The following is a 118,287-nucleotide window of genomic DNA, read 5'->3' as shown; positions in this document are numbered from 1 at the left end:
GTCATTTAAGAAATCATGTATATAGAAAACACATTTCAACTCTGAAACTCTTAAAACACACAAAAATAGGCTTGACAAATGAAAAGACAGCTTTTTGAATAGGAAAGAGCAGTATATCCGTCAATGTGTTCCAGAGAATATATGAAATATACATATGTATACACACACACACACACACACACACACACACACACACATTTATTTTAAGGAATTGGTTCATGGGGCTGTGGGGGCAGGCCAGCAAGCTGGAACTCAGGCAGTATTTCTGTTACAGTCTTGAGGTAGAATTCCTTCTTATAAGAACAGTCATATTGGATTAAGGGCCCACCCTATTCCAGTATGACCTCACCCTAACTACATAATTACATCTACAACAGCCCTATTCCCAAATAAGCTCACATTCTGTGGTACCATGGGTTAGAGCTTCAACATAGCTTTTTGGTGGACAAAATTCAACCCATATCATAAGAATGTCAGTTCTCCCTAGGTTAATTAACAAATTTAATGTGATCCCAGTGAAAACAAAAATGTTTTTATGGAGCTAGACAAGTTGATCCTAAAGTTTGTATGTGCAAAACTGAAAACTAAGAAAACACTGAAAAAGGGAAGTTACAGAGGTGAACTAGCCTGCCAGATATTAAAAAGCCTCTCTGATACCAAACAGTATGATCTGGTAGATTAAAAGACAGACATGCCAATGGAATAGAGGAGAAAGTCCAGAGATATGACGTGGGAGCAACAGGACACCCATTTGGGAAAAGATAAAACTGGATCCACATCTTTCAGCACACACAAGAATAAACTCCAAATGGATGAGATCTAAATTTTTACAAATTTTTATTTATTGATTTGAGAGAGAGAGAGAGAAGGAGGGAAGGAGGGAGAGAGAGAGAGAGACATTGATTTGTTGTTCCATTTATTTATGTATTCTTTAGTTGCTTTTTTTTTAAAATTATATTTTATTGATTTTTTACAGAGAGGAAGGGAGAGGGATAGAGAGTTAGAAACATCGATGAGAGAGAAACATCGATCAGCTGACTCCTGCACACCCCCCACTGGGGATATGCCCGCAACCAAGGTACATGCCCTTGACCGGAATCGAACCCGGGACCCTTCCGTCCGCAGGCCGATGCTCTATCCACTGAGCCAAACCAGTTTCAGCTGGTTGCTTCTTATATGTGCCCTGACTAGGGACTGAACCCACAACCTTGGTGTATTGGGAGGATGCTCTAACCCAGTAGTCGGCAAACTGCGGCTCGCCACTCTATTGACTAATGAGTTTGCCAACCACTGGGATAGGGGCTTAATTCCAAGGAACAACAACAGCCTGTAATTATTGGAATCAAGCGTCTAGGTCAGTGGTCGGCAAACTCATTAGTCAACAGAGCCGCAGTTTGCCGACCACTGCTCTAACCAACTGAGCTACCTGGCCAGGGCGAGATCTAAATTTTAAAGAGAGACAGAAACCATACAAGTACTAGTATTTTGGGTGAGAAGCTATAAACTGAATCTATGAGGAAACACCAGGCAAGCTCCAATTGAGGAACACTGTATACAATAACTGGCCTATACTCTTAAAAAAATGTCAAAATCATGAAAAACAAAGGAAAGCTGAGAAACTGTTCCAGATGAAAGGGGACACTGAAATCATACTGGACTGGAACCTGTACTGTAGGGAAAAATGACATTATTGAGACAATTGACAAAACTAAAACATGGACTATCTACATATATAATCTATATATATAAAAGGGTAATATGCAGTGTCCCCCTGGGAGTTCGATCAGGAGACCGGGAGTTCAATCGCTCACTATGACGTGCGCTGACCACCACGCGTGGCATGGAACGAAGGAAGGCCCCGGCCAGCAGCCGGAAGACCCGATCGGCCCTGATTGCCGGCCAGGCCTAAGGACCCTACCTGTGCACAATTTCGTGCACCGGGCCTGTAGTAATTACAGAAAGTATTATATACAATGGTACATCTCTGATGACTACTATGGTTACATCAGAGATCTCTGTTTTAGGAAAATATGCACTGAAGTATTAAGGAGTAAAGTAGAAAAATGTCTGCAACCTACTCTCAGATGGTTCAGATAAAATAAACAGTAACGTGCCCGGCCGGCGTGGCTCAGTGGTTGAGTGTCACCCCATGCACCAGGTGGTCACGGTTCGATTCCCGGTCAGGGCACATGCCCGGGGTGTGGACTCCATCCCCAGTGGGGGGCGTGTAGGAGGCAGCCAATTGATGTTTCTCTCTCTTTCTCCCTTCCTCTCTCTGAAATCAATAAAAACTTTTTAAAAAATAAAAATAAATAGTAATATGCGCCTGTGTGTGTATATACCTTGGAAATATTGTTAGCTCCAGAGCACTGCAATAAAATAAGTATTGCAATAAAGCGAGTCAGAAACAAAAGATGGGGAGGGAGCAACAGGTCACTGGGGAATGGACCCAACCGATCCCTTCCTGCCACCTGATTGCTAGAGAAAATGAGGTACAACACATTTCACTGACATTCTGGTAGCTACTGGAAGAAACTGGATAACTATCCAGCCTTCGGCCATTCTATTCACATGAGGGGGGAAAACAGTGTAAGAAGGCAGAAGATTAGAATCAGAGCCACAGATGGCTCTAAAATTACTTTCAGCAGTAACTGAAAATAGCAGAGTCAATATATCCGCCTATTGTTTTATTCATCCAGCTTCTCTTGAGACACTATGCTATTTATTCCCTTTGGTAGAATTTAAGAGCAAATATTCCAAGGAAATCAGCATAGGATGTGGCAAAAAAATTCATAAAATACCTAAATCCTAAATGTTCGGTTTTCACAGCCATAATTCAGGACGTCTTATGCTTTGTAAATGTTGGCCAGCATACCAGGGCAACTTTAATAAAATACATGTCTGACTTTCACACCACAAGACAGAAAATAATTTAAAAAGTAAAATGTTGGCTAGGGAATATAGTCAATAATATTGTAATAACTACGTACACTACCAGGGGGGTTACTGAAATATTGGAGGGAACACTTTGTAAAGTATATGATTGTCTGACTATTATGCTGTATACCTGAAATTAATACAAAATAATATTGAATGTAACATAATTGAAAAATAAATTAAAAAGTAATGCCCTGGCTGCTGTTTCTCAGTGGTTAAGGTGTCAGCCCAGACACTGAAGGATCGAGGGTTCCATTCCCAGTCAAGGGCATGTACCTGAGTTGCACTTTTGATCCCTGGCCCCTGTCAAGGCTCATGCAGGAAGCAGCCAGTCAGTCTGTCTCTCACATCAACTTTTCTCTCTTCTCCTCCCTCCCTTCCATTCTCTCTAAAAACCAATAAAAAAAAATATCCTCGGGTGAGGATGAAAAAATATTAATAATAGAGTAAAAACCAAATAAATAAATTGTTATCATTAGATTAAGACAAGGTACAGGCAAGAATCATGAATGGATGCTAAATGCAGAAGGTTAAATATTAGATGAGGAAATGAGCATTTACAGAGTCTCAAATTATCTCCCCACAAATTATTTTAATTTTATTTATTACTAGAGGCCTGGTGCACGAATTCATGCACGGGTGGGGTCCCTTGCAGTGGCCTGCGGGGATCAGGTCCCAGCTCATGACTCCAGTCCTGCAGCCCCAACTGGTACCCCACCATGGCCTGGCAGCGCCCCCTCAACTGCTCCACCATCCTGCCTATGGGGTGATCAACTGGGGCTGGGCCCCCCTGACACCCCTGCCGGTCACTGTCTGTGCGGTGATCAATTGGGGCTGGGGCCCCTGCCCAGCTTCCTCAGTACCTGGGAGCCAAGTGGTGGCTCCGACCCCCACTGTCGCCGCTTATTGCCATCTGCGGGGCGATTGGCGGGGCAATCGGGCCCCTGCTTGCACCCACCTTGGCCTGGCACCGCCCATTCACCTGCTGCACCATCCCACTGCGGTTCCGCTCTTGTCGGGGCCCATTGGGGCCAGCAGCTCCTCCACTGCCGCCCACTGCCAGTGCTGCTCACCGACACCCACCATTTCCGCGCTGCCCCCTGGTGGTCAACGCATGTCATAGCAAGCGGTCGTACTCCTGGTCAAACAATTTGCCTATTAGGCTTTTACATATATAGAATTTTAAAAATATATTTTTATTGATTTCAGAGAGGAAGGGAGAGGGAGAGAAACATCAATGATGAGATGCATACCTCCTACATTCCCCCCCACTGGGGATCAAGCCTGCAACCCAGGCATGTGTCCTGACTGGAAATCGAACTGTGACCTCCAGCCCTCACCCTAACCCTAACCCTAACCCTGGTTCATAGATCAATGCTCAACCATTGAACCACGCTGGCTGGACAAGAGAGAGAGAAACATCAATGATGAGAGAGAATCATGGATTGGCTGCCTCCTGCACGCCCCGCACTGGGAATGGAGCCTGCAACCTGGGCCTGTGCCCTGACCTGGATGGAACCATTACCTCCTGGTTCATAGGCTGACGCTCAACCACTGAGCCATTCTGGCTGGAGCCATGCCGGCTAGGCATACATAGCTTGTTTTTTCTTAAGTATTTTCATTGATTTCAGAGAGGAAGGGAGAGGGAGAGCGAGAGATAGAAACATCAATGATGAGAATAACGGATCGGCTGCCTCCTGTACGCCCCCCACTGGGGATGGAGCCCGCAATCTGGGCCTGTGCCCTGACTGGGAATTGAACCCTGACCTTCTGGTTCACAGGTTGATGCTCAGCCACTGAGCCACGCCAGCCGGGTACTTCTTTGTGATTCCCGTTTGTCTTGTTCTTGGAGCTTGTGGAAAGAACTGAGACCTGCCCCCCAATAGTCCCAGCTGAGCTCCTAGGAACAACCAGTATCAACAGGGCAGCCATGCAGTGAGCCATCCCGAAAATGACTCTTCCAGCCTCCAGCTGAGCTGCCACAGGTGGCAGTCCCTGGAGCAGATGAGCGTGGACCTGGGAACCCGGAGTCCAGCCCAAACTGCACATTTGTGAGTTAAAAAAAGGGCTGTTGTTCTAAGCCACTAAGTTTTGGAGTGACTTGTTATGCAGCAATAGGTAACTGAAAGCAATAACCCAAGTGAGCTGATCGTTTAGGACATTGGAGCATGTGGCAGTGTAGGCCTAAAATGTCATTCAATTCATGCTGCTGATTTATGAATTCAAACTAATAATAACCTGATTTATACCAGTCATCCATGTTTGGAAGCTTAGCCTTTTAGAAGGGTTATCTAAAAATTATGCTGCTTTCCTTTCGAGCAATGGTTATCCTATCTAATAAAAGAGCAATATGCAAATTGACCATCACTCCAACACACAAGATGGCTGCCCCCATGTGGACACAAGATGGCCACCACAAGATGGCCAGCAGGGGAGGGCAGTTGGGAGGGACGAGGCCTGCAAGGGAGGGCAGTTGGGGGTGATCAAGCCTGCAGGGGAGGGCAGTTAGGGGCGACCAGGCCGGCAGAGGAGGGAAGTTGGGGGCGACCCAGGCCTGCATGGAAGGGCTGTTGCGGGGGGACCAGGCCTGCAGGGGAGAGCAGTTAGGGGTGACCAGGCTGGCAGGGGAGCAGTTAGGGGTGACCAGGCCTGCATGGAAGGACAGTTAGGGGTGACCAGGCCTGCAGGGGAGAGCAGTTAGGGGTGACCAGGCCTGCAGGGGAGGGCAGTTAGGGGTGACCAGGCCTGCAGGGGAGAGCAGTTGCGGGGGGACCAGGCCTGCAGGGGAGAGCAGTTGCGGGGGGACCAGGCCTGCAGGGGAGGGCAGTTAGGGGTGACCAGGCTGGCAGGGGAGCAGTTAGGGGCAATGAGGCTGGCAGGGGAGTGGTTAGGGGGTGATCAGGCTGGCAGGCAGAAGCGGTTAGGGGCAATCAGGAAGGCAGGCAGGCAAGCAGTTGGGAGCCAGCAGTCCTGGATTGTGAGAGGGATGTCCGACTGCCCGTTTAGGCCCGATCCTGGTGGGGGTCCCAGATTGGAGAGGGTGCAGGCTGGGCTGAGGGACACACCCCCCCCCCTGTGCACAAATTTCGTGCACCAGGCCTCTAGTCTATATATTTATGTGAAATGTTTGGGATATAAATGAACAGACTGAATGTAATAACTTTTAAAGGTACAATGGGCTTATTTATAAATCACTACTTAAAGTATTAGTATTTCAATGTATACTTAATTATTTTTCAACAAGTATTTGTATTGGAAACGGTAGAAAACACTGGGAAAATAATCAGTTTTGTCATTAAGAATTTTCATCACTGGCCGGATAGCTCAAGTTAGAGTATCATCCTGATATGCCAAGGTTGTGGGTTTGATCCCCAGTCAGGGCACACACAAGAATCAACCAATGAACACATAAATGAGTGGAACAACAAATTGATGCTTGTCTGTCTGTCTGTCTCTCTCAAATCAACAAAATAAAATGCCAATGTCACTAAAGACAAAGAACACTGTAGAACTATTCTAGATTAAGGAGATTAATGTAAGAGATTAATCTAATAACTAAATGTGAATCCTGACTGACACGGTTCGATTCTAGTCAAGGGCACGTGCCTGGTTGTGGGCCCCATCCCCAGTGGGGAGCGTACAGGAGACAGCCCATCCATGATTCTCTCTGTCTCTCCCTCTCTGAAATCAATAAAAACATTAAAAATAAATAAAATTTAAACACAGCCATAAAACTGAAAGGTAAATGTGCGCTGCACAGTAGAGAAAGTACTATTCTAAATGTTAAGTATCTGACGGGATTATTGTATGGTGATTAAGTTAGGAGAATGTCCTTGTTAGGAGCCAGATCTGGAATATTTCGGGGTGACCTGTAACTATGTCTGCAAGTAACACTGGGGCAAATTGTGTAAGGACTACAGTGTTTACCTGGGTGAAGAATTTCGTATCCGCTTCCATCAACGCCGTCCACAAACGGAACAAGCCAAGTTTCCGTCTGTGGCGCTGAGGAGACGCGGGCAGCCAAACTGTCACCTTGCCGGGGCTAAGGGGAGCCTTGAGAGTTTTAAGGCGGCCACAGCACGGTGGGTGCCTTTGCTAGAAGGGCACACACAGACGTGCAACGCACACGCGCATTCGGCCCTGCTCGGGCTCCCACAGGCACACACAGCAGCAGCACGTGCTGCCCGACGTGCTTTACGGCAGCCGCATTAAGGCTCCTGCCCCGCACTAACGCCTGTACAGCGGCACGTGCTGTCTGCCTCGCTTTACGGCAGTCGCAAAAGCGAGGCCATGATCCCGCCCCCAAAGGCGCACACACGACAACGGCTTGTGCTGTGTGTTGCACTTGACGGCAGCCCGGCTGAGGCGCGAGGCCTTGGCAGCGGTCTCCATGCCCACGTCATTGTGAGCTGGCTGGGCGTCCGTTGGCGCTCCCGCTGCTCGGTGACCCCCGCGGCGATGGCGGCGCTGTGGCGGAAGGCGTTGGACCACGTGAAGACCAAGGAGTTCCGCGATTATGTGACCAGCACACACTTTTGGGGTCCCCTGGCCAACTGGGGCCTGCCGCTGGCCGCCTTTCGGGACATGAAGGCGTCCCCAGAGATCATCAGCGGCCGCATGACCACGGCGCTCATCTTCTACTCACTGGCCTTCATGCGCTTCGCCCACCGCGTGCAGCCTCGCAACCGGCTGCTCATGGCGTGTCATGGCGCCAACGTGATGGCGCAGAGCGTGCAGGGCAGCCGCCTGCTCATCCACCGCTACGGCGGCGGCGTTAAGGAAGCTGCTGACACCGGCACCCGCACCGAGGGCACCAACACCTGCACCGAGGGCACCAACACCCGCACCGAGGGCACCAACACCCGCACCGAGGGCACCAACACCCGCACCGAGGCCGCCACCACTGCCATTGAGTGCTGCATTTATGTCAGCTTCGACTAGGTGGCCGCCAGCCCCAACCTGCAGGCCCCGGAATGAGATTGGTTGAATCTTTGCAGCTTGCAAGCGCTGAACAATTATTCTTCCTAAAGACGAAGGAAAAGTTCGGTTTTGACTCTAAAACAGTGCAAATCTCATTGAAACCTGCAGTTTGGTTAATAAAAAATCGCACAGAACTGACACCAAGTGTCACCTCTTTCTTGATCTGGACATAAAGGGTTTTGTAGAAAGTGAGGGGGTAGATTGGTTGTTTTCATGGGACCTGCAACTCGAGGGTTAGTTTTGTATGGGGAAGAAAGACTGAATGAAAGGTACTTCAAATTATGTATCTAACTCATTGCTTCTTTTTTAAAAACATTTTTATTGCCCTGACCGGTGTGGCTCAGTGGATAGAGCGTCAGCCTGCGGACTGAAGGGTCCCAGGTTCGATTCCGGTCAAGGGCATGTACCTTGGTGGCGGGCACATCCCCAGTGGGAGGTGTGCAGGAGGCAGCTGATCGATGTTTCTCTCTCATCGATGTTTCTAACTCTCTATCCCTCTCCCTTCCTCTCTGTAAAAAATCAATAAAATATATTTTAAAAAAACAAAAAAAATTTTATTGATTTCAGAGAGGGAGAGATAAAAAATATCAATGATGAGAGAGAGACATGGAAATCAATGATGAGAATCATGGATCAGCTGCCTCCTGCATGCCCCCCACTGGGGATCAAGCCCGAAACCCAGGCATGTGCCCTTGACCAGAATTGAACCCTCAGTCCACAGGCCGTGGCTCTATCCACTGAGCCAAACCAGCCAGGGCTAACTCATTGCTTCTTCTATTTTCTTAAAGCTCTCTTGGGAATATGTTTTTGTTACCTGTTTTGGGTGTCAAATAAGGATGCTTAGCACACGTGGCTTTTTAAAACCTTGGGAGAGCCACACATCTCTTCACACCAAAAAAGTCTGGGACTATTTCTACTGATGGAAATACTTGGAAGTGAGTTTAAACGAACTCGGTGAAATCCAGTTTAGACTTTTAAGGAGTACTTACTAAGAGAATCTAGAATCTCTTGGCAACAGAGCAATTCTAGAATCTTCCATGGAAACAGGCTAAACAACTCTGAGGTCAATTGTTATCAACCCTGGAGTCTAGATACCTAAACTAGAAAATGAAAGTGACAAAATCACAATCCTTTCCTCTTCTCCTCATGCCTAAAAATGGGAGGAATGCAGTTTGTAAAGCTGGTTAACCTATCACCCTGTGGTGAACACTAGCTATGCTGGCGTTGAGGGTCCGTGGTTAACAGTATTAGCCCAGATTATACCCCTAGGGGTCTCATGGGTGTTACAGTTTTCTTAAACCAGGGAGCGGGGGAGAAGGGGAAGAGAGAGTGTGGGGCTGTGGGGGTGAGGCCACAGCAGAGGCTGCCCTTCAGGATTTGATCCCGAGTCTCTCCCTATCTCTGCAGGATGCAGGACGTTCCAGAGTGGTCCACTGGGGAACCCCAATGTATGTGTTTAAGATTGCTGAAACCCTGCTTCTATTCAATGGCTGTGTAGCTCAGTTGGTTAGACCAGTGGTCGGCAAATCGCGGCTCACGAGCCACATGCGGCTCTTTGGCCCCTTGAGTGTGGCTCTTCCACAAAATACCACGGCCTGGGCGAGTCTATGTTGAAGAAGTGGCGTTAGAAGAAGTTGAAGTTTAAAAAATGTGGCTCTCCAAAGAAATTTCAATCGTTGTCCTGTTGATATTTGGCTCTGTGGACGAATGAGTTTGCCGACCACTGGGCTAGAGTGTTGACTCGCACCAAGGTTTCCGGTTCCATCCCAAGTCAGGGCACATACAAGAATCAACCAATGGCCCAGCGCCGTGGCTCAGGGGTTGAGCATCGGCCTATGAACCAGGAGGTCACAGTTCATTTCCCGGTCAGGGCACAGGCCCGGGTTGCGGACTCCATCCTCAGTAGGGGGAGTGCAGGCGGCAGCCAATAAATGATTCTCTCTCATCATTGATGTTCTCTCTCTCTCTCTCTCTCCCTGCCTCTCTGAAATCAATAAAAAATTTTTATAAAAGAATCAACCAATGAATGCATAAATAAGTGGAACAACAAGTTGATGTTCCTTTCTCTCTAAAATCAATACAAATCCATTAAAAAGCACATCTTTAAAGTTTCTGAAATTGTCAGGTTTGGGACAAGACAGGCACATTAGTGGAACTCTGGAAGACACTCCTCTGTCTCCCAACGCATCTAAGCAGAATCCTCTTTGTAGGCACTTTCTGCATTTCACATTCTTTTTTTTTTTTTTTTAAATATATTTTATTGATTTTTACAGAGAGGAAGGGAGAGGGATAGAGAGCCAGAAACATCGATGAGAGAGAAACATCGATCAGCTGCCTCCTGCACACTCCCCACTGGGCATGTGCCCGCAACCAAGGTACATGCCCTTGACCGGAATCGAACCCGGGACCCTTCAGTCCGCAGGCTGACGCTCTATCCACTGAGCCAAACCGGTCAGGGCTGCATTTCACATTCTACATGGTGGGCGGGCCAAACTCTGGAAAACGATAGTGTATTATCTATTGCTGTGTAACAAACCATCCCCAAACTTAGCTTTAAACAAACATTTAAAATTAAAAGCCCGGCCGGCGTGGCTCAGTGGTTGAGGGTTGACCCATGAACCAGGAGGTCACAGTTCAATTCCCGGTCAGGGCACATGCCTGGGTTGTGGGCTTGATCCCTGGTGTGAGGCGTGCAGGAGGCAGCCGATCCATGGTTCTCTGCCATCATTGATGTTTCTCTCTCTCTCTCTCCCTTCTTCTCTGAAATCAATAAAAATGTTTTTTTTAATAAAAAATTAAATATTTATTCTCTCCCAATTTCTGAGGGTCAGGAATGGGAGTGGCTTAGCTGGGTGCTTGCACTGGCTCAGGGTCTCTTAGCTGTCCGCTGGGATTGCAGCCTCTGGAGACTTGCCTGGGGCTAGAGAACCCCACTTCCAAACTCACAATTTGCAGGAGGCTTCAGTTCCGTGCCCGGTGGGCCACAGGGCTCCCCACGTGCTTCCCCCACAGCAGGTGTTCTGAGAGAGAGGAAGCCCAAGAAGGAAGCTCTGGTTTCCCACAGCTTAATCTGAGAGGTGATGTACACCATGGTACACCATGAGAGGACCATGCAAGCGTGGGAATACCAGGAGGTGCCCCTCATTGGGGGCCACCCTAGGCTGGCTCCTCCCCCCCCCCCCATCCCACGGCTCTGAAATAAAAATTCCCATGCAGTAATAAAAAGCTGTTCTTACAGTTCTGAAATGAATCATAACCTGTATCAAGATTTTTATTAAAACTTTGAAGGATTTTCCCCTTCGCTATGATGGGAGTAGAAATTAATATTTTTAGATTTGTCTTACAGAATGTATTTTGTAAGTTGAGTATTAGATTTCAATAAAAGGCCACTGTCTATTGAACACATTTCAGAGCAGGTAGGTTTCTAATTAACCTGGTAAGAGAAAAGGGGGTTCTGCCTGCTGAGAATTTCCTCACTCTACATTTATAATCCAGTGGGCAAAGCCATTAGAAAATCACCCGAAAGATGACACCTCTACTCCAATGCAGTCTTCCCTCACAGGATCCAATTTGTAGTATGCGCACCCAACTAAGAGATCTAACCCTTTGTCGCCTGGGGTATTCATGCTGAAAGTCATACAAATGATTAATACTTTAATAAAAATGAACCTTTCAAATCATTGGGGTAAAATAATTTCATAATGTCCCCAAACTCTCAAACATAATCCTTCCTGGCCTTTGCAATTTAACTGAAACTGTCTACAGATCCCTACCAGGACTTTATGAGGCCAATAACATTTTCCGAATTGGCAGTTATTTTTCCTGAAGTTTCTGTTACTGACACATGCTTGTTATTTCCCAGATTTTGTGTTTTACACTGAGTTTAAGAAGTTCCGAGTTCTTGCTGAGGTCCTCTGAGCTTCCTGGCAAAGCGCAGGCTAAAATCCAAAGAACTGCCATCTCTCTCCAACTACACTGAGTGGCCAGATGATGATGATCTCTGAACGCATAATAGTCTGGCCATTCAGTTTGTGTGTGTGTGTGTGTGTGTGTGTGTGTGTGTGTGTGTGTGTGTGTATTAGAAGCCCGGTGCATGAATTTGTGCATGGGTGGGATCCGGCCAGCCTGGCCAGGGGGAGGGGACATGGGCAGTTGGCTGGCCTGCCTGCTGGTCGAACTCCTGGTCGAGGGGACAATTTGCATATTAGCCTTTTATTATATAGGATGTACACTGAGTGGCCAGATTATTATGCGTTCAGAGATCATAATCATCTGGCCACTCAGTGTATAATGCTAAAACCATTTTTCTCCTCTAATTCTTTTATATATACATATATATATATTATTGATTTCAGAGGGAGAAAGAGATAGAAACATCAATGATGAGAGAGAATCATGGATCGGCTGCCTCCTGCACGTCCCACACTGGGGATGGAGCCCCCAACCCTGGCATGTGCCCTGACCGGGAATCAAACTGTGACCTCCTGGTTCATAGGTCGACGCTCAACCTCTGAACCACACCAGCCAGGCTCCTCTAATTCTTTCAAAACCATGAACCACCGTATCGTGTCCCAGGGAGAGGCTGAGAGCATGGTATTGCTGGATGAAAACAAGGCATTGCGAGATCAAACAAAGCCTTGGGGGAGGGGAGGGAGCAGCCACTTCCGGGGCTGCTTCTGACCTTGACAGCTAAGGAATACCCTGAGGTGGAGCTGACCCCTACAAAAATGGAGGCTGCGACAGATTAGAGGAAATGTGACCCATGACTGTTTGGATTCATATTGTTCATGTCTCTTTATTCTGAAATATAAAATTTTAAACAAAAAAAATTACAAAGGACATGAGTGTATGTTGTAAAAATGTCACACGGGAGTATACAAAGTAGAAAAGCCCAGTTTCTTCGAACCACCCCCTCAACCCCAATTCCTTTCGCAGAGGTAACAGCCAAAAAGCTTGGGAAAAACACCCAACTTTCCAGACCTGTTATTTTAAAACTAGAGGTCCGTTGCAGGAAGATTCCTGCAATAGGGCTTCCTGCGGCGGTCTGCTTCCCTCCCTTCTCCCCCGCCCTGCCTGCTTCCCTCCCTTCTCTGCAGCCCCGCTTGCTTGCTTCTCTGCAACTTTGCTCCCTTCTGCAATGCTTGGCTTCCTTCTTCTAGCTGTCTTCAGTCTTCTCTCTGTTCCTGGATATGCAAACTAACCGCCATCTTGGGTGAGTTAATTTGCATATTCCCTCCTGATTGGCTGGTGGGTGTAGCGGAGTGATGGTTAATTTGCATATTACTCTTTTATTAGATAGTATACGAAGTTCCATAGCATGCTACCATGGCTAACATTCTGCTTTTCTATTAACATGTCTCAGAGTATTCCATAGGACTGCATGGCAGCACTTGCTCATTCTCTCCTTTTTACCAACTGCGTAATACTCTGCAGCATGGCTGTGCTGTCACTTACTTAACCAGTTCTCCTCTCCCCCCCATGGCTGGCTGCCAATTCTGGGACTACCCTACGGTGCGTACTGTTCCCACACGCACAGGTTTGTAGGAGGACCACAGGTCATGTCCCTGTATCCATCACATTTGCTTTAAGCCTTCTCTGGGAATGTCTTCCTTCGTTTCAATTTCAGTGGAATCAAATGCTGCCAGTATAGTTTTCTGAACAGTGTCGTAATTTACCAGAGCGGCCATTAAATCCAATAAGATGAAAGCTCAGAGGCCATCGTCTGTACCTTTAAAATCCTCACATCTGCATTTATTCCACGCCTGGCACGTGGTTGACATTGATGAATGTTTGTTGAATAGATAAGGAAAAGCTAACTAGATGTGACAGGTATGAAAATAAAGTGTTCATAACCCCAAAGTCCCTAAAGTTGGAAACGAGGTCTAAAATTGGTTAGTGAATCAAGATTTAATTTGGTGCCAAGTTTGGTATCTTATATCTAGAAGCTAGAAAATACTGCAGGGTTTCTTAGTTTGGGGGGAGTTGTAAGATGAATGAAAATTTTTGTTTCTTTACTACTGAAGTCATCTCAAGGAATGCCAGAAAATGAAGGGAGAGAAAATGTAAGATTAAAGACCAAAGAGCATGGTTCGTTCCCAGGTTTCGGCACAAAAAAAAACAACCCCCTCCCCCCCCCCCCAAAAAAAAGAGTAACAAGAAAGATTCAAGCAGGAAGTTACAGGCACATGTGCATATATCTAGGTTTTATAAAATTACATTAAGTGCCTTTTAATGTAAAAATATTTACATTGAACACCCGCCCCCATCCTTGCCCCTTCTCTACAGATCATATCCATTTTTAAATTTTTTCCTTTTTTAAAAAAAATTGGTTTTGCTTGTTAATCCTCACCCAAGGTTATTTTTCCATTGATTTTTTTTTTTTTCAGGGAGAGACAGAGAGCAACTTTGAGGTGAGAGAAACACATGGATTGTTTGCCTCCTGCTCGAGTCCTGACCAGGGCCCAGGCCGGGGAGGAGCCTGCAATCAAGGTACGTGCCCTTGACCAGAATCGAATCCGGGACCCGTTGGTCTGCAGGCCGACGCTCTATCCACTGAGCCACACCGGCCAGGGCCAGATCACATCCTTGATGGGCAGCCGAGGAAGCAAGAGCTCAGCTTCACTTGGGCCACTCCTCCAGGCGGCTAGGACCTGGGCAGCGGGGACCGTGGCAATTCTGTCCCTGAAGGTTCAGAGGCAACATGGCCAGCTAAGCACCACAGCGGGAATGGGACAGCTGTGTCACAGCTCCAGAAATGCACGGGAACAGTCAGAAGTGGAAGACATCTCAGGTAAAAGGGATAGAGGAAGTATGAATGAATTTGTGAATCTGTTGAAAAGAAAACGAATTTCCATCAGAATGTTGAAATTTAATTCTTAAATCTCCTAAAGAGGGACGAGGCTTAGGTGACAGTGTAACTGACATGTACATCTACATATGAACACTCCTAAGCCATCTGGTGGACCCTTCAAAGAATATTCGTGGATCGCAGGAGGGCCAGGCCGGCGCTCAGCACGTAGGATCTAAGTGAGCAGAAGAGCTGTGACTGTTAAGGCAGTTTAGTTTTCCTAAGTGCCAGCAACTGGGGACCTTTTCCCAACATTCGTTTGTGACGCTGACCTGCGACCTCCCCGCTCCCCGCCGCCCCCCCACTTCGGTCAGTCAAGTTACTGTTCTCCAGCCCGGCCCTGACCAGCATGGACCCACCTTCTTGTCCTACTGCCTCAGGCTACCAGTTCCGGAACTAATGGGAAATGGCTAGAAAATGGCCTTTCGGGACATTTCTTTCTTGCCTTCTTCCAGAAAGGAAGGATTTCTATCTCAACTCTGACACACAGCTCGCGCCTTGGGCCTCCTCATGAATGAGACTTTCAGGAAGGAGGGGTGTGGGGGGGCAGGACGGGTCTGCAAGGGGGCAGAGGGCTCTGCATGAGCCTTCACACAGGCTGGCCACACGCAGCCTTGCCTGCGCTCAGCAGCCAGAGTTCAGGACCAGAGAACACCACCACCTTTTGAATAGTAACAAGACCAAACAAAAGCAAAAACTCCGAAAAGCCCCGGATGACAGTTTTGGCATGAGTATCGAACACCTTCCGGGCAGTAGAGCTCGCACTGACTTTCAAAGAACAGGTCTGGTTTGGCCCAAGGGCAAGCTAAAATCAGAGAAGATATTTAATTTTATTGGCGGGGGAAGAAACTAAAATACCGAAGTTATTTCTTTTGATGGGGTTTTCTTATGGAAATTAACAAGTTGCTGTGAACACCACAGCTGGGAGCGGGGCACCGGAGGCACCATTAGGGCTGCCATGCTTTCTGATCATGGCATGAGGCTGACTCACTTAAGACCAGACCAGCACCTTCAGGCACATGTGGCTACAGAGCGGGCGCGGGAACCCCCACCTGGAGAGAGCACCGAGTCCGGGGCCCTCTCTCTCCAATAGGACAGGGAAGCCTTGGGGGGACTGTGTGTCCACTGTGACCCGACACAGAGACGCGACATCAGAGGGGTGAGGCTGTTCTGTGCTTATTTAACGTCAGATCCTAAGCTCACCTCAGGCCTCCCCTGCGGCTGCCTGTGCCCCAGACCCCTTTGCGTCCAGTGTTTGATGCTGCAGACACAGGCTGTCCAGCTTCTGCAGATCCTCTGAAAGACCGCTCCGAAGATCCTCATTGTTTCTTAGAAATTCTCTCACCGCTTCCAGTCGAGTTAGGATCTGCAGAAAGAAACCACAGAATGTACAGTCAGAGGACCTGATGGGCTCGGGATTCAAGAGAGACAGACAGAAACCGTGGCTACAGCCGCCTGTCCACAGCCAAACCAAACCAACCCTTAAAACAAAGCATCCTCGCCCTGGCTGGTGTTGCTCAGTGGATAGAGTGTCAGCCTGCGGACTGAAAGGTCCCGGGTTCGATTCCGGTCAAGGGCATGTACCTTGGTTGCAGGCACCTCCCCAGTAGGGGGCGTGCAGGAGGCAGCTGATGGATGTTTCTCTCTCATCGATGTTTCTAACTCTCTCTCCCTCTCCCTTCCTCTCTGTAAAAAAGCAATAAAATATATTTAAAAATAAAAAATAAATAAAAATAAAGCATCCTCTACTCAAACAAAAAAAAGCTCAGGCTAGCTGGTTCTGGGCCACACAACGGAGTGTTTGCTTGCCTCCTCAAGCTTTTTTTAGAAAAATGTATTTTTATTGATTTCAGAGAGGAAGAGAGAGGGAAAGAGAGACAGAGACATCAATGATGAGAGAGAATCATTGATCGCTCCCCACACTGGGGGTCAAGCCTGCAACCCGGGGCATGTGCCCTGACCAAGAATCCAACCGTGACCTCCTGGTTCACAGGTCGATGCTCAACCACTGCGCCACGCTGGCCGGGCCTCCTCAAACTTTTTAAAAACTTCTTGCATCTGTACGCAAGGGCCATACACACAACACACAAAGATAATCCTCAACTTACGATGGGGTCACATCCTGCTAAGCCCATTGTAAATGGAAAATGGAAGTCCAAAATGCATTTAATCCACCTAACCTACCGAGAATCGCAGCTTAGCCTAGCCCCGTGGTCGGCAAACTGCGGCTCGCGAGCCACATGTGGCTCTTTGGCCCCTTGAGTGTGGCTCTTCCACAAAATACCATGTGCGGGCGCGCATGTACAGTGCGATTGAAACTTCGTGGCCCATGCGCCGAAGTCGGTTTTTGGCTCTCAAAAGAAATTTCAATCGTTGTACTGTTGACATTTGGCTCTGTTGACTCATGAGTTTGCCGACCACTGGCCTAGCCCACCTTGAATGTGCTCAGAGCACCTACATCAGCCTGCAGCTGGGCAAGATCATCTGACTGCAGCTGGCCCAGGAAAAGATGAAAATTCATAGTGTGGTTTCTATCGAAACACATTACCTGTGCTGCGCCATTGTGAAGTCGAAAAATCGTAAGTAAAGCCATTGTAAGTTGGGGACATTTATACATACACACATTTATACATAGACGTGATATACATGTATATATAAAAATAAAATGAAGCCCTTTCATTTTGAATTTCATACCTATACATGTATTACTATTAAATATATACATCCATACATATAAAGACATACATGGTGTCCCAAAAATGTATACACACTTGAACAGCTCACTTCTGAAAGTGAAATGTATTTTAATAAACACTGCCTTTATAATTATTCAGTGCGTGTATACATTTTTTGAGACACCCTATATATGTGCAAGTATCTGTGCATGTATCTATAATAATAAAAGTGTAATACGCTAATTAGACTGAACAGCTGAACAACCTTCCAGACATCATTCTGGACGTCCTTCCTGATGAAGCCATGGCAGCAGAGGCCAAGGCAGAGGCAGTTAGGGGTGATCAGGCAGGCAGGCGAGTGGTTAGGGGCTATCAGGAAAGCAGGCAAAGTGGTTAGGGGTGATCAGGCCAGCAGGTGAGCAGTTAGGGCATCAGGCAAGTGAGTTGTTAGGGGCGATCAGGCAGGCAGGAGAGCAGTTAGGGGCAATCAGGCAGGCAGGCAGAGGGGTTAGGGGCAATCAGGCAGGCAGGCAGGCGAGCAGTTAGGAGCCAGTGGTCCTGGATTGCGAGAGGGTGCAGGCTGGGCTGAGGGACCCCCTGCCATGCACGAATTTTGTGCACCGGGCCTCTAGTATTTAATAGGAATACATGTGCAGGTACAAATTTCAAGATGAGCATAAGGGTACAAGGTAAACGACAGGTCCTCTCCCAAACCTCTGTGCTCAGTCACCTCGCTCCTCCCCAGAGCGACCACAGTGATGCTTTTCCACATGGGCACATGTCTACATTTCACACCCTTAAAAAAAATATAAATGGTAGCGTACTAGACACTGTTCTTCCGCGGATCTTTCTGACCTCAGATTAGAAAGAGTGCCCTCGTTCTATTTTTTTAATGGCTGAGTAATATTTCAGTTTTGGAAGTTTCACATTTTAACGTTTTATTTCGAACCTTCTGTTAAAACCAATAATGCTGTATATGTGCCATTCTGCATAAGCGACGAGTCTATTGCAGGATGTTTTTAAAAGTGAAAGGCAGTTTTAATTCTGATGGGGTTTTCTGTTCCATTCATAGATTGTGCCGAAACTTCCATCTACCGAGGTTGTACCAATTTAAACTCCCACCAGCAACATACTTCCAGACACTTAAATACAAGCACTCACAGAACAGCAGCCTGAAAGTGTACCAAGGGCTGGTCGCTGTGCTTATGAGAAAGGTGAGAGTGACTTGTATCTTGGGGTATGATGAAGTTTTGTTGTTGTTGTTAATCCTCACTGGAGGATATTTTCCATTGATTCTTAGGGAGCGTGGAAGAGAGAGGGAGAGAAAGAGAGAAACATCGATGTGAGAGAGACACACCGATTGGTTGCCTCCTGCAGGAGCCCTGGGCTGGGGAGGAGCCTACAACCGAGGTACATGCTCTTGATCAGAATCGAACCCGGGACCCTTTGGTCAGCAGGCCGACGCTCCATCCACTGAGCCAAACCGGCTAGGGCTGATGAAGTTCTTTAAATGGGGAACTCCAAGCCCATTTAAAAGCTAAGTCAGGGAGATCTAAATCTAATGAAGAAAAGTGGTGGAGTGCCCTACCCCTAGCAGGAAGGGGGCCCTTAAAGTTTAGGGTGCACATGATTGATTCCAATGCAGGTCTGGGGGGGGCACTCAGCAAGCACTCAGGTGACTGCGATGTGAGCGAAGGAAAGAGCCAGAGGCGTGGGACGATGTCTGCCGGGCACGGAAGGGACGGGAAGACGGGCTGTGGCATGTCGTACGATGAACAGGGAGCAGGGAGGGCCGGGGAGGAGGCTAGGAAGCACACGGGGACGCCCTTCAGCTGGAGCTGTTTATGACACGGCTGGAAACAAGCCCACAGCTCCTGAAGGACACCTGGGCTTTAAAGAATAAATCTGGAAACCATAAACACGTAAAATGAAGATTACCCCAGTCACGCTTCCCCAGCACACAGCACGCCGTGGGCACCGCACTGTGAGCGCTCGCTGCTGTGCCTGGTGCTCTGGAAGCACCCCCCAGGGCCCTTCCCGCAGAGCCTGGGACACGCTGGCTGGGTCTGGGCGCCACACACGCTGCACGGAGGGGGGCCCTCACCGGGGCTTTTGAGATCAGTAATGCATTTCCAGAACGCACAAGTTCTTCCCTGTTTTTTTAGCCACTGACTGCGCTCAATGTTCTTCCGCTGAATGTTAAACTGCCAGGCCCAAACAGAGCACGGGGGGCCAGCAGGGCTGTGCGAAGGGCGCTTGGGTGGCAGCCGAGCTCTGCGGCAGACGGCCCTTGGCGGCCACACGCCACACATGTCCCCGGGGAGCTGGTCGGTGGCTGCTCCCCACGGCTCTGAAGCAGAGCGCAATTTACGAGCACAGTTACACACGCACAGTGTGTTCCGGGGAGCCCCTTTGATAACGTTATACACGGAGTGGCCAGATGATGGTGACTTCTGAACGCATAATAATCTGGCCACTCACTGTGCATCCTATATAATAAAAGGCTAATATGCAAATGGTCCCCTCAACCAGGAGTTTGACCAGCAGGCAGACCGGCCAACTGCCCATGTCCCCTCCGCCTGGCCAGGCTGGCCGGACCCCACCCATGCACAAAATCATGCACCGGGCCTCTAATAGCCTATCTAATAAAGAGGGAATATGCTAAGTGACCATCACTCCATCACAAAGATGGCTGCACCCACAGCTGAGGCCAAGTTCCCTTAAGGAGCCTTAACAAGCAATCAGCAGGGACCTGAGGCTACGCCCTCCCCCGCCCCCATGGGGCTTGACAGGGGACCTCAGGCCATGCCCTCCACCCGGCAGGGCTTGACAGGGGACCTCAAGGTGCGCTTCCTGTCCTGGTGCTGGGCTAGGGGACCTCAGGCCATGCCTCCCGCCTTGGCACCAGGCCAGGGAACCTCAGGCTGCGAACCCTGCCCCGGCGCCAGGCCAGGGGACCTGAGGCCATGCCCCCCACCCAGCGGGGCTTGGTGGGGGACCTCAAGGTGCGCTTCCCATCCTGGTGCTGGGCTAGGGGACCTCAGGCCGCACCCCCCACCCCAGCACCAGGCCGGGGGACCTCAGGCCGCACCCCCCGCCCCAGCACCGGGCCAGGGGACCTGAGGCTGCGCCCCCCTGCTTGGTGGGCCTTCATAGGGGACCTCAGGCCATGCTCCCCACCCAGTGGGGCTTGATGGGCGACCTCAAGGTGTACCCCCAGTGCTGGGTCAGGGGAACTCAGGCTGTGCCCCCCTCACCCCGCCCAGCGGGGCTTGACGGGGGACCCGAGGCTGCGCGCCCCCTGCCTGGCGGGGCTTGACGGAGGACCTCAGGCCATGCCCCTGACCCAGTGGGGCTTGACAGGGGATCTCAGGCCGTGTCCCCCACAAGGCATGCACCCCGCCTGGTCTGGGCTGGGGGATCTCAGGCCACCCCCCCGTCCTGGCGCTGGGCTAGAGGACCTGAGGCTACCTCCCCTGCCCGGCGGGGCTTTATAAGTGTGAGACTGGCCGGGTCTGGATCTAGCCCAATGGGGGCGGGGGGGGAGTGCGGCCAGGTCTGGGTATCCCGCAATTTTGTGGTGCATGTGGGTGGGCGGGGACTTGACTCTGGGTCCCGTGGTGCGCCCCATACTCTGACAGGAGGAAGGTTTTCATATACATTTGACTAATTTTCTTTCATCTCTGACACTTCTATTATAGAGCAAGGGCAAATAGCAATATTAAATTAGTTCCTCTAATTAATCCCCTTTTAATGTGCACAAATTTCGTGCACCGGGCCACACACACACACACACACACACACACACACACACACACACACACTGAGTAGCCAGATTATTATGCGTTCAGAGGTCATCATCATCGGGCCACTCGGTGTATATCATTACGGCTCATCATCGAACAGAGTAGAATTGACATGATGAGCTCTCTCTGCCATGAGCTCCGTGAGGCATTCTGGGAACCGTCACACTAAATTACCACCGTGAGCCATTCCTCCTCAACGTGGCTTTCCACCCCGACTCCCAGTGTTTTACCGAATACCAGAAACAGGTCTTATTAAATACTCACAGGAAAGTCCTGTGCTCATAGCACCATCACCACACTTCACTCCTGGATGGATGTGTTGTTGTTTCTTCCTGGTTTAACATCTCAAATGAGAATGCATCTTACCTCTGAGTGTCTTACAATAAATTGGCAGCATTTTTTCTCTGTCTTAGAAGTAACAGAATCAATGTTGTGTCTTACAATTGATGGCATCTTAGAGCCACTGAAAGGTGGTCTATCGAATCATCTGCCTTTGGAGACTGATCCTGGAGAACATGGATAACCGTATCTGGGACTGAACTTCCACAACGAGGTCAAGTTCCACACATCATGGAAAGCCAACCTTCAGCTTCTTAGAGATAACATGCCAATCCATCTGAATTTACATTTTGATCAATGGAAACAGCAAGAGAAATGCCATGGTCTACTGAACAAAAGCATGCGAAATGAGAACTTATCAACCCTATCTAGAGACTTGGGACCCGGAGAACAAGCCCATTAACCCCAATTTGTTCCTGGGAAACAGAGATAATGAGGGTTTGAAGTGTACGGTCGCCAGCTCTTCGGTGACACAAGATGCAGTGAGGCATGAGAGGCCCAGGGCCAGAGCGTGGGCACCCTTGGCCAGCCCTCAGACCCGGCCGGCAGCCTCACACCCGCCAGAGCCTGCTCCTGGGGCTGCTGCCTCGCGCGTAACGCACGGGCTGTGATCAAGTGATGGCCAGGTTCCCCTGCAGCTCGCGGCTCGCACAGACTCCCGGCTTGAGCGTGCTGCCGCTGGTGTGTTCTGCTCTTTGTTACACAAACAGGAAAGAACGGCGGCTCGCTCAAGAGGGAAGAGGGGACCCCGGACGCCGCCGGGGCCGTGATCCCGAGCCCCTGGTTGCCTCCTCTTGCTCAACCCTGCTTCAGCAGGGAGAGAAGTGGGGCTGGCTCCACGCATTTTCAAACAAAGCGAGATGAAGCCCGGGGACTTAGAAAACAGAAGATGTGACAGTCTTATTCATCATTTAAAATAACTATGGTGTGCCAGGAGGGCACCACTCTCTCCCCCCCTAAAATCAATAAGCGTATCCTCAGGTGAGGATTGAAAAAACCAGAAACCTGTCGGCTCCCTACCACTTTCTGGGAATAAGGCCCAACCCCTGGGTGAAGCACAGAAAATCTTTCAAAGTATGGCTTCAACCTACCCGACCGCCTCACATCTCATCATGCCTCCTCCAATGCTCACCTTGTCACTGTCCAGGCCCAAGCTAGTCTTTCTTTTTGAAAAATATTGATTTCAGAAAGAGGGAGGGGGAGTGGGGGGGAGAGGGAGAGAAAGAGAGAAAGAGAGAAAGAGAGAAAGAGAGAAAGAGAGAGAGAGAGAGAGAGAGAGAGAGAGAGAGAGAGAGGGAGGAACATCAATGATGAGAATGATGGATCGGCTGCCACCTGCATGCCCCCTACTGGGGATCAAGCCCACCACGTGGGCACATGCCCTGACTGGCAATTGAACTGTGACCTCCTGGTTCATAGATCGACACTCAACCCCTGAGCCACACCGGCTGGGCCCAAGCTGCTTTCTTGCCTTGACAGGTGCTGTTCCTTCTGCCCAAAACGCCCTGCTTCTCTTGCCAATTTGTCAAACTCTGAGCTGCTTCCGTTATTCCCAGCTCAACAGCACCTTCTCAGCTAAGCCTTTTTTTCCCACCCCCACCCCCACTCACAGACTCTCCTGCACCGCTCTTCAGAGCTCTGTGGCAGCCTCACCGTGTGGTTCCACTCCTTGCCACACATCAGGCACTGAACTGTGTGCTGACCAACTGAAAAGAACTGTTTACAGGTAATATTCATCTGCGCCAAAAGGGTATTCATTTCTGCAAGTTACTTGTCTTATAAACCAGAAACATGGCTGGTAATATGCTAAAATTAGCTGCTCTTCCTCCCTGGTGTCTCTGTCTGTTCACTCACACAGAGGACACAGCGCTTTTTATTTTTTTTACCTCTTCCGGCAACGCCTCTTGCTCTTTTGCTTGAAGATAAATCTCTCGAAGCTTTTCCTTTAGAAATTCCATTTCGATTTCCCTGACTTGGCTCTCACTCAGGTAAATGCCTGTTTGGTAGTCACACCCATCGCGATGATCTTCCTGGGGGATGAGCACGGCCCAGTCCGATGTCAACAGCTGTTGGAATGCCGAACAAATAGATGGACTGATTGAGTGAAAAAGATATTCCACTGGATGACTCGAAGAATTCATTCATAATGAATTATCACTGACTGGACCCATTTTAATAACATCCTGGGACCACAGAAAAGCGTCTTGGCCCAGTACAATTCTAGATTTCATATCAACATGTTTTCCCCTGTTTACATGCTAAACTTTCATTTAAATCTAATAAACTTCAAATTCTAAATGAGTGACTGTGGCTACTTTTTCCCCTTAGTTTTTTAAAAAAAATATATATATTTTATTGATTTCAGAGAGGAAGGGAGAGAAAGAGAGAGATGGAAACATCAACGATGAGAGAGAATCATGGATCGGCTGCTTCCTGTACACCCTCTCCTGGGGATGGAGCCCACAACCCGGGCATGTGCCCTGACTGGGAATCAAACCCAGGACCCTTCAGTGCACAGGCCGACGCTCCATCCACTGAGCCACACCGGCTAGGGCTCCCCTTAGTTCTTTCTGCCAGAAGTGTTCAACCTAATTTTTACCTCTTCTATTCTGGAGTATGCCTCCACAATCTCTGGGATATTCTGGAATTCATCCAGAAAATTTTGGATCTTTGTCTGGAAATCTCGAAGCCACATAGAAGATACCTTCATCTCTGAAGAGTGCATGATATCGTTACGACACTTAATCACCTACAGAAAGACAGAAGAAGGTAAAAGCCTTCCAAGTCAAACAGTGCGGTAAACTGACATTTTTGTAGTTTCAAAGGAAGTTGCAGCCCAGCCGGCGTGCTCAGTGGTTGAGCATCGACCTGTGAACCAGGAGTTCAGGGTTCCATCCAGGTCAGGGCACAGGCCCGGGTTGTGGGCTCCATCCCCAGTGCGTGGCGTGCAGGAGGCAGCCGGTCCACGGTTCTCTCTCTCCCTCTCCCTTCCTCTCTCTGAAATCAATAAAAAGAACAAAACCTATTTTTCTTTTAAAAAAGAAAAGTTGCAGAAAGGCTTTTTGTTATGTTCGACCCCCTGCCACTTGAATAATAAATTCATCAGGGAAAGAAATACAAGCCTACAACTATCCTTAGTCCCTGAAAGCTTGTGACTGGCTGGGCTGTCTCTTACAAACCCCCACATCCCTCAACTGGAAACCACCTGCCGAGGAGCAAGAGTATTGGCTGGCGGCTCTGCGCACACCCAAGGCTGAAGCAGAAAATGCAAAAATCCTTTATCGCTGGAACCCCAGGAAGCTGGACCAAGGGAGCTTTCTGTTGTGGAAACCATGATGGAAGAGTAACTTTAGCGTGTGTTTTAAGACAGATGGTGCTGTCTAATGTGTTCATTAATGCATGGAAAGCCTTCCACTGATGTAAAAATATTTCTCTCTTTTCCACGTCCAGCGCGGCTAGAGAGCGAGCGGGTCCAGTTCCTGAGTAGAGGAGCTGGGGATTGAGAAATAAAAGAAAGAGACAAGACACAAAACGGAAGGGAAAAGCTGGGAACCGGGTGGACCGCTGCCCTCTTCTGCTGGAGAGACAGTGACCCAGAGCCGATGCATCTTGTTTATTTTATACCCCCACATACCAGGAAGTTTCACCAAAAGTCAAGACAAGGAGATTATTTACATTCTTGAGTAGGCCCGAGCATTCCTGGTGCTTGACTGGATTTACATATCAAAACCCACTTCCCAACACCTGGGCTGAAATGAAGGTCAAGCTGATAACACCCTTGCCTTTTTGGCAAAGTGTGTTCCCAGGGCGTGGCTTTGCCTGTTGCCTTGGGTTCAGCTGACAATTTAAAGAAATGCCCATGTGCCTTCCCAGGCTCTCTACATTCCACATCTTTGTTAAGAGAGAGCACAGGGGTCAATTCCGCACTGTGATCGTTTTTGTCTCTGCTGATGTCATAGGGGCTTCTCAGTTCTTTTAGCGCTGGCAACCTAGCAGAATATCCATGCATTTTCTCTACATGTTATAAATACTCCACTCACATGCACTCTCTCAGTGCCCCTCAGAGTAATAACTGCGTACAGCTGTTCTCTGATGAAAGAGAGAAATCTGTCTAAATCTCCAAGGAAATCTGACATAGTGATCTATTCTGGCCTTTATTCACTAGTGTTCCTGTTTTCTCCCGTTCTATGTAACTTGGTCTTGTCAATTAAATTTTTAAAAGTTTTAAAAAAATACTTTTACTGATTTCAAAGAGGAAGGGAGAGGGAGGGAGATAGAAACATCCATGATGAGACAGAATCATGGATCGGCTGCCTCCTGCACAGCCCACATACGGGATGGAGCCCGCAACAGGGGCATGTGTCCTGACTGGGAATCAAACCATGACCTCCTGGTTCATAGGTCAACGCTCAACCACTGAGCCATGCTGGCCGGGCATGACAATGAAATTTAGAAGGGCAGGACTCAAATGCTGCCATACAATGAACAGAATGATGCATTGCTCTGCATGCATAGTTTTTTTTTTAAATATATTTTATTGATTCTTTACAGAGAGGAAGGAAGAGGGATAGAGAGAAACATCGATGAGAGAGAAACATTGATCAGCTGCCTCCTGCACACCTCCTACTGGGGATGTGCCCGCAACCAAGTTACATGCCTTTGACCGGAATTGAACCCGGGACCCTTCAGTCCGCAGGCTGACGCTCTATCCACTGAGCCAAACTGGTTTTGGCATGCATAGTTTTTAACAGTGAAAATAACTTGGCTTCTGTTTATGGTAGAACACAGAAGAGAAATGCGAGGCTCACCTAGTTTAGGGCAAAAGGCACAACAGCGAGTTGTCAGGAAGCATTCGTTAGGAAGAACAGAAGGCCAGTCTCCTGACCGCGCCTGCGCAGGAGATCTTGGACATCCCAGCAGGTGACGGCATGTGAGCCGCACTAACCCGCTGAGCAGCGCCAGCTCTGAAGTCAAGTCTAGGTTTCTTTGCCCATCGGTGTTTTGGGGAGGGGGCTGTGTGCTGCGCCTGCGCGCTGCTTCAGCATCCCCGGGTGTTTCTCAGCTGGCTCCATAGGACACACGTGACTGACTCGCACTGTATGGACTGAAATCGGACAGCTCTTACCTCCGTGACTTTCTTTCGATCAACCATGAAGTGATCGCAGGAGTTGATGAGGTTTAAAAGAGCCACTGCATCACATTCCTCGGGTCCTGCTTTGTCTGCCAGTCCGCGGGGCATGAAGGCCTGTGGGAGGGAGAGGCGAGGGGCACCCGAGTTTCCTCCAAGCCCGTGAGCTACTGGGGCCCATGTCACGTGTCTGTTTCCCGAGAAACAGGAAACAGGGTGACGGCTGAGCCGGGGCCAAGGGCAGTAACGAAAGGGCTGTTCTATCTGTGTCTCTGCTCTGAGAGATACTTAAACATTTCACACAGCTGGTTTTCTGTACTTTCTTAACAGCCTATCGGCAGGAAGCATGGGTAGAAAGCACCGTGTTTCTTTGCCTTACTGAAGTGTCAGTGGCTGAGTTGTTAAAGGAGGAGATTTAAAATTTTTAAATAATAGTCAGACACTAAAAGGACTTGAGAAAATTCAGTACAGTGGTATAAAGTTAAGGCTGTGGGCTTTGGAGTGTGGGGGACAGGGCTGGGTTCAGATCCCAGCTCTGCCACTCGGCAGCTGTGTGACCTTGGCCAAGTTCCTCACCCTCAGAGCCCTCCTCAGTGAACGGGGACAACTGTTCTCATGTACCTCGAAGTGTGTTGCGACAATTAAGGAAGTTAATGCGAGTAAAGCTCTAGATGGAGCTCTGGGGTTGGAGGCCCTAGCCCAGAGGTCGGCAAACTCATTCGTCAACAGAGCCAAACATCAACAGGACAACGACTGAAATTTCTTTGGAGAGCCACATTTTTTAAACTTAAACTTCTTCTAACGCCACTTCTTCAAAACAGACTCGCCCAGGCCGTGGTAGTTTGTGGAAGAGTCACACTCAAGGGGCCAAAGAGCCGCATGTGGCTCGCGAGCCGCGGTTTGCCGACCACGGCCCTAGATGACAGCAGAAGGGCCTGTTCTAGCATGATCTTGCCTTTTACAGCATTTTCTGGCACAAACGCCCCAAATGGTGCTATCGCAAGGCTGGGGCACATTTCTTTCCTGAAATATTGCCAAATTTACATCTGAAGGCAACAACTTCACCAAGCTAAGCAGCTCAGGAGTACATGCCTGCCAAGGGACTGGAAAAGATGACATATGAGAAACTACGTGCAATGAGAACTCTCAATAAAATAACGAGTTCCCCTGAAAACAAACACATTTCAGGAGGCAAGCGACAGCACTGCCTCCGACAGGGCTGCTCCAGGCGCCAACGCACCCGGGGGAGAGAGTCGGGGCCGTGTTCCTGATGGTGGGGGACCCCACACCTGAGCCTCATGTAATTAAGAAATGGCCCCTATTGCCCTGACTGGAAATTTCTTTGGAGAGCCACATTTTTTAAACTTAAACGTCTTCTAACGCCACTTCTTCAAAATAGACTCGCCCAGGCCGTGGTAGTTTGTGGAAGAGCCACACCCAAGGGGCCAAAGAGCCGCCTGTGGCTCGCGAGCCGCAGTTTGCCGACCACTGCGCTAGAGCATCGCAAACGAATTCCAAGGAAGGAGAAGCTCTGCTTATTACTCCAGCTGTTGCAGAGAGGAAAACAGTTAGAGGAGACTTAGTTGCCTCAAGACCAGGTAGGTTTTTTTTGTTTTTTTTTTAAAAAAATATATTTTATTGATTTTTTACAGAGAGGAAGGGAGAGGGATAGAGAGTTAGAAACATCGATGAGAGAGAAACATCGATCAGCTGCCTCCTGCACACCTCCTACTGGGGATGTGCCCGCAACCAAGGTACATGCCCTTGACCGGAATCGAACCCGGGACCCTTCAGTCCGCAGGCCGACGCTCTATCCACTGAACCAAACTGGTTTCAGCAAGACCAGGTATAGTTTTCTTTCCCGCTACAACGCACGTTCCGTCTGGCATTTTCTCGCCACTGTGAACCTGCCTCTTGCACAACGGCGTTTTATTCTAGTGATCATTCCCTTTCTCTAGAAATAGGAGCCGACAGGGAGGGTGTGCTGCCTCGGAAAGCTGCTGCTTAAAACTATGGCGCATACCGGGTGCCCCACGTGTTAAACTCTGTGAAACACACCTCCTGCCTCTCGCTGCCGCCTGCTGTGTTTGCGCCCAGGAGGAGGAGGAGGTGAGGGTGGAGGAATAAACAAGGGCCAGATCACGCCGGGCCCTCCTGGCTCTGGAAAGGGGTCTGGGATTTGTTCTAAGGCAGGGGTGGGCAAACTTTTTGACTCAAGGGCCACAATGGGTTCTTAAACTGGACCGGAGGGCCGGAACAAAAGCATGGATGGAGTGTTTGTGTGAACTAATATAAATTCAAAGTAAAGGAACGGAGGGGAGAGCAAGAGAACCGGATAGAACAGCCGGATCCGGCCCGCGGGCCATAGTTTGCCCACAGCTGTTCTAAGGGCATCAGAAAGCCACCCAAGGGGTTTAGCGAGGGGATAAAAAGGAGGGGGCGAGAGTGTGACACAGAGATGGAGAGAAGGAGGATTTCCTAATGACTGTGCAGGTGCAAAGAGGGCAGTGAGAGTTCGGAAAGAGATAAAGCCAGCAGGCTTGGAGCCCTGGCCGGTGTGGCTCAGTTGGGTGGCGCATCATCCCATATAACGAAAGGTTGTGGGTTCAACCCATGGTCAGGGCACGTGCAGAAGGCAACCAACTGATGTTCCTCTGTGATATCGATGTTCCTCTCTCTCTCCCTTTCCTCCTCTCTGAAACTGGTGACCTCTTGGTTCGTGTGTTGATGCTCAACCACTGAGCCACCCTGGCCCGGCAAGATTTCATTTTTCTAACTGTTGAATAAGATTCCATTGTGTACACACACACACACACACACACCATCTTCTTTATCCATTCATCTACTGATAGACACCTCAGTGCTTCTCTATCTTGGCTATTACTAGTCATGCTGGAATGAGCCTAGGAGTGTATATATCTTTTTTTTTTTAAATATATTTTATTGATTTTTTACAGAGAGGAAGGAAGAGGGATAGAGAGTTAGAAACATCGATGAGAGAGAAACATCGATCAGCTGCCTCCTGCACACCTCCCACTGGGGATGTGCCCGCAACCAAGGTACATGCCCTTGACCGGAATCGAACCCGGGACCCTCCAGTCCGCAGGCCGACGCTCTATCCACTGAGCCAAACCGGTTTCGGCTGTATATATCTTTTTGAATTAGTGCTTCTGTTTTCTTCTTGCCATTTGTGACACCATGGATGGACCTGGAGGGTATTATGCTCAGTGAAATAAGTCAGAGAAAGACCAATACCATATGATCTCACTTATATGTGGCATCTAGAAAAACAAATGAATAAACAAAAGAGAAACAGACCCATAGAGATAGAGAACAAGCTGATGGTTGCCAAAAGGGGGGGGGCGGGGAGCGGGGGAAAAGAAATAAATCAATAAATGGTGCTCATTAAAAAAAGAAGAGAAAAACGGAAAGTGAAACCGGTCAGCTTCCCTGTGAGATTCTTCCTCTCGGCAGAAGCAGCCGATGGCGCCATCAGGGCTGGAGTTGGGCCAGGCAAGTTCAGAGAAGGGAGAAAAAAGGAGGAGGGGGTTAGACAGAATATGAACTAGAAGGTCTGTAGGTGACAGCAACGCCAAGTGGCATAAACAGGAGGCCTGTGCTTCCAGAGAATTCCAAGGGTATAATAGCAGCAACAGAGACCCAACGGGTGAGAGACAGTCACAGTAAAAGATGGAGTTTTAAGGTGTTTTCTTGTCTAGGTGAAAGGAGGAGTTGGCTTAGAAAAGATGGGGCCGGGGGTGCAGGTGTGTGGGTTTCCGGGACCATGACAGCCAAGTCTGGGGGTGCTGATACAGTTCAACTTCATTTTTGAGGGGAGGGAACAGAGGCTGGCCCCACGTCACTTCACAGCAGTTGAGCTGGGACTGATTTCTGCTTCCCAGGCACCGAGCCTGTGCCCGCTGCTCGCTGGCAAGGATGCTGCCTGCGCCTCCCCACCCCCTCCACGGCTTCTGGCAAACATCAAAAAGGCAACAACAACAACACAAATTCCCCACTTGGCCCAGTTAGTAAGTCAAACTGCCAAAACCTGAAAACAAGTCTCATGGAACCCTTCCATCTGGCTGCCGACCCCATCTCCGGAGTTCCATTCCCTAGACGGGCACTGAAAGGCCTTCGTGCTGGTGCCTCTTCCTGCCTTGGCTCACTTCGCCGTCCTCATGGGACGCGAGAACCAAGCTGAGTCGGTGCCTGTGCCCGGGACCCTCGCTCTCCATCCCGTCCCAGCGTCTCCCCTGCAGATCCTCCCTCCGGCTCTGCAAGCAGGAGCAGCCAACTCCCGGGCCTCCAGGACGCAGACAGGCAGCAGCAAGAGCGGGCTGGGTCCAACAGAACGGCCTGGAGCCGCCCCACACCAGCCCTGAGGTTCCACACCCCGTTTCTCTGCGTCTGTGGATGAGGTCGCGGGCTCCGGGTGACTCCTAGCCGCGGTGCCACCCCCGCCCACCCTAGAGGCCGCAGGTGCTTACCTTGGCCACCTCCCAGGCGTCCGCGGGCCAGCGGCCCGGCCGGCAGTTGCCCCAGTGGACGTCTCCATTTCTGTTGGTGTGATGTTTCAGGATCTCCCGTTTCCACTCCGCGCACACCTGACACTGAGGCTGGAACTGCAGGGGGCGCGGGGAGGGAGAGGCGTTTGGGCATCTGAGCCCCGCACCAGGGAGGGCAAGGGACACTGAGCTCGGAACGAGGGGGTGGGGGGCGGGCAAGGGGATGGGGCGGCGGGAGGGGGGGGGCGGGGAAGCTCAGCGGTCAAGGCCCCGGGCCGGATGCTCACCTGGCGGGCGCGCGGGCTGCACCTGGAGCCGCCGCGGCAGGTGGCGCCCGGGCCCAGGCCGGGGGCGCAGGCGAGCAGGCCGCGGTGGAAGGCCAGCATCTCCCGGCCCACGAAGCCCTGCAGGCAGCGGCGCAGCAGCAGCAGGCAGTGGCCCGCCTTCACCCAGTTCTTGTACTCGGCGCAGTTGAGGCGAACCGCCAGCTCAGACAGCACCATCTCCCGCTCCTGCCCCTGAGGCCACGGGGGCGGGGCGGACGGCAGTGCGCAGGCGCGGAATCCTAGACAGAGCCGGAAGCGACGCGGCGGGGTGGGCGTGGCCCCGCCCGTAGGCCGCCCCCACGTGCAGGCGCGTCAGCACGGCGCGCAGCCCTGTGGGCGGGGCGTCCCGGCTCCCAGGACAAGTCGGCCGCGCCCTAGTCTTAAATGACCCCACTTTATCCAGCGTCTCTACCTGAAACTGTTCCCCCAAACTGAAACCCCGCCAGCCCCGGATTCTCCTTCCTCTCCGATGTCCGTGCTCCTTCCTGTCTTCTTGTCGGGGTGCAGAAGGCGCTGAAGGCACACTTCTTGATTTAGATGTTCCTAGCATTATACAACTCGACTAAGCTTACTTACCTGGTTCCTAAGCCCAAATCCGGGAACTAGTGAAATGTGACTGCCGTAGCCTGCACCACGCACCTATTACCGGTTTGCCTTGTGCCAAGGTGACACCTTTGGGCCACCAAGGAGAGGCAAAGTGGACAACACATCACCTGGATTTTGGAGGGTGGATTCTGGAAGGCCGCACACTCCGAGCCAGATAAGGGTTTCTTCTTCGGCGCTGAAGCTTTGAGCTTAGATGATTACTTTGTACTCCTGATCTTATAACTGGTGCTCCTCCCGTAAGGGAGTCTAAGTTCCAAATAAGTGTGCCACGAGGGTCAGAAGGCAAATGAATTGTCAGCTCTGAATGACAAGAGTGATCTCAGTTGTAGTTAGGTTTTGTGCACTTCTTGAGCTTGAAAAGCATGTTAAAATTGTGTACCGTCAAAAGGCTCTGAGGGGAGAGTCTAAACATTGGAGCCTGCCCCCGACTTCCTATTTCACAGAAATAGATCTGGACTCCAATTGCCTCTACTTAGCGATTTGATCTTAAGCAGTCGTAAATCTGATCTCATCAAGTTACATTTCTCTAGGCCTCAGTTTACTCATCTGTAAAAGGAAAATATTAATACCTACCCCATTTGGGTTGTTGTGAGGATTAAATACACATTGACATACTTAGAATGGTGCCTGGCAATAGTAAGCTCTCAGTAAATATTAGCTATTATTTTATATTAACCCAAATGTGCCCTTTCATCAATCAATCATATTCCTGGGCAAGGTATTAACAAATCGCAGCCACTTGGAAGTGGAGGCCATTTACAGAAAATTGGGAGATCATGGTTTCCTGGAGTTGTGTAGCACAATGCTGGTTGGCCTCTGCTCATTTTTTATTAACCTCAAAGCTATCCTAAGTAAATTTCAAATCATTCCCCTAAGACACACTGTCCATTCCCATCAAACCAAATGAAAAAGAAAATTCCCCAAGAAACAATGAAATACACATTATTTTCTCTTTTTGTCCCTATAAGTTTTCTTAAGATTTTCAGTAATTTCATATCAAGAACACTTGGGTAGCCCAGTTGGTGTGGCTCAGTGGCTGAGCGTGGTCCCATGCACCAAGAGGTCACCGGTTCCATTCCTGGACAGGACACCAGACCGGGATCGGGGCTCGATCTCCAAACCCGGGCAAGCAGGAGGTAGCCAATTGATGTTTCCCTCTCATCAATATTTCTATCTCTTTCTCCTTTTCCCTTCCTCTCTCTTAAACAACAACAACAACAACAACAACAAACCACTTGGGTAATAAATATTAAAGCAAAATGTAATAGATATTTCTTTGGGGGAAAATCATGAAAGAAACAACTTTTTATGATGAAATTGGATCTGAATTTAGAGTAGTAAAATTATGCTTCTTGAAGTTATAAAATTAATCACAGTCCAAAGAATGACTAACAAACTATTAGTATCCTGTGGACAGGTTACTGTGTAAACTTCAACAAAGTAAAGCTATTAGTGGTACTCAAATTCACAATCATATATATTTCAGTTTACACCTATACTTAACTCACTCAGAGAGTTAATTTCAAATATAAGGTTCAGCCCATTAATAACTTATGTTCTGTTGAAGTTTTCACTTTTTTCCTAATTCTGAAAGTACTTCTACACATTCTAAAATGGCATTTCAGCAGATATAAAAAAGGTGGCAGATCAGAACCAATTTCTTCTCTCAAGATTAAACTAATACTAAAACATGCTACTATCCAAACAGCTTCATGAAAAGTAACTACTGAGAGTTGGTAGTTCTCTGAAACTTGTGTAAATTTTATTTATTACTAAAACCACACTGAAAACATCTTCAAGTTAAGACCCAAACCCTCTAGTTGAAAAAATCTCTATGGGCATCCAATCCCTTTGGTTGAAACTAGGTAACAAAAGAGGCAAAAGACATGGTTTGTGATGAAGCCTAAAATTCAAATACTAGTGTTTTCAAGCTTTAATAAAGTATATTCCAATTCCAAGTACCAAGTATGATATCAAAATTCAAATTCACCAATGTACTCTTAAATAAGCATCAAAATACAAGTTTTGTTCACTGAGTCCTATTTTCCTTTTGATTTGCACAATGCATTCAGAGAGGAGTTATAATTAGGAAAAAAGTGTCCACTGAATGCATCATGTTTAAAATGCAATTAACAGTTCAAAACCAATCATACTTAAAAGGGCACACACCTAAAAAGTTAACTTGATTCATGAAATGATTTGAGGCAGTATTATCCTGTAGATAAAAATACATTTGTCGTCGATACATGTAGGCTGCTACATGAAAGAGAGGATTCCGCTCCAAACAGAACATGACTGGCCCCTGATAAAGATATGTTAGACTGACAAACAGATGTGATCACCACCGCAAGGAGAACTGGAAATGGAAGGATAAAGGTAGGTTAAAGGAAGGGTAAAAGTTCAGTCACCTGCTCCTGAGCAGTGGCAGAGTTGGGCAGGAAGCAGGAGATGAAGGCAGAATAAGACAGAAGAAAGGCAAAGAAGGCCTCAACGCTGACCAGAAAGAAATACAGAATCAAGCGAAGTGGAGAACAGATATGCTACAGCTGCGGTGAGATGCTTGCAATTAGAATTTGGTAGTAGACAGTTACAGAAGCACAATTAAATAATCTAAAATGAAATTAGACAAAGCATCTGCAATTTAATGGAGAACCAACATTACAGTGACAAGATAACTCAGCATGATGTCATTCGGAAAACTTCCCCAAATAGCATCGAGTCACCAGAAGACCTTTGCTCCCGAGGACATTCTTTCAAGCTTATCAAAGTCCCTGACTGATTGGGAGACACAACGCAGTGCCCCCAAAGGAAATGCTGCTCAGATGTGATCTTAGGTTCTTCAAAGTGAGGGGACTGGACCAGGTTTCTTCCAAGCAAAACATTTTACCGTTTTGTAGACAATGAATCAAACAGGGATTGTTTGGAATAACCCCAACTTTGGTGGGGAAATTAAGCAAGATAAGGATCCCCCGCAGAAATTTCATGCAAAGGCAGAGCATTCAAATTGCGTTTCCTAATTAATGCTGGACGCGGAAGTCTCCTGTAAACTAAATTTGCCTCACAGGAAAGTTACCACATCCTCAACAGACCAGGACGCTGCAGTATTTGAGAGCCTTGATTAATATGAAGTACTCACTGTCTCTTCTCAAAGACTGGGTTCTTGTTTGTGCCAAAATCCTAAACTGAAAGACAACCAAGGTGCTAAGTGTTCACCACCAGTCAACGTAGGAATGTTTGAAGAAAAGAAACTTGAAACAAAGAAGTAGATGTTTTTGGTCACATTTTAGACACATGTTATTAGAAATTAGTTACTGGCCCCACCAGGTTAAAGATGAAGGGAGGCCCTGAGAAGTCTACAGAACTGATATATACACACAAGTGAGTGTCACTGTTTTTTGTTTTTTTAAACCTCTAGTTTTATTAAATATTGCTTCTTTGGGATGTTTTTTTTTTTTTTATAACAACTCCCAGAACATATTCATGTAAGGATTCAAAGTGGTCATATTAAAATACAGCTTCATATAAAGTTTATCACAGTTTTACAGTATTCAAAACAACAGACCTGCCTTAAAAAAACAAAACAAAAACCAAAAAAGGACTATTACACCCAAAACATAGGAAAACAATTAAATAAACAAGTTTGGCATTTCCGTAACTTTATAGTATAAAACAGAATATTAAATCTAAGATTGGCAAGCGAGACACTGATGTATTTACCTAGTTTGAAACGTGTCCCATTTAAACACACTTTACAAGTTCACTATACAAAAGATTGATGGTTTGATGAATGAAGTGCACCCTGAAAATTTTTGCAAGTTTAGAATATTTAGCTCAAAGTAAAAAAAAAAAAAGTCCTTTTCCTTTTTTAAACTGAAGGCTGAATTCAGACTTTTTTTTGTTGTTTTGTCTCATTTGTCAGCCTTCCTGGTTTAAAAACAATAGTGTCTATGGACGCCCACCAGGGGGCAGTGTAAGATTAGCCATTAAATCACGAACAGCTGCAAATATTGTGCATTCACCTGCAACAGAGAAAAATGGTCATTAGCTATTCGCAATACAGGAAAGATGATGTCAACACACCGGTGGGGTAGGGGCAGTTAAATCTAAAATTAGCAAGAACTTTAAGGATCAAAATAAAAGAGTAAATTTTAACTGCACAGGTTACAGGGGATTAAGCTTTGGTGTTGAGTATCAGATAATGATTTCATTTGGCTTTCGTTTTTTCTTATGAGGAAATTTTGGGCAAGCCCCATTTAGGTTTGAATTTAAGAAGATGCCTAGAGTTTATAGAAACACTGGAGAAGGAGCACTGGATAAACCTTTGAAGTTGGGCTTCAAGGCTACTGACAACTGGCTTGTGCATTTTGAATGTAATGAAAAGATCTACAGCCTGGCCTGAATGGCTCAGTGGTTGAGCATCGACTTATGAACCAGGAGGTCACGGTTCAATTCACGGTCAGGGCACATGCCCAGGTTGCGGGCTCGATCCCCAGTGAGGGGCGTGCAGGAGGCAGCTGATCCATGATTCTCTTTCATCACTGATGTTTCTATCTCTCTCTCTCCCTGTCCCTTCCTCTCTCAAATCAATAAAAATGTATTTTTTAAAAAAGGTCAGGTAAAATATCTATGACAGCACCGTCCAATAGAACTTTCTGTGAAGATGAAAATATTCTATACGTGCACTGTGGTCACCAAGCAGCACCTGTAATGTAGTTAGGGTGACTGAGGAACGGAATTTTAAATTAACTTAAATTTAATTTAAATTAAAATTAAATAGCCACATGCAGTCAGTGACAGTTATATTGGACAGTACAGTTCTATGACATCTATTAGAGTTTCCTCCCAAATTTGAAGGAAATGATCAACTTCTTGAGTTCAAGCATTAAAATCAATTAATACAAAAATAAAGTGGTTTATCTTAAAAGCACTTCCCCCACCAAGGGGAGGAAGTGATGGGCTGGCAGGCAGGAGGAAGGCTGAACGTGGCACAGCAACACTCCCAAAGCAAGGTACGTTTGGGGGAGGCTAACGATTCACCTCTCAATGCCCCCTTTGCTGGAAGAAACCAAGCACCCTGCCTCTTCCTTCTTGTAAATATTACAAATATTTCAATATAATAAACCAAGACCAGCTGTTAATATTACAAACCAGCACAGCCTAACACTACAGTGGCGGAAATGAGAACTGAAGACCTCAGTTGAGTAATGGCCTTCCAGCAGAGGGCAGAGCGCAGTGACCTGTGCCAGTCTCTGCATCCTTCTCATCTCCACTGGAAAATGAAGGCACAGAAAGAAAATGAAATGCAAAGGCATGACCTGTCCAAGGTAGACATAAAAGGAAAACAATTTCAAAATATCCCAACCATTTATTAATTCAAAGAAGTTACATCTTTCTTTTCTTTTTCTAAAAACACATTTTCATTATTGACAGGTAGAAAAACTTGCTTGATGGCAATAGGAACAAAACGTTCTTTCCTTTCAACTTTAAATTCCACAGGACATAATGGTAGTCCTCTGCTTATGAGAGAATGGTGTTTATTATCAGTGTTCTCCTGGACTACTACTTTGAAAATTGTTAGCTTTAAACTTGGATTCTTAAGGACCTATTCTTTAGCTGAAAGAGGAAAGAAGTCAAAGGATGAAAGCAGAAAATTATAAGAAGTGGAAGAAGTATTTCAACAAAAGAAGCATACCCTTCTCTACTGCCCAGTGCGTTTTTTATCAACTATACTTGAGTGAGAACTTGCCCTTGTATACAATATGGGGAAACAGACAGCTAAAAATAAATCATTTCTCCCATGACTCCTATTACTAGTAAAATTTTCACACTGCGGTACATAAAAATGTTTCAGAGAACAACTTTCCCTCATTGAAAAACATAATCCCTTTATCATGCTATTCTCAACAGAAAGATGGCGGACTTCCTTAACATTAGAAATAAGCAAAAGGGAAGAAAATTCTCTTCGCTGAGCTTTGTTTTGTAACCCAGGATTTAGCACTGCCAGGAGTTGTGTGTTAAGCATAGGCTACAACAGTATTGACCAGACCTTGGTTATCTTGCCAGAACATTCTGGTTTCCTTGACAGTGCTCACCTTGAGAGCTTCATTGTGCACTTGGTGACAAGGTTCACTTGCACCCCTGAACTTATATAAGGAGCCCAAAAAGCAGTGATGCCATTTGTATCAGCTTTTATTCTTCACAAAACATTGAGAAGATACAGAACTTTGAATGATATTATTCTCATGACTGAACCATTAAATATGAGAAAGCAACATGCATTTCAACTTGGTGATGTACAGAGTGGCGGGTATCGATGGCAGGGCAGGAATTCACATCCACGGAAAATTCTATCGTCCTAACCTAGGGCATTGTGGCAACGTGTGCCATAAATACAAGCTTCTGGCATTAGCAACTGGGTCAGTCCCAATAATAAATCACTAGCGAAAGTGAAGTCCAGGCAGCAGAGACATGGACGAAAACAAAGAACCAGTGAGAACAGAAGAAAGCGACAGGCAGACACTGAGAGGCCACAGCAACCGGAGCTCTAGGACTGGGCGGAGGTGGGGAAGGAGGAAGCAGCGGGGAGAAGGGGAATCTCTCAAAAGAACTCTTACAACACATACGCAATAAAAGATCATCTACTGGTCATGTACCTTGTCGCGGTGGGTTCATCTCTGCAAACCTCTTCAGAATGTTGCTGACCATCATGGGAGCAGCAACAGAAGAGTTCTGCTGCCTGGGAATGTCTGCCTGCTGGGTGGTACCTGAAGCCATGTCATAAATGATGGGAACTATTATACTAACAGGTTCTTGGGGAGGGACCGACGTCTTCTGAGTTAGTTGAAGCTGCAGACACAAAACACACACAAAGAGGAGGAAAACACGGTAAGTAAGGAAAACATTTGACTAAAATTTATCAAAGGTACTATCATTTACTGTCAGATTAAGATACGCGAAGCAAAGAAAATTAAATATGACAAGGACAAACAGTTATGATTAACATGCAACTGTCCCACAATGATTGAGTTCAATAACCTTCTGTTATCACTAAAGGAACCAGGGTCACATGAAGTCTAAGCTGATGAGGAATCTGGACCTATATTTGGCAGCGACGGATCACTTCTGCACTTATCCACAAGCTGCTGCACTACCCTCACACGGCTTTCTCCAGAAGCTGCGCACACACATGCCGGGTGGTACTTACAAAAAAGAGCATTTTGGATTTCAGCACCACAGCAGGAGTCCCAGGAGGTGCGATCGGCGGGGCGCTGGGAGGGATCGTCAGGCAAAACTGAACGTTCCACTTTAGCTGTGTTGCCTGGTCAGGAAACTGTTTGGGAAAAAATCAAAAATCAAGATAAAGTCCTATGAACATTAGGAGTCTGGAAAGTTAAGGCAGAATTTTATTTTCTACTCAACAAAACAAAGTTGATAACCTGCATGTTTTAAAAAAAATCCTATCTAATAAAGAGGGAATATGCTAATTGACCCTCATGCTGTCGCAAAGATGGTGGCGCCCACAGCCAATAAGGAGGGAATATGCTAATTGACTGCCACGCCTTCAAAGATAGCAGCACCCAGTCCCCTCAGCCCCACCGGGGCAGCAGGCATGCGGCAAGGCCAGGCCCGCCCCGCGTGCCTGTCTCCGGAGTCCCCCAGTCCCCTCAGCTCCCCAGCCCCCCAGGGCCAGCCCGAGGTATAGGCAAACCTCGGCTGTCAGCTGCCCAGCCACCCAGGGCCGGCCCAAGGCACAGGCAAGCCTTGGATGGCAGCTGCCCAGCCGCCCAGGACCGCCTGAGGCTCAAGTAACCAGGGCCGGCCAAGGCTTGCGCTGCCGGCAGTGGCAACAGCAGAGGTGTGATGGGGCGTTGCCTTCCCCTGGTTGCCAAATCACCTCCCACCCCTGAGGGCTCCCAGACTGTGAGAGGGGGCAGGCTGGGCTGAGGGACCCCCCCCATCCAGTGCATGAATTTTCATGCACCAGGCCTCTAGTAGATATATAAAAAGTTACTAATTGAAAAGGCCACTATGGATTTATGTGGTATGTTCCTCTCCTCCCCACTCACTTCATTAATTCTCATGGATTCTGCTTCCTCAGGGTCTCTGGCACCTGTTCCCTTCTCTCTAGTCTCAGTGATGCCAGCCCAGGGCTTTGTTACTTCTCCCATGGTCCCCTAATGGTCCCTTCCAGGGGCCGCCTCTCCCCGTCCATCTTTGTAGCACTGCCAAGTGTTCTGGAGGGTGGTTCTATTCTAGCTCACAAATGTTCAGTGACAGGCAGTGACACATGTTGTCCCCCAGCCCCTCCAAGGATCAACAGCTGGCATTCAAGGCCCTTCTTAACTGGTGCCAACCTAGACTTCCCAGTCTCAGTTCCAATTCCTTCCCTAAAACAAACTAGACAAACTGTGTTAATAACTTTCAATTACATCCACAGATTCTTTTGTAACCACAGCAATATTTACTCCTTTAAAAACTCAGATGGATATCTTGTTGGCATAAATAATATCACCTACAGCCTATCAGAGCAGAAGCCATGCTGTCCCAATATTAAAATATCAACTGAAAAAAGAAGTGAGGTATTTGGAATTACCCAAAGCAATTCTAGAAACGTTAAAATGAAAGGACTACTGTAAGGTTGGAAAATATCATCAGCTGCCACCTGGATGCCACTGATATAATTGTATAGTTTCATAAAAAGGAAGAGGAATTAAAAATCTCCCAGAAAAGACAGACTTTTTGATAAGTGGTATTAAGGCAATTAGGGGCATGTGAAGAACTTAGATCCATACCTCACACATGACACAAAGACATATTTAAAATGGATCCAAAATTTAAATAAGTAATTTAAAAAATAAGTCCATACAGTATTAGAAGAAACCATGGGAGGGTTATTTCATTATCCAGGAGTAGGAACAGTGTATTAAATATATTTGCTTTTATAAGGGACTAGTGGCCTGGTGCACGAAATTCGTGCACATTAAAAGGGAGACCCAGAGTCAATTCCCCGCCCACCCACATGCGCCTCAAAATCACGTTGAGACCCAGACCCAGCCCACCCCCCGTCCATTGGGCTAGATCCAGACCCGGCCAGTCCCACCCTTGTCAAGCTCTGCCGAGCAGGGGGCATAGCCTCAGGTCCCCTGGCTCGGTGCTGGGGCAGGGGGTGCGGCCTGAGGTCCCCCGGCCTGGCACTGGTGTGGGGGGAGCAGCCTGAGGTCCCCTAGTCCAGCACCAGGATGGGAAGCGCACCTTGAGGTCCCCCGTCAAGTCCCGCTGGGTGGGGGGTGTGGCCTGAGGTCCCCTGGCCTGGTGCCAAGGCAGGAGGCGCGGCCTGAGGTCCCTCAGCCTGACACCAGGGCAGGGGGGTACAGCCCAAGGTCCCCTGTCAAGCCCCAAGGGGGCAGGAAAGGGCGTAGTCTCAGGTCCCTGCTGATTGCTCGTTAAGGCTCCTTAAGGGAACTTGGCCTCAGCTGTGGGTGCAGCCATCTTTGTGACGGAGTGATGGTCAATTAGCATATTCCCTCTTTATTAGATAGGATAAGCCACTGGTAACTCGGGTTGCCTGTGGGAAGGAAGTCTAGATGGCTGGACAGGGATGCATGGGAAACTGCCTACTGAATCACCTTGTTCTAAATTCAAAAGATGCAAGAGAAGGACTGTGTTGCCTATTCAAAACATATAAAATTTAAGTGAGAAATTAAGAAGAATATAAGAGAAAAATAAAAGTGCCTAAACGGGTAAAAACCAATAAACCCTGCTCCCACCAAATGCAACCTCCTCAAACAGAGCTGGCTATAAAAGTTGGCGTTTCTCTATAACTTACCAGCTCCAGTTTCATAATATGCACACAGTCTCTGAGGATGTGTGTAGGAGCTCCTAATAGCTTGGTGAAGGCTATTAACGTATTGGCTTTAAATGGCGGCCCGGCGACCTGTAGGGATAAATAAAGCAGGTTACTCTTCATTTGACCTTGACTCTTCTGTTTTGTTGATTACACTAAAACGATGCATTAATAAACACGTACTCTTGTTTCAAAGAATTTCTCTAACACTTGAAGTTCGTCAGGCTTCCACTGTCCTGCATTCTCAGGTGTCACTTTCAGCTGGAGTGTCTGGTTGGTTTTGGGACTAAGGGCTACTCTGCACTTCAGCGCATCCGTCTTAAACATGATCACCCCAGGTTCATTGGAATTTATCAGCTGTAGCTGCAAAACAAGGATGCATCAAATTAGCATGCAAGACAGTATGTAAAAAAAAAAAAAGACAGTATGTAAGACAAAGAGAAAATGAAATGTTGCCCAGGGCACTGTTTACTGTTTCAAGAGGAAAACAACTCCGTTGATACCTATTCCAAAACAGGTATCTGGGCACTGAGCATCTAAACTGCGACCACCACCCCGGAGAGGCAGGCAATCAGACATCACGTGTCTCGATGGAAGAGCGTAACACCCCCTATGAAATATTCTTGCAAAACAAGAACCAGCTTGAGGCTGAATTCAGCAGTTAGATCCACCGGATTGATTCATATTATAGATCTACACGGGTCAAAAGAGCATGCTAAATGATTCTAAAATGATGCAATCAGCAAAATCCAGACTGAGAAACTCTACAGGACAATGATATGGTTTCTTCAACAAATAAATTATGTAAGAAGAAATGGAAGGGGAACCTACAGTTTGAAAGGGACTTAAAAAGTAGTTTGGGGGCCGAAACCGGTTTGGCTCAGTGGATAGAGAGCGTCGGCCTGTGGACTCAAGGGTCCCGGGTTCGATTCCGGTCAAGGGCATGTACCTTGGTTGCGGGCACATCCCCAGTGGGAGGTGTGCAGGAGGCAGCTGATCGATGTTTCTCTCTCATCGATGTTTCTAACTCTCTATCCCTCTCCCTTCCTCTCTGTAAAAAATCAGTAAAATATATTAAAAAAAAAAAAAAAAGTAGTTTGGGGCCCAGCTGGTGTGGCTCAATTGGTTGAGCATTATCCCACGCACCAAGAAGTTGCCCGTTTGATTCCCAGTCAGGGCACATGCCCACGTTGTGGGCTCAACCCCCAGTAGGGGGTGTGCAGGAGGCAGCTGATCTCTCATTAATGTTTCTATCTCTCCCTCTCCCTTCTTCTCTCTCTGAAAAAAATAAAAAACATATTCAAACAAACAAACAAAACTAAGTTTGGGTTCTGATTCAAACTGCAAAAAGAGTGATAACTTGGGAAAGAAATGTGGACACCAACCATATTTGATAATAAAGGAATTGTATTTGGATGAAATGATGTCTGGAATTTGCTATCAAACAATCTGGGGGGAACCGTAAGTGAAACAATATTGGTATGAGTTCACTGTTGAAGGTGGGTGACGAGAAAAGACAGGTTCATTATCCAACTCTCTCTACTTTTTACAAGCTTAAAATTTCCCACAATAACAATAAAACTGGCACATTAGGGGGAAAAAACAGATCCGGATTGGGACCTTCTGCTAGCCCAGGGGTTAGTAAATATTTTAGGCTATATGGTCTCTGTTACAACCACTCAATGATGCCACCGTAGCTGGAAGCAGGCTCAGACGGTATGTACTGAGTGGGCGTGGCTGTGTTCCCACGAGCCTTTATTTGCAAAAACAGGTGGTGGGCAGGACTTGCTCCAGGCCCACAGTTTACTGACCTCTGCTCTAGACTAACATGTTGATGACACAAAGGAGCACGAGTTTTAAAGAGCTGAACACTTACATGGCCTTTAAGCGGCAGAGGTGAGCCTAGATCACAGGTCTGATGATTACCATTTTAAATGCTAATTTATTCAACTTATGTTAAAACCTTTATTTTTTTCAAATCTGAATATAAAGGCTGCAAAATAGTGTGGTGCCACCCCTTGAGTGGTTATTTTCAACGTTCACCATTCTGACGACCACCTCATTAATGTATGTACATCAACAATAATAATTACAAGTAACTAATATGTACTGAATACCAAGACATTATGCTCCGAGCTTTTTATGAAATATCTCCAATTCCCACAACTGTTCTGAGTTAGGCAGATACCATTACCTACTACCACCAGAAAGGTGAAGAACTAGCCAAGCTCTTGCTAGCAGGTGGCTTGGCCTGGCCACACACCCAGGCAGCTGGACTCGGGAACAGGTGCTCTCAACTCTGAGCCACCTCCTGAGGGCGTCACCACAGGACAGGCTGAAGGCCTTTTCGGTCAGGGTTTTAAATCCGTTCAATGGCTCGTGTATTTGAGAAATAAATAGCTTTCGTCCCTGCGATCTTAAGTCATTTTATTTCAATGGAGACTCCGGTTCAAAGCGAGCCTGCCTGCAAAGCATTCGAGGACAAGAGCCACTCATAGGCTGTTCTCTGCAAAGCCAGCTCGGGGCACACATGTCCTATGGCAGTGGTCGGCAAACTGCGGCTCGCGAGCCACATGTGGCTTGCAAGCCGTGGTTTGCTGCTCTGTTGACTAATGAGTTTGCCGACCACTGTCCTATGGTATTGAGCAGACCTGCCTCGAGGTCCACGTGAGCCACAGCAGAGCAAATTGTAAAATGAAGGAATATGTTAGAAGGGAAAAGAAAATAGTGCAAAACGTAACTCTAACAAGCTGGTTAAAGGAGGGGAGGGAATGTCACTTCAGTTCCGGTCCTATTCTGAGAGGGACCGGGCATCGGCCTTTGACAATCCCCACTTATGATTTAGTTCACGAGGGGGCCATACCGTTTCCTGTTGGATAATTCTTTGAAGGTGTCTTCTCATGATGACCGATCCAAGGAATCTTTCAAGCGGAGAACAAAGGTAACTACCAGCCAGGCCAGGCACGAGGCCTGGCGTCGGAGAGGGCAGCAGTAAAATGTTCAAGGCACTGTGAGTGAGGATGGTGGGTATGGAGGCTGCCCAGGAGCGCTGAGGTAGTTTGCGAGGTGGGGGCATGTTTGTTGGCATCGTTTGAGAACCTTTTGGGAAGGAAAAAGGCATTTCACTTATACAGACATATTATCTCATTGCTCCCTGCTTTGTTTTTGGTACAGATCTTTGCTATTCTAGAGCAATCCGTGCTGTTTAATTACTCCTGTGGTGTACCTATCATATATGAGCTTCCTGTTAGCAAAAAGGGCCACAGTTCTTCCCGTGGCCAGGTCCCTCGCAATGAGACTTGGCAGCAACCCCATCAAGAAGTGGAGTCTTGCCGAAACCGGTTTGGCTCAGTGGATAGAGCATCAGCCTGTGGACTCAAGGGTCCCGGGTTCGATTCCGGTCAAGGGCATGTACCTTGGTTGCGGGCACATCCCCAGTGGGAGGTGTGCAGGAGGCAGCTGATGGATGTTTCTCTCTCATCCATGTTTCTAGTTCTCTATCCCTCTCCCTTCCTCTCTGTAAAATGTCAATAAAATATTTTAAAAAAAAAGAAAAAAAAAAAAAAGAAGTGGAGTCTGTTGCTCTACCTGGATTCGGGTTGGCTCTGTGACTGCTGTGGCCAACAGAACGCAGTGGAGGTGAGGCAGTGCTGGTCGCAAGCCTAGGCTTTTTCTCCCTCTCTTGGAGCTCCCTGTCCGGCCACCAGGTAAACAAGCCATGATCAAGTATGAGACCACATGGAGCAGGGAGAAGCCATGTCGCTGGGGTCACCTTCAATCAGCTGAGCCCAGCCAACCCAGGAGCTGACTGCAGACGCAGGAGTGAGCCCGGCAGAGCCTGGGAGAACCGCCCAGCTGGCCTCAGCCCAAGCCGCCACACGGCAGGACGGTGAGCAAAGAGCACTGCCGTTTTAAGCCACTCAAAGTCGCGGAGCAAAAGCTAGCAAGCATTTTTACACAACTTTTCTCTTCTGTGTTAAATTGCATAATCTTGTCAGACGCCTTTAGGGATCTTTTGAAGGTCTAGTATTGTAGCTAGGGTGGCAGTCCTAACAGAGGCACCGGGGTCTCAACTCAAAAAACTTCTGGAAGAGACATTTCCCTTTCTTACGTTATGTCCGACTTTGGCAATGAACTATTACCACCACCGATTTGCTAAATGGACAAAGGTTGAAGGTATTAAGTAACCCCATTCAACAAGTAGGTCGTGATCTTCAAATGTGAGGATGGAATAAAATAGGTCATTCGTTGGTTATACTGAAAGCAGACATAAACGTGTTGATTACACTCACTTGTTCCAGCTCGAGGGGAATGAGAAGCGTCTGGAACTGGAGAATGTAGTGATGGGTTGGCTGGTGACATCCCAGGTAACCGTGTTGCTGGGGAGGGGCCAGACACTTGAGGAGACCCTGGCCAGTTCCCTGCTCGTCCACTTGGTGACACCATAGTGTACGGAGAACTGGGGTCCAGGGCTCCTGGAAACAAGGAAAGAAATGGTTTTCAAAGTCTGCAGTTTAATAACTGAAAAGCATCTGACAACATTTAAATGCTTACACTTTACATGGTGATCATTTTATTTTCTCTTTCAGGATGGTGCTTCACTGAAGCATGATGCTTCTTAACACGGCACATCTGAATATTTTATGTAGTTCATGTACTTTTTAATGATATAAAAATTAGATAAAAAGACGGAGAAAGAATAAAATTTACCTTCACGCGAACTTCAAGATGTAGAATACATAACAATTTATATCACAGAACAATCTTCTATAGGTTTGAAAATATTAAGCAAAAAAATCTCAAAGCTCCGTTAAGGAAAGAAATTTTACGTTTTTAAATTAACCCTGACAGATTATGTTTTCATTCTATTCAGAGGAGGCTGAGGAGAGGGAAATTTTCCATTTTCTTTACTTAGTAAAGGTGGCATGGACTAAGAAATGAACCAAAGAATAATGTTTTGAAAGCAGCGACTTCCTGGACAATTTGGTATTTCAATTCACCCTGCAGGGTTACACCACTTTGTGACCAAATGACAAACTGAACAAAATACTTCTACCAAATACCAGAGAATAAATGGTCCTTACTTAGAAGTCTTACAAAGTGACAAAAACAAACATAAGAACACAGGAAAAGGATGTAAACTGGCACACATAAAATAAGAAGCACACATTAAGCAATAAGGCACCATTTTTTACCTATCTAAATAACCAAGATTTTAAGAAATCATAATACCCTGTGTTGGCAATGACGCAGGAAAACAGACATTCTAGAATGATACTAGAGGAAACTGGTACAGGCTTTTGGGTGAGCCATCTGTAATATGTTTTAAAAGCTTCAGAATTTCTCAAACCCTTTGAGGCAGCAATTCCACTTCTAGGAACTTACCTAAGGAAATAATCATGCGAGCAGACACGACACCACTTAAAACATTCTAAACATATCATAATAGGAGAGCAGTTAAACACGGTATGCCCAGGTAAGGGAATACTATGAAGCCATTTAGTATGACAATGTAGAGTTCTTATTGCCAGAAATGTTGCCGCAAATATTAATAGTAAAGAGTAAAAAATCTCCAGTGCTACCCAGCTGTCAAACCTGAGGAATGGTAGTCATGATATATGTAAGTGAAAAAAGGAAGGAACCGAACACCACGTGCAATATGCTGTCTGCCATGTGCGTAAAACCCGCAGTTGCTTATTTATGCATAAAGCATCTCTGCGAGAACAAGAAGAGATGAATGACACTAGCTAAATGCCCGTGGGAGGAGGAGCTAGGTGGCTCGTGGAACAGAAGGAAACACTCCACTGGCTACTTCTTCCATTCTTTATTGATTGGAACCAATCTGAAATAGGACTTTGGAATTAATTAGTGAAAAAAGTTGTCTCAGCATAACATAAAGGGTAGGGTCCCAATTTTGGGGTGTGTGTGTGGGGGGGGGAGGCTATGTTTGAGGCGGGAGACAAGAAGATGGATGGGTAGAGAGCAAGCAAGAGACTCGAGCAGGTAGGCAAGCAGGGGTGTGTGACCGGAAGAGGGAGGGAGAGGGAAAGGGAGAGAGTCCAAAGCAGACAAAACTGGTAGGTCTCTGCATGGTGTGGCTAGGAAAAATTTAATTTCTTTTGCTATTTCCCCAGTAAACAAGTGCTCATTTTGCAAAAAGAAAATAATTTATGTCACAAAAACTACTTCCACGGCAAACGCTTGTGCTACAGCAGTTTCCAGGTACGGACTCACCATGTGGACTAGCAAAGCTGGCCCCTGGTCCTATAGAGAGTCCATGCGAGGATGGGGGAGGAGTTGGAACAAATGACGCTGGTGACGGGGCTCTCAAAGCCCCGCTGGGGGAGCTGGCAGCATGCAGATTTCCTAATAAACGAAAATAATTACAGATGATCTTGCAGGACACATATCATGTCCTGTCCAAGGACCCCAAGTTAAGACTCTACAGACTAAAGAAATAAGTACTAAAGCTCCCATAAGTAGCGCACAGGAAAACTAGAACTTTCATTATTGAAAAAAAAAGAGATCAATTCCATGAGGCCCAAGTTCCAGCTCTTATATTGGCTATTTTTAAAAAAAGAATCCAGTGTACTCTTTATTCACGCATCCACTCATTCAACAACTAGGCCTGAACGTCAATTTCATGCCTAGCACTGTGCGTGGTATGCACCGGGGATTAGCAGTTAACAAGATATAAAAATTCCTGTTGTCGTGAAACTTATATGCTAGTAGAATGTGAAAGACTGCAAATGTATGTCAGGGGGTGAGCGATAAGAGCTCTGGAGAAAAACAGGGCGAGGTGAGGGGCGATATTGAGCAGTGGTGGAGGTGGGCGCTGATCTTTAGCACCCACGTGAGCCGAGAAACAAAGGAAGTGAAGGAAAAGGCATGAGGTTACACAGGGCTTAAGATATTCCAGGCAAACATCTAGTGCAAAGGATCTAAAGGTAGCCACAGTTATAAATAACAGGGAAGAGGCCGGTGTGCTGGAGCAGCGTTGAGGGGACCGGGGGGGGGGGGGGGTTTGAGGGATATGAAGTCAGAGAGGCGGGGGTGGTCCTAAATCACACTGGGACTTGTAGGCCAAAGGACTTAGGGTTTACCCTGAATGAACTGGGAAGCCACTGCAGTTCGCAGCTGAGGAGTCATGAACTAACTTCTGTTCCGGAAGGATCCCTCTAGCTGCTGTGTGAAAAACAGACTACAGGGCAGGGCCAAGGCCAGCGCAACCAGTAAGTGCAGTCATCCAGGTGAGAGGCGGCTAATGACCTGGGCGAGGGCATAGGCTGATGTGGTGGAAAGTGGTTAGATTCTGGATAAATTCTAAAGATAGAGCTGGCTGCATTCGGTAACTGGCTGGATGTGGGCGTGAGAGAAAGAGAAAGCCAACATGTTGGTCCAAGTAGCAGGAAGGAAGGGGCTGCCATTTACTGAGAGGGGAGCTTGTGGGAGGAGCAATTTGGGGTGGGGAGGAGGGTGGGTTGGTGAGTTTCAGATGTTGACTAGACAGCTAAATGGAAATGTTGACTAGACAGCTGGAAATACAGGACTTGAATCCCAGGGTGAGGCCTAGATAGGAGATACGGAAAAACGGGAGACATGAGCTTAAAGATGGTATTTAGCCACAGGACTAGTTTGAACTTAGAATTACCAAAGGGGGACTATGGCTACCAAAACCATGAATAATGCAACACTAAAATACCTGCTACTTTACCATAACTATCCTCAATATCATCAAGTTTCAAATCCTCTACGTCGATGTAAGAGAATTTCACATTTCCATGTCCTGTAACAGCTAGTGCAATGCCTTACATACAATAGACATCTTGATCAACTTGCTTAACCTTTGTTATTGTACTTATTTAGCTGTGTGACCTGGACAAGTGATTACAGGGTAAAGTGCTTAGAATGGGGCTTGGCACAGACTAAGTACTATATATTCCTGTCTGCTGTTATCGTTATTTCAAAATAATCATTTCTCCTACCTTCTATGCAAAACCAGTCTCAACTCCATCCTAGAAAAACACTCTCCTGCCCTAGCTGATTTGGCTCAGTGGATAGAGCATTGGCCTGCGGACTGAAGGGTCCCGGGTTCGATTCTGGTCAAGGGCATATGCCCGGGGTTGCGGGCTCGATCCCCATTAGGGGGCGTACAGGAGACAGCCCATCAATGATTCTCATCACTGATGTTTCTCTCTCTCCCGTCCTCTCTGAAATCAATAAAAATATATATATTTTTAAAACACTCTCCTTGGGTTCTATGCCCCGTGTCTCCCGTTTTCCTTCTTGTTCTCTTGGCCGCTCCTTCTCGGGCTAAGCTCACCCACCCACTTGGGCTTCAGTGACCGTCAGCGACATGACAACAACTTCCAAGTCTTCAGCTGCGGTCCAGGCATCTCTGATGAGCAGGCAGCCGATCACGCACCCCAGAAACCTGACACCTGGCTTCCTTGCTGGGTGATAAGCTCCCGGGCAGGGCTGGTCCCTGGCTCCCGGGTCAGTCCTCAGCACCATGCAGCATCGGGCCCAGAGCTTCAGCGATACCGAGGAACTGTTAGGTCAACAGTCAAACTTGGGCCTTCTCAAGCCATGTTACCGCATCCTTCGTGGGGCTGCCAGCAGAGCCATTTCGCTTGGGCAAGCAGGCTGTGCCCTGCCGAGCTCTGAGGGGCGGGCACCATTCACATGTACCAGGGCTTGGCAAACCTTCCGAGGGCCGGTCGCCGTGGTGGGGAAGCGGCGTCGGACACTACATGAACGGTGTGGCTGCATTCCAACGGAACTATCCACAAACAGGTGGAGGGCAGGACCTGGCCCACAGGCTTCAGTCTGCCGGCTTCTGACATAGATCGTGTGATTAGATTAGCACTTCCTGGAGCTGTGCCAGGAGTCTGGCTCTGGGTGATAACACCAACATTTAATTCAAGCATTTTAAAGTGCTTTCAGTCATGAACACGGATTTCACAACCCTGCCATCATGAATGAATGGCAGATACGCAGCCACAGACTAGCAAGGGAGTTCTCTCTGAAGTCCGAGGCTACATGCGCAGTGCTTCTGTGTGTGCGCGCACTTTTGATTTAAAGGTGACACGACGAGAAAGTAAGTACTGCCTTACCTGGAGACTGTGTGTGCATCATAGAGGGAGACGGACTAACTGTGCTATGGTAGGATGTAGGAGGTGAAGTAAGAGGATAAGCGCCTGATGATCCTGGCTGCTTGGGAAATGGCTGAAAAGAAGAAATTGAAACGTCTGTCAAATGGCCGACCACAGCACGAGCGTGCGGCTTTCCCCAACAGACAGCTCCAGTCACACCATTTCACACTTCGTGAAAATGTACAAAATACACATCAGTAACACAGGTTTTCAAAAACCGCCCGACTTTTAAAAAAGCAGCATCCGCGTTCCTGATCTTGCGATGCCATTGCTTATATTCCGCAAGATGGCTTTCGCTTTTATCTGTCCTAGTTTAACTGGCAGTACAGAAAAAATAATGCTTCTTTCCTCTGGTGGAGTTTTGGAGTCAATGAAATATGGTAGTTCAACCTGACCTCTACTTACCTTTACCTTCATCTCCGGTAATGAAAACAATGTAATCCTTTCTGCTCTATTTTTGTAAAAATCGAGGCACAAATCACATACAGTGAAGTGCACAAATCTTAAATGTACAGTTGGATGGATTTTTACAAGCGTACTACCACACAGATCAAGATACTGAAGAGACTGCCAGAGCCCCAGAGGCCTCCCTTATACACCTTGTCTCTATCACCTCCCCAGAGGTAAGCACTGTTCTGACTTCCATTACTCAAGTCTGGTTTAGCATTTCATATAGATACTGAATGTACTCATTTTATACATGGCATCTGGCTTCTTTTGTTCAGCTCTATGTCAGTGAAACTCATCGTGGTGCTGTATGAAGCAATAATTTGCTGTCTCATTTCTGTAAAGTATTCCATTGTATAAATATACCCCAATTTATCTACTCATGCTACTGTTGCTAGATATGTGAGTTGTTTACAATTTTTTGGATAAATAATGTTGCTATCAAAGTTCTTGTGTTTTTTTGATGCATTAAAAAAAAATATTTTGATTTTTTACAGCGAGGAAGGGAGAGGGAGAGAGAGTCAGAAACGTCAATGAGAGAGAAACATCGATCAGCTGCCTCCTGCACACCCCCTACTGGGGATGTGCCCGCAACCAAGGTACATGCCCTTGCCCGGAATCGAACCTGGGACGCTAGAGTCCGCAGGCTGACGCTCTATCCACTGAGCCAAACCAGTTAGGGCTTTTTGATGCATTTCTGTTGCATATATACCTAAGAGTAGAATCGTTAAGCCATATGTTGCATAATGTTCAGCTTTAGCCCTTTTTAATGCTGCTAAACCCCACTGCAAGCTGGCTGTACCATTTCTCACGGCCTCCAGTAATAAGGGAGTTCCAGTTGCTCCTAATACCAAATGCTGGCAAGGATTATCACTTTTCTTCTTCAAGCCACTATTGTGGCTATGGGGTATTATCTCACTGCACTTTTGGTTTGTATTTCTGTGATGCCAAATGACGCTGAACACCTTTCCTGCGCTTACTGGCCATTTGGACATCCCCTGTGGTGATTACACGGGTCACCACCTGACATCACTAAGTGCACAAGTCTGAGGTTGATGCTGCTTCTGGTACTATTCCTTCCCATCCCTGGAAGCCGCCTCCTTGTCACCTCTATCACTGTTTTTTCATATGCACTTCCTGGGCACCTGGGACCCGATCTCCTTGTCTTTCAAGAAAGAAGCCCAGCCCTGGCCAGTGTGGTTCAGTTAGTTGGGCTTCGTCCGGTGCACTTTCATATGCCAGTTCGATTCCCAGTCAGGGCACATACCCAGGTTGCGGGCTCAATCCCCAGTGGGGGAAGTGCAGGAGGCGGCCGATCAACTTTTCCCTCTTACACAGATGTTCGCTCTCTCTCTCTCCCCCTCTGCCTTCCTCTCTCTAAAAATAAATGAAAAATCTTAAAAGAAAGAAAGAAGCCCAGCACCCGTGGAACCTGTTAAATTAAACAAATGTGATGCGTGTGGAATTGCAGCTACACATTACCTGTTGCTGAGGTGGCGGCTGGAGTTGGGAGATTAGAGAATCCATCATATCTCCTCCTATGGGAGAAGGGGGGTTATCGTCCTCATTTACAGACCTTCTCCGAGCATCCTGATTGCTGTCAACAAACATATTCAGGAAGGTCTATGGGTAGAAACAGGTAAAATTTACATTATTTCACCTAACTTTAGTATGGTATTTTAGATTATTTCTAATATTTTAACCGAAATAAACATACCATGTCTGTCTCTGAAATAGAAATTTAACACATGATCACTATCACTAGGACAACCTGAAGGACATATTGATAATCTTGAAGGAGGGATAGTGAGGAAAACTGTTAACCACCGCAACAAAATCAACATCAAGGTTTAGGAAGTACAGTGCAAGCGAAGAGTTGAACAAAGAATTACACCCTGGCACTTCTTAACAAGAGGCCAAAATATTTTCCTATTCATTTCTGAAGCAACAATGGGGGAGGGAGAGGATCAAAAGTTGTATGCTGGAAAATTTCCTACTTAGTGAGAGTTTTCCCTTTTTAAGCTAGAAAATATGAGAGGAAAACTGAATAAAGAAACTAAGCCGCCCTAACCGGTTTGGCTCAGTGGATAGAGCGTCGGCCTGCGGACTCAAGGGCCCCAGGTTCGATTCCGGTCAAGGGCATGTACCTTGGTTGCGGGCACATCCCCAGTAGGGGCGTGCAGGAGGCAGCTGATCGATGTTTCTCTCTCATCGATGTTTCTAACTATCCCTCTCCCTTCCTCTCTGTAAAAAAATCAATAAAATAAAAAAAAAAAAAAAGAAAGAAACTAAGCCATCTTTTCTCTTTTTTATCTAATGACTTAATCTTGAATCAAGAATAGGACAGCCTTGTTTATAAGGAATGTCATCAAAGGCTACCAGAATTTGTGTCAAGCATAGCTTTTCTTTCTTATAATACTCTTCATCTTCCCAGTCTTTAAAAATATAGGTCATAAGATTATCAGAATCACTCAAAAGCATTCAAAAGTACATAGTCTAATTTCTAATTAAAGATGACGATTCACAACACATTTCATCTTCTCCCAATAATGCATATGAAAAGCTTATAAACATTTTTTAAAGCAATAACTCACAACAAAAAAGGAATGGGAAGAGAAAAAAATAGCAATGAACTCTGGAGGCTGCAGAGCAGATGGCTGAGTGGTAACCAACAGCGTGAGGGAGCTATATGCTAAGTAAGCAGTGGGGAGAGCCAAGAGGCGAAGCTATTTCCATCTAGATCCGCAACACATGCAGGAACTGGCAGCGCCAGATACCTCTGCAAATAAGGATGAAGGTGAAAAATTACCCAATGCAAACTGCTATCTAGCCATATTGTAAGAATAGGAGGAAAGGAAGAAGGTGTTGGTGAGCAGCAGCCTGGAACGAGGAAGGAGCACATAGAAAGCATTAAAAAAGAATTAAATCCTCATCTTTCATTGTGACAATCAGATAATGCCCTCAACTAAGCAGTCAACGAACAGCAATGTAAGCACCTATTTAAAGATAAGCTATAACCGAAACCGGTTTGGCTCAGTGGATAGAGCGTCGGCCTGCGGACGGAAGGGTCCCGGGTTCGATTCCAGTCAAGGGCATGTACCTTGGTTGCGGGCACATCCCCAGTAGGGGGTGTGCAGGAGGCAGCTGATCGATGTTTCTAGCTCTCTCTCCCTCTCCCTTTCTCTCTGTAAAATATCAATAAAATATATATAAAAAAAATAAAATAAAAAATAAAAAGATCTACTTCTAAAAATAAAAAAATAAATAAAAATAAAGATAAGCTATTAATACCAAGAGAATCAACTATGTAAGAGTTGAAAACATAGCGGGAAAATGGCAAGAGAGGGTTGCAGGGAACGAATTTTCAAAACAAGTCATTCGGAACTATTTGACTCTACATTATAAGCAATTGAGCTATTACTCCGGAATCTCCAAGGATTAGGGCCCAGGGCCCTCCATTTGAAAAAAGCACCATAGTTCTACTGGCATCTCGAACCTACTCAATAAGCAGGATGAAGACTACTTTTAAAGTTCTAAGTATCAACAGGACTCTCTTCAGTATCTTCCACCTTGCTCAGCAGCGTAGGGAGACAAAGGGAAAGACATTTTCTCACGTCATACACAGGCACAACCCTTTAGTAGAACTTCGAGCTCCTTCCGAGACCAGTGGCAGAGATCATGCATTAACATGGCTGCTTATTAAATTCAGACAGCAATCTGTTGCTTTTCCCCACTATTTCCCCCTCGAAGGAATTGTTTGAGATCACGTTTATGTTTATTCATGCTGTACCACTTAGTCCGTTACCTTCAGTCCTGGTGCAGGATAAAATCCTTCAACTAACTTGCTATTATCAAAGAGACTATAGGCACCATCCCGTATGGCCACCACGCCTCGGCTCCGGCAGTATATGTCAATGCAGTACATGTTCCTGAAGGCCAGTCTGATGTGGGTGGACGACTGCGGCAGAATGGAGAAGCACTGGTAGGCAGTGTTGGTTCTCTGGGTCAAGCCCAACATCGGCACAGTGGGGAGTTTGTTGATGGCGTTTAACGGAGCCTGAGTGTCAAACAGTACCTACGAGCAGCAAACACAGTGAGAGCAGCCAGCTTCTGTACCATGCTAAACCCTCAGAAGCTTCAATGCAGAGCCAACGTAACTGAGACGATTTCCTTCTGACACAGTCCATAAAACGTTTCCTTGAAGCGAATGCAAACTAGATCGCTCTGTCCACTTTGAATCAAAGAAAATTCTCCAAGAAAAGTGCAAGATATGAAAGACACAGACGCCCACCCTCGTCACTAATACTAACCGAATCTTATTTCTAAAGAGGAAATAAACTCAATTACCTGTAGTAACTGAACCACATTTGGTGTTTTGTTGAACATTTCTTGAAGCTGATGGAGAATGGTATTGTGACAGTTACTGCAACCTGAGTTTGGACCAACAGTTCCCAAAGAAATGTGGAATTTCTGATGTATCGAATTCCACTGGATACTAATCTAAATCAAAGAGCATACACATTTCAGACACTGAGAGAGTAAAAGATTCAAGTCGTCGAAAAAATGTTTAAACAGTAAGGCAAAATTCCAAAGATCTAAGTTAGATCTTTTCTGAAAGCAACTCCTAAGACTGGACTCTCTAAATTCCAGACGTGCTGTTACTAAGGACGAGTGCATTTGCTGAGCAGGTGTGTTAGACAGCCCACTTCTAAATAAAACAGAGAGAGAGGGCGCGAAAGAAAACATTTTGATTAAACTTTATTTAAAAATTATTTAAAAATTACCAATGGTGTTTCTAATGTTCACTTTTCCTTGAGCTGAAGCCGAGTCACCCTCTAGGTCAGGGGTGGGCAAACTTTTTGACTCGAGGGCCACCATGGGTTCTTAAACTGGACCGGAGGGCCGGAACAAAAGCATGGATGGAGTGTTTGTGTGAACTAATATAAATTCAAAGTAAAGGAGCGGAGGGGAGAGCAAGAGAACCGGATAGAACAGCCGGATCCGGCCCGCGGGCCGTAGTTTGCCCACGGCTGCTCTAGGTGCACACAGTCATAAAGAGAAAGGAAGCCACCCCCAACACAGATGCCTTCGGTAACAGATTTTTAAACAGCCAGTAATTTCTGATATTACTTGATGTGGGGAGTGCAGAAAGAAGACAGTTGGCTGAATTCCCATACTAAATTTCTAGGGCTTTACATGTGAGGTAGAAAAAAAAAAAACATAGCAAAAACTATGAATTATGGGGAATACCTTAAAAAGCAAGATAAGATCAAACAATGTTCATTATCACATGACCAAAAGTAGACATACCATACTGTTCAAACTCATATGCCAACTTCATCACAGTAATCATCGTATTGCTAAGCAGATTTGAAATCAGTTAAGAACAAAATGCAAAAACTAAATGTACATTATCGTGTCTAAAACTCAAGATTATATATCCATCAAAGAGGGTATAATTTTTGTTTTCAATTTAGAAGAGTTAAACATTATAGTACACTATATTTATATCAACAAAGTATTTAAATTTTACCATTTATCCCTAATTTTTACTTGAGCCCCCAATTATTTCAAGGCAGGTTTCATAATTTTTGAATTCTTGCTTTTTACAAGATTGATGAGAGGAACTTCAGTTTTAATTAATTCATACACTTACTGAGCTTCCTTTGGTGGTTCCGTAACACAAGATAAGTTTTCGATAATTATAAACACGAACTTCTGAGAAAATATTTAGATGAGCAGGTATGTCTAAATAGAAAGGAAACAAAAAGGAGATTAAGATACACATGCAAAATGAAAAATATATATTTGAAAAGGAGGGTATTTTGGCAATATTATATTCCTTGATCAAAAGGTCTCTAAAACGTGTAATTTAGTAAAAAAAGAAAAAAAGAAAGCAACAGCATAAATAAAAAGTAGGTGTCCTTCCATTTCCATTTCTACACGAGGGGGCCTGGGCAGGGGTGGAGATATACGGAAGCAATAGCATAGTGGTCAGAGGCTTCAATTCCAGCTCTGCCATTTACTAGCTATGTGACCATCAACAAGTTTCTTTCTTTTTTTTTTTTTAAATATATTTTATTGATATTTTACAGAGAGGAAGGGAGAGGGATAGAGAGCTAGAAACATCGATGAGAGAGAAACATCCATCAACTGCCTCCTGCACACCTCCTACTGGGGATGTGCCCGCAACCAAGGTACATGCCCTTGACCGGAATCGAACCCGGGACCCTTCAGTCCGCAGGCTGACGCTCTATCCACTGAGCCAAACCGGTTTCGGCAACAAGTTTCTTAAGTCTCTGTGACTTGTTTTCTTCAATTGTAAAATGAAGAATAACTTACCCACCTCATAGAGTGGTTGATTATGAGGAGTTAATACAAGCAAACTGTTTATTACATTGTACGGCACATAGTAAACTCTCTAAGTATTAACTATTATTATAATCTATACTAATAAAAGGATAATATGCTAATTAGACCGGATGTCTTCCGGACAAAGCCACAGTGGCGGGGGCTGAGGCAGAGGGGTTAGGGGCGATCAGGCTGGCAGGCAGAGTGGTTAGGGACGATCAGGCAGGCAGGTGAGCGGTTAAGAGCCAGCGGTCCCAGATTGCAAGAGGGTTGTCTGACTGCGGGATCGGGCCTAAACTGGCAGTCGGACATCCCCCGAGGTGTCCCAGATTGAAGAGGGTGCAGGCTGGGCTGAGGAATCCCTCCCACCCGTGTGCACCGGGCCTCTAGTACACGGGTATACCCATGTGTAAAAATTTCTGGAGACATAATTAACAGTGGTTGTCTCTGAGGGAAGGAAACTGAAGCCAAAGTTAAAAGGGAAACTTATTTCTCATTAGATATACTTTTGCTTTTTTTTTTTTTTTTTAAGAATAGCGCATGTTTTACTTCTTTAGTTAAAAAAGGGGGAGATGCTTTTCCCCCCCACTCAAAAGGAAGATTATCACACGTACCTGGTAGAGAACGTGCAAATTCCAACACACACTCATATAATCGTGCAATGCTATTCCAGTCATTAAGGAACATTTCAACCACTTTCCTACCACCAACGGGTTCAGACAACAGGTTTTCATATGTTAGGTAAACATGCCGGGATGGTCCTGCAGGATTAAAAGAGAAATTAATAGCAATCAGTATGAAAGAAGGCCCAGAAATATACTAAGACAAAGTGTGTGAAGCTTCTCACCTTGTTCCCTGGTAGAAGTGCCATTAAGCGGACAATTTGCAAACACTAACTCTGCCACCCACGTGCGGTTATTTCTACCTTGCAATCGGAAAGTGCAATCGAGGAGAGAGCGGTCCAGCGCCTTCTGGGTTTCCTCACTCACACCCTTACAGGGAGGAATTCTGGTGAGGAGAGACAGCATATGAAGTACTTGCCATCACAGAGAGACAAAAGCACAATGTCTACAATGACAGGAGGGCATTTACATTAGAGCTTCAGTTCCAAGTCTCTGCGAGGCACCTGCTGTAAAGGAAGGAGGCAACTCACAGCAATGCAAGGCAATTACCAGCATTTAACCCGTTTCCATTCGCTTCGACATAGGTCAGGGCTCTCATCTTAACGAAGGGATGTTCGTTTTCATCCTTAATCTTGTTATTAGAGAAGATCACAGTTCTTGAGAATGAAAAATCAAGGGTATTGACTTTCTACAAAATCTGTTTAGAACATCCTCAAGGAAAAACCAAGGGGAACCAGATGCTTGTGAAGTCACTTTGGAAGGCAGGATGATACAGTGGAAAGTACGGGGCGACGGAATCAGGGACCCCCATTTGAATTCTGACTCAGCCGCATTTGAACCCTTGGATTTCAGTTTCCAACTACAAAATGGAGAGAAATAACTACCTCATGGTCAGTGATTTTAAAACATATAAAGTGCTGATGGTGGCTGAGACAGCAGGTATTCATAGATGTTAATCCCCCTTGCAGTAAAACAAATCTTCATCACTGACCGCCGGGACAGAATTCCAGGTTCATTATCATTCCCTTTGCCTCCTCTGTAGAGTAACATGCACTATGATGAGCTTTAAGTATACTAATTCATTTAGCATACATATTACCACTCACACGTATCACATATACAAGAGGCATGTATTAGTTTAGTTGTCTTACCACACCTACCTATCCATTTTCTCGCAATTTTATGACTCTTATTTGTCATAATACACTGAGAGGTAATACAGTTTAGCTGTTTTCAGTAATGGATGAAATGAGATAATATATTCTTTAACCCTACCTACATTATCCTGTCACTCATGGGGAAGGTGGACCAATTCTCAGACTTGGTATGATTATCAATAACTAAGGAAAACAACAACTGTAATTGGAAACGGAATCTTGGTTTAGGCCTCCTGTTCAGAATGTAACACCCGGAACAGGGTTTTTCAATGTTGCAACATTGACATTTTGGGCTGGACTCTGTTGTGGAGGGCTGGCCAGTGCAGCCCTGGTCTCTCCCTACCAGATGCCAGGAGCACCTTATCCCCTCTTTTAAGTTAATGATAACCAAAAATATCTCCAAACATTGCCAAACATCTAGAGGGCAAAGTACCCTGGGGTTGAGAACCACTGACCCTAGAATAAACGACTTCAGAGAGCGAACAAGAGACAGAAATTGCAGATGGTAAAAAATAAACTCTGTAGGGGGAAGAAATCCATAAGGTTGCATAAAATTAACACAGTACTGAAATTTCCTCAATTAAAAATTCATCACAACTCTTCTTAAACGTACAGCTTTTTAAGTTTTTCAAATGTGAATCTTTCATACTAGAGACCTTTTATTACTACCAGGAAGGTTTTATTTGGGGTAGTTATTATAGGAATCACATACATTGCATATATGCTTTTCTTTAATCCTCACCCAAGGACATGCTTCAAGGGAGGGAGGGAGGGAGGGAGGGAGGGAGGGAGGGATAGCAATTAGCTGCCTTCCGTAGGCGCCCCAACTGGGGATCAAACCCGCTACCCAGGTATATGCCTGGACTGAGAATCAAACTGGCTACCTTTCAACCAACTGAGCCACTCCAGCCGGGCACACATATGCCTGCCCTTACCCTTCAAAACATAACCCTAACCCTAAGAGTTATAAAGCAACCGATTCAGACAGATTTTTCAATCTTGGTTTTGAAAATGTAAATGCAATACATTTATCTTCCTTTCACATAAAATAGGTATTTCATGAAATCCATCTGGTTAGAAAATGAACACACAGAAGCCAGCACATTTTCAAGTAAGAACTAAGTAAGAATAAGACTCCTTCCAATTGATGGTCTCGGGAACAATATAACCTTGAAAACATATTCCATGTCACTTTCTTAATCTGTGACATAAATATAATTGGCTTACCCCAAGAAACTTGGACAATATTTACTTGCTTTTAAGGTTATAAATGTAACAGAGAGAATAAAAGTAAACTACCTTCTTAGGCAGGAGGATTATGAGTTCTCAAAAGGGGACTGAAATTGCTTTCATAAAAATGCTGAGCATAAGATATTTTAAAACTCTTGCAAAATATGAAAACATAACTAAGAAAATAGGACACAAAAGTTATCACCTACTCATCTGCAGTTGCCAAGAAGAGTGAAAAGAAAAAAAAATACCCTGCATTTGAAGCCGAAGTAATTCAAAACGGAATGCAATTAAATTAAGAGTACTGCATTTTTCCTATTGATTTCCATTGTAAGACTAGCTCTCCTGCTCCGGAAAACCGCATTTCGTAGAGATGGCATTATAATAGCCAGGAAGGGAAGCTATTCAGTTCTTCAAAGCTTTATCTGGAGTAAGCACCAGGGCACACAGGTGGTGTGTATGCCACGTGCTAGCCTTTCCCATCTTCCACAGCAGCGAACTGATTCCCGAGGAACAAAAACGGAAGGCCTGCTGGCTCGGATTACAGAGCTGCCCTGTCTTCGCAGACAGGAATTCAATCAGTAAAACTGCTTACGTGATTTATATTATTAAACATCTAAGAAATAATACAAATGCCAAAAAGAGAAAATGCTTTCTGCACGGAAAAGGTCGATCTGTTGCCCTGGCCGGTGCTGCTCAGTTGGCTGAGTGCTGTCCCATGCACCGAAGGGTCTCCAGTTCGTTCCCAGTGAGGGAACATACCCAGGCTGCGGGTTTGATCTCCCATCGGTGTATGTGAGGGAGGCAACTGATCGGTTTCTCTCTCTCTCTCTCTCTCTCCCTTCCTCTCTCTCAAAAAAATCAATGGAAGTGTATCTCTCTCTCTTCAATGGCATGCTCCCTTTGCAAGTCCATCCTGGCCACCTTATGGAGCACAAACAATGCATTAGCTTTCCTCTTAAGCACCCTTTGGCCCCTTGCCCTCTGTTTAGAACCAAGCCAAGCCCTCTGCCCATCTCCCTCTGTGAACTCCTTCCTGGTGATCTAATTTACGATCCCAGCTCAATGACTATCACCTTGGTGATGACTCCTAAGCAGCTCGCGCTAACCGACTGTGCCACTGGAGCTCCGGACTCATCTACCTGCGCTGCCCAGACCTGTCTTCTGAGCTTGAGACATCCTTACCTGCCCAAAGGGGCGTCCAGGCACCTCAAACTTAGGGAAGCCCCTCAAACTCACATCTCCAGTGTCCCTATCTTAGACAACACCACACTCATCCATCATTCAAAAACACTTGTTTAATGATGTCAGCTTCTGTTTAAAATCATCTGATGGCTTCTTATTGCCAGTAGGATCAAGTCTAAATTCCTTAAGGACACTTAGAAAACCCCACGGGACCTGCACCCTCCCTGCTGACCTCTCCCCCACTCCTGCCATGCTGACCTTCCCAGTGCCAGGATGCTGACCTCTCTCCCACTCCTGCCATGCTGACCTTCCCAGTGCCAGGATGCTGACCTCTCTCCCACTCCTGCCATGCTGACCTTCCCAATGCCAGGATGCTGACCTCTCTCGCACTCCTGCCATGCTGACCTTCCCAGTGCCAGGATGCTGAGCTCTCCCCCACTCCTGCCATGCTGACCTTCCCAGTGCCAGGATGCTGACCTCTCTCCCACTCCTGCCATGCTGACCTTCCCAGTGCCAGGATGCTGACCTTCCCAGTGCCAGGATGCTGAGCTCTCTCCCACTCCTGCCATGCTGACCTTCCCAGCGCCAGGATGCTGAGCTCTCTCCCACTCCTGCCATGCTGACCTTCCCAGTGCCAGGATGCTGACCTTCCCAGTGCCAGGATGCTGAGCTCTCTCCCACTCCTGCCATGCTGACCTTCCCAGCGCCAGGATGCTGAGCTTTCTCCCACTCCTGCCATGCTGACCTTCCCAGCGCCAGGATGCTGAGCTCTCTCCCACTCCTGCCATGCTGACCTTCCCAGTGCCAGGATGCTGAGCTCTCTTGCCTCCAAGCCTTCGCAAAAGCAGTTACCCCTCCTGGCGAGGACCGCCCCTGCCCCCCCTGCTCCCCTTCCTCTAATCCTCACCTCTCCCGCGGTCAGAGCGCAACTGGTGCTTTCCTGACTTCCGAACTAGCCCAGATCCCCCTGCTGTGTTACCCGGAGCGCCCTGAAGGGCTCCATCAGAACGCAAGCCTGACAGAGTCACACTCAGGAGACATCTGCTGAATGAAGAAAAGCAAAGCAGAGGAAAGAAAACCTAAAATACCAAGCGGTGCTAGACTGCCACTCGGTGAAGGAGAATCCGCCCCCAGATCTTAGCAATTCTGGGCAGAAATCCGTGGCTCCCACAGCTTCTGACTCGGCTTTATGCTGACCCCTGAGAGGACAGGAGCGGCTCTGGCCGTGGGGCTGCCATGGGTGGCACCCAGCGACACACATGACAGGGACTTACTTCAATAAGCGAATTGCATGGCTGAAGCCGTCCCCTTCCATTTGCACTCCTTGATGGGGAATCTCCAGATTGGACAACTAGGAGGAGAAAAGCACAGTTAGATCAGACCACCACCTTTACCAGGGAAACTACCTTCTCTAAATCCCCCTGCTTATTCTCACGGTCCCTTTCCTAGGGCCACTCCTTCTCAAAGCTGCGACATATGAGCCACGAGCACTGTCCGCATCATTTCATTTTCTGGGAACTAAAGTCCAGTGACACTCAAAGAGGACCCAGAGCTTCTAGTTAAAGAACACCTCCATAGGTGATAAACCTTCAAAACTTGGGAGACGGATCTCATTTTTGTAGTGAACCAGAAGCAATCCATAACCTGTTCTGGTGGCTCCAAATGATTCAGTTGTAAAATACGATTGGTTTACCAGTGTAATTCAATTATATTCGTTTGAAACACTGTCTGAATGATAGTCAGATCTCACTTCTAATCACAATTATTTTTTTAGTTCCGAACCTTTCTGGAATACATTTTTATTTTTTAAAAAAATATATTTTATTGATTTTTTACAGAGAGGAAGGGAGAGGGATAGAGAGTTAGAAACATGGATGAGAGAGAAACATCGATCAGCTGCCTCCTGCACACCTCCCACTGGGGATGTGCCCGCAACCAAGGTACATGCCCTTGACCGGAATCAAACCTGGGACCCTTCAGTCCACAGGCCAACGCTCTATCCACTGAGCCACACCGGTTAGGGCCCATTTTGATTTTTAACAAACCGATTCCTGTAGAGCCCGTGAAGGAAAGAGTTCCCAGTGGGAGGGCAGAGAAAGTGAGGTATAAAGATGATGCGGGAGAGTGCCCGAGACCCTCCCATGGCATTCTAGGGCAGTGGTCGGCAAACTCATCAGTCAACAGAGCCAAATATCAACAGTACGACAACTGACATTTCTTTTGAGAGCCGAAAACCGACTTCGGCGCGTGGGCCACCAAGTTTCAATCGCACTGTATGTGTGCGCCCGCCCGTGGTATTTTGTGGAAGAGCCACTCTCAAGGGGCCAAAGAGCTGCATGTGGCTCGCGAGCCGCGGTTTGCCGACCACTGCTCCAGGTTATTTAGGTGTGCCAGAAAGTCATCTGATGGACCAAAGGAATACTTGCCTTTGGCAGACTGTTTATGTTGCCTTGGTCCAGAAAGGGTTTACGGCAGCCCTAAGGATCTGAATGAACCCTGGGCTTCTGGCCTGGGAAGGGCAAAGGTTTAGAAAAGGAACCCCTGACCGAATACCAGGGGTCCTCACACTTTTTAAACAGGGGGCCAGTTCACTGTCCCTCAGACCGTTGGAGGGCCGGACTATAGTTTAAAAAAAAAACTATGAACAAATTCCTATGCACACTGTGGGCCCGGGACGTGTCGGCTGCTGAGCAGGACAGGCAGCGGCACCCGGCGGGCCGGATCCATGTCCTCGGCGGGCCGCATGTGGCCCGCGGGCCGTAGTTGGAGGACCCCTGAAATAGGCAGTAGGGGTTCAGATTCAAAAGGAGTCATAGGGTGAAGGGCTCAAAAAATGTTGCCTTTATTCTATGGATCACATAAATAAACAGCCCTGGTAATATTAGATTTTGTTATTCACGTCTCAGTACAAATTGCTTTAAGCAGAAAATGTGCTTGCTTTTGTCTTTAACGTGTCTTTTTTTGTTGAGAGAAGAAAAGCAGGCAAGGTTTTTAAGAGCTTGACTGAGTTGACAAGAGCTCAGATGTCTTATGTGTGTAACAGGTATGGGAGTGAAGAGAAGGGGCCAGAGAGGACATGTGTCTATAGGTGTTAGTCCATGTGGGCACTACAAAGACACATGTCTGTGATTTCTAGCCTGGGGGCGGGGGCGAGACCAGGCAGGAAAAGAGGAAACAATTGCATTACTTTGCCCCCGGACACCATGCACCCTCCCTTCCTACTGCAAAGGCAGTACTGCCTGACGCTCATACGCTCAAGCCACACAGCACAATGAGGAAGGCCAAGGACACAGTCAAGCAGACAGGAGGCCCGGACACGGTCTGTACAGTCTAGGACAGCCGTGGGCAAACTACGGCCGGCGGGCCGGATCTGGCCCGTTCGGCTGTTCTATACAGCCCGCGGAGCCGAAAGAGCGGAGGGTTCTCTTGCTCTCCCCTCCGCTCCTTCACCAGCAGCAGTGTTAACATGGCAACGTCGGGAAACACGGCCGCAGCTCCTTCTTCTGAGTGGGCGGGTTTATATCCGCCCATTCAGTAGAAGGAACAACCTCTCCATCTTCCAGAGGCTCCTTGGAATGCCCGCGGACGCGTCCCCCAACATCAGCCTGGGAATGCGGAGACACGTTATCGTGGTGATGGAGGGAGACACACCCCTGGAGAGCACAGGATCAGAGCATTAGCTAAAAAGGAGACCAACAACACTGTTCCCACTGAAGTTGATGTTTTAAAGACCAAAAACCTTTCAACCCAGTCTACACTGCCATCTACATCTACGTCCCGGGCATAATTTGGAAGTTGCACTAAAGAAAATGTTTAATTTACTGTTTACACATTTTGTTCTTTTCTATTTGTTTTAGTTTTAAATTATTTTATTATATTTAAGTTTAATTTGAAAGGCTTTTGTACCTTTCCTTCGTTAGGCAATTTTATTTTGCCTTTGCCATGTTCAATATAAGGTATGTTATTGTGCTATGATTCCTCCATTTTTTGAAGTTTCCAATTATAATAATTAGTGTTTACATTCTTCTTGTTAAAATGTTTGAAATGAATAAAACTATTGAAATAAATAAAAAAAAAGACCGTACCCTTTTATATAATGATGTTTACTTTGAATTTATATTAGTTCACACAAACACTCCATCCATGCTTTTGTTCCGGCCCTCCGGTCCAGTTTAAGAACCCACTGTGGCCCTCGAGTCAAAAAGTTTGCCCACCCCTGGCCTAGGAGCCGTGGCCAGTGCCCAGAAGATATTGCTCAAGCTCACAGCTCTAGTAGCTGCGACACGGAGGACAGCAGGATGTATTTTAGGGGCCCATTCCTGGGCTTGCGTTTCTCAGGGCTACTGATGCTCTCTCTTCACAATGTCGCAGCTGGTGCCCACCTGAGATCCCAAAGCTCTATGAAGCAGGGGTCAGCGGAGAACAGCTCGTGGCCGAATCCAGCCCACTGCCTGTTTTTATAAATAAGTGTTACTCGACGACAGCCATGCTCATTTTTTAAAGTACCAACCATGGCTGCTTCACACCTCACAACAGATTTGAGTAGCTGTGGTATGAGACCATATGACCCACACGCCTAACTATTTACTATCTGGCCCTTTCCAAAAAAAAGCTTGCCAACCCCTGCTCTAAAGCACGGCAGTGTTTTCTGGAAGTCTTCCCGAGACTGTCATCATCAGGGCAACTGACACACTCCACTTTCGCATTTTCAGATCTCCTCCTTCCTTCACAATAACTCCCAGAGGGAAGGAGTCTTACAAAAAGTAAAACTTCAACTAGAGCGAAAGAATCTAGGGTTTAAGGGTCGCCGATCCTTGTCTAAAGCCCTTGATGAAAAGCACAGATTCTGTCTGTTCCCTCCCCTTTTACTTTCATGTTTGGGGGTCATGCTGGATGATACAACTGTGTATTCTGGAAAAACACGAATTCTGCGTAAGTCTACGCCTCTTCCACGTGACAAAAGTAAATTCAGTTTAAGATTCTTTCTGACCTGCTTCTCAGAAAGGAACCCAATCTTGTTACTGTGTAAGCAATATGCATAGCTTCATCAACACAAAAATAAGCCACCCCCTTATCAGCTGGCCATGTCCAACAGAGTTAAATAATGCTGCTACAAAGGGGTATACAAGATGTTAATTCGCAAAAGCTGTCCTTTTGTTTTAAAACTGAAAAGAATTTGCCTTCTACTTCCACCAAGAGCAGAAGGCACACAATTTCGGATGGGAGAGATGAAATAATTTGTTGTTTTACATGTATGATTTCAACCCCATCCCTCCCAAGATGAACAAGATTGACAATCATTCTGATTCTCCTAAGGGAATCCATGTAGCTTTAGCAAAGCATCTGAAAAACTACTTTCATTTAGAGTACCCAAAATCGTTACAAAATTACCTCCAACCGAAGTCCTACAAACGGCATGTTTGTATCACACACGGCGACAAAGTGAGCTAGAATTTTATTGAAGGCACACATTTCTCCTGATCGTTTGGTTTTCTTAGGTTCTAGTGGACATGTATCATCAGACAACTAGAATATAAGTAAAAAACAGAAAAAAGTGTATGTGATACAATTAGTTAAGGCAGTTAAACTACGATAAAGCTCAAGGTTAAGTAAAAATCTTACTCATTCAGCAAATATTTACTGGGCAAATATTGGCCTAAACACGAGAAATTTAGCAGTAAATATTGTGTATTTAACAAGTTCTCTTGTGGAAAATGGTGTACAGTTAATTATTAATTAAAAGAGAAGCATTTCCAAGAAAATGTAGACAATTATTACTTACATCTTATTGCTGCCTCGTCTGTTAAAAACTACCTAATTCTTTCCCATATTAAAAAGATGCTAAGACTACAATGAAGGTAACGTACACAGATTCTGTGCTTACTTGCACATGTGAGCATACCTTGCGCTTGGTACCGGTTCGGGGCTGTTTCCCGGTTTTTGTGCGGAAAATCAGTTCCTGGATGTTGTCCTTGAACTGCTGCAGCAGGAGTGCCATGACAGGGCCGTCCTCGCGCTCCCCGGCGCTCACAGACAGGAAGTAGTACTTGTAGGACAGCTGTGTGGGTTTACTGGGGACCTCCAACATCTCTACGACCTAAAAAGGCCCACAGAAGAAATGAAACTCAGAGAAATAACAGGGGCTGGATATGTTCCTCCTGATATCAAGCAGGGCTTAGAATGATAAATCTAATCATCTATTTTTTCTTTAAACAACACAAATTAATCGTGATGTCAAAAAGCATTCCCACCCAGTAAATATATAATTTTCTAAAAAATTGATCAGACTAAAGAACAACAACAGTAGAAACCTTAAACTATAGCAAATGGGACATTTAGACTATTTTCATTAGATGTTCTTGATATTCCTGCCTTAGCTTATAAATTGGGGGGGAAAAAGTTATGCTTAAGTCCAGCAGCTCTGCTAGATTTTTCTACAGTGTTACCTATTTCAACTTGCCCTGCTGTCTCCCTTAACCATTAAAACATCCTAAGAATTCCATTATTATGGCAGAAAAAAAGGACAACTATCTCTCATACTTGGAAGCATATAAAGATGAACCCCGTCTTTTCAACAGAAAAAATGTAGTCACTGTGAGGATAACGATAACAATATCACCAACAAGATGACAGGAGCTTGCTAGGCGCCATGCACTGTCCTAACTACTTGACAGACGCTAACATATTTAATCCTCCTAATAACTCGGTGAAATGGAATTGTCTCCGTTTTCCTGATAAGGAAACTGAGGCACTAGAGTTGGGTTACTTGCCCAAGGTCTCAGAGCTGAGAAGCGATGGACTCACTTTGATCCCAGAAGTCTGGCCTAGAGACCTTGTTCTTACTCACCGCGCCAGCTTACTGTTTTCAAGGTCTATCTGAAATTTAAGAAATGTCTCCCAAATACTTTAGTAAGAGAAATAAAAGCCTTAGGCAAAGCTCTTGACCAACACTTTCCTCTCTCTCATCCTGCCTCCCCCCTCCCCCTCCCCAATACTCTCTTCAGGAAAATGGCCAGCACCTAAGCATCACACTGATACACCTGAGGAAATGGAAGAGTTAAAAGTAAAATGGCCGAAACCGGTTTGGCTCAGTGGATAGAGCATCGGCCTGCGGACTGAGGGGTCCCGGGTTCGATTCCGGTCAAGGGCATGTACCTTGGTTGCGGGCACATCCCCAGTGGGAGGTGTGCAGGAGGCAGCTGATTGATGTTTCTCTCTCATCGATGTTTCTAGCTCTCTATCCCTCTCCCTTCCTCTCTGTAAAAAATCAATAAAATATATTTAAAAAAAAAAAAAAAAAAAGGAAAATGGACACTTCACCAAAGAAGACCTATGGATGGCCAATAAGCGTATGAAAAGATATTAAACATCATCAGTCATGAGGGCAGCGCAAATTAAGACTACAGTAAGATACCATTACACATCAGAATGGCTAATTTTTAAAAATTACAGTATCCAGTGCTGGCAAGAATGTGGAGCAGCCGAAACCGGTTTGGCTCAGTGGATAGAGCGTCGGCCTGGGGACTGAAGGGTCCCAGGTTCGATTCCGGTCAAGGGCATGTACCTTGGTTGCGGTCACATCCCCAGTGGGGGGTGTGCAGGAGGCAGCTGATTGATGTTTCTCTCTCATCGATGTTTCTAGCTCTCTATCCCTCTCCCTTCCTCTCTGTGAAATATCAATAAAATATATTTAAAAAAAAAAAAAAAAAAAAGAATGTGGAGCAATGGGAACTCCCATGTGTTGCTGGCAAGAATGCAAAATGGTCCGGCCATGTTGGAAAAGTTTGGCAGTTTCTTATAAAGCCAAACACTTACCATATGACCCAATAATCGCACTCCTAGTTACTTATACAAATGAAACAAAAATTTAAGTTCACAAAAAACCTATATGCAAATGCTCACAGCAGTTTTACTGATAATTATCCCAAACTGGAAACTACCCAGGTTCTTTCTACTGGAGACTGGTTAAACAAACTGCCCCACCGATCCCATGGACTACCACTCAGCTATAAAAGGGGTGGACTATGATACACACAACAGTAAGAATCTTACTATGCACTGAAAGGTATATGCAACCAATAAAGTGGATATGTATACCTTCAATCAATTAAAGATTAGAAAATAAAGCTCCTTCAGCTCCATATTAAAAGGCTGCATTATGCAAGTCAACATTTGATTAAAACCAAATCAATTTATCTGACACAAACAACATCTCCAAACCCTCACCGTAGTTGCGTTCAGTTTTTTTCTTCTTATTCAAAGATGATGCCTCATTCCAAGCAGAAATTAGGCCTCACCATAGGAAAGATCCCAGGGTGAGAAATGGGGGTATATCTTATATTCCCCAAGCCTGCCTGCACATTATGAAATTTCTTAGAATTTTCCTCTCTCTCCCAACCCTACCATTGTTCCTGCCCTCCTGGGTTTAGAATCACTATACAAAAGTCAGTTATCCAATAAAATACATTTGCAAATGAACTTAAACAATAGATCATTCAAGATACTGACAGAATTACTGAACTGGACCACCCAAATCACCCCTCTGCATACTTACAATGTAGTACTGTGGAAGGCGGGTAAGTTTAATGAACAGCTTATTCTTAGAAAGTTTTCCAATAGGATGAGTTGAGTAATTGGACAGCTGCAATGTTTCAGTGCTTATCGTAGGCAGATGTTTTATAGATTGTTTGCACCGCTGTTGTCCAAGCCAAAACCTTAATTTAAAAAAGGTAGTCCACATCATAAAATCACAGAATTTTCTGATGAACATTATGCTAAGTGAAAGAAGCCAGTCATAAACGATCACATACTTTATGACTGCATTTGTATGGAATGTCCAGAAAAGGACAATCTACAGAAATGAAAAGTAGGCTCATCCTTGCCTGAGGCCGAGGCTGGGAATGGGAATTAAGTGTAAATGAGCACCTTTCTGAGGTGATAAAAAATGTTCTAAAATTGGATTGTGGCTATGGTTGTAAACCTCAGTAAATTTACTACAAGTCATTGAATTGCACACTTAAACTGGGTGAATTTTATGATAAGCAAATTATACTTCAGTGGTTATTTCAAAAACATTAATGTTGCATGATAAATTAGTGACGAACTGGTTATTCATCAAAGATCATTTGAGAAACAGTATAATAACTGACAACCAGAGGATTTTTTTAAAAATCGTCACCTGAGCCTGTTTTTATTGATTTTAGCGAGAGGAAGGGAAGAAGGAGGAGAGAGGAAGGGAGAGAGGAAGGGAGGAAAAGAGACATTGATCAGTTGCCTCCCATATGCACCCCAATCAGGGATCGAACCCACAACCTAGGTATGTGCCCTGACCCGGAATCACACCTGCAATCTTTTGGTGCCCAGGATGATGCTCCAACCAACTAAGGCACCTGGCCAGGACCAGGGGACCTTTCCTATGTGAGTTTAAGGCTTTTGGGATTTAGCTTTCTGGTTTTAGTTATATTTCTGCAGGCTGGAACTGCCAGATAACCTTAAGTTATGCAAAATGTGAATTATGAAGCATTTAAGTATTTAAACCTTGCTTGTTTAGCCAAAATGCACAAAAAATGATGCTAAACCACAAAAATTTTAGAAATTGTTAGAGTAATGACTATCATTTTTCACATACAAACTAAACAGCTGTTCAAAAGGCTCATGTAAAAAAAAAAAGGTTCATGTAATAATATCTCTCTACTGGCATTTCAAATCATGTCCTGTTAATGAGAAAAATGACTTGAGATCAAAATGTTTGAATTTTTACCACCTAAAACTTCCAAAGGGGAAGAGGTAGGCTAGAAGATCACAAAAGCAATAGATCCACCCCTTCTCCATTTGCCAGCTTTAGCCTTGATCTCTAAAATTTTTATTTCTCTCTTGGAATTTTTGTTGATTTATTAATTTTAAGAGAGTTTGTTAGAGTTGCTATAATGGTACCTGTGTGGACTGGAGTGGTAATGAAACCTTCAAGGATTATCTCTAGCTCCATTTTCAATTTTATTTAGTTTCACAGTATGAAGCATTCAAAGGATTTTGAGACAAACTGAACGATAGTATCAGAGAAGCAGAAATGATTATTTTGAAAGTGTCAGCTGGTAGGTGCATACCCTGAAGGTTCTCCTGGATAAGAACAAATAAGGCACTACTGCAGAGAACACTAGCTACAATAAAATTCCTTGTGTAGAGCCGAAACCGGTTTGGCTCAGTGGATAGAGCGTCGGCCTGTGGACTGAAAGGTCCCGGGTTTGATTCCGGTCAAGGGCATGTACCTTGGTTGCGGGCACATCCCCAGTGGGAGGTGTGCAGGAGGCAGCTGATCAATGTTTCTCTTTCATCGATGTTTCTAGCTCTCTATCCCTCTCCCTTCCTCTCTGTGAAATATCAATAAAATGTATTTTTTTAAAAAATTCCTTGTGTAGCGTACTTGTGCAAGAGAAAAAGTGGCAAGGAACAAAAGTTCAATGTCATGCCCTTCATACCTACATTTGCTCTAGAGGGGAACTTAATACGAAGCACTGCCATCCTGGACCTATTCCAAGAGAATTTAGATTCGATCATTAAGTACTAAAAGGTGTTCAAGCTTCACGTCATAGACATTAAGGACCGACCAAGAGCAATAATGGAGCCCAGCTGGCATGGCTCAGGGGTTGAGCGTCCACCTATGAACCAGGAGGTCACGGTTAGATTCCCGGTCAGGGCACAAGCCTGGGTTGCAGGCTCGATCCCCAGTGGAGGGGCGTGTAGAAGGCAGCCGATCCGTGATTCTCCCTCATCCTTGATGCTTCTCTCTCTCTTTCCCTCTCCCTTCCTCTCTGACATCAATAAAAATATATACTTTTAAAAAGTTTCCATTTTTAGTATTGAGCTAAATAATTAAGCTTACTTAAGTTGTTGAACCCAAGGAACAATCCGTTTCATATCATCATTCACAGACTTCTCCATGTCATCCAAAGTGGCCTGATCTAGAAAAGAAAGCATTTTAATTAATTGCTTGTACAATTAATTAAAGACACAAAATATCTAGATAGCCCAAAACTTAAATGAAATTATTGTTTTAGGCAGAAAGGAATGTTACTTTTGAGTTAGAAAAAAACTAAACTAAATGCATCATTAGGCATAAATTAACCTAATCTGTTTTCCCTCTTTAACATTTAGGGAGAGCTATAGTTAAGACAACTAATGAATAGCAAATGTATACTTGCAACAAGAATCAGTAACAAATACATGAATTAATTCTTTGCCTATATTTTAATTCCCAAAATTCTTAGTCAATTGTTATTTTTAACGTATCTGTATCGAAAGCTCTTAATATTACTAGACGAAGAACCTTAACAATTATAAAAACTATAGAACTCCATTATGATACTTATTAAACACAAATGGTCTCTGGCATAAACAAGAGCTGCTGGCTGAAGATTAGCATACTAAATGTCACTTAGAATTTTTAACGACACTAGATAATGCTAATAATAGAATGTTGAGCAAAAAGCTAAATATAAAATGATTTCAACTAAAGAAAAAAATACAGAAAAAAGAAAAAAACACTGCTATGGATTGAACTGTATTCCCCTACCTGCCCATGACTGGCGAGGCAGGGCCTTCAGGAAGTAACTAAGCTCAGATAAGGTTGGGGGCTTCATGATGAGATGCGTGCCCTTATAAAAAAGGCCAGAAAGCTTGCTCTCTCCCTCTTCCTGCCACGTGAGGACAAGTGAGAAGGCCGGAGTCTGCCAGCCAGGAAGAGAGCCCTGACCATAACTCAACCGAGCTGGCCACCTGCTTCCAGACTTCTGACCCCCAGAACTGTGGGAAAACACTCTGTGGTTTAAGCGCCTGAGATGAGTGAGATAAGCAGATACCCTAAAATAACAACGATTGCCAAGAGAAACTATTTTCTTCTCCTTCTCTCATTTCCACATGTTTAGGTTTTTACTGATGAGTATGTACTGTGTTAATAATCAAGAAAACAGTTAAATAAAGTTTTTAAGGACAAACAACAATTGCCTGGTTGGTTTGGAACCATAGTTAAAAGGTAATTCATAAATGTGTCACTTATCATTTAGCCATCACACACGTGATGTGATTCAAAGTAATTCGGGCAGTACTCCACGCGCAGCTTGGAGAAAAATCTCTTTATAGCCAAACAACGTAACTAGAAAACCTTTTATTTTCAGCAATCTATGTAGCTCAATGTTAATTTCAAATGGCAAATGTGCTAATATACTCAAGAGCCATGTTCCATTAGCAACACAAAAGCCCTAAGTTCCTAGTACTTCACCATTTTAGAACACCAACTCAGTAACAGAACATGTAAGAAATCAAACTTTAATTTCTACTTTATTTAAGCCAGAAAAAAATCTTTTCCTCCAGGATTCTGTACCCCAAGTTACCTTAGAAGTTTATAGCCATGAATGACATGAGAATCCCTTGTGGCCATCTTCATGTCTCCCAACTATTAGTGGTAAAATCGTTACATCTAAAACACATCAGCCATCAACATTATGACTTTTACATGAGAAGCAACATGAATGTACTTCATATTGGGAAGTTTAACTTCCGGTACAAGAAAATCCAAAGTGGAGCTAAAATGGGCCCCAAGGAACAGATGTCAGCAAGTTATTCTTCCCATATCCACTCCTCTCCACACTGCTCATGCCGCTCTTCTCAATATCTAGTGGCAGAAATTTTTAATTTTGCTTTTGTTAAAAGTATTTTTCCTTACACTGAATGACTATATCATTTATTAACTTACCAAGTCCATAAAGCATCAATTGGAACATTCCAGAATGCAAATCCACAAAAATGTGTAGACACTCCGAATTACCACAGGGCTCCAAGATGGGAACGACGAGAGCTGGAAGTGCAGTCTCTATGGAAGCTGGACAGTTAAGAATTAAAAATTATATTTCTATCTGAGCATTTCTAAAAAAAAGAAAAGTATATGTCAGAGACTAGAAACAAGTCAGCTATTAAACAATCCTGACTGTTAGAAGAAAAACAGGATTTTTGCAAAATTGGAATATATGAAGGCAATTAGGAGCTCAAAAGGAAAATGTAATCTTCAACGTGGCGTGAAACAAATATGCCCCACTCAAATATTATAGCAAAGAAGTCCCAAGAGGCCTTAGAAACCATTAAAATAGCCAGGGAAAATTTAACCCCATCAGTGAGCTGGGTCCTAGTTTTACTTTCACTCAGTAATGACCAATAAGTTAATTTTTAAGGATTTTCTTTTTTATATAGTGGGAAGCAAATCAGTTGTTTGGTAAATCAAAGAAGTTTCATCTACGGCATAAATACTCTCAATGCCATTCTTCACAAAGAAAGGTTTTCTGGCAATTAGGGCCCATGCGTTTACAAAAACAAGCAACACGTGAGAATTATTGAACATCGCCGATTATACAGGAAAATGTTTTCCATTATTTGTGTAGCTCATTTTCAAGTTACAGATAAAATAAGAACAACAGGCAACTTCTATACACAAACTCCCAAAGCTGCCAGTAGACTTGGCCTCGGGTTCTCGGTGTTTCCAGCAGGCCTAATGGACCTTCCCTTCACCCCACAAGCTGGGGAGCAGGGTAAGGAAGGAGCACAGCACTGAGATCAGATGGGAGCTGGGAAAGGAACAGGCTCTGGCGGCGGCCGCATTCCTAGCGCTAACACAGGAGAAAGGCAGCAGGAGGAGAGCGGAAACGGAGGCCCAGCCTTTCCTCAGGGCTGGCTTCTCCGTGTTGTTTTGTTAAACAAGGACAGTAGCATCTTGCTGTCCATGCCCTGGGTCCTTGGGAGGAAAAAGTGACAGGTGTGTAAAGGTGACTTAAAAAGCAAAGTGCTTAACAATGTACATTACCTTTACGAATCAGAGAGACAACCCAAACCATCTTATTATGAATTTGCAATAATTAAAATGAGTGAAGTTACCCTTGGTACTATCTATACAAATTATCAAACAAATTGATAAAGCCAAAAAATGGAAAGAGACACAGTCAGATGAAAACAAGCTGCTTTCAAGTGTATCTGGTACATCTCTGTATACAAATGTTTAACAGCAGATCCAGCAGAACTCTCACCTAAAAACAAATAAAAAATAGAACAAAAAACAGAACAAAAAGGCACCCACAGGAATTTCTTTACAATACTTTATAATTCAGAACAGTGTGACAAATTAGTTCATGTTCTGCTGGAATGACTGTGTTAATATAATAAAAAGTACTTACAGATTTGAAGCAGGGTTGCTGACTTTAAAACTTATCTGCACTGTTATAATTCCTAATGGGGTAGAGATATTTTCCTTAAAGCAAAAACATTTTTAAAGTGTAGCAATGGAGTAAAACTAGTTCTGACAACTGGGATAACAATTATAACTTCAATCTAATGATAAAAACTGAGTATCTGTGAAAAGCCAGGTGATAAAGGGGGCGGCAGAAAGGGATTCCAAGGGATCTGACTAAAGCATGCTTTACAAAAGGGATCCAGTAAGACTACATGAGTACAAATGCATGAACATGAATTTAAAAAACAAGGTAAAGCCCTGGCCAGTGTGGCTCAGTGGATAGAGCATCGGCCTGCGGACTGAAGGGTCCCGGGTTTTATTCCGGTCAAGGGCACATGTCCAGGTTGAGAGCTCAATCCCCAGTGGGGGGCGTGCAGGGGGCAGCCGATCCATGATTCTCTCTCCTCATGGATGTTTCTATCTCTCTCCCTCTCCCTCTCTGACATCAATACAAATAGATTTAAAAAACAAAACACAACAACAAAACACACACAAGGGAAAGCACATGTCCTAAGACGGTGGGTCAGCAGGCCCTTTCCTATAGCGGTTCCCATTTCCAGGGCTGTCTGATTGAAGGAGGCCAGAGAGTTCCAACCCCACATGCCAGCACCTCCCGCCCCTCTAAAGCTTAGTTTCCCAAGCACCTTTCTCTAACACTGAGGACTCCACAGACACCCAGGGCTTGAGATCCCGGAAGAGCCTGGACATCCTCTAATTACAAATGAGGAAAATGGGGCCCAAAGAGTGTGATCATTCAAGACACGCAGCTGAGCGCAGATCTTCTGGCTACTAACTCAAGTAGTGACATCGCTGCAAAACGCTGCTGCAGAAAAACCTTTGTAACTTACTCAAACAGCACTTCCTATGTAAACACATGCTTACAGTCTATTTTTCAAAGTAATTTAAATATCCCCTGGGCAATCATATTGAGTTTTTTCACTTACTAAGCCTTGTTTACAGACGATACTAAAGTTCACCAGAGCCTATCACAAGATCACAAAGCCCTATTTTCTGCAATCCCAACAAATGAAATTTTAGAATTTCTCTATTTTGAAAAACTAGAAATAAGAAAAATTAGAAAGAATTAAGATTGCAAAAATACTTTAAGTTTTCATTAAGAACAATTAAATGGGTGTGGGGGGGGATCATCTTTTTAACCAAAGTTACTAGGACAACTGGATATCCCCAAACAAAAAACTCAGTTGGACCCCTACCTGAAAGTAAGAACTAAAACTACAAAACTCTTAGAAGAAAACTCAAGAGTACATCTTCATGACCTTGGGTTAAGTAATGGATTCTTTAGGTTTGACACCAAAAGCACAAGCAACAGAAGAAAAAATAGCCAAATCGGACATTGTCCAAATTAAAAACTTGCGTTACAAACGATACCATTTAGAAAGTGAAAAGACAACTCATGGAATGAAACAAAATTCTTGCAAATCATGATACATGAAAAGGAACTTAAATAAAGAACTGTTATAACGCAGTAATAAAAAAATAATTAATCTAAGTATAATATGGGCAAAGGATCTGGATAGACATTTCTCCAAAAAAGGTAAGTGAATAAGATGCTCAAGAATCATTAGGAAAATGCAAATCAAAACCACTATGAGATACCACTTCACACCCACCAAGATGGCTAGAAACAAAGATAGACAATAACAAGTGTTGGTGAGGATGTGGAGAAAACTGGAATCCTCACATGCTAGTAGTGGAATAAAAAATAGGTGTTAAACATGGCAAAAGGTAAAACATATAGACTCACTATATGACCCAGCCATTCCATTCACAGGTACATATATATGATATTACTCTGAAATGTCCTGGAAGGCAATTCTATAGACAGAAATAGATTAGTGGTTGCCAGGGAGCTGGTGGGGCGGGTGAAGGGGGAGTGACTGCTAATGAGTACATGGTTTCCTTCGGGATGATAAAAATGTTCTAAAATTAGATTGTGGTAATGGTTGCACAACTCTTTGAATATATTAAAAAAACACTGAATGAGTGAATTATATGTGAATTATCTATACTAATAAAAGGGTAATAGGCTAGCCGAAACCGGTTTGGCTCCGTGGATAGAGCGTCAGCCTGCAGACTGAAGGGTCCCAGGTTCGATTCCGGTCAAGGGCATGTACCTTGGTTGCGGGCACATCCCCAGTGGGAGGTGTGCAGGAGGCAGCTGATGGATGTTTCTCTCCCATCGATGTTTCTTAACTCTCTATCCCTCTCCCTTCCTCTCTGTAAGAAATCAATAAAATATATTTAAAAAAAAAAAAAAAAGGGTAATAGGCTAATTAGACCAGGAGACCTTCCGGGAGACCTTCCGATGTCCTTCCAAACAAAGCCATGGTGGCGGGGCCAAGGCAGAGGCGGTTAGGGCGATCAGGCCGGCAGGGGGGGGCAGTTGGGGCGAGCAGGCTGGCAGGCAGAGTGGTTAGGGGCAATCAGGCAGGCAGGTGAGCAGTTAGGAGCCAACAGTCCCAGATTGTGAGAGGGATGTCCCCTGAGGGGTCCCAGATTGGAGAGGGTGCTGAGGGACACCCCCCCCCACTAGTATCTCAAAAACAAAAAGGAGGGTCCAATGAGAGTTTTAATTATGCTTTCCAATCATAAATTTTAGGTCTGTATTTCGTAACATTGCTTGAGGGATTAAAATGGGGGGGGGGGGCAATTTACACTACATCTTATAATTAAATTTAATTTAAAGTTAAAACCTGAGAAATCTAATGCTAAACCTTGATGGGGTTAAAGGACATGCCCCCTCAAAGTAGATGGAACAACTACATTTGCCAGATGCCTGCCATACCCTTTATTTCTTTAAGGCTCACATTTGCATTTTTAAGTTAAGCTACCCTTCCGCTTTTAGCTTGTCTTAGATCCTCTTTTTCACCTTGCTTGGAAATTATGTATTCTAAACACAAATTTATTTTCTTGACTTTCTGTCTTTTCTTCAGGCAGTGTTTTTCTCTACTTCATCAAAGCAGTTTCATTCCAGTGTGACTAGTCTGTACCTAAGAAGCTGCCTTTTTAAGTATAATGGGTTGAGGTGGGCTCTGTGATCATGAAACGCAGTACTTTTGCTACTAGCGCTATTAGAACTTCTTATTTATATGGCACTTCAACATCATCTCACTTAAAGGCTGCTCACTGTGGGCACAAGGTAGTCACAGCCAACAACAACCAGGGCAGGGACAGTAAATATGCCCATAATGATACTGTGAAACTTTATTTCTAGAACGAAAAGTACTTACTTTCTAAATGACTATCCCCCAGAGCTCTGAATCTACTAGGTAACTGGAAGAGTTTTCACTGTGTGTCTATCTGTATTTATTTTGAACCCTGTTAATGTGTTAACAATTCAAAAAATGTTTTAAAAGACAAAGCATACATTCTGCTTCAAAGAGGCACATTTTATAACTATATTATAAACATTTGCAAAGCTGCCTTAACCTTAGAAGAAAACCTAAAAGAAATAAAATTCATATTAAAATGTTAAAATAGCTTCCATTCCAATAGGAAAAAAAGAGTTATAAGGAGGGTCAATATGCATGCATTTCAAAACTAAGGCCAAGCTAAATAAAAAGAAAATAAGGGAAAAGTTAGGACAAGCTGGGTGGATCACAAGTTAAAATGCAAAAATGTCCAGCCTTCACAGCAACACCTATATATCAGGAAAGAGGGCATATTAAGATAGACCCTTCAGAAAATAAAAGTGAATACTAATTTAAACAAAAGAAAGACAAAGATGCCTATTTAAAAGAACCTACAGTTTTCATTGGCATTGTAGCCTCTAAGAATGGTCTTCAGTTCCTGGAGCTTCTGATGCGCTCGTGCACGAACACTGTCAATCAGGAGTTTTTCTATTGATAAGTGATCAATCTGCATAGACAAGAACAACAGAATCACATGTGCAATTTAAACATTTTCACTTTAAAGCTTGAGTAGATTATTGTGCTTCAAGATATTTCCTTTTAGAATCATAACGATTAAGCACAAACTTAAGGTAAAAAAATAAACATGTGGTCCTGGTAGCTTAAAGACTACAGGTAACATTGTGATGAGTATAGATCAAGATACTATATGTATCAGTTATCATAGATTAAATGACCTTAAAAACAAAATGATGATCTGATCAAAATTATCAAATATGAAAGAACATCTTTTTATTATAATATTAGATTTTAAAAAATAACCAGCCAAAACCGGTTTGGCTCAGTGGAAAGAGCGTCGGCCTGTGGACTGAAGGGTCCCGGGTTCGATTCCGGTCAAGGGCATGTACCTTGGTTGCGGGCACATCCCCAGTAGGGGGTGTGCAGGAGGCAGCTGATCGATGTTTCTCTCTCATCGATGTTTCTAACTCTCTATCCCTCTCCCTTCCTCTCTGTAAAATATCAATAAAATATATTTAAAAAAAAAAATAACCAATGCAGAAGCGTAACAGTCATTTAAAACAAGTTCCATAAAGGGTTTTAGGAACAATTGGGTAATTTAAAGAATTTACATTAAAAGTTTAAGTATAAATGACAAGTCACGTTATATCCATTTAATTAAACCAATATTAAAATATATTGAGATATCTACCTTCATGGCTCTTTCTACTAATTTGGAATCAGAAGCTGGCAAAGGAGGATCATGAAAAATCTGCAAAGGCTTCGAGCCATCATTCTCATCGATTTTAATTGTAACTTTGTGAACAGATGCCGTCCCTGTTTTTCTCCCAAGAATCTGTTGACTAAAGAGAAAAAATATACAATGTTTTCAACAACGCCTGTTAACTTCTGGAATGAAATAGAGGCAATCCATTGAGTGCCTTAGCCAGAGGCCAGAACATGGCAGTCCCTCACTGTTTGTGGAGGGAATACATTAATATTGGGAAGACAGCTATTCTGTAATCAAACACAATATTTGATTTACTGCAGCCAAAAAAAAAAAAAAAAAAAAACACCCCACAAACCCCACAAACAAAAAAACACACCCAGACACACAATTTAAAAATAAAACACATGCAAACAAATAAATTAAAAAAATCCCAAAAAAGAACAATCTGTATTCTAAGTGATATCTGTTCATCTCTGATTCCTTTCCAGAAAATGGGGATTAAGCAAAGTTCGAATAGGAAACTGGACTGTAAGCAGCTCGATACTACTTTTTCCCAAAACCCTCCCCCAAAAAGATTTTAAAAGTAGCAATTCAAAATGTCAAACTGTGATAAGCAAGCAGGTTTGTTTTTAAAACAATATCCAACAATCTAAGTCTTTTAGCGATCTGGTATGAGCCCAGAGTCATCTAACTTTTTAAGAAGAGTGAGTCTTAATACAGATAGATGTCTACATACTTAAAACATGCCACGCTCTAAGAAGGCTGTCAATTATGGGTGTCCTCTATAGTTTCTATGATACCATGGGACCTTACTATACAAAATCACATTGCTAGAGGCACACAGCTATCAGTATATAGTGCATCAGATGTATGAGAGAAAGAGAGAAACAAAAAGAGTGTTTACAGTCATAGCTGGAACCCACCAGAGCCACCTTTACTTACTTCCAAACGGAGAGGGAGAGGCACTTCCCAGGATGATACCTTTCCACCTGCACAAGGTCTCCCCACCGCTCCCGGATTAACATCAGAGTTTGGGAATGTAGCACTTCTAACTGAAGTGACAAGCAAAAAGAATCTGATGGATCTCGTTAAGCAAATATAATACATATTACTACAACAGCGAATGAAGTACAAGCAAACTTCATTTAACAAAAGCTCTATTCCTAAAAACTGGTTCTGAAAGAAATTTCTGGAATTATATTTCGCCAATGACTTATCCTAAAAAGTGGCATCATTTGTGGCATAGTTTTAGAAAAATGTATATTTAATGTTGAACCAATATAAACAAACCATTAAGTTGCCCCTTAATTCATCATAGTTTAGGGAATATGGGTAGACCAAAGAACACTATTTTTTCTCCAAATAGTACTACTTCTAATGCATCATTTTTTCATTTTACCCGCCAAGTCAACAGTAAGTTTACAACTTGGTTTACTGCAGATTACTATTCTTCACATTGCCTAGTTTCCCCAGCCCCATTTCTACCCAAAAAAGTGGATGGGGAGAGTTCAGGCTGCTACAGTTCAAGATGAGGGGCAGATGGGAATGTGGAGGTGAGAAGGAGACACAAATTCCTTATAAACATGTGTCTCAAATTCCAGAAGGATACGCAGGCAATTGTACATGTCCTGAAGAGGTTTCTCATCAGCAAAGAGCCTAGACTGTACCAGCTGATGGATAAAGTTGATTTGCATGCTATGAACCAAGGCTCGTCCATCTTCCAGTCACAGGAGAAAACAAAGTTGTTAATCAGAAAAGCGTACAGATCATGTCATAGTACCAATTATGGAAGAATATATTGACTAATAATCAATTTTTAAAAAAGAACTGAAGTTATCTATGGAAACTAGAGAACATTATACTTAACCACTGAAATCTCTAAGATCAGTAGGTAATTATGGTTATCATCAAATCTGCTTCAAATGACAGGATAAATTGCTAACCACATTTATTATTCTGCCAAAATGTTTCAATGATATAAAAAACTCAAACATTTAAATCAATACTTATGATTTCAATCCATATTTATGATTTACCTCCTGTTTCCTTATCCTCTACTAGAATTTCTAGCTTGAGAAGACGCCATGGAACATCAGGATCATCTCCCATTACAGTCAAGGTGGCTTCAAATTCTCCTTCAACTCGAAACTTCACCCGGCCATTTGCTTTTAAAAGAAGAAGAGTAAGTCTACTTTGCTAAAAAAGAGAGAGAAAAGTAAGCAGCTCTTTGCCAACCCAGAACCTTCAGTCTTGCTTATAAAGAAATGTGAAATAGGTTGTTTTTTCATAAATGTTCAAACAGATCAGTGGTTCCTGCATAAGCAGTAGCCAGGTTCTGGGTCATTAAGCAACCAAAGGCAACGCTTCTAGCATCAAGGAACAACAGTGATCTCACCCACTTGTCAGCTTCAAATACCAGCACTGTATTTCCAGGTCATAAAAGAGAAATGACAGGGCTGACCAGCCACAGATTCAAACACCACCAGAATTGTAGGGCAAAACCTCATAATGACATTTCTTTTAATAAAATCCCAAAAGCTTAAAAAAAAAATTTCCAACAATTCTTAAAACAAGAACCTTCGGGTACATACCAACTGTAAGATTTGCTAACTGAGGAGGAAGATCGGTGGTGACAAGCCGATGTCTAAGAATCTGGTTCAGCTGGTGAAGGGTGGCTTGTTTCTCAGTTTTGGTAATTGGGTCTGGAGGAATAATTTTGTCCTTCAAAAAAATTTAAGTGATTTTAAAATAATGTACAAAGAGGCATCATTTTTAGCTGTGTTTTCTTAACCGAGTATTTTCTTACTTTACCCAAGAGAATCTTAACACTTATTCCTGCCTTCTACATCCAATAATAGTGACCTTTATTCTCATGCATTAGAGTGCCACGTGATTCCACCAGTCACTCAGCTAAGATGGTCATGCAACATGATCTTCTTGGTGCTCTATTTATGAAACCAACTTACTGCCACGAGGTGAGGTCCGCCACTTCTTAGAAGTATAAAATACAATACTACTAAGGCAGTCAAAAACCAGCACAGCATGCCCTGACCGGTGTGGCTCAGTGGATAGAGCGGCGGCCTGTGAACTGAAGGGTCCCAGGTTCGATTCCGGTCAAGGGCATGTACCTTGGTTGCTGGCACATCTCCAGTAGGGGGTGTGCAGGAGGCAGCTGATGGATGTTTCTCTCTCATCGATGTATCTAACTCTCTATCCCTCTCCCTTCTCTGTAAAAAATCAATAAAACATATTAAAAAAAAAAACAACAAAAAAAACAAAACAAAACCAGCACAGCAAATTTTTAAAACACTTCCCAAAAGCAACCAGCGTGCAGTATTTTCTTCATATCGGAAATAGATGTAAGTTACACTTGCATATCTGTTCTCCCTCACCGAAAAAAAAAAAAAAAAAGATCCACCCATTTTCATAGCTACTCACATTCTGACCCCAATTTATTTCAACAAAACGCTATTTTAGTTATACAGGAAAAAACAAACAAATATTTGTTGTAAAAGTATGGAAGTTTTTGGTGGTCTACTTAATAATATAGTAGATGCGATGCCAGAGCCTTCAGCTTTTACGAACGGGAGAGAAAGTACTTACCCTGATGCAGGTTGGCAGCCGTGGGTAAGACCCCGTAGTCAATACATCAATGGCATACGGGATGGCAAAGCTAGGTAGGCGCGCATGGACCAGAGCATCTCTAGCTAATGAGGCCAAGCGATCAGCAGTGTCCACAAACAAGATGGCTTGTTGGTCTAAAAAGCTCGAGATCATCTTTAAAGCAAAGGGTAAATGTATTAATTAAGCTTCCTGGGAAACGAGCAACTTTTCACTTCAAATATCGTTGATTCGTTTCAAAGTAAACTTCAAGGGGAATTGATATAGGTATTTGCTATCACAAAATATTTCTTCAAAACCTTTCCAGGCCTGGCTGGTGTGGCTCAGTTGGTTAGAGCGTCGTCCGGTGCACCAACAGGTGGTGTGTTCGGTCCCTGGGAGGCAGCTGATTGACGTTTCTCTCCCACATCGATGTCTCTCTCTCTCTCCCCTTCCTCTCTCTCTCTCAAATCAATTAAAAACAAAAGATATCCTTAGGTGAGGATTAAAAAAAGAAATTATTACAAAATAATTTCCCCCAGTATCTTTTTGAAAGCAAGAACCTTCTATTAATTTAATTCGTTTCTTCATCCTCAACATTCCAGATACACAATATCACATTAGAAAACATAAATAGAATAAAATCCTTTTCACTACTCTTACAGACTTCTGGAGTTGGTTGGTGACAAGGAGAAAATGCTGAGATGTCCTAAATTCAATTACAGAAGGCCAGAGGGGGGAAGGAAGAGACAGAAAGGGGGGCCGATCAGTTAGGTGCAGTACAAAACCGACTAAAGACTGCGCAGACTCCTCAGCGTAGGCTGGAATTATTAAATTCACTGCCGGCTGGCTGTTTCAGAGATCATCTAAAAAGAGAGAAGGGCCAGGCACCTTGAACCCCAAGAGCCTCCTCTTCTTGTTGACACACGAGCTTTCAAGAGTCATGGAATTAGCCCCAGCTACACCTTCTCCCACCCGCTTTGTCTATAGCGAATGGAAGGCCTTTCAGAATGGCTTACATCTTCCCCGCCCCCAACTTGCTGTATGCAACCACTGGCAAAACTCCAGGAGGACGGACATGTCTGTCTTTCCTACCTAGCCATGTTGCTGGTGGTTTAGACTCCGTGACCCAGACAGTCTTTTTTTTTTTTTTTTGCTAGCAATGGCCTAATAAATAACAAACCCTTTCTTTTAAAAAGACTTCCAGTTAAAATTGTTAACAGTTGGCAATGAAGTGTGGACTCCTGGACCCAGACTACCTTGGTCTCAATGTTAACTCTGTAACTTAACTGACCCTATAACCTTGGGGAAGTTACTTAATCCCTCTGTACCTCAGTTTTTTCAACTGTGAAATGGAGATGATTTCCAACCTCATGAGGCTGTTCTGAGGATTAAGAGTTAATGCAGCCCTAGCTGGTTTGGCTCAGTAGATAGAGTATGGCCCACGGACTGAACGGTCCCGGGTTCAGTTCCAGTCAATGGCAAGTGCAGGGGGCAACTAATTGATGTGTCTCTCTCACATCAATGTCTCTCTGTCTCTCCCCTTCCCTTCCACTCTAAACACCAACGGAAAAATATCCTCCGGTGAGGATTAACACAACAAAAGAAGAGTTAATGCATATGAAACCTTTGGAACAGCGCCTAGAACATATAAAACACTCAATAAACATGGCTCATTATGAGATCTAGGTCAACTTCATGCCCAACACTTCCCAGCAGTTCCCTACTCAGTGCATTTCACCAGGGCATCGGAGCTCTAGAGCTCATCACAAGCTCAAATCTATTTCCTTGAAACTTCTATCTTCCACTTCTATTCTGGAACAATACTTAGTCTCTTATGCTACCTTCCAACTGGGGAAGTCCAACCAGTTTTCAAGCTAACATTCCACGTCACTGCAATTAGTCTTCACATGTCCAAATTCCCGACTCACCATCCTTGTCCCACTACCTGCAAATGCTTGTGTGTCAGTGGCCAACTTAAAATATGGTATCCCGAATTTATACCACATCTGCCCTACATTTCCTCAGCATTTCCACACATTTTATCATCTGATTTGCACAAGTCCAGGAAATAGACAAAACCAGACAATCGCCGTCAGCTTAGAGATAAGAAAATTGAGGCTTAGGTTAAAGAAAGTCCGTCAATCAGAGAATCTGGAACCAAAAATGTCTCTTCTAACTCTTTATTAGACCAGCAAAGCCCAGCAGTGCAAGCGCTACCTTCTATGACTAGTGAAAGGGACCAACGTTTTCCCATCCCCAAATATACTTTGGGGGATATTTTCAGCTGGTTATTTTTAAGAAACAGGACTCAGAGAGAACCTCTGCCCCTCCTCCTTACCTGGCTAAAGGAATTCAGATAGAAAAGCCGGTTTGAAGAAAGGGAGCAGCACCTTAGCATCATAATAGAAGTTAAAAGTGGCAGACAGAGAGGAATCTAGCAAAGCCTGTTTGCTGGGCTCCCCTCTGCGCCCCATTGTTTCTGGGTGGCCCAGCCAGAATGTTTACCACGTTTGCTCTTTCTCAGCTACCTGTAAATTGCCTGCTTTCTCTCTCTTTGAGATACCAGGCCCCTTGCCTCCCTCTCCTTAGTCCAAAATAGCACAGAAGCCTCACTGCCCGGTGCGTCCTCCAGTCTCACAGTCTTATGTAACCTCCATAGGTACAGATGAATAAATTTGGGCATTTTCTCCTATTCATGTCTCATGTTAATTTGATTATTCGCCCAATCAGAAGAACTTAGAAAGATGGGAGGAACATTTTTTTTGCGCCCCCACACTAGTAAAATGGATTTCTATTAATGCCACCGACACTACTTTATTAGAAGCCACTGCTAGCACACAGCAAGCTTGGAGTTAACTAAAAGGCCTTAATCTTTTGTTCATGAATCTTTACGAATCTCTAACGAGCAAGATCTGCTTTCCCATCCCATCTTAATGCAGGACTGGAATGTGTCTGATTTTAACATATTTAGAACCATTTTTAATCTTGCCTTCTCTCAACTTCTGAACTGGTTTTCACTCAGATTTAGGTCATCCCAACCCTCCCTTTACTCGGGACACTAAAAATGCTTATCCGGCCAAAGCCAAGGCCAAAGACTAGCAACGACCTGCCTCCAGGAAGACATGCATCAACCCTAATGGGGTGCTACAGTTTATCCAGCCCAAGTCCCTCTCCCTTAAACATGGGTAATTAATAAAACACTCTAAACCACCTTGCTCAACTCAAAATATACTAACTTCAGCTATACTCCTTTGACTTAGAAATCAAATAAATGAAGATTAAAACTTTAGCCAAAACCGGTTTGGCTCAGTGGATAGAGTGTCAGCCTGCGGACTGAAAGGTCCCAGGTTCGATTCCAGTCAAGGGCATGTAACTTGGTTGCGGGCACATCCCCAGTAGGAGGTGTGCAGGAGGCAGCTGATCAATGTTTCTCTCTCATCGATGTTTCTGGCTCTCTATCCCTCTTCCTTCCTCTCTGTAAAAAATCAATAAAATATATTAAAAAAAAAAAAGATTAAAACTTTAGTTTTGAGTAACTTATTAGTGACTCCATGGAGATCCCTAATGATCAGCATGTTCGCTTTTCTTTCTTTTAAGTACTCACATACCAGCTGTTAATATGGCTAATAATCTTCCTTTAAAATTTAACTGGGCACCAAACAGACATTTCTCTAAGAAAAATATACTAATAGCCAAAAGCACATGACAAGATGTTCAAAACCATTAGTCATCAAAGAAATGCAGACAAAAACCACAGTGAGATGCTCCATCCCACCTACTAGGACAGCTAGAATCGAGATGTCACACAAGAACCAGTGTCTGTATGGAGAGAGTGGAACCCTCCTACCGTGCTGGCAGGAATGTAAATGGGACAAGCATTTTGGAAACAGTCTGGCAGTTCCTCAAATAATTAAACACAGGGCTACTATATGACCTAGTAATTCCACTCCTAGGTATACACCCAAGAGAAATGAAAACATATGTCCACACAGAAACTTGTACATGAATGTTTATAGCAGCATTATTCATAATAGCCACAAACTGGAAGTAACCTAAATGGCCATTAACTGGTGAGTGGATAAACAAAAACCATACAATTCAGCTACAAAAAACAATGAAGTGCTACTACATGCTATAATACGAGTGAACCTTGAAAACATTACGCTTGGTAAAAGAAGACAGTCACAAAAGCCCACATATGATGATTTCAATTATATGAAATGTTCAGAATAGGCAAATCTATACAATAGCAGATCGCTGCTTGCTGAGGGCTAGGGGCAGGTACTTGGGGACGACAGCTAAAAGGGCAATGGTTTAAGTTTTGAAGTGATGAAAATGTTCTAAAATTGACCGCGGTGATGGTTGCATGTACCTGTGAATATACTAAAAACCACTGAACTGTGCACTTTCAATGGGTGGATGGTATGATATGTAAACTACATTTCAATAAAGCTGTTGTTTTTTTTTAAATAGTTCTAATAGAACAAGAGATATTTCTCTTTTTCTTAGATAAAACATTAGTCAGACTAAACTGTGTATTTATACACTCAGCTATACATGTAATATGTCTGGCATGGCTAAAGATCATGATCTATTCATCTCAAGCACCTCTAAAGACACTAAATAATCATTAGGTTGAGAACAGAAGTGTCAAAACACGAATAATCCTCTAATTCTCCAGCTGATGGACTTTATCTTTGACATAAACACATCTGTATCTACATTCACAAAATGGAAACAACAAATTTAATGAGACTTTATCAGAATGATTTATTTGAATAGCCAATTCAAAAAAATAACAGAATACTATACTATGAATTAGTGAAAGATGAATGCAATTATGGCTTGATATCAAAAGCAAGGGTTTTGGTTTTTGATTGATATGTTATTGAAGCACAAATCAGTAGTATCAAACAGGTAACTTAAATACCCATGGTATAATTTAGAATTTAACACCATTTTGAACAATTGAACACTTGGATTTGATATACTTTAGTAATACCTAACTTTGCACTGAAAGTTTGGACATCTTTAAGAAAAGATTACCCCAAATTAACTAATTATTGAAAAGACACCTTCGGTTTTTCAGAAATACTATACCAGGCTTCTTCACTTCAGCCAAAATAGACTTATTTAGACTTGGTGCCCAAATTTCCAAAACAATGAAATAAACTGTAAAATTTCTGATAAATAAGCTTGGAATAAACCTGTTTAAGTATTTATAACACTTATAATAAAGCATTATTCTTTCAATGATGTTTTATAGTGTACAAAAGACTTTCTGTCTACAAACCTTTATTCCCCAATCATATCAACAGACAACAGATTTTTAGCATCTTTGGTCCACTTCACTACATGTCAGTCCTTTGAATTCAAAAGCGTTATTCAAGAGTCAAAATACTGTGAGCTCCTTGAGGGCAGGGGCTATGCCTCCTTATTCAAGTCTCCATCCACCATATCCCATAACCTGTGCTCCATAAATGTTTGGAGAATGAGTAGATGAATAAACAAACAGATATATGCTGGTATCAGATCTGTGACCTTGAAGAAGCCACTTCACTTCTAGGAAACTTGTTGTTTGCTCATTTGTAAAATAAGAAATACTGTCTGTCATACTCACAGGGCTGTCAAGAATCAACAGGCAAAAATTAAGGGAGTACTTTGCAAACTAAGGAACCATACAAATATAAGTTAACCATTCCCCCCATTTAGTTAAAGTCTCTGAATTAATATCTTCTAGCTTAATGATGTCTCGATATTGCCTAGTTTTCTTTCTGTCCATAAGCAAATACTAAGCTTCTACAGAAATATATTATACATTATCATCAGAAATGCTATTCACATAAGTAATGTTTCTCAAAACAAATCAGCATATATAAGTTAAAGCTAAAATCAGAATCTCTATTGTAAGTTAACATTCCACAAAGTTATTTTATATAAAATAAAATCAAAAGTTTAACTCACCGCACATTTTTCCACTTTGCCAGCATTATTAGCCCATTTTACTAACGCTAGTAATCGGACAAAGAGTTGACGTGTCCGGCTAGCAAACTGTACTATTTCTATTTTCCTATAAAAATAAAACAATTCTTAATAAATCAGCATATTTAAAAGAGAACTTCACAGTTTATTTAATCTGAGCTAAAGTATGACTCAATCTTTGTTTAAAACCATTACAACAAAATGAACCACTTAAAATATTTATCTAAATACATATAAAGTATTGTTATGTTTTATATACCACCTGCATATGCTTTATTATCTCAGTCATAAATCCAAAAGAATGTTTTAGCAATAAATCACATTTAAAAATTTCATACTGCAATAAAAGTTGTTTGCTAAAATATAGTAAACTCACAGATATAAAGTTACTATATAGATGTTAACTGGGTCACATAGGGGACCAAATTTGGAATTTCATAATTGAAATTATGAGTTATGCATTAGTAACCTTTTGGTAAGAGGAAAGAATTGAAATAGAGCGTGCAACTGTATTATTCCTACAAAAGCAAGGGCACAACTTAACAAATTAAATAATAAAAGAATTTAGCCATGCAGCGCTGTACCCAACGAATTTCAATGATAAACTTAGATGTTAAATGAGCCAAGCAAAGAAAGTAAGTTGAGTACTAAAAGTAAAAGCTGGGTCTGTCCATATCTATTTCTATTCTACACCCACTGCACTCCTTTTTCTCTCAATACTTATGCATCACTGTTTTTTATCATCTCCTTATAAAGTCTTTAAAGCTTAATGAAAGGCTTTATGTTGCCACTCGATGTATTAGCTAGACCTCTCAACTTCATGTCATGTACAGAACTGATAATCAGACCTCTCATGGTTCACCTAAGACACTGAGAAACATATTCGACAGGCCAGGGCCAAACAGGACCCAAAGAGCACACTCAAACTCTCTCCAACTGGATTCTGACCTATCAATCTTAGTACAGCTGTTCAACGACCTGCCGATCCAATCCACATCTCTGCATCTCGCCAACAGCAATAATACTATGGTACAAGGCACCAAAATAAAATTTTGGCTGAAGTATAATCCTGACTGAAGACTACAGAGTCGAGCTCCTATCGAGAGCACACACATGCCCGAACAGTGTGGCTCAGTGGTTGTGTGTTGACCTGTGAACCAGGGGATCGTGGTTCAATTCCCAGGCAGGGCACGGGCCCAGGCTGCGGGCTTGATCCCCGTGAGGGGGTGTGCAGGAGGCAGCTGATCCATGATTCTTTCTCATCATTGATGTTTCTCTCTCTCTCACACTCTCCCTTTCCCTCTGAAATCAACACAAATGGTAAAAAAAAAGGCACACATAGCCCACAAATAACCTGGCAGGCTTTCCTAAGGATCGGCCAGCAATATTACTGGAAGCATAAGGAGAAGAATCAAGGGGCAAATACAGTTGTGACTTCTGCCAGCGAAGGATCCTAAAAGAGAAAATAAGCAAGCCTCACAGGCAAGAGTGGGACACAGCAGAAAGGTGAAGTGTGCATTATGACCTGGCAGCCACCTCAGTGCCAGGAGCCTCAGCACTGACTGTCACTCTGACGGCTTACAGAGGACGTGGGGTCTCTGTCCCTCTTCCAGAAAAAAACAGGTTTGTATGGTAGTCATTCGGTTTCCCAAATGGGCTCCTCTCCTAGAAAGAGGACATCCCCCTTCGTGACTATTGTAACATGGGTTTTTGACACCACGCTGTCCCAAGGGATAGGTTTTCCAGAACCCTTCCCACGTGAGAGTGGACAGCACAGATCCTGACTTTCATTTTCATGTTCTTCCTTTAAAACTGGCCAGCCAAACCATAACACAGGCACGCTTCAATTTTTTCTTTCACCTCTTTTTGATCTATGTCTAATTCTATCAGAAAGGTCAGTTGAGGATAGGGGGAGAGACCTTTATTAATGTAATCATTAATAAAGGCTAAAATCCTCTCCAGTGACTTGGTATTTAAAAAACTTAAACTAAGGAGCAGAAGAAGTGCCAAAAATATAGTCAAACAGCCTATGCTGTAGCCATAATATCTCCATCACAAGATTTCTTTGAAACCTTAATTTATCTTGCTCCTTGGCCTATGGAAACATAATAGTGTTTAGTTGTATCTTAAGCCTCAAACTGCAACTGAATCAAAATTCTCTCAACTCTAAAACAGCAACAATAGTAGGCAAATGTCAAGTCTCTAAAGATATCTAATTGCATCATTGTAGCAAATGGTAAGCTAGCAGCCAACTTTTAAAGCCAGTCTATTCCTTAGCTTCTTCCATTACATTTTACATCTTCTCAGGGACTTGACCTGGTCAGTGACTTAAAAAAGGTTTTTAAAACCTATGATCCAGAGCTGGTCTCACACCGAGAATTGTCAGGGCTGAAGAAATTACAAAGAACCGATGTGGAAAAAATCACCCCCAGCTCTCTGCGCCTAGTTTCCGATCTGCAGCACTGCCATCCATGCCCATCCCCAATCTCACTTTCTCATGCACATACACACACACACGTACTCACAGGTACAGCAACACAGACACAGATTTAAGGTTTTTTTCATACTCACCTTTCCACATCCGATTTCCTTGGCAGTCTAAGAAGAAAAAAAAGAAATTGACTAAATATATGCACACCTTCATTAAAACAGGATAACAGTTTTTACTTTGACTCTATTAACCACGGCAGGTTTCAGACAAACTAGGTAAACGGCCACCACAGGCTTGTGTGGCTACCAACTCTTTTATAAGTTTCCAGCAACACGGCTATAAGGGAAAAACGAACAAAGGAGCATTTTTCTCCGGTCAGAATGCTGCAAAAGGTATTATTGCATGAGCCTCCGACATTCATGAAGCCCCAGCTTTACATGAGCACACTGTAGCAGAGAGAGTCAGCGAAAACATTATCTTAAGGCTAAATGGGCACAGATGCAGAGCACTACTTAGGTGCCAGCCTCGCCATATCCAGTGGAGCCTCGCTTCCAAGCAGTGATCCTCCCGGTTTTGTTATGGTGGGCAAAGCTGGCAGCAAGGGTTCCACAGGAATTATGATGCTGCGTGTGAGTGGGTGTAAATTATTTATATTACTTTCAAAGAGCTCCGGTAAGGTTTTGGTTCTTTTTAATTTCTTGCTTTGCTAGTCCTCCAGGACAGCCAGCAACCAATGTCACCCTTTCCCCTGACCGGTTAGCACTCTCGCATCCACAGATGCTTTCAGAAAGGTCCTGATCTGCCTCCTGAATCACCCCAGGGTCCAAGACGCAATGGCCTGAACTCCAAAGCCTCCCCTAACATTTCATCGTTCTTTAGAATATACACCAGGACCCTTAGATCCTCTTCTCCCACCCACATGCCACAGGTACACACAAACTAAGCCCACGAGGGAAAGCTATTAAAATAAGCTCTGACGCCAAAACCGGTTTGGCTCAGTGGATAGAGCGTCGGCCTGCGGACTGAGGGGTCCCGGGTTCGATTCCGGCCAAGGGCATGTACCTTGGTGGCGGGCACATCCCCAGTGGGAGGTGTGCAGGAGGCAGCTGATCGATGTTTCTCTCTCATCGATGTTTCTAGCTCTCTATCCCTCTCCCTTCCTCTCTGTAAAATATCAATAAAATATATTTTAAAGAAAATTTAAAATAAGCTCTGGCTTACAGTCACCTCCAATTCCTATGGTAGACAGTGGATGGAAGCTGAGGATAGCACCCCAGTAATAAAGGAAACTAGGTAGGTGCTGGAAGAACAAGCAGACCAGAGGATGAAGCGGAAAGTCAGGCTTTATTGGAAGATCGGAAGTAAAAGCAGCTGTTGAGTTGCTCTACATGTGGAAGCTCTTGGGAACAGGCCCCTTGTCCTCAAGGGAAGGCGAGAATAAGAACCACGGGTGTAAGAGAGACAGAACAGAGCGGAGCCTTTGGGGTAGAAAGCACAGGAATCACTGCTCCAGCTCTCCCACCTGCCCCTAAAAGGATCAGCCCATGTCACAGGTGGGGTCATTTCAGGGACAAAGGACAGGCTTTGCTGTCTATGTCCCCCCCCCCCCCCAAATTCCTCCTAATCTATTTTAAATTCCTTTACAGATAACAAATCCACCATTTGGGGCAAAAGCCTTAAAATGCTAATCTTTTGGAAATGGTAAGTCACAGAAACTTATTTATACCTAAATGTGGGTTAAGTTTACAAGACTGAAATTCTGGCATTTTCTGATTTTAATTTAAACAGGTTTAAAAAAGAGTAGACGCTAAGTCTCTAAAAAGTCAAGGCAGAGTATAAACTCTAAGATGGGAGCCTGTGTATTGGGGGGTGGGGGAGTGTGGCAGAAGGAGGAAGTGGACAAGCAAAGAAAAAACCAGAAATCTGGGGCCTAACCCAAATCACCTTAAATGCTAAGGCTGCTTTCTCATTCGCTAGTTCACAGACAAGCATCAAAGGTGGCAGAAATAAGACTCTTATAAGAACACTGGTCTTCCATTATTAATACATTAACCCTGACAGTTCCTACCTGGAACAAGGAAAAATACATCACTTAGGAACTTCCAAGGTAAGTCCCTAAACGAATTTTGGTAACCACAAATCAAGAGAGAAAAAAATTGATCTATCAAGATCAACAACGAATCTTCCCATAAAATTCTCCACGATCTACAATGACCATTCTGAAAATTCATTCACTAATGTGTTAAATCAATGAATAATCAGGTAATCCCCTACTATGTCAGGCATTGTCCTAGGCCAGGGGTGGGCAAACTTTTTGACTCGAGGGCCACCATGGGTTCTTAAACTGGACCGGAGGGCCGGAACAAAAGCATGGATGGAGTGTTTGTGTGAACTAATATAAATTCAAAGTAAAGGAGCGGAGGGGAGAGCAAGATAGAACAGCCGGATCCGGCCCGCGGGCCGTAGTTTGCCCAAGGCTGTCCTAGGCCATGGGGAAAGTAGCAATCAAATCAAAATCCATCCTCACTGAGCTTCCAGAGCGGGGAGGAAACAAAACAAAGTGAGTAGAGAAGGACAGAGTGAGGAGGCAGAGCTTCCCATGACAGTCAGAGAAAGTCTGAACAAAGACCTAAAGGAAGTGAGAAAGCAAACCTCACAGACTTCTGGGAGAAGAGCAAAGGTTCTAAGAGGCGAGTGAGCTATCAGAAAACATCAAGGAGGTCGAGTACCTGAAACAGAAGAAGCAGGGAGCAGCGTAGTGGCAAGTGAAGTGAGAGGTGAGGGAGGGAAGGCGGAGATCACTGTAGGGGAGTACCTGATTATTCACTGATTTGGCACATTAATGAATGAATGAATGTGGGGAACATGTGGCCGGAGGGCTGTAGAAGGCCCACGAAATCATTTGGCCTGGCCCTGCCAAGGCATTAGTTAATTAAATATTTGACCAAATACAGCAGGCTAATTTTTAAGCTGATAATTCTGTTTGGCCTGCAAATGATGTTATAAATACCCAAATGGCCCTTGGCAGAAAAAAGGTTCCCCGCCCCTGATCTAGGGCCTTAAAGCTAAGGTGACCACATTCCTGGTTTACCCCAGATAGTTTCAGTTTATGCCTGCTGCTTTTGACATTACTACTAACAGCCCCATCTTTCATGCTCCAAAGCGTCCTGATTTCAACCATAAATTTTATGGTCACCCTATAAATAGGTGACCCTATAAATAGGGTTGTGAGCAGGTTTCCAAGGATCATCCTGGCTATTTTTTGGAGGAAAAAACTGAAGAGGGAAAAGGCAGCAGGAGAGATAGCAGTGAGCAGACTACGGAAGTAACATGGGCGAAGGACTAACACTTGATGGGAATACGGAAAAGTGGTCAGATTCTGAAGTCAAAGATGACAGGCTTGCTGTTGAACTGTACTGTGGGGCCAGAAAAAAGAGGAGCCAGGAATTATTCCAGTATTTTTGGCCGAAGCAACAATAGGAAGAATCGCGATACTATTTAGTGAGATAGGAAAGGTTGGGAGAGATTTGAGTGGAAGCAGGAGTTGGTTACTTAAATGCCTGTTAAGTATTTACACGTAGGCATCTGGATATAGGGTCTGTAAGTATGGGAATCGTAATCATATAAAGTGTATGGGACTAAAAGGATATACTTATTCTACAGCAATAAACAGATGTTCCTCTCTTCATAACTAAGTCTTAAAATAGCAAGAACACCACAATAATTCAAAGAATTCCTACAAATCCCTGTGGGAAAACAAATTACACAGCCACTCATAGCAGCAGTTTTTAACACTTCTCCATAGCGATACATAGGACACGTAACCTTCACATATATGAAATTTTCTCATGGATACGCTTGGATTTTTATGAAATCCAACAATAAATGGTGAAAAGAAGTACAAATACTACAATAATCCCTAATCATGACATCTTCTTAAGTTTCTCATTAGAAAGGGGTAGACTTTTTTTCTGTCCCATTCAATAAAGTACAGTATGTTAGAATTGAGTGAGAATAATGTTTTACAGGCATAAGAGGAACCTTTTCAAATTCTTTTAGTCATATGCAAACAAATATTTTAACAGTCTCTAGCAACAAATTACTATGACACTGTATAGCCTAATATCTATATACTAATTATTTCCTTTGACAACACTGATCTGTCTAGCAACAGATAAAAGATAAAAAGTAACATAGATTACAAACTCCTAATTCTTAACTTTTTCTGAACCTGGAATAAAAAACGCAAAATAGTAAAGTATATACACCGCCAAATTTTATAGTGCCTTTTCTCGGCACACTGAAAATCATTACAGTGTTCTGACCCTACTCTGAAGGGATTACACCCTAATCGTGTCCCAAGGCAATTCACGGGTAACTTGGTGATTTATAAATTCCCTTCATACACCAAGCAACTGTAACAGCAGACCAGTTACAAAAAAACCTTTTACTCACACTCAATGCGTTAAGATCCCAAATGTTGTAGAAAAAAAAAAACAACTTGGGACCCAAATGATGGTATTATCTGATACACAATCCCTCTCCCGAGTTCAAGCTTAGTCGGAAGCAATTACAACCCACATCTAAAATGTACCGTCAAGATGCTGTAAAACAGATCTCGCATCTTTTGAGATTTTTTTTTTTTTTAAAAAAAGCTCGATTATATATTCCTCCACCCTAACGTTGGGCTCTGGGCTAAAAAGCTTCCAGCCAAGAAAGCAATCCAGTTCTGTTGGCAACCTGAGCAAAAATCCCGAAGGTAAGGTTTTCAGTGCAAGCCTAGCAGCATGCATAATGAACAAGTCTCGGTCGCTGCTTCTCCAGAAAGACCCCAAATGCGAAGCTCCTCTCTTCCACCTCCGCTACGCCCCGGGAGTTCCGATATCTACACTCAGCGGCCCCGCATAGAGGAGAAAACAGCAGCCTCTAGGGGAGGACAGCGGTGCTAGCCCCTCCGCCGCTTGGGCGGGAAGGGGGAACGGCGGAGCAGGCATGGGTTTCGCGGCACTTACAGGTCCGTCAGCACCATGAGCTCTGAGTAGGCCCGGTGCAGCAGAAATTCGATGAGGGTGCTCAGCCGGTAGCCGGGGCTCGCCGCGGCCGCAGCAGCCGCCGCCACGGCGGCTCCAGGGGGAGGAGGCGCCGGCGCTGACGCGGGGCCGCTGCTGCCTCCGCCACCGCCTCCGGGCGGGACCAGCTGGTGGTTCTCCAGCTGCACAGGGGGCATGGCGGCACAGGGTCGGGCTAGGCGCAGCGGCCCTGGAGCCTCCCGGGGGGCTCGGTCACCGCGCCGAGGTGGGCGCGGGCAGAGTCAGCCGCCTACCGCCAAAGCGCCTCTGAACAGGAAGCCGAGCGCCGGGCGCGGAGGCCCGCCCCCATGAAGCAAGGAGCCCGCCAGCCCCAGGGACGGCAGCGAGGGGCGGGGGGGAGGGCGGGGAAGCGGGACGGCTGCCGCAGAGAAGCTGCGCCTCCGCCACGGATCAGAGTCCGCTTCGCCAGGCAGCCGCAGCAACCATATTGACGGCCCAAAGCGGAAGTCGATAGCAGACCGGAAGGGGAACCTGCAGGGGGACTTCCGACAGTTCCTGGCCTTTCTCCAGGCAGTTGGGCGCCGGGACGCTAGCGGCGGGGAGGAGGCGGGGAGGAGGGAGGCGGGGTTATGGGAGCGGGGCGGGGCCGGCGCGCGGGCGGGAAAAGCGGAAGCGCGGCCGCGCGCCACCGGAAGCGGCTGTGTGGGGGGAGCCGGCACGTCACCGGGAACGTCAGCAGTCGCCCCGCCCTTGCCCTCGCGGCCCTCAGGTTTTAAAAGGCTGCGATTTGGCTCGAGGTAACTCTCCGCGCTCCCGGGTGGTTCCCGGGTGCGGCCGGGACACGCTCCTCCTCTGTGTTCGTGAGTTGTGCTTCTGGAATCGCGAAGAAATGACCACGGCTTGTGACTTCTCAGGCCTTTGCACCTCCCACAGTCCGCTCATGCGCCTTTCGTGGGATAGAATACGTTTCCGTCATTTTTTTTTTTTTTTTATGACTGTGGGAAAAGGTGCAAGAAAATATGATTGGAGGTAGAAGCAAGGCCGCTGGCCGGATAATTTCACTCTGATGGAGTTGGATGGCTGCTGATCTCGTTACGACCCCCCGAATCCAGGCAGTTTTAGCACAAAAAGCAGCCTTTCGGTCCTCCCCGCTGGCGCTCAGCCGCTCCTTGTCCCTGCCCTGCGGGAGCCGCCCTGCCCGAGGGCTTTCGGTTCATCTGTGCCCCCCCCCCCCCCCCCGCCACTCTCTTCCCCTCCAAACCCACCTTTCCTATCTGACTTCTACTTTAAAATGGTGATCTCAACCTCGCCTGCACGTTAGACCAAGGGGCGGCTTTAAAAAATACTATGCCAGCCCCACAGCGTGTACTTCGATTGGTCTCCTGTGAGGTCTGGATTCGGGGTTTTTCCAGCTTCCCAGCGAGGTGCAGCTGAAGTAGAAATTCGGTTAAAAAGCGCCCGTTGCTGCGACCCGTTCCCAGCAGCCTTTTTGCAGAGTCCTGTCTGTAACCCGCCCGTTCCCTGCGGTGAAGATCCTCTCCCTCTTGGCCCGGGTAGTCCTTCCAGAAGGACCTTCTAAAGGTGTAACCTTCCGAGTGAAGGCTGACTCCCTCCTTTGTGGTGACAAAACACATTTGCACACGGGTCACCGTGGTGCAGTGCGGGAGGGCCGACTCCCCCGACCCCAAGCAGGCGACCTCGGCGAGCAAACACGTTTTTTAAACAAATTAGCTCCAATTACCATTTCTTTTGGAGTTGATTTGTTTTATTGAAGTTTCCCCCCCCCCCAACCGGAACCCTCTTTTGAGAAGTATTACGTTCAAAACCCCTGGTGGTCACATACACACAAAAGCTAGATGGTTGGACAACATGGCCCTTAAGGTCTTTTCTAACGCTCCGATTCTGATTCTGGGTGATACTGGTAGGATTTTAACTCTGCCTTACTGCATATATTAACCACTTTCTGTTTGGCAGTAAGGTTCTGGTATCTAGAGAGAATACAGCGGACTTGCAAATAAAAGAAAAAGTTAGTGGGTGGATGGGTTTTAGAAAAGAGTCACACCCATAAGATTAGATTTCATTGAACTTTCTGGGAGTTTGAATAGATACCTTTAAAAATGGAAAACTCGTTATTTAAAAGGATGTTCTAAAGGAAAATAGGGCCCTGACCAGTGTGTCTCAGTGGTTAGAGCGCGGGCCCTCTCACTGAAGGGCGCACCTTCGCCGCAGTAGGGGCGCATTGAGGGGAGGGGGCAACCAATTCATGTCTCTCTCACATGGATGTTTCTCTCTCTCCTCTCCCTCCCGTCCTCTCTGAAAATCAATGGGGAAAAAAATATCCTTGGGTGGTGATTAACATAAATAAATAAAGGAAAGTAGGTTGAAAATACAGGAAGAGGACTGAGACTTGATACACTTGGATTATTGGAAATCAGGCAGGTGGTGTACATGAAAGCTCATGAAAGAGGTGATAACCCACCTTCCATCTGAGAGGATAGGCACCAGGCAAAAATGGTGCTGGTAGAAAAAATGAGCAGGTGGGAAAGAAAATGGTAGCGTGTTTGTCCTAGAGAGACAGGCACACACAGCAAGGCCATGCAAAGGACCCTTGAGACCGTGGTGGCCACCTCTCCCATAAACCAGTGGAGAGATTTCTATAGAATTCATTTGCACTTCAAAATTTTAGCCCATTATTTCTAGAGATTTTTAAATAAGACACACTGAGCCAAAAGGGGAAGGGAACTCCCAATTCTACGTTAGGAGCAAAGTTTAGAGAGAAAGCAACGCTCAAGAAAATGTGAATTATAATTTTTATTTTCTATTTTTGAACATGGCCAAAATTCTTTCCTATGAATGTTATATCCAAAGATTGTTGAATTAGGTACTGTTGAGGGATAGGTAGTGGTTTACCAGGGTCCAAAATACGATTGCCAAAAACTATGAGATGGTTAATTCCTCAGTAATCTCGTTTACATATATATTTTCCCAATTTTCAGAGTTTTATCTTTTTGCCAAACCAAAACGAACGCTCAGATTTGTTGTATTGGGACCTAGACTATATTGAATCCAAACTATTTGACTTTGAGGGCCACCAGGATATAAAAATACATGTGGATGAATCTTTACCTTGAAATCTGATATCAGGTTAAGCTTGTATGGTTTCCTGGAATCGTTGTATTACCATTTCTTTCACAGCAGAAAATTTAGACTACATTGCCTTATATTTGGCAGCAAAGTAACAGTCATGTCACGCTGGATTTCCATATCAGTCTGTTATTTCCTCTCTATGGATGTTGCGTTCAATTACTCTGATATTATAGGCCATTATTTATGTCAAAGCCTTTTCTCTTTGACAACAGAACATGCAGAAACCTGTATTGATGAAGAGTGGCACTGAACATGAAACTCGTCTGTCTCTGGTATGTAATTGTCACAGCCCATTTCCAGACTTTGCCAGTTCTAGACTGACCTCAGCCAAAAACACCAGATTCGGTTTCACATTGGGACTGGGCACTGACTTGAGAATGATAAAAGAACTCTGCCTGAGTGGAAGCTAGTGCTATTTTATTTTTTAAAACTCAAAGCCAGATATCCCCCATTGTGTGAGCTAGGAATGATTTGGACTGCAAGAACAGGTAGTGTGCTAGCAGGAGATAGGAATTCGTTTTTTCACATAATGAAGTGTCTGGAGATTAGGGTCCTCTGCTTCATACCTTCATGGTCACAAGATAGCTGCTGCAACTCCAGACATGGAATGAAGTGGAGAGAGAAAAATGCTCCCAGGTATTTGTCCTTTTCATTACAAAGCAAAACTCTCCTAGAAGCCCTTCAACAGATTTCCTCTTAGCCCTGACCGGTGTGGTTCAGTGGATAGAGCGTCGGCCTGCAGACTGAAGGGTCCCAGGTTTGATTCCGGTCAAGGGCATGTACCCTGTTTGCGGACACATCCCCAGTAGGGGGTGTGCAGGAGGCAGCTGATGGATGTTTCTCACAAATGGGTACAAACTTTGGGCTAGCATACCAACACATGTGAAATGGGTAACTTCTGTGCTATTCAGTTCTATTCAGTGGGACACAGGGCAGCAAAATTAAGGAGGAAATCTAAGAAATTCTGTCAGGACTCAATTTTTTTTTCCATTTATTTTGCCAAAATATATAAAATCAAACCACTGTTCAAGCTTTATTTGCTAATATTTCCTGTAATGTATTATATGACCTGACCCAATTTAATTTCCTGCCTCCATGCATTTGCTAATGCTGTTAGCTCAGCCTGAATAGACCTCTTTTCCCATTTCTACATATTAAACATTTTATTTGTTCTTCACAACCTAGTCCAAATATTATCTCTCCAAGGAAGTGTGTGTTCCCTAATCTCCATGACTGGAAATTATCTATGCGCCCCCAAGACACATTATTATTGTTTGAAATAACAAGAAATTGAGTGCATTACATAGGCTATCTCAACCTTCACAACCACCCAATGAGGTAGGTACTATTGTTATTCCCATTCTATGGTTGTTGAAACTGAAGCTTAGAAAAATTAAGTCATTCGCCCAGCACTGCAGCAAGCCACAGGTCCCAGTCAGACAGGTGATCACAAGGATAAATAACCAGTACTCTGCAGCGATTTTCAACCTTTTCGTCTCATGGCGCACATAAACTAATTACTAATATTCTGCGGCACACCAAAAACTATATATATATATATATATATATATATATATATATATATATATATGTGCCGATCGGACAAAAATAAGTATAATTTTGATTCATTCACACCGGATGGCTATTGTGTTGGCTGTTGTCATTTTTTTTTTAATTTGACAGTTTAAGGGAAAAGAGCTCAGTGCCCCTGGCTACTTGGTCAGGCATTGCATGTTTTAAACATTCTTGCATCACACCCATTGAAAATCCTGTGTTGCCAGCAGTTTTTGTATATTGTGCTTTGTGTTTAAACGTCCCATCTTGTCTACGGAACACTCTTCTGTGTCTCCTGCTTCTGGGGAGATGAAGAAGAGGAAAGCAACTATACTTAAAACAGAGTTGGGCCCCCAAATAACTGTTGAGTAAATATTTCCAATAGCCCCCTTTTCAAATTGATATTAAAGATTCTAAGTAGAGAAGGACCATTTTCTGATGGGCCTACTTTACTGGCCGTAACGGAAATGTAGTGCTACATATAATTTACTGAGTAATTCTGTTTGTTTCATACAGCTGTTCCTGTTATATTATTTGAACTTATATTTCAAAAAACATGTACCTAGCAAATATCTATATCTTTTTCTCTTAACTCCATACCCTACCCAACAAAATAAGAGCCTTAACATACATTCAGTTTTCTCTTCCACCTGCGTCCCTCCCATGTTGAGGTCACCTGGGCATTTAGTGGGACTGTTGTTGGTTTTTTTCCCCACCAGTGTTTACTTAGATTTGTTTTATTTTCTCTTCCTTCTTGACTCATTTTTATTTTGCCATTTCACATCTTCAAATAATTCTTTCAAAAATAGTTTACATATCTAGACACAGAAAGTTTGCAGCTGTCGGGGTTTGGGAAAAACAATTTAGGGGTGCAAAGCAAAAGTGTTTCATCTAGCCCTTGAGGCTGAACGCTACTGAGGCTTGGTATAAAATTCTAGGATCGAGACAGTTTTCCCTCAGTTTTCAAGGGACTGTCTTATAGCATCCATTGTTGTGGATTTGATCTCATTTCTTGGTAGCTACTCAGTTTATTTTTTCCCCTGAATGCACTTCGGATTTTCTCTGAATGATAAGATCACAGTTTCACAATAATGTATGCAGGTAAAGGACTTTGTGAAAGTAAAACCATCAGTGCAGGTGGTGAGACCTAAGGGCCTGAAGACTGGTGTCCTTTCTGAGGTCTGATAACATTTACTTCTTCATTCCTTCCCTTCCACTATCTTGTTGTATCCGTGAAGAAGTGCTATCGTGTGGATACTTAAACTTCTGGATCCATCTTCCATGTCTCTTAGACTTCTCATTTCTTTGTTCCTATGCACTGTATTCCGGAAAAATCTCCTGGTTCAGTTTTCATCTGCGTTTAAGGCTGAAGTTAAGCCAGCATACAGTTTTAAGGGCATACTGTTCCAAGTCTTACTGATTAGGTGTATATTCTGATTGTTTGATCCTTGTGCTATACTGTGTGTGTGTGTGTGTGTGTGTGTGTGTGTGTGTGTGTGTAATTTTTAAAAAATATATATTTTTTTGTATTTTAAATTTCTTTATTGATTAAGGTATCACATATTTTATTGATTTTTTTACAGAGAGGAAGGGAGAAGGATAGAGAGTCAGAAACATTGATGAGAGAGAAACACCAATCAGCTGCCTCCTGCACACCTCCTACTGGGGATGTGCCCACAACCAAGGTACATGCCCTTGACCGGAATCGAACCTGGGACCCTTCAGTCTGCAGGCTGACGCTCTATCCACTGAGCCAAACCAGTGAGGGCGTGTGTGTGTGTGTGTGTGTGTGTGTGTGTGTGTGTGTGTATTTTTTTTAAAATATATTTTATTAATTTATTACAGAGAGGAAGAGAGAGGAGAGGGATAGAGAGCTAGAAACATCGATGAGAGAGAAACATCGATCAGCTGCCTCCTGCACACCCGCTACTGGGGATGTGCCCGCAACCAAGGTACGTGCCCTTGACCGGAATCGAACCTGGGACCTTTCAGTCCCCAAGCCGACGCTCTATCCACTGAGCCAAACCGGTTTCGGCTGTGTGTGTGTGTATTTTTAAAGAGGCCTATGTGGGGAAGAGTTGTTCCCAACCATTTATTTATTTATTCATTTATTTTTATCCTCACCTGAAGGTATGCCTTTCAGTGATTCTCAAGAGAGAGGAAGGGCGAGAGAGAGAGAGAGAGAGAGAAAGAGAGAGAGAGAGAGAGAGAGATTGATGATGTGAGAGAGAAACATGGATCAGTTGCCTTCCATATGTGCCCCCACCGGGGATCGAACCTGAAATTCGGCTATACACCCTGACTGGGAATTGAACTGGTGACCCTTCAGTGTACCAGGATACTCCAACCAACTGAGCCACACCAGCCAGGGCATCAGTAAATATTTTTAATAGCATTCCTGGGTGTGTTTGTTATTCTTTTTAGCATATCTCTTGAATGTTTTATTTCAGTGATCATATATTTCATTTCTAAAAGATCTAGTTTTATCTTTTGCCTCATGCACTTTCCTCTACTATCTCTGAGAATATTATACTTAATTTTAAAGTCTTCTTTGGCCTGCTGTGTTAACTGTTTATTCCGTATGGGTAGTTTGCTAATCTTTTTTTATGGTTATTCTTGGTTTTGTGCTTATATTTCTTTGAGTTATTTAATTCTGTCTATAGATTTTTGTTCCTGTAATGAATCTGGCATTGTGAGCAATAAAAAGTTCTAGATAGGTTTTAGTTATCTGAATTAATCTGTAATGTACTTCTTTCAGTAGTAAAATATATAAGTATTTTTGCATGGACATTTTTGTTGTTGTTAATCCTCACCCAAGGATATGTTTCCATTGATTTTTAGAGAGAGTGGAATTGAGGGGGAGAGACAGAGAGAGAGAAATATAGATGTGAGAGAGACACATCAATTGGTTGCCTCCCACACACACCCTGACCAGGGCCGGGCCCTGACCAGGGCTAGGGATCTAGCCTGCAACCAAGGTACGTGCCCTTGACTAGAATTGAACCCAGGACCCTTCAGTCCATGGGCTAAAGCTCTGTCCACTGAGCCAAACCAGATAGCGCTGCATGGACATTTTATGGCTGTCTGAATAACTGCCACACAGGAGTGGGGCCACCTTTATGAGCAGGCAATGCTGTGTGGGAGGTTTTGAGGGGAGAGGATCTCCCTGAAAAATCAAAATCTTAGGAATATGCCTCTTCTGGGTTTGAAGTCCAAATTTATACTACCCACATAGTTCAGTTATCACACACTATAAAATCAACATGAAAAAATTGGTCCTGGTCCCATGATACCTCCTCAAGAACCGGATGTGCCAATTATCACCTCGCTGCCTCTCAGCTCTAAACCCACCTTCCTTGGCCCTGCTTTGTGGTGCTGGATCTTGTAAACATTTGGCCTTTGCCAGATGGTGTAATGTCAGGCTCTGCCAAGTGAGGGTGCTGAAGGAACAGTGCAAAGCATAGCAGCGGCAGGCGCTCCTCTCTCTGGTCTGGTGATTTTGTTTTCCCCTGAATCTATGGTTCAACTGTCGGTGGCGTGCAGGAGACCAAGTGGTGCCTACCATTCAGCAGTTTTCACCAGATTCCTAGCAGGCATCATTTGGCCAGCAGTGTACAAGAGACTCATTGTCACCCCCTAACTCTAAGTCAGTCTCTCCCTCCCTCCCTCCCTCCCTCCCTCCCTCCCTCCCTCCCTCCCTCTCTCCTTCCTCTTCTTCTTCTTCTTCTTCTTCTTCTTCTTCTTCTTCTTCTTCTTCTTCTTCTTCTTCTTCTTCTTCTTCTTCTTCTTCTTCTTCTTCCTCCTCCTCCTCCTCCTCCTCCTCCTCCTCCTCCTCCTCCTCCTCCTCCTCCTCCTCCTCCTCCTCTTCTTCCTCTCTCTCTCTCTCTCTCTCTCTCTCTCTCTCTCTCTCTCTCTCTCTCCCAGCTTCCCTAGTATCCAATCACGCTGCTCCCTGCTCTCCAGCCCTAGCTCACTAGCCCCAACTCACCAGCACCCGGGCAAGCAGCTCCCTCTTCGCCAGTCTTGGCCCTGCTACTTGTGGAGCAGCTCTGACCTGTCACACCTTAGAAGACTTGTCCACCATCCCGTGGGCTGCAACCCACCCCCTCTGACAAGGTTTTTTTGTTTTTGTTTTTCTTTTGTATCCTTGGATCTTCTCCCTCAGCTCTAGAGATGGTAGCTGCTCCACATAAGGCTGTTCCTGTGTTCTTCAGATTTTTCTTTTATTCTTTCAGCAAGCAACTTTAACTCCTGAATAACTCTTTGTACTAATGATGTTCAAATTACTGGTGTGGTTTCCGTCTGCTGACTGGACCCTAATTGATACACCGGGCTAAAGTAAGTGCAAAGAATTGGACACACATAGAAAAATAAAATGTCCCACCAATGTTGAACTTACGTTAAAAAATTATAAGACCGCCGAAACCGGTTTGGCTCAGTGGATAGAGCGTCGGCCTGCGGACTGAAGGGTCCCGGGTTCGATTCCGGTCAGGGGCATGTGCCTTGGTTGCGGGCACACCCCCGGTGGGGAGTGTGCAGGAGGCAGCTGATCGATGTTTCTCTCTCATCGATGTTTCTGACTCTCTATCCCTCTCCCTTCCTCTCTGTAAAAAATCAATACAATATATTTTAAAAAAATATATAAGACCTTATAAGGAAATAACTTATCACAAGCAGAAATCAGCAGACTTAAGTGGAAGGATTAGATCCCCCCAAACCAGAGATATTATAATAAAACTTGAGAAATAATATAAAATCAGTATATTTTAGATAATTAGAAACCTAAAAGAAGGATCAAAACACTAAGAAAAGAACAAGCCACTACGACAAAAGAATGGCTAGATTAGGAAAAATTGCCATAGAAATATAAAGATTAAAAAAATACAAGCACTGCCCAGCCAGTGTGGCTCAGTGGTTGAGCATCGATCTATGGACCAGGAGGTCATGGTTCAATTCCCAGTCAGTTCACATGCCCAGGCTGTGGCGTGCAGGAGGCAGCTGATTAATGATTCTCTCTCATCATTGATGTTTCTATCTCTCTATCCCTCTTCCTTACTCTCTGAAATCAATAAAAATATTTTTTAAAAAATAAAATAAATACAGGCACTGAAAAGCAATTCAATGGATAAGTTAAAAAACAAATTAGACACAAATAAAAAGAATAAATGAACTGTAGGATAGATTTAAGGAAATGTTTCAGAATTCTGTGACATGGAGATTGAAAGTATTTAAAGAAGTTTAAGAGATCTGGAGGATAAAATGTATAAGACTCAGAGCATACAATATGCTACCTTTTGTGTAAGAAAAAGGAAAACAAGACTTCATTCATCTTCTATAATATTTCCATTAAAAACTCAAAGTACACATGGTACATGACAATTTGATAAAAGGTCGAACACCTGTGTGGATGTGGTTGTGGTGAGTGAAATGGTAGACGTGGGCCAAGGTGGGACTTAGACTTTTATTACCGTACTAGAGGCCCGATGCGCGAAATTCGTGCAAGAGTAGGCCTTTCTTCCCCGGCTGCCGGGACCCAGGCTTCCCTCACAGTCCCAGCTTCTCTCTCTCTCTCCAGAAGGACGACCGGTCTAATTAGCATATGACACTTTTATTACTATAGATGTATTTTATGTTGTTTTGATTTACAAACCATGCCTGTTAGTCTAGGTCAGGGGTGGGCAAACTTTTTGAATCGCAGGCCACCATGGGTTCTTAAACTGGACCGGAGGGCCGGAACAAAAGCATGGATGGAGTGTTTGTGTGAACTAATATAAATTCTAAGTCAAGGAGCGGAGGGGAGAGCAAGAGAACCGGATAGAACAGCCGGATCCGGCCCGCGGGCCGTAGTTTGCCCACGGCTGGGCTAGGTCCTCTGAGAAGGAGAAACCAAGATGAGACGACATGCAAGAGATTGAATGGAGGAAATGCCTGGGAACGTAAAAAGGGGGGGAGTCCCAGAGCGTGAGAAGTCTTCAGACCACAGTGCAGATCTGACCCGGCGCGTAGAGGAAGGGTTGCACAGGCAGATTGAAAGATTGCCGTGCAGTTCTACGAAAGGTTCAGCCAGGCTGAGGAGGAGTCCTCCAGACAAAGCAGCCATCCAGAGGAGTCCGTGTCTTGCAGCAGTGGGTCTGTCTTAGTATCCTTCCATGCTCAATCATTGACTGAGAGCAGCCTGTGTGAAGTGTGGCCTCGGTGGCCTCCACGCTAACGTGGCGGTAGATTGAGAGTGCAGCAGTGAGGCCATCTGTCAGTTACACTCCCATAGCAAGAGATCTGAATGGCATATTTTCATAGCTGCCACACCATGTGATTAAATTTGGTATTCCAAGGATAAAATAAAGACATTTTCCAGACAAAGACAGAAGGAGTTTGTCACTCATAGTCTTGTCACCCTAAGACTCTCGGAAGGATTCACGTTGGAAAGAAATGTTTTTAATCCTAAAGGACAATGTAGGATGCAAGATGCAGGAAGTGAGAAAGAAATTGGTAAATATGCAGATGAATCTAACTGGGCATTGACTATTAAAAAAATAACAAAGATACAATAATGATTAATTTGACTATTAAAAACAAGGTAGAATTAAAATATTGGCAATAACATGTAAAATTGGAAGGGGAAATTGGAGGTAAAGTATTTTAAGGCCCGTACATTAGTCAGGATGTAATCAAGTTCAGATGAAGACATCCGGATTAGAGTGGGCCCGAAAGCCAATGGCTGGATTTAATGAACTAAAGAAAGGAGGGGAGAGAACAGGCATTTATAGGTAAATGCCTGTACTCGCCGCCCCCCACAACCACAGCAAGATTACAACTAAATTACCGAACAACCATCATCCAGAACTGCCTGAAAGCTGGCTGAATGGAAGTCCTACAACTAGAGAAGTGGAGAAGAAAGCACACCGAGACTGGTGGCGGGGCATCAGCACAGAACGGACTGGTCCGACCCCCACATTTGCTGTTTTTGTAATGGGGAGGGAGCGATTTAGAGGGAAGAAGGCCATGCGATAATGGTGGCAGAGATTGGAGTGGTACAACTGTAGGCTGAGGAACATCAAGAATTGCCAGGAGACTCCAAAAGCCAGGAAGAAGCAAGGAAGGATTCTACTCTACAGGCTTCAGACAGACAGTACAGCCCTGCCAACACCTTGATTTTGGAGTTCTAGCCTTCAAAACTGAGAGAATAAATTTCTGTTAGCAAGCGTGTGGTTATTTGCTATGAAACTAATACACCGCCAAACTGTTTTCTAGAGCAGCCTTAGTTTACATTCCCACACCAGTGCATGAGAGATCCGGTTTCTCTGCATCCTCCCCAGCACTTGGTGTCATGGCTAGGTTTTAGTTTAGCTGTTCTAGTAAGTGTAGATAGCTCGTTGTGGTTTAACTTGGTCTTTCCCTGATGACTAATGATGTGGAACCTCTTTGCCTGTACTTATTTGCCATCCATAGCTCTTCCTTGGTGAAATGTCTGTTGCTCATTTTACAGTTGGATTTTTAATTATCACTTACTTATTCTGCAAAGAAAGCTTCTGACAGATACATGGTTTGCAAATATTTTCATCCATCCTGTGGCTTGTCTTTTCATCCTCCGAATAGAGTATTTCACAGCACCAAAGTTTAAAATTCTGATGAAGCCCAATTTATTAATTTTTTTCTTTTATGAATCGTGCTTTTAGTGTCATTTCTAAGAACTCTTCACTTAGTCCTGGGTCCTAAAAATTATCTTACGTTTTCTTCTAAAAGTTTCATAGTTTTACATTTTACATTTAAGTCCATGATTCATTTTGAATTAATTTTTGTATATAGTGTGATGTTTAGGTCAAGACTCATTTTTTTCTTTTCTTTCTCTATGATGTCCAATTGTTCCAGGAAAATTTGTGGAAAAGACTGTCTTTTCTTCATTGAATTGTTTTTGCACCTTTGTAAAAAAAAAAAAAATCAATTGGCCATTTCAACAATTACTGCTGGGGAAATTGGATATCTACATGCAAAAGAATGAATTTAGCCTGATCTCATACCATGTACCAAAATGAACTCAAATTCTATCAAATACCTAAATGTAAAGCTCTCTGTTGTTCAGATTATGTAAATTCTATTGATTTGTCTTTGAGTTCACTGATTATTTCCTCCATCCTCTCCAATCTACTATTGAACCCATCCAGTGATCTTTTTATTTCAGTAATTGTATTTTCCAGTTCTACAATTTCTTTTGAAGTATCTTCTGGTTTTTTTTAAATGAGAATTTCTATTGTTTCATTTGTTTCAGGAGTGTTTATGATTACTTATTGAAATATTTTTATGATTGATGCTTTAAAATCCTTGTCAGATAGTTCCAACATCTGAATCATCTTAATGTTGGCATCTGTTGCAATTGACCTGGTTTTTGGTACGACGAGTCATCTTCATTAGTATCCTGGATATTTTGGGTATTATGTTGTGAGACTCTGGATCCTACTTAATCATTCTTAGCAGGCAATCCTATTTCGGTATAGGGAGGAAATCCAGCTTTTTATCCAGGTATAAAATTGGTTTGGTTGTTTTCTTACTGAGTTATAAAAGTTCTTTATATATTTTGAATATACAAGTCCTTTATATGGATATGTGACTTGCAAATATTTTCTCCCAGACTATGGCTTTTCACTAGTGATGTTTTTGTTTTTTTTTTTTTATAAATTTCTTTATGGATTAAGGTATTACATATGTGTCCTTATTCCCCCATTACCCCCCACCTCCCATTCATGCCCCCACCCCCCTGTTGTCTGTGTCCATTGAATTGGCTTATATGCATGCATGTAAGTCCTTTGGTTGATCTCTCCCCCTTACCCCTTACCTTCCCTGAGGTTTGACGTCCTGATTGATGTTTCTCTGTCTCTGGATCTGTTTCTGTTCATCAGTTTATGTTGTTCATTATATTCCACAAATGAGTGAGATCATGGGATATGTATCTTTCTCTGCCTGGCTTATTTCACTTAGCATAATGCTCTCCAGGTCCATCTATGCTGTTGCAAATGGTAAGAACTCCTTTTTTACCACAGCATAGTATTCCATTGTGTAGATGTACCACAGTTTTTTAATCCACTCATCGGCTGTGGGCACTTAGGCTGTTTCCAAATCTTAGCTATGGTGAATTGTGCTGCTATGAACATAGGGGTGCATATATCTTTCTGATTGGTGTTTCTAGTTTCTTGGGATATATTCCTAGAAGTGAACACTGGGTCAAATGGGAGTTCCATTTGTAGTTTTTTGAGGAAACTCCATACTGTTCTCCACAGTGGTTGCACCAGTCTGCATTCCCACCAGCAGTGCACGAGGGTTCCTTTTTCTCCGCATCCTCGCCAGCACTTGTCGTTTGTTGACTTGTTGATAATAGCCATTCTGACAGGTGTGTAGTGATGTTTTTTGAAGTTCAAAAGTTTTGAATTTTGATAATACTGGATTTATTAATTTATTCTTTTATAAATCATGCCTTTGGGGTCATAGCTAAGAAATCTTCCTAATCATGATCCTTAAGATTTTCTCTTGTTTTTTGTTACCTATTTTATAGAGTTAGCTTTTACATTTAGGTCTCTGATTCACTGTAAGTTAATTTTTTATAATGGTGTACTGTAGATACCCAATTTCCCCAGCACCATTTGTTGAAAAAACTATCCTTTCCCCCACTGAAATGACTTGGCACCTTTGTCAAAAATCAACTGACCATTAATATAAAGTTTACTTAGAGATTCTCAATTCTTTTCCATTGATCTATATGTCTATCTTTATGCCAACACCCCTTTGTATTGATAGCTACAGTTTATAATAAGTTTCAAAATGGAGAAGTGGAAGTCCTCCAATTTTGTTTTTCATTTTCAAAATTAGGTCTAGTCCATTTAATTTTAGGATCAGTATTAAGTCAGAAACCGTGAAGGGTCTGAGGTTTTACCCTACTTTCAAACTAAGTTTGTCCGTTTCACAGACATACACTGACAGAAAACATTAGGGGCACAAATGGTTTATTGCTCATGGGAAAAGCAACATCCAGAGTAGCATCTTGCATCAGTTCCCCATGCGGCAGTTCTCCACAGGGCAACACACGTACTAGCAGCAGTCAGGTGTTTACCTGCACGCGCAGTGGGTTTCACTGCAGGAAAGGACCCCCAAAATTATGAGACTCTAAGCTTTTGTAAGGTTTTCTGGCACATCTGCCCGTTCTCCCCTTTAAGGAAAGATGCTGAGTTCATATTTACTCTGGAATATAAACAAATCTTCTCTGGGGAAAGGAGGGAAAGGCCTGTAGATTTATTACCTTGGAATGTAAGCAGATATCTCTAAGGGAGGCATATCTCTAAATCTCAAGCTTCCACAGCCTTTGTTGTTCAAACACGTTCTGTGCTAAGAAGACCTAGATTGTGCAGAACTGTGAAATATTCATGGAGAATTGTCTCCCAACTACCAGCTTGTCAAGTTTTGCAAAAATAAATAAATAAATATCTGTTGGCATTTTGGTAGGGATTCTGTTAACCTATAGATCAATTTGGGGAGAATTTCCATATTAATAATATTGAGTCTTCCAGTCTATGAACATGGTATGTCTCTCCATTTATTTAGAACTTCTTTAATTTCCTTCATCAGTGGTTTTAAACTTTCAGTGTACTTGTCTGCTGCTTACTTTGTTAAATTTATTCCTATATGTTTTTATTCTTTTTAATGCTATTGTGGATGGCATTATTTTCTTTTTTTGTTGTTGTTGTTAATCCTCACCCGAGGATATTTTTCCATTGAATTTTTAGAAAGAGTAGAAGAGAGGGAAAGACAAAGAGAAATATCGATGTGAGAGAAACACATCGATTTCTTGCCTCCTGCATGCGCCCTGACCAGGGCCTGGGCCAGGGCGGAGCCTGCAACCGATGTACCTGCCCTGGACCAAACCTGGGCCCCTTTGGTCTGCAGGCCCATGTTCTATCCACTGAGCCAAACTGGCTGGGGCTGTGATTATTTTCTTAGTTGCAACTTTTTGATTGTTCATTGCTTGTAAATACAAATACAATTGGCTTTTGTATATACTGATTTTGTATCCTGTGATTTTGCTGAACATATTTATTGGTTAATAAATTTGTGTGTGTGAATTCCTTAGGGTTTTCTACATAGAGGATCATGTCATCTGCAAGTAAAAATCGTTTTACTTCTTTGTTCGCAATCCGGATGCCTTTTATTTTTCTTGCCTGATTGCACTGGCCAGAACCCTCTGGCATAATGTTGAAGTGGCAACAGTGAAGTGGCAAGAGTGGGCATCCTTGCTTTGTTTCCACTCATTAAGAGGAAACACCCAGTCTCTCATCACTAAGTATGAGTTAACTGCAGGCCTTCCGTCCATGTCTTTATCAGGTTGAGAATTCCCCTTCTAGTCTAGCTTTGCTGAGAGTTTGTATAATGAATGTCAAAGACATTTTTTCTGTGTCTATCGAGATGATCAGGTGGCTTCTTTATTGGATTATGTTGTTCATTTTCAAGTGAATTTATTTCTTCCGAACTCTTAGAAGGGAGATAATGGATTTTATAATTTTATGGCTAGAGCTCTCGCCTGTTGTTTTTTGAAGTCTCCAAAAACTACGGCGGCTTAATTTCTCAGATCTCTAGCCTCAGTTTCCCTCCGCTGCTTTTTCTGTCCCTGTCTTGACTGTCTCAATCGTCACTATCCTGTTCAATTTCTATTCATCAGCAGATTTCCTCAGTGTGGTCTTCATCCTCAGAGGATGCTTTGGCTGGTTAGTTCCAAGAGGTCATGTTTGAGCCACACTACTTCAGTCTTGTTAGCCCTTACTGCAGACCCACGGTATCACTCGCCACTGGGATATTAAGCCCCTTACAGGTTTGGCTCCTGTGAGTCCCTTTTGGTGGTTTTGTTGTTGTCAGGTCAGTGAGAGAGCCTGTGACGTCCCTGGTCCCCTCTGCACGTAAGCCGATGATGTTGGTGGTGTGACTGTCACTAGTTTAGTACCTACTTGCTCATATTTGGGGGGGGGGCTGTGTTATCATCTAGTTTTGTTGCACAAATTGCTCCTAGTCAAATGTACCTAGGTTGAGGGCTCACTCCCTGCCCCAGGTCTGGGCAAGTGCAGGAGGCAACCAGTCGATATGTCTCTCTCACACAGATGTTTTCTCTCTCTCTTTTTTAAAAAATATATTTTATTGATATTTTACAGAGAGGAAGGGAGAGGGATAGAGAGCTAGAAACATCGATGAGAGAGAAACATCGATCAGCTGCCTCCTGCACACCTCCTACTGGGGATGTGCCCGCAACCAAGGTACATGCCCTTGACCGGAATCGAACCCGGGACCCCTCAGTCCGCAGGCCGACGCTCTATCCACTGAGCCAAACCGGTTTCGGCCAGATGTTTTCTCTTTTTCTCTCTCCCTTCCTCTCCTTTCCCTCCCTTCCACTGTCTCTGAAAAGCAATGGGAAAAAAAAAAATCCTCATGTGAGGATTAAAAAAAAAAGAAAGAAAGCTAACAGCTGAATAACTTGAACATGAAAGTGGGGTATCAAATAACAAAAGTGAAGTATGCCAATTCCTGGGACCAGGACTACTGTGACAGGTGTGTGTGTGTGTGTGTGTGTGTGTGTGTGTGTGTGTCTTTTGTTGGACCACATCTTCTGTGCACCAAGTGGAAAACATAATTGGGAATGGACAGGGAGTAAACAACAAAGAAGTAACACTGTTCACCCCTACTATTTTAGCTGGCAATTTCTTTTTAAATTTTTAATGAAAAATTAAATTACATTAGGGAGCCTGGAGTGATATTGTATGCAGGTAGTTACGAGTGGAGAAGAAAGGTGATTAATGAGCTGGCGCTTTGGTGTTGCAACATGTAATTTGAATCCTTCCACTAACAATGTTTGAGGTTTCCATCATAGTGTGATAATGAGACTTGTTAATATAGTATATGCTCTGTTCAAGGAAGAAGGCTTGCAGAGTGGATTGACTCCCAACTGCTATCATTTGACAAGCAAAACAAGCAATACTCAGGATTTAAATACAAGTGACTTAAATACAGTAAAGTTAAAGTCCAACAAATTTGAAATCAGTAAAAAAAAAATCTAGAGGTTCTGGGTGGATACTTTTAAGCCAAATAACTTTGATTGCACACTAAAATGATTTATAAGAAGTTAAACATATAGATTCAATTTTTAAAATAAATATTTAAAAATCTGGCATGCTATATGATTAGAATTCTCAGTTATTAAAACAGGGAATTTCCATTTTTAAAAAGTAAAATGTTGGTCTTTTGGCTATTTCAAACACACCTCCGCATACACTATTCTTATCCTAAGAATTTTGTTTCAGCCAGTATGTAACATTTAGAAGTTATCCACAAATAACTTTTTATTTTTGTCTTAAATTCCTCAAATAATTAAAATCATGCATTTTGAACCTTAAAAATGTCCCTAGTACACTTAGTAATTTAATGATGCCCAAGTGAGGAAGTATAGCTCCATTCATTAGTTGAGAGTAACTTTTATATATATATATATATATATATATATATATATATATATATATATATATATATATATCATTGATTTCAGAGAGGAAGGGAGAGGGAGAGATAGAAACATAAGTGATAAGAGAGAATCATTGATTGGCTGCCTCCTGCATGCCCGCTACTGGGGATTGAGCCTACAACCCCAGGCATGTGCCTTAACAGGGAATAGAACTGTGACCCCCTGGTTCATAGGTCCACACTCAACCATTGAGCCATACCAGCTGGTTGAGAGTAACTTTTAAAAAATTACAAATAATCAAAAAAGTAAAGATTATCTTGAATATTGAGCCTTCATAATAAAAAGTAGAGGGTATACTTTTCTAGTTATTATACTTTATTTAGGAGCCATAGAAGGAAATATACATACTTGCAAAATATTTTTTAATAAACATACATTTGAAAGCAAATCTTAACTTTTCTTTTATTTATTTTTATTAAAGTATAGTTGACATACAATATTATAGTAGTTTCAGATGTACAACATAGTGAGTCTACATTTCTATACCTTCCAGTGTGATCACTGTAAGTCTAGTAACCATCTGTCACTGTACAAAGTTGTATTATTGACTATTTCCCTGTGCTGTGTACCAAATCTTAATTTTTAAATCATCTAGTTTCAAGTATTTTTTCAACTGCCTAGTATATTCCAACTAAATGCCATAATAATTGGCTGTTTTTAAAATTTAGAAAGAATAATTAAAGGTTTTACTCAGGAAAATTAAAAATGCATTTCAGAGTGATGGTAATAATTTGAAATATAATACTTTCCAAATAATTTGAAAATCCAACTTAAAATGAACAGGCAAGCGCCTCATTAAACTCCATCGAGCAACTCTGATATTTGAGGACCACAGATGCGAGTTCCAGAAGCCTTTCCTGCTTCCTTCTTCTATTTGACTAAGGCAATGTGTATGTGTTGCCAGTGGAGAGACATTTTTAGTAAGCAGAGCTTGATGAATACAACTGTATGTCTAATAATACCTGCATCTAAGAAATACTTTCTTTCATTTAAGCCTGTTCAAAATTGAGATAACACTGAAAAAGATTAAGGTAAAAGGTGAAAGGTTTTCCTGACTATAAACCACTCTCCCAAATGTGTTTGGGGCAGGGAGGGTAGGGGAAGAAGATGAATGACACAGGAAGGAAATAGATCACAAAGAAATCGCAAACATCCCTAAGCACAACACACACAAAACCCGGGCCCGTCTGAAGGAGACGTCCACATCCACAACTCATAAATACATGGAGTGGGGACCTGAGAGACAGTGTTATCTTTTGTTGTTTAGAGTTATAACTATTGATAGAGTCAAAATGAAGGATGTGGAAGAAAGAGCTTGTAGAAAACATCTGTCCAATGACCCATATTATAGTTTGTAAAGCATAATACTCAGCCAATAACTCCCTGTTGGAATGCACTTCATTAGAGTAGGCAACATGATTTCCTTAAAATACTTATTGAGCACCTACTGTGTACTAGGATGGTTCTGAGACTGAAGTGAACGGGAGACATAAAGATTCGTACCTTTATAAGATTGTATTCTGGTGGGAAAAGCATAAAACTAGGATGCCCGGCATACCATCCATACGCCAGAAGGTTGTGTGTTATGTTGCAGGTTCTATTCTCGGTCAGGGCATATACCTGGGTTTTGGGTTCCATACCGGAGGCAACTGATCAATGTCTCTCTCTCTCCCCTCTCCCTTCCTCTCTCTCTCAAATCAATAAACACACCTTCAGGTGAGGATTGAAAAATAGGGTGAGCCTTGGCCACTGTGGCTCAGTTGGTTGAGCGTGGTCCCGTGCACCAAGAGGTCACCAGTTTGATTCCTGGTCAGGGCACATGCCCAGGTCAGTCCCCAGTAGGGGCGTTCAGGAGGCATCTGATTGGTGTTCCTTTCATCAATGTTTCTCTCTCTCCTCCCTCTCTCTCTAAAAATCAATAAAACATTAAAAATAGCATAAGTAAAGATACAGATATCGGTACAGCTACAGCTACCAATACAGATATA

The 118,287-nt window shown here is 44.2% G+C and overlaps 3 protein-coding genes across 9 annotated transcripts; 1 reads left to right on the top strand and 2 right to left on the bottom strand.

Moving 5' to 3' along the window:
- Positions 1 to 7,227: 7,227 nt before the first annotated feature.
- Positions 7,228 to 7,878, top strand: MPC1L (mitochondrial pyruvate carrier 1 like; the record flags this gene model as incomplete). Its single annotated transcript, XM_080653226.1, has 1 exon — positions 7,228 to 7,878. The coding sequence occupies one exon, from the start codon at positions 7,228 to 7,230 to the stop codon at positions 7,876 to 7,878; it is 651 nt and encodes a 216-aa protein (XP_080509352.1).
- Positions 7,879 to 14,081: 6,203 nt separating this feature from the next.
- Positions 14,082 to 31,750, bottom strand: LOC308240552 (uncharacterized protein CXorf38). Of its 5 annotated transcripts, none has more exons than XM_080653724.1 (8): positions 31,505 to 31,750; positions 31,200 to 31,334; positions 26,710 to 26,829; positions 24,184 to 24,333; positions 23,471 to 23,650; positions 22,717 to 22,743; positions 15,968 to 16,130; positions 14,118 to 14,745 (listed from the first exon to the last, which is right to left on the bottom strand). In XM_080653724.1, exons 1-7 carry the CDS (start codon positions 31,718 to 31,720, stop codon positions 15,969 to 15,971), a joined length of 990 nt encoding a protein of 329 aa, XP_080509850.1. In that variant the 5' UTR covers positions 31,721 to 31,750; the 3' UTR covers positions 14,118 to 14,745; position 15,968. The 5 variants fall into 5 exon arrangements, 4 of the variants coding, with proteins under 4 accessions (XP_080509851.1, XP_080509852.1, XP_080509850.1 ...); XR_013959809.1 differs by having other exon boundaries at positions 14,124 to 14,745; positions 22,717 to 22,747; XM_080653725.1 differs by lacking the exon at positions 22,717 to 22,743 and having other exon boundaries at positions 14,082 to 14,745.
- Positions 31,751 to 34,042: 2,292 nt separating this feature from the next.
- Positions 34,043 to 98,575, bottom strand: MED14 (mediator complex subunit 14). Of its 3 annotated transcripts, XM_080653567.1 has the most exons (31): positions 98,038 to 98,575; positions 93,166 to 93,192; positions 90,577 to 90,682; positions 84,613 to 84,786; positions 83,601 to 83,730; positions 83,046 to 83,174; positions 82,619 to 82,726; positions 81,952 to 82,084; positions 80,992 to 81,142; positions 80,178 to 80,289; positions 74,890 to 75,015; positions 73,021 to 73,099; positions 70,696 to 70,855; positions 68,044 to 68,238; positions 67,533 to 67,667; positions 63,416 to 63,492; positions 58,794 to 58,954; positions 58,561 to 58,707; positions 57,252 to 57,343; positions 55,943 to 56,095; positions 55,401 to 55,670; positions 53,078 to 53,218; positions 51,110 to 51,221; positions 48,228 to 48,359; positions 46,286 to 46,468; positions 44,857 to 45,092; positions 42,177 to 42,356; positions 41,976 to 42,083; positions 39,354 to 39,479; positions 38,803 to 38,995; positions 34,043 to 36,168 (listed from the first exon to the last, which is right to left on the bottom strand). In XM_080653567.1, exons 1-31 carry the CDS (start codon positions 98,250 to 98,252, stop codon positions 36,095 to 36,097), a joined length of 4,365 nt encoding a protein of 1,454 aa, XP_080509693.1. In that variant the 5' UTR covers positions 98,253 to 98,575; the 3' UTR covers positions 34,043 to 36,094. The 3 variants fall into 3 exon arrangements, with proteins under 3 accessions (XP_080509693.1, XP_080509694.1, XP_080509695.1); XM_080653568.1 differs by lacking the exon at positions 48,228 to 48,359 and having other exon boundaries at positions 98,038 to 98,569; XM_080653569.1 differs by lacking the exons at positions 34,043 to 36,168; positions 48,228 to 48,359 and having other exon boundaries at positions 38,321 to 38,995; positions 98,038 to 98,569.
- Positions 98,576 to 118,287: the final 19,712 nt, after the last annotated feature.

The sequence above is a fragment of the Plecotus auritus genome (assembly GCF_963455305.1).
Source record: "Plecotus auritus genome assembly, chromosome: X".
In the NCBI taxonomy this organism is placed as follows: domain Eukaryota; kingdom Metazoa; phylum Chordata; class Mammalia; order Chiroptera; family Vespertilionidae; genus Plecotus; species Plecotus auritus.
Note: the sequence above shows the minus strand (reverse complement) of the source record. Positions and strands in the feature narration are given on the sequence as shown.

Bases quoted from the DNA above. Each gene is read 5' to 3' on its own strand.
- MED14 (XM_080653567.1), bottom strand. From the start codon at position 98,252: ATGCCCCCTGTGCAGCTGGAGAACCACCAGCTGGTCCCGCCCGGAGGC. The intron at 90,683-93,165 runs GTGAGTATGAAA...TTATTTTTATAG, and splicing joins AGGAAATCGGATGTGGAAAG to GAAAATAGAAATAGTACAGT. The intron at 42,357-44,856 runs GTATGGCCCCCT...CTTGTTTTGCAG, and splicing joins GAATTATCCAACAGGAAACG to CTACAGCTGATAAATTCCAA.
- LOC308240552 (XM_080653724.1), bottom strand. From the start codon at position 31,720: ATGGTGCTGTCTGAGCTGGCGGTTCGCCTCAACTGCGCCGAGTACAAG. The intron at 26,830-31,199 runs GTAAGCACCTGC...TCCCTCCCACAG, and splicing joins ACGCCTGGGAGGTGGCCAAG to GCCTTCATGCCCCGCGGACT. The intron at 16,131-22,716 runs GTGAGCATTGGA...TTCTTTCTGCAG, and splicing joins TGGGCCTGGACAGTGACAAG to ATCCTAACTCGACTGGAAGC.